This window comes from Amblyraja radiata, chromosome 13 (assembly GCF_010909765.2).
Source record: "Amblyraja radiata isolate CabotCenter1 chromosome 13, sAmbRad1.1.pri, whole genome shotgun sequence".
Lineage (NCBI taxonomy): Eukaryota > Metazoa > Chordata > Chondrichthyes > Rajiformes > Rajidae > Amblyraja > Amblyraja radiata.
In genome coordinates, this window is record NC_045968.1 from 260,493 (window position 1) to 404,671 (window position 144,179).

Here is a 144,179-nt window from a genome sequence, read left to right on the forward strand (position 1 = left end):
TAACTATCTCTTCCATCATTTGTATAGGATACTTCTTGTCTTGAACCCTGTGTGTACAAGTTGGTACTCTGCTTATGTGCCTCCTTCAATAAGACTTTTATTCAAAGCCTTGGGGCTCAGTTTTTTCATGGTGTCCTTTGTCATTTGTTGTCTAGTACATTCCCAAAAGATGCCAACAGATCCAATGTCCATGATGTATCTCCTTTTATAAGAGATGTAAGTTAGCTTCAAACACGAGATAGTTTTAAGTCAGACTAACATTGACAGGTAAGTATTATAGTTCAGTTTAGTTTAGAGATACAGTGGAAACAGGCCCTTCAGCCCACCCTGCCATGCTGTCCAGCAATCAGCCCTACACTTGTTCTATCCTACACACTAGGGACAATTTATAGAAGCCAATTAACCAACAAACCAGCATGTTTTTGGAATAAGGGATGAAACCTCCTGGAGAAAACCCAAGCAGTCACAGGGAAAATGTAAAACTCCTAACAGACAGCACCCGTAGTCAAGATCTAACCTGGGTCTCTGGCGCTGTAAGGCACCAACTCTACCACTGCGCCACTGTGCCGCCCATTTCAGGTCTCCTGTTGATGGTTGTAGTCAATCAACAACGTGACTACTATTGGCTACGAGGAGCAATACTATACATAACCACTGAGATCCCCAACTGTTTACAGGAGTTATCTAACTTGACCCCAGGTATCCGAGCAGACGTAGTGCCTTTTAAACAATGATCAAAGTTAGCTGAGCCATACATTTTAATTAAACTACTTTGTCTCGATTTAGAAACCCGAATTAGATAGGGAAGGAAACGCCATAATTTGATAGGAAAGCGTGCTAATGCAATATAATGAATTCAGAAGGAAAACAACAATAGATAAATACAAAACCAGGATTGAGAATTCCTGTTGAGGTTATACTATAGATCCCGTGTACCCCCAATGGAATAAAGTGGAATTAGCCTCAACAACCAGTTCCTGACATTTTTTCCCAGGACTACAAGTTTATGTTGGAGATGATGCTGTCCTGTGTTGGGTCAAAATTATTTTGCTGCACTATCTCCAGTGTAACACTGGAACAGAAGATTCAGTTGACTTTATTCAATTGTTTTATGAAATATCATTTAATCAACATTAATATTCAGCTATATTATTAGCAGAGATGGGCATCATTAAATGCAAGGAATCAAAGAAGGGTCTCGACCCGAAAAGTCAAGCTGTTCTTTTGAGTTAATGCAAGGCTCAGAAAAAAACATATAGAAACATAGAAATATAGAAAATAGGTGCAGGAGTAGGCCATTTGGCCCTTCGAGCCTGCACCGCCATTCAATATGATCATGGCTGATCACCCAACTCAGTATCCTGTACCTGCCTTCTCTCCATACCCCCTGATCCCTTTAGCCACAAGGGCCACATCTAACTCCCTCTTAAATATAGCCAATGAACTGGCCTCAACTACCTTCTGTGGCAGAGAATTCCACAGATTCACCACTCTCTGTGTGAAAAATGTTTTTGGAATAAGGGATAAAATATATAGGGCTAGTTTTGTCATGGTTTACACAAAATCTAACTGGCAAGGCAAAACTGAACTTGAATGGCAGCACCTCATCGTCCACCAGGACACATTGTAGCTATCAGGTCTCAATATCAAATTCTCGGTCTGGTAAATTGGGCAAATTATTTTCCTTAGTTACGTGTGGAAAATAGGTTGCCGTTAATCTTGGTAGAGAGGATTCAAAAGTTGTTAGATCAAAGGGTGAATTGCCTTCACTTTAGTGTGCAAACATGCATCAAGAAGTTGTAGTACACACTACAATGGATTTTTCAGTCATATTAATCTTCATCTTCAATGGGTCATAGTTTAACGAGATGAGCTGTGTGTGCAAGATATATAGGAAGCCTCAGGCGGTGGGGGAAATGCTAAATAAGCATTATATCTTACTTTCGACTTCCCCCAGATATCTGAAACAAGCAAAATTGATTCAGAATGCAGCTGTTTCTTTCTGACAACCCTTTGGTTTCATTTCATTATTGTACAGGAAGATTATGCAAGATTGTCGAATAAATCTTTTGGGAAACATGTTATGGTCATATAGTTTCAACAAAGATGTCTTCCGTCTCCAAATATGGATTCTTAGTGGTTATAATGTCAAGATGTTTATGAGCTGCATATTTGTATTTCCAAAAATTAGTTCTGATTAATTCAGGCAGGATTGTCACAGTCCATCATATCCTTCAGTATATTCTCTCTTTTATCATTTCCCTCTCACTACTGAGATATGTGAATAAACACATACATGGGAAAGACAAAAACATATTTATTTAGGATGTTACAGAATGCCTTGAATTTGTTATTTAATGTTCCTCCTGTTTCTCAAATCTGTAATGTTTTTGGTGTTGAGGTCAAGATTAACATTACTCAAAGAGGACTCAATACCATAGGAATGTCAATGGAAGAAACTACAGAATGGTGCTTACTGAGGAATCTAGGTGTCCTTGTATTTGAAGCAGGGAAAGTTAGTAAAGCAGATAATGATGAAGGAACAAAACTGTTAAAAGCGGATAATACCTTAGAGATATAGAGCCATCCCCTCTCTCTCCATCCCTGCCACATACTCCACATAAGTCACACCAGCTTTTCATTCTCACCTAGCTACAGCTAACAATGGACTGCTTCCTTTATCATTGTTACTTTTTTGCATATCTTTTATTTATTTGGTCTATATCTCTCTACATCATCATCTATATCTCTTGTTTCTCTTTCCCGTGACTTTCAGTCTGAAGAAACGTCACCCATTCCTTCTCTCCAGAGATACTGCCTGGCCCGCTGAGTTTATCCAGCAATTTGTGTCTATCTAGAGCCATAGGGATATACAAGGAACTAAGAAAACGAATGCCCCTGTCCCACTTAGGAAACCTGAACGGAAACCTCTGGTGACCTTGACCCCACCCAAGGTTTCCGTGAGTCGCCAGAGGTTTTGGTCACTCGCCTGGAAAGCCTCGAGTGACCAAAGTGAGCTGCATCTACTGACTAACAATCCGAAAGGATCTTTGCTACCGACCGCACACACGCACACACGCACACACGCACACACGCGCACACGCACGCGCACACGCACACGCACACGCACACGCACACGCACACGCACACACGCACACGCACGCGCACACGCACACGCACACGCACACGCACACGCACACACACACACACACCAGAGGTTTCCTAACCCTTTGATCCACCGATTCTGTGCTGACCATCGATCATCCCTTTACACTAATCCTACATTAATCCAAGTTTTTTACCCCCCACCCTCCCACAACCCCTGCATTCTATCAAACACCTACACAGTAGGGACCATTTACAGTGGCCAATTAGTCTACCAACTGCAGGTCTATGGGACGTGGGACGAAACGGGAGGACCCAGAACAAATAAGTACGATCACAGGCAGTACATGCAAACTTCACACAGACAGGCAGAAGCTTTATCAGCTGGGCCACTGGGCCACTCTGTTTGGAAAGGGAATTTTTGGAAGGGGAATTCAAAATGAAAATAGGGAAGTGCTACTCAGTGCAAATGTAAAATCAGTGAAAAAATGCAGTTTTTTTAATTCAAGGAGAACTATACTTGCTTCAAATTAGTTTTAGATAATGTTCACTGCTTTGATTTCTGAGTTGAAATGTTTATCTTATGAAAAACAATTGAACTGGGTTTGGAGTTGAAATAAAGAAAAGTGATCATGTTGAAGCACATATGATTGCAAATGGAACTTCAAATGATACATGATGGAACACATTCTCTCTCAGGGAGCAACCCAGAACCAGGTAGGATAATTTCTGAGTAATGATTCACCCAATTAATGTAGCGATGAGCAGGATTTCCTTCTGAGAGCTATGGATCTTTAGAATGCATTTTAACCAGAAACCTGTTGATGCTGTCATAGCCTTGCTGAGCCGAGCCTTGAATGTATTCAGGGTTTAGCATTCAGCATTCAGAACTAAATGGATGTGGAGTGTTTTGGAGGACAGGCAGGAAAATGCTGAGGCCAAGACCAAAACAGCCATTATCATATGAAATACCAGGTAAGATATACTGGTTGTAAGGCCCACTCAAAACCTATTATGTTTTGTACAGTGACATGAGTCATTGAGATTATCGAGTATGGAAAAATATGATTTAGAACTCCAAAATAAATGATCATGACAACTTGCATTTGAGAGAGGGTTTGTTCCTTTGCTACTGAGCTAGAGTCGAAAATAAAATTGTGCATCGCGGAGAGCCAGGATTTTCTCAAAGATTTTCAGCAGTGTACATTGATATAATAGACACAAAATGATGGAGTAACTCAGCGGTCGGGCAGCATCTCTGGAGAAAAGGAATAGGGTCATAACTCTTCTTCAGAGTTTGAAGTCTAAAGAAGGGTCTCAACCTTTCTTCATGGTATGGCACAGTGGGCAGCATGGCAGCGCAGCAGTAGAGTTGCTGCCTTACAACGCTTGCAGTGCCAGAGACCCGGGTTCGATCCTGACTACGGGTGCTGTCTGTACAGAGTTTGTACGTTTTCCCCTTGAACGCGTGGGTTTTCTCTGAGATCTTCGGTTTCTTCCCACACTTCAAAGGCATACAGGATTATAAGTAAATCGGCTTAGTGAATGTGAAAATTGTCCCGTGTGTGTGTGTAGGAAAGTGTTAATTGCTGGTCGACACAGACCCAGTGGGCCGAAGGGCCTGTTTCCGCTCTGTATCATTAAACTAAACTAGACTTATCCAAATTGTTACCTATTCCTTTTCTCCAGAGATGCTGCCTGACCCACTGAGTTACTCCAGCATTTTGTATCTATCTTTGGTGTAAATCAGCATCTGCAGTTTCTTCCAGTACAGTGATATAATATTTACGTTAAATCAAAGTCATTGGTTATTCATTTGATTTATTTTCATGAAGTAAAATGCACAGTTGATGTCAAAGTTCCGGGCTAAACTGAAGGCTCAGATGGATGCTCGTGGCAGGGCCTGCAAACCACTTCCTACAAGATGACATCAAGTGACAACCATGCATTACTCCCAGGAAATTTCAATGCTTCCTATGCTTGCTTCAAAAGTGAGAACAACGATTTATCCCTCCCAGCTCCCGATGCCCCTGTAATCACTGTCCCTGAGGCAGGCATCTGAAGATCCTTCTTGAGGGGGAACCCTCGGAAAGCATCCAGCCCTAATGGTGTACTGGCCACATTCTCAAAACCTGTGTGGACCAAAGGTCCTAACCTGAAATGCCACTTGTCCATTCCCTCCCCAGACGTTGCCTGACCTATTGATTTCCTCCAGAACTTTGTGTTTGGCTCAAGATTCCAGCATATGCGACTTCTTGTGTCTCCTGCGTGAACCAACTGGCTGAAGTTTTCATGGACAACGTCAAACTCCCTCTAATATGATCCGAGGATCTCACCTACTTCAATAAATCATCCATAATACTGGTGCCCATGGAGAGTAGGGAGACACGCCTCAATGACTACCAACTGTGACACTCACATCCATTGTGATGAAGTACTTGGTTGGATTTAATGCAAATCAATTCTTGCCTGAGAAATAATTCCCCTTCAATTTTCCACAATGGATTTGCAGCAGAAGTTGTCTCACTGGCTCTCCACTCTGCTCTGAAGCATCTGGGTAACAGGAGCATTAAACATTTACATTATACGGTGGAGAGCATGGATCGATAACCCAAAAACCCAAGAACAAAGGAGGCTGCAGAAAGTGGTAAACATTGCCTGTGCAGCACTCCCTACCATTGAAGGGATCTACAGGAAGTACCTCCGGAAGAAGGTAACTAATATTATCAAAGACCCACGCAACCCTCTTCTATTGGAACGAAGGATCAGGTGTCTGACAACCATTATCATCAGGTTCTTCTTATCACCCATCAGGCTCATAAACCCTGCATAACTCTAACCACAAACCAAACTCAATACCTGTCTATTCACTTCATCGAACTAAGGTTGCATTTTTAGCTCTGGATTAGCTAGAATAACCGGTAATTTATTTGTCGTGTTGTGTTTAACGACCCTGCAAAACTGCAACAGCTAAGAATTTCACTGGTTCCAATTCATGTCTGATGCACACAATAAATAATCACACTTCAACCACTTCCTTTTACAGGAACAGTTTATAATTTGTACATAGAGTCAGGGCCATGGGTTCAGATGGAAACATGGTCCATCATTATCGCAACATTATTTGTGAAAGTCAGATGCTGATGCAGCTGTCCCACTGTACGAGCTAATTCAAGATTTCTCCCGAGTTTCCTCTGATTTGAACTCAGAGATTTACGGTAATGGCCGCTCGTAGGTATTCGGGGCTCTCGTGGACATTTATCAACATGTTGAAAAATCTTCACGATTCTTCCCGAGCTTACCGCATTTCCCAAGTACCTGCCGTTAGCGGTACGAGCCGCTAAGAGACAAGTTTGATTTTTTTTTAAACTCGGGAGGGCTCTTGAATTAGCTCGTATAGTGGGACAGCCCCTTAAGACTTAGCTTGTCTTTTATCTGCATTGTTCTTGCCACTCTGGTGGCCTCAAAGATTCAGCAAGTACTCTCTGGAGAAAGCAGTATTTGAAAAGCAAGTTGATTACCATTTCCTTCAACAGGAAGTTTTACCAACCAGAGCTTGACGATAAGAAGTGAGAAAAACACCCTCATGTCCTTACAATCAGCAAAACAACTTCATATATTTGAGTTTTGGACTTTGAGAGATACAGCATTGTTAACATACCAGCGATCACCCTGTACACTAGCACTATGCTACACATTAAATGTATGTTTTGACTAGTTTTTATTATTTTTTTAGCTGTGTGTATGTGGGGGGGGGGGGGGACGATAATCTCTTCCCTGTACGGGGACCGGACTTTTTCCCTGTTGGGTCTCCGGTGTCGTTGGACCTAACATCGTGGAGCCGGCGGCAGCCTACAACCGGGACCAACCTGAGGGCTCTAGTCGCGGAGCCTGCGGACCTGACAATGCGGAGCTGGCCGTCTTCGGAACGGGAAGAGCTGTGGTGGCGTCGGCTGCGACCTGACTTCGGAGCTTCGGAGGCTCCGGCCTCAGGCCCGGTGGACAGGAACATCGGGAGCTCCAGGTTCCTGGTGGGAGACCGCTCCTCGTAGCTCCCGCAACGGCAACTTCTCCCGCTGGAATCGCGGGGTTTAAAGGACTCGGAGCGGGGTCTAACATCGCCCCTCATGGCTTAAATGGCCACAGGACTTACCATCGTCCGCCGGGGGCTTTAACATCGGAGCCCCAGTTCGCCTAGACACTGCAGTTGGACTGCTGGACCGCGGGAGAAGAACAAAGGGAAGAGATAAAGACTTTGCCTTCCATCACAGTGAGGGGGTGTTGGAGATTCACTGTGATGGATATTTATGTAAACTGTGTTAAGTGTGGATCTTGGGTTTTTTTGTAATGTTAAGACTGTAGAAAATGCAATTTTGTTCAAACCAAGTTGTTTGAATGACAATAAAAGGCATTCTATTCTATTCTATTCTATTCTATTCTACATTAAGGACAATTTACAATTTACAAGAGCCAATTAACCTGCGGTCGTGTATGTCTTTGGAGTGTGGGAGGAAACCGGAGCAACAGGAGAAAACCCATGCGGTCACAGTGAAAATGTAACAAACTCTGTACAGACGGCACCCGTGGTCAGGATCGAACCCAAATCTCTGGCACTGTAAGGCAGCAGCTCTATCGCTATGCCACTGTGCTGTCCCTTGAGCCTGACCTGCTGAGTTACTCCAGAGCTGTGTGACCTTTTGTCTAAACCAGCATTTGCATTTCCATGTTTCCACATTCTGATGCATGTATGTTACATTGATTCTCCACAAAATGCTGGAGTAACTCAGTGGGAAAGGCAACATCTCTAGAGAGAAGAAATGGGTGACATTTCCGGTCGAGCCCCTTTCTCAGAATGAGAGTCAGGGGAGGGGGATATAAACGGAGATAAGGAAGTGTAAGGTGTGAGGACGAGACATCAAAGGGGGTGAAGATCAAGGAACATGTAGGATAGATCATTGTTAGCTATGAGAAGGTAACAACAAAGCAAACAGAGGATGTAATCAAGGACAGTCATACTGGCCGGAGAACTGGGAAGGGGGAGGGATGGCAAGAGAGGGAAAGCAAGGGTTAGAGAAGTCAATATTCATACTGCTTTTTGTCATTTTGTTCATACCGATTTCTTCCTACACATGTTACATTTTTTAATAGAGTATCAGTGCACAAGTGTCAATAGAAGTTATTCCCGTGAATGTAGCAGCTGTGTTCTTCAGAGACGATGGTATCCGATTACTGCAGGGAGGTTACAAAGAAACAAGTTTTCCCCTCTGCACTGTCTAAATCCAAAAATAACTTTTATGCTTGTCAATTTCCAAAGTAACTTTAAAGTGGTTCACTAGTTCTCAATAAAAATCACATTGTAAACAGTTTGGCCTGCGTAAAGAAAATATTGTTCCGTAATTCATCACTAACTTTATATACAATTTATGTCATAGAAACATGGTTTACAGCAGAATTACCCATACACCGCTTAAGAAAAGTAACAAAAACCTGTAATTCCAAAATGGCTGATCATTTAGGAACAGACCTGCCATGTAAGAGCAGTGAACAATTTATATTAATTAAAAACAATGCATGAAGGCTAAATCCAAACTCTTTCTCCACAGATACTCTCACCTAATGAACATTTTCACAATTTTCTGTTTTTACTTTAAATTTCTAACACCTGCATCTCAAAGGATAATAAAATTTCCCAGACGCACCTCAAGCCACTTCGCCCATGAGAAATGAAACATTTCTAATGAGAAATATGACTTCCAGTTTAAAATGATGTAGTTTCCACAGCGTATCTTATGCTTGCCTTTTATGCGCTCATCCCTATTCACCTTCTCTACTATTCCCTCTCCAATTGCAGCCCTTGCTGTCTGATATCTTCTCCCCTTGGTATTTTCATTCTATCCCTCATTATGTTCTCTCCTTTGCCAATACCAATCAGTTTGAATGGTTAGTACATAGGGCCATGCTTCACTTCACGTTACTGGTCTTCAATATGCTGCTCCCTCTAATCATTATATTTAGTGAGAGCAGAATGTAGCACAAACAGAACTGTCTACTGGGGCTGATAGCACTGAAATGCAAGTGGTTTAGACAAAGGAATGTAAAATGTTGCAAATATTACTTTCTGTTGTCTATGTTTAGTTTAATTTAGTTTTGAGATACAACGTGGAAACGGAGTATCCCTCGGCTCACGGAGTCTGCATCAACCAGCGATCAGCTGTACACTTGTCCTATTGTGCACACGAGGGCCAATTTGCAGAAGCCAATTAACCTACAAACCTGCATGCCGTTGGAATGTCAGTGGAAACCTGAGCGTTTGGAGAAAACCTACTCTGTCAAAGGGAGTATGTACAAACTCCGTACAGACTGCAGCTGGAATCAGGATCGAACCCATGTACAAACTCCGTACAGACTGCAGCCAGAATCAGGATCGAACCCGGATCTCTGGCGCTATAATGCAGCTATACAGGTGTTCCACTGTACCGCTCCTTGCTCCCCAGGTTCTCTCACCCCAAATGCTCCCATTCACCCATTGTCCAGATAACCTTGTATAAAGCACAGGCACCCTGATTTTACCCCATTCCAAGGGGGTAATTCCTATTCCCCTCTCCCTTATCCTCCTCCCTGCAACTTAACCAGGTCCTTCGCTGCTCTAATGAAGTGTCCACAACCTGAAATGTTCATTGTTTCTCTTCCCCTTATGGATTTGTTGTGTTTCTGATTTTCAGCCATTGGGTAATTATAATATGCATTTACTTGAAGAATGAGCTAGAAACATTATTCCTTTTGATTTCTGGCAACATCAGTAGCTACAGTGTATAATTGATGCAGCAAATGACAAATGACTTCTGCTGGCCTGACAAATCCTCCATTGTTTGAACATTGGAAATAATTTGAGTACATTCTTGAATAACCTAACATTGAAAGCTACTTTTTGAAAACCAGAATATAAATAAACCACACCGAACAACTTTACCTGTTCTTCCTTTCAATAGATGAACAATTTTTCTCAGGAAACTGAGCTGAGTGGATGAGGTGAAAAAATACGTCGGGTTTTTGCAGGTATTAGATCCACGAGATTTTCTCATCTTTATTCATTGTAGTCCCATGATTACACTGAACTTTTACAGTGGCCCATTTTCACTCACTTTGTTCGTGCCTCCTTCAATTTCAACCATGGCACTCTAATTGTTTGGATACCATACAGTGAGAGAGCTTTACAAGAATTGAGTTACTGAACTGATGAGAAACTGCAGCACCCGACTGCAGCCCTTCTGCTTTTTATTTGTTAAAATCCCAAGCAGTTTTAACTGTGTGCTTTCATGGAGATAAATCTTTTTCATCTTGGATTATATTGCACATGAATAAATCCTACTTTGGAAGGACATCAAAAATAAACAATTAGCTATTGTTCTTTGACTTTTGCATCGTGCCTTTTAAAAGACATTTGAAATTGTGGACGCAATGTGACAAATTTGGACAAAGTGTCTTTGAAAGACATTTGGACAGATATATACTTTAGAGGGCAATGGGTCAAATTCAGGCAAATGGAGCCAGTCCAATATCCCAACTCAATTAGCATGGACAAGATGGACTGTAGGGCCTGTTTTTCTGCTGTACAGCTCATTAAAACATAGAAACATAGAAAATAGGTGCAGGAGTAGGCCATTCGGCCCTTCGAGCCTGCACCGCCATTCAATATGATCATGGCTGATCATCCAACCCTATCGTTTGACCCTATGGTCACACGTAAGTAAAAAAACATGTCAAATTCTAAGGCGTTTTAAGGGCCTGTCCCACTTGGACGACCTAATCCGCGAGTTCTGGCGAGTTTGCCCTCGACTCATACTCGCAGCATGGTCGACACAAGGTCCTAGGAGGTCTTTGTAACTCTCCTTCATGCTCAAAAGTAGTCCCCGTGTACTCGAGGCCTCAGCTAGGTCGCGGCGTATTTTCCAACATGTTGAAAAATGCCCGCCAGTAAAAAATGGTCGCCATGGAAAAAATAGATACTTTTTTTACTCGTAGGTTTAGTCTAAGTAGGTCGTAGTAGGTCGGCATGTTAGTCGTAGGTAATCAAGGGTAGTCGAAGGTAGTCGTAGATAGTCTTCATCATAGTCGAAGGGAGGTCGAAGGAGATCGAAGGAGGTCGTCTCCACTCTCCACTATTCGGTGTCCAATTTTCCCAAAGTTACTTGTAGCTAGTCATAGCTGGACTAAGCTCGTCTTTAACATAGTCAAAGGAGGTCGAAGGAGGTCTTCAACATGACATTTTTCAGACTCTCCTAAACGCTTCTAAACTCGCCAATTAGGTCGCCCAAGTGGGACAGCCCCTTTATTATGCTGTTTTTGTAGTTTTGATTAGATAATTGGATTACTTTGCTCATTCACAGCCCATATTGGACTTGGTTGCCCATTTGGTATTAGCCACACTGAAAGTTGCCTTGGAAAATATTGAGAATGGAAGTTGGGTTTGATAGTGATAGTGTTATTACCTTGGAGAAAAGAAGACTGAGCATGGGGTGGGGGGGGGGGGGGGGGGATGGGACAGGCTAAATACTAGAGGGCACATGTTTAAGGTGAGAGAGGGGAGACATAAAGGGAACTGGAGAGGCAGGTTTTGCACACAGCGGACAGTGGGTATATGGAACAAACTGGCAGAAGAGTTGGTAGAGGCTGGTACAATTATAAAATTTAAAAGAGTAGAGGGATATGAGCCAAACTATCTCAGGAATACATCTTGTATCATCTGGATGAGTTGGGCTGAATGGCCTTGTTGCTGTGCTGTACAATTCTGTGACTCTTTGAGAGAAATTGAGAAATAGGCGATGAATAGTGAAACAGTGAAAGGCCTGGATAGACTGGATATAGAGAGGATGTTTCCACTAGTGGGAGAGTCTAGGAATAGAGGCCGTAGTTTTAGAATAAAAGGACATATATTTAGGAAGATGAGCAGGAAAGTCAGAGGGTGGTGACTGTGGAAATCATTACCACATAAGGCTATGGAGGCCAAGTCAATCGATATTTTTAAGGCAGAGATTCTTGATTAGTGTCGGTGTCAGGGGTTATGGGGAGAAGGCAGGAGAATGGGGTTGAGAGGGAAAGATAGATCCATGATTGAATGGCAAATGGCCTAACTCTACTCCTATCATTTATGTACGTAGGAAATCTTATTTTAGTAATGGTCCGAAAGCTGGTGAGCATTTAAGTGCCTCAGTACACGTGACAATATTAAGCTAAAATAGACTGTCTCTTTCTCTTCCACCTAAATTCTCAGCATGGTAAGCATCTTCATTAGTTCATTCTCTTAACCTTTTCTTTCACAAGAACAGTCGTAGTGCTCATGTTATGACTCAGCTGCTGATCTTTTTCTGCAGCAAATGCACTCTGTGTACTAACGAGTCTATGTGATCCTTTGTGATTCTGTAACTGAAGCAGTTCCGTCCATTGGTAATGATAAATTGATGCAGGTCCACTGGGTTTCTAGTGGATACAAAAACTCTACAGCATGTGGATATGAAGGAATAATATTCAATGCTGCTCTGCAGAAATTCCTTCAGAGATTTTGGTTCACCAGGGTGTCAGTTACGGTGCTATTATCTTTGATGATTAAAGCTGTAACATTGCTCTAATTCTAATTCCTTCCACATCACCAAAGGGAATTATGGCATTATGCCATTTATAACCAATGGGTTATGCCATAGATGTAACCAATGGGTAAGTAAGGTATTATTCAGCACGACACACACACACACACCTGCACACGCACACGCACACACACACACACGCGCACGCACACGCACACGCACACGCACACGCACACACGCACGCACACGCACACGCACACACACACACACGCACGCGCACACACGCACACACACGCGCACGCGCATCCGCACACGCACACACACGCGCACACGCACACGCACACGCACATGCACACGCACACGCACATGCACACGCACACGCACACGCACACGCACACGCACACGCACACGCACACGCACACACGTATATATATACAGACATATTTTCCCAAATCCATGTCGTTGTGAGTAGATACACTGCAGCCTAGATATTCACCGCAGCAGGTTGAGTTGCTGCCTCACGGCGCCAGAGACCCGGGTTTGATCATGTTCTCGTGTGCTGTTTGAGTGGACTTTGCACATTCTCCCTGTGACCATGTGGGTTTCCTCTGGGGGTTTCGTTTAGAAATACAGCGCGGAAACAAGACTTCGGCCCACTGAGTCAATGCCGACCAGTGATTCCTGCACACTAACACTATCTTACACACATTATGGGGCGCCACACCATGTCATCTTTCTTTTGTTATTTATTGTGTTTAGAAGTTTGTGTTAATGTTTCTCTGGTTTGTTTTATGTGGGGGAGGGGGGAAACTTTTATTCAATCTCCTACCTTGCCGGAGATGCGATTGTTTTCCGGATCGTGGAGCTGGAGGCCTTGCTCGTGACTGACTCTGAGCCCCACCACGGGGACGTGGACTTACCATCGGAGCCGATTCCTTGCCTGGGATCGACACTCCAACCGCGGCCTGTGAACTTTAACATTAAGGAGCTCGCAGTCTCGGGTTGAGTCCGATGTTGGGAAGCTTCAAAAGCCGCTCAACGTTCGACCAGCCCCGACCCGGGGTCGGATCGCCCGGTGCGGGGGAACTGAGATTTCCCCCCTGATGCAGGAGCTTGATCGCCCCGACGCGGAGGCCCCGACTGCCGGCTACGGGAGTAAGATTGTCCCGTTAATGGAAGGTTAGAGGCCCCCGACCGCTGGAGGACAAAGAAGGGAAGATATTGAACTTTTTTTCGAATTCCATCACAGTGAGGAATGTGGAGGAGTCACTGTGGTGGATGTTTAAGTTAAAATGTATTTTATGTGTTCTGTTGCTTTCTATTGGGATGACTGTATGGCAAATCAAATTCCTGATATGTTGCATAAGTGTGATTTTGATTATGATTAGAGATCCTGGAGAAAACCCCACGGTTCACGGGGAGAACGTACAAACTCCGTACAAACAAGCACCTATAGTCCGGATCGAACCCGGGTCTCTGGCGCTGAAAGGCAGCAACTCTACCGCTGCGCCACTGTGCCGCACTGTGCTTTGGTTTCCTCCCACATCCCAAAGACGTACGGGTTTGCAGGTTAATGGCCTCTGTAAAATTGCCCCTAGTGTGTGCGGAGTGGATGAGAATGTGGGATAGCATAGAACTAGTGTGAATGGGTGATCTGTGATCGGCTTGGACCTGGTAGGCCATAGGGGCTGTTCCCATGCTGTACCTCTAAAACTAAACTGTATCTCTAAAGCTAAAACTAAAACTAATTGCTATTTTTAACAGGTTGAGTGACCTGCTTAACCTTGGGAGCAGTTTATGCTTCTGGCGAAAATGCAAAAAAAATAGAACTAAATAAATGTGTCTTTAGAACTAAATCTGCTGGCAATGTAGCAGTTGAAACAATGCAAATTTGTGCTTGAGCATGTGAGACTAAGTAAATCAGTGGGAACGGGTTAATAAAAAGAAACAGTGTACTAACTCTCAACTGGAAGGACGTATTCTGTTTTATTTTGCCAGACTCTGTCTCTGCCCTGCTTTGTGATCATTTAATAGGTAATAGGCATAGAAACAATAGTGTGGAAATTTGACCAGCATGTACATCTTGCTTTTCATTGTTAGCTGCATAGCAACATTGCTTGGACTGATACTTGTATTAATATGAAATTGAAGATATTACAAAATGCTGGAGTAACTCAGCGGGTCAGGCAGCATGTTTCAGGTTGAGACCCTTCTTCAGACTGAGAGTCAGGGGAGAGTGAAAAATAGAGGTATGAAAAGGTACAAAGGCCAAATGAATGAAAGGTACGAAAAGAACAGATCAAAGCCAGCATCAACAAAGAAACATAGAAACAGAGAAAATAGGTGCAGGATTAGGCCATTCGGCCCTTCGAGCCAGCACTACCATTTAATATGATAATAGCTGATCATCCAAAATCAGTACCCCGTTCCTGCTTTCTCCTCATGTCCCTTGATTCCATTAGCCCTAAGCGCTACATCTGACTCTCTCTTGAAAACATCCAGTGAATTGGCCTCCACTGCCTTCTGTGGCAGAGAATTCGACAGATTCACAACTCTCTGGATGAAAAAGTTTTTCCTCATCTCAGTCCTAAATGGCCTACCCCTTATTCTTAAACTGTGACCCCTGGTTCTGGACTCCCCCAACATCGGGAACATTTTTCCTGCGGCTAGCCTGTCCAATCCCTTAAGAATTGTATATGTTTCTATAAGATTCCCTCTCATCCTTCTAAATTCCAGTGAATATAAGCCCACCTTTGGGAATGGTGGAGCCCACAATGATCCATTGTTGTCTGTGGAAAAGGTGATAATGAGGAGATATGAACAGTGTTGATATTAGTCGGTGATTTGTACTTTAATAATATTTTTTACTGGTATATTCCATACAAGGGAAAGAAAACAAAAACCTAATAGTTGGTTTATACTGTGACAAATGGGCTCCAATGAGCCCAATATGAAATGAGGCAGGCAGACAAAAATGCTGGAGAAACTCAGCGGGTGTAGCAACATCTATGGAGCGAAGGAAATAGACAACGTTTCAGGCCGAAACCCTTCTTCAGACATGAAATGAGGCATGTGTACCTTATTGCTTAGGATCACCCAATGAATCAGGCATTGGGTTTATAATAACATAAACAGGAGAATTATTGCTTAGCTCAGGCTCCATTTCCAAATTGTTTTCAACTGGTTGTAACAAGTGCTTTATCAAATGCAAAGTAACCATTAAGGATAAAAATGGGAACTTGCACATGGATGTTATCAAGATTGAAAGCACCCTTGAAGCTAGATACAAAGTAATATAGAAGGAACAGATAGCTGAGAGCCTGGATATGTAACATTGATAGCATGGAGATGCACCCGAGCAATTTGAGGGGAAGTACAGGAGAAAATCATTGACACCATGATCTTCCAAAGCTCTGGAACGGAGTGGTACCAGAGGTTTAGAGAGCAGCAAAGATTACTATGTTGCTCAAAAGGTGACGAAGGAACAAGCCTAATAACTCCAGGCCAGTCAATTTAATTTTGGCATTGATGTGTGACAGGATTAATGGTCATCTGGGGGATTTGATGAAGAAAAAATATGTTTAATCAATTTGATAGTTTTTGGAAGAACAGATGGAGTTGATGTGGGTAATGCAGCCAATGTGGTGTACATGGACTTCCAAAAGCCTTTGATAAAATGCCACCTAACAAGGCTAATCAGCGATGTTGAAACACATGGCATAAAAGGGACATAGATAGCGAGGGCATGAAGTTAGCTTGGTAATAAACGACAAGAGTCTTGGTGAATAGTGGTGTCTCCAACTGGAAGAAGGTGAATAGAGTAGTTGGCCAAGGATGGATGCTGAGTTCACTGTTTCACGTGTGTTGGCAGGCCTGGTTAGACGCTGTGAAGAAGGGTCCGGCAGGCCGCTGCTTGCAGGGGGAAGCTGCGGCCCAAAGACTGGATAGTCGAGGAGGGAGTCACTGGTGACGACGGACGCGAAGAGTGGGCCAGTGGGAGAGGGTATTTCAGGTATTTAGTTTAGAGATACAGCGCGGAAACAGGCCCTCCAGCCCACCGAGTCCGCACCGATCAGCGATCCCTGCACACTTACACTATCCCACACACACTAGGGACAATTTACATTTATACCAAGCCAATTAACCGACAAACCTGTACGTCTTTGGCTCCAGTGCCTTCAAGGTCGGCCATAGGAGGCGCCCCCACTGGACACAGAGGTGGTCGGACGAGGAGAGGGATGTTGGGTCGTGGACCTGCAGCAACCTGGGGCTTACCTGGATCCGGGGCATTCCAGCACTTCCGACATGTGGACCGGACTTTGGACTTTTTCTTTGTAAACAGCACCAAAATATAGCAACTGTGCATTTTGTGAGTGGTGCAAAGGAATTTCACTGCACTGTGCATACGTGACTATAAAGAACCAATTGAACTGTATTAATGACCTGGACTGCAATGTACAAACCACAGCTTCTACATTTGTGGATGAAATAAAACTTGGGAGCATCGTGAAGCGAGAAGAGGATGGTGAGGAGTGGGATATAAACAGGCTGCAGGAAATCTGAAATTAAAAACCAAAATATGCTAGAAACACTCAGGAGGTCAGGCAGATTCTGTGGAAAGAGTAACAGTTAACATTATAGGCATGAGTACTCAGAAAGAATAATTTAAAAAATGGTGAAAATGGTAAGTTGCAAACTACACCAGAGAGAATTTGTAAGATGGGACCAGAGTAAATGGATAATGAGGAAGATAGAGGCTGATAATGCTTCCTTGTCTGTGATATGTGTTGCTTATAGCAGGGTTGTGATGCATTCACAGCTGCTTGTGGGTTCCAGTGGAAAAGAACAAACTTAGCCAAAATCACAAAAGGCAGAAATGGAAAATGTTCGTACAGACAGAAAGAATGGGTTACCTAAAGATGGACGACACACTCCTGACTCTGGAAGGTTGAGATGCCCCCGCCCTGACAGAATATGAGGAGTTGATCCTCTAGCCTGCATTGCAGGACTCCATGGGAAGATAGGCAGAGGGGGAATGGGATGGAAAGTGAATGTGGCCAGCAACTTGAAGTTCAGGATTGCTGTTGTGGACTTAGGATAAGGGCTTTGCAAAGTGATCATCCAATCTGCTTTTTCACTTTATTTGTATAAAGGAAGCCGTATTGCGATTACTGAAAGCAGGACACCAGACTGGAAGTGAATAGCTGCTCCACCTAGAAAGACTGTGCAGGAAGGAACTGCAGATGCTGGTTTACACCAAAGATAAACACAACATTCCGGAGTAGAACAGGCAACACCTCTAGAGAGAAAGAAATGGGTGCTGTTTCAGGTCGACACCCTTCTTCAGACACTCAGAAAGCTCTGGTATTAACTTGGTAATACTGCAGTTGTTATAGAAGGTGACTCATTGTCACTGTCTGCAAAGATAATCAGGGATGGACAATTAAAACAAATCGCATCTGTGATATCCGCATCCTGAAAAATGAAAAATCACAGTTTAAAGATAAGGGGGAAATCTTTTAGGACCGAGATGAAAAAAACATTTTTCACACAGAGAGTGGTGAATCTGTGGAATTCTCTGCCACAGAAGGTAGTTGAGGCCAGTTCATTGGCTATATTTAAGAGGGTGTTAGATGTGGCCCTTGTGGCTAAAGGGATCAGGGGGTATGGAGAGAAGGCAGGTACAGGATACTGAGTTGGATGATCAGCCATGATCATATTGAATGGCGGTGCAGGCTCGAAGGGCCGAATGGCCTACTCCTGCACCTATTTTCTATGATTCTATGTTTCTATGAATGCGAAAATAAAGGATTAGAACCTCTGATATTTCTGTAGTAAAAGTTGTTTGAACTTTTGTGTCTCTCTGCCTTATACGTCCTTGGTGTGTGTGTAACTATTGCCTTTAGTGTTTAGAAAATGAGTTAGTGTTAAAACGTGTTTGTAGATTTTCCCTGTTAAGCTTCCACGCTCGAAGAACATTGTCTTCCTTGTGTTGAGCATGGGTGCGGTAAAGGAAGAGGATATTTATCTGGTTTAAAAGCAGGTGTTACTCATTTCCCAGGCAAATACAAGAATTACAAGATCAGAACCTCGTTGCCACCTTACCTTTAATAATCCAGTATCCATTAATTTCTTTAATGTCCAAGAAAGGATATGGAATCACAGCCATGCCTGCTGCACTGTTTTCATCAACATTTCACATCATACTCTGGTAACAACATTCATTATTGTTCTTAAAATGTCGCCAGAGACTGGCGACTCTGCATGCTCTTCCCAGAGAAGGATCTACTATCATTTGATACAATCACTCAACTCTTTTGAACCTCTTTTGCACTGTAAGTACAGGACCATTTAACTATATTCTGCACTCTGTATTCCCCCCTTTGATCTACAGTATCTACTGTTCTTGAGTCTTACTTGATTGTATTTATGTATGGTATATCTGGATTGAACCAGGGCCTCTGCCACTGTAAAGCAGCAACTCTACCATTGTGTCACCGTTCACAATGGTGTAGGGCTTGAGCCGCTGCCTTACAGTGCCAGAGACCCGAGTTTAATCCTGACTATGGCTGCTGACTGTACGGAGTTTGTATGATCTATCCGTGACCACATGGGTTTTCTCTGGGCGCTCCAGTTTCTTCCCACACTCCAAAGACCTAGAGGCTTATAGGTTAATTGGTTTTAGTAGAAATTGTGAATTGTCCCTAGTGTGTAGGATAGTGCTGGTGTGCGGGGTGATTGCTGGTCGGTGCAGACTCTGTGGGCTGAAGGGGCTGTTTCCTTGCTGTATCACAAAAGTCTAAAGTCCAAATCTGAGCTATCTGGATAGCAAGCAAAACAAAGCTTTTCACTGTACCACAGTAATAATATAACCCAAACCTAGGAGCAACATCTAGAATCTCTGCTGAGTGGATGGAGCTGCTATGAATACATTTGTGGAATGCCAACCAGGTGGATTGTTACAGGTTTCTACACCTTTGTTTTGAAATTGGTAAGAGGCAGCACACGGATGAAACCAGGTAAAGTCAAGGATATGTCTGAGGATTGCAATGCAGGAGTAGGGAGAGGCATCATTGTAGGAAATGAGGATAGGAGCATGTTGCCAGGACTCAAGGGCCTGAGTTATAGGGAGAGGTTGAGCAGGCTAGGACTCTATTCCTTGGATCACAGGAGGATGAGGGGTGTAGAGGTCTTATAGAGATGTACAAAATCATGAGAGGAATAGATTGGGTAAACACACAGAGTTTCTTGTCCAGAGTAGGGGAATCTAGAACCAGAGGACATAAGTTTAAAGTGAGGGGAGAAATATTTAATAGGAACCTGAGGGGTAAAATGTTCACGCAAATGGTGATAGGTGTATGGAATGAGCTGCTGGAGGAGGTAGTTGAGGCAGGTACTATTGCAATGTTTAAGAAACATTTAGACAGGTACATGGATAGGACAGGTATAGAGGGATATGAGCCAAATGCAAACAGGTGAGACATGTTGGCCGGTGTGGGCAAGTTGGGCCGACGAGCTTGTTTCCACACTGCAAGGCTCAATGCTTTTATGACTAAATGATCTGGACATAACTGGACAGAAAAGAATGGAATGGGGTGGAGAAGGCACCATCCAGCTGAAAGCTTTGCAGAAGGTGTGGTTAATGATATCAAAGGCAGGGGACAGGTCAGGCCACAGATAACTGCTTCTGGACATGAAGCAATCAGTACTACTGCTACTAATCCACATTGCAGTAATGTGCAAATAAGTAAAGGTCAGCTTGAATAAACATCCATAAAAGTAAACATCATTGATAAATTAAGCACCATTGAAGCAGAAACAAAAATCATAATGAAGCTGAACCGGTAACAGGTAATTTGGACTTTTGTTTCTTTCAGAATGGCTTTATAAATTATCAAACTGTTATCAGATGTGTTGTCATTTTGGATACTGCAAATGAAATGGATTTAAAGTCTGCCCTGTTCTCCTTTCCCCTAGAGTGGTTAAATATATGTGGGGACAGGACTAGATTGGACAATATGAACCATAGATAACTAAGAGGGAGGGGGGGGGGGGGGGAGGGGGGGGGGGGGGGGAGGGGGAATGGGGGGATAGGGAATAGATCAGATATGATAAAGTGTTCAAAAGGGAACTGCAGATGCTGGAATATCGAAGGTACACAAAATTGCTGGAGGAACTCAGCGGGTGCAGCAGCATATATGGAGCGAAGGAAATAGGCGACGTTTCGGGCCGAAACCCTTCTTCAGACTGATGGGGGGTGGGGAAAGAAAGAAGGAAAAAGGGAGGAGGAGGAGCCCGAGGGCGGGCGGATGGGAGGGTGGGAGGAGACAGCTAGAGGGTGAAGGAAGGGGAGGGGACAGCACAGGCTAGCCAAATTGGGGGAATTCAATGTTGATGCCATAAGGGCGCAAGGACCCCAGACGGAATATGAGGTGCTGTTCCTCCAATTTCCGCTGTTGCTCACTCTGGCAATGGAGGAGACCCAGGACAGAGAGGTCGGACTGGGAATGGGAGGGGGAGTTGAAGTGCTCAGATATGATAGATTGGCGGAGCAGACCTGATGGGTCGAGGGGGAAAGAACTATGTTTCATGAAGATGTCCTGGAATGGAAAACCCCACCTTGCAGCACGTTCAAGTTCACAAGCTATAGGAGTAGAATTAGGCCATTCGGCCCATCGAGTCTACTTCACCATTCAACCATGGCTGATCTCTGCCTCCTAATCCCATTTTCCTGCCTTCTCCCCATAACCCTTGACACCTATTCTAATCAAGAATTTGTCGATCTCTGCCTTGAAAATATTCCCTGACGGCCTCCACAGCCCTCTGTGGCAATAAATTCCACGGATTAACTACCCTCTGACTAAAGAAGTTCCACCTCACCTCCTTATTAAAAGAGCGCCCTTTAATTCTGACGCTGTGACCTCTGGTCCTAGACTCTCCCACTAGTGGAAACATTCTTTCCACATCCACTCTATCTATGCCTTTCATTATTACTTGCTAGAATTTAGAAGATTGAGGGGGGATCTTATAGAAACTTACAAAATTCTTAAGGGGTGTGGACAGGCTAGATGCAGGAAGATTGTTCCCGATGTTGGGGAAGTCCACAACAAGGGGTCACAGTTTAAGGATAAGGGGGAAATCTTTTAGGACCGAGATGAGAAAAACATTTTTCACACAGAGAGTGGTGAATCTGTGAAATTCTCTGCCACAGAAGGTAGTTGAGGCCAGTTCATTGGCTATATTTAAGAGGGAGCTGAGATGTGGCCCTTGTGGCTAAAGGGATCAGGGGGTATGGAGAGAAGGCAGGTACAGGATACTGAGTTGGATGATCAGCCATGATCATATTGAATGGCGGTGCATGCTAGAAGGGCCGAATGGCCTACTCCTGTAGGAGTAGGCCATTCGGATGGTTCATCTCTCTCCACAACCACACCTCTGCTACAGCCGCAGTCACTCAAGGCGTTCCCCAAGGCTCCGTACTCGGCCCCCTCCTCTTCATCATCTACATCCTCCCCCTTGGTCAGATACTCCGCCACTTCAATCTGGAATTCCACTGTTACGCTGATGACACCCAGATTTACCTTGGCACCAAATCCCCCCACAACCCCCCCCTCTCCCATATCAACTCCTGTTTGTCAGCTATAAAAACCTGGATGCAACATAATTTCCTCAAACTCAACAGCGATAAGACAGAATTCCTCCTCATAGGCTCCAAAGCCACACTTAGCAAAATCAATAACCCCACTCTCACCATCGACGGCACCACTGTCTCCCCATCTCCCCAGGCCCGCAACCTTGGCGTGATCTTTGATTCCACCCTCTCCCTTGAGCCTCACATCCGCCATGTCATTAAAACCTCCTTCTTTCATCTCCGCAACATCGCCAAACTCAGACCCTCTCTCACACCGCCTGCTGCTGAAAGACTCATCCATGCCTTCATCTCCTCCCGACTGGACTATTGCAACTCACTTCTCCTTGGCATCAGCTCCACCTACATCAACCGACTCCAACTGGTCCAGAACGCAGCCGCCCGACTCATCACCCACACCAAATCCTGGCATCACATCACTCCAGTCCTCAAAAAACTTCACTGGCTTCCCATCTCCCACCGGATCACCTACAAAATCCTGGTCCTCACCTACAAAGCCCTCCACCATCTGGCCCCCACATATCTCATTGACCTCCTCTCCCCCTACCAACCCTCACGGTCCCTCAGATCCACATCAGCCGGTCTCCTCTCCATCCACAAGTCCAACCTCCGCAGTTTTGGGGACAGAGCCTTCTCCAGGGCAGCTCCCAGGCTCTGGAACTCCCTCCCCCAACTGATCCGCAATTCCGTGTCCCTCCCCATCTTCCAGTCCCGCCTCAAGACCCATCTCTTCACCTCTGCCTATCCTTAGCCCCACGTCCCCGTCCCTTTTCATCTGTGCATTAATTGCCTCATGCTGTGTTTTGTATTGAATTCTGTCTTTACTTTGTGTACTAGTCATGTCTCTACTATTTATTTCATTCCCCTTACATGTTTTTCCTATACATGCTCAATTTTTGTAAGGTGTCCTTGAGACTCTTGAAAGGCGCCCATAAATAAAATGTATTATTATTATTATTACTCCTGCACCTATTTTCTATGTTTCTATGTTTCTATTCTGCAAGATTCTGCGCTTGCGGCAAAGATTGAGAAACTGCAAGAAAGGGATGGTTCCTTGCAAGAAGCTGGGTTGGAAAAGCTGTAATGCAAGGTAGTGGACATGGAGACAAATAAATCAAGAAAGGTCAGAGATGTGTAAGAGATGGTCCAAGTGAATTTGAGGGCAGGGTGGAAGTTAGTGAAGTTGATGAAATTGACTATTTCCATACAGGTCCAGGAAGCAACGCCAAAGCAATTGTTAATGTTGCAGGCAAAGTATTGGGGACTGGGGTCAAGGTTTGAATGGAGCAGCCAGAGTATAGCTGGGGTCTATGTGAGTGCCCATGGCTGTATCTTAGATTTGAAGCTGGGGTCTATGTGAGTGCCCATGGCTGTATCTTAGATTTGAAGCTGGGGTCTATGTGAGTGCCCATGGCTGTATCTTAGATTTGAAGAAAGTGAGAGGTATCAAAACAAAAGTTGTAGAGGTTGAGGACAAGATGTCCTTGTCACACACTGATAATCTCCCTATGGTCTCCGTAGACAAAGGAGAGTGTTTGTAGTGTCCATCTGACTCGAAATGGCACCTATTCATTTTCTCCAGACATGTTGCCTGACTTGCTGAGTTACTCCAGCTTTTTGTGTTCATCTTTGGTATACACCAACATCTGCAGATCCTCCCTATACGTGTTAGTAGAGGAAAATGCTTTGGTCTCTGTTCTAGGTAAAAACCAAGGGCTTTGATGTCTGAAGGGGAGTGGAAGTGTGAAGGGACTGGACATCCATGGCATAGATGAGACAGCGGAGGACAAGGTATTGGAAGTGATTTAAGTGCAGAAGAGTGTGTTACGTCCCAGATGTAGATGGGAAGGGGGGACAAGACAGATCAAGAATAAGTTAGGTCTTTATTCTCTGGAGCGCAGAAGGTTAAGGAGGGACTTGATAGAGGTCTTTAAAATGATGAGAGGGATAGACAGAGTTGATGTGATCAAGCTTTTCCCTTTGAGAATAGGGAAGATTCAAACAAGAGGACATGACTTCAGAATTAAGGGACAGAAGTTTAGGGGTAACATGAGGGGGAACTTCTTTACTCAGAGAGTGGTAGCGGTGTGGAATGAGCTTCCAGTGGAAGTGGTGGCGGCAGGTTCGTTGGTATAATTTAAGAATAAATTGGATAGGCATATGGATGAGAAGGGAATGGAGGGTTATGGTATGAGTGCAGGCAGGTGGGACTAAGGGAAAAAAATTGTTCGGCGCGGACTTGTAGGGCCGAGATGGCCTGTTTCCGTGCTGTAATTGTTATATGGTTATATGGTTATATGGTATGAGGGAGATATATTAGGTGGGGCAGGAGCAGGCAGAGCCAGGCAGTCCTGTTTGGGTAGGATGTAGTAAAGGGCAGTGTGGGGTTGGAGAACTAACGGTTTTGAGACTGTGGATGGGAGGTTGCCAAAAGTATAAGATCTATGATGGTTTAGGAGTCAGTGTCCTGGTGTTCATCGGTCAGATCGTAGGCAAGAGGTGGGTGTGAGCAGGTGTCCGAGAGCTGGCGCCTGGCCTCAGAAAGGTAGTGGTCAGTTTGCTGGACCCAATGCACCACCTTTGACTGCAGGCAGGTTTGATGCAAGGTTGAGATTGGTGGAGAGTGAGTGGGAGGGCTGTGCGTTCAGAGGGAGCGAGGGAGTGGAGAAGTCAAAAATGCCAAATGTTGCAATGTCGGTCAGAAATGAAAGAGACGAGAGAAGGTAGAAGGCCAGAAAGTGAGAGGAATGTAGGAGGTCGTAGAGAGATCATCAGTGTGTGACAAGGGCAAATAAGCTGGGGGGGGGGGGAAGAAGAAGTGTGTATTTAAATCCTGACACTTTTTAATCATAAGCCATCACAACTTTAAAAGCTTGTGACTTTCATCTTTGACAACAACAATCTATCAAGGGGAACTTTCTGATTGAAGGCAAAGTGAACTATAGTTGTAGTGACTTTTTATTTTGCCACCCAACCGCCTCAGTTTTTGTAAGGAATGGTGATACGAGAAACAGATAATTTACCATTGAGCCCCCCAGCTCCCCTCCCGTCCCTTTGTTGCTGTATTCTGATGTCAAACACGAGACAAGGTGTGACCTGATTGCAGTGTGTGTGAAGTTCAGTGGTTTTGAGTTGAATACAGTAATTCTGCATTTGTTTTATCGCTTGCAGAATGATAGTGAGTAGACAGTACTTTACTAACAACCTTCAGAAATACATGGGGAAACAGTTTCTCAAGTAAGTACTCCAAATTTTCGACCATTTTCTTTTATTGTTCAATTGCCAAGATGTTCTTACTCAGACTGTGAAAAGTTCCCGTACAAACTTGCCAATTCCAAGGGTTTGGGCACGAACTATTCTTTTAAAATAACTGAGCAGAGTTGACGGTCTAAAATATTATTTGATTCAAATTTCACAGCCTATTGCAATGTGGTATCTAATCAGTTGTTATCTCTGATACTATTTACATTTTTGTTTTAAAAACCTTGGCCTTATTGTAACTCTTAGTCCAGTTCCTGCATTCATTGGAACTCTTTTTTTGGTATCTGTAGACGGCGTTGTCTTGCATATGCATTTCCTACCGTTTAGTTGCTGCTCGTGAAAATAGCTGAGAAATGCATCATTTGAGCGGATGGCTTTGTTCGTGTCTTCCTTTATGCGGGGAATTAAACGTTTCTACGCTACAGAAATCGAATATGTTGCAAATGTTTTCCGTTGTTTTGTTTTTCAAAATGAAATATGAAAGTATGCAGTTTACCAGAACTGGTGTATAAAGAACTAAAGCTGGGGGTTTTTCCATGTTGAACTTGATGTTTGTCTCCAGGCTGTGCAAGTTTGCAATCCATTATAGTTCCACAAACGATATGAATGCACCATCAACGGTGGGAACTCAGAACTGTGAATATTAGCTGCAAAACCTAGCGAGATGAAGGCTGGAATATTTTTGCAAGAGGACTTCTGGATATGTCTGAGTGAAATTGAAGGTTTCATCAGTGGTTTATTTCTGTGCTCGTCTTTTTAATCAATGCTGTGTTATTTAAAAACTTCAGAGCTAAATTTGGTGGCCTTAAAATCAAGATTGGGAGGTATGTTAATTTAATCTAGCATTGATTACACTCCAGCCGTCCACTAATGTTGCACTGCCTTTACAATGGTTAGCGTCTTGCTGAAAGTCAGTGATTGTCCTTTAGCTGGCACAGCAGCAGGAGATGGCATTCGTGAATAACACCATTTAAAGCTAGTCTGCATTGCTTTAAACTTCATTTGCTGTCTTTAAAGGAGAAATACAATGTTACTGGAGCAGGAGTTCACAATCACACTGGGTTAACCTGATTAGGGAAACATTTCCATGATGAGGAAAAGGCTTCAAGATTTTTGAATGTTAGGATATCAGGTGGACATTGACCATTGACATGCAAAGACTGTACAGAATTAGTGGACCGGCAGCACCAAAGATCTTATAGCGGAGCTCCGCTATAAGATCTTTGGGCAGCACTGTCATTAATTTAAATAATGTAATTAATGCCTTCCCAACATGCTTTGGAGCAGGAAGAATTCAAAGTACATAAGATATCCTTTAACTCCAAGTGCCAGAAGTCATCTGGGCATATACTTGAATGGCAGCTGTCGCAGAGAGTTGTTGAGAACATTGACAAGATCTGGAGCTTGTGGATATCGATGCGGCGTTGCAAGAACTTCACTGATCTGCATTGAGTGGTCAAGGTTTGCAAATACCTTTATGGGCAGATTTATGGAGGGTGGGAAAGCCAACAGTTATTTCCTATCCCCTTGTCGTCCAGTTCTATTGCATAGCACAGAGTGAATGTGCTCCAACAATATTACTAGGTAGGGAGCTCCAGCATTTTAACTCCATGTCAGAATAGTTCACAATTTGTCGGGGTTTTGGTGGATGGTGGTGTCACCAAATTCCTGTTGCACCTTACTTTACCATAATGATGTAGAAGCCTTGGCAAGTTGCTGGAGGGCATCTTGTAGATGTGATATACCACACACTGGCTTTGTTCTTGTTGACTGTCTCCGTTCTTGTCGAGTTGGCTTATTTTTAGAGTTGCACTCAACCTTGTAAATGGAGAGTATTTAATAACTTCTCTGACATGTCGGCTTACATGATAAAAAATTATTCAGTGAGTCATAAGTTGAATCCTTTACTGCAGAATACCCTATAATGGATCTGATTCTCACAATGTAGGATTCATATGGCTGTTTCAGTTAAGGTTCTGGTCAGCACTAACTACTCAATGCAGATGGTGATGTCTGCACGTCTTTGGAGTGTGCATGGAAACTGGAGAACGTCACCGGGAGAATGTACAAACATTGTACAGAAATGATCCTGTAGTCGGGATCGAACCCAGGTCTCTATCACTGTGCAACCTAGTGATATGACATCAGGCACGAATAGAGAGAGCATGTATGGTCCAGCTAAATCCAAAATGATACCATGCGATAAAAGCTCCAAATAAAATCATTATTGGGCAGGTGACAGGAGGAGATCCACGGCTGTTGTATAAGGAGCCAGGCTGTAAAGCCTACATTCTGCATCATGGAGCATGGGCACTGGTAACAAAGTGCTCCAGGATTTTTTTAAGATTTTCCAGAATGGAAACGGTCACAGAGCCCATTTGCACTGTTTGGTATCCAACCTTGAAGCAGTCTTCAAATATCGACTTTGTTCATGACCAACATTCACAATATCTAAGTTTTCTCTTTGATTTTACAGCTTTTCCTATCTTGACCTCTATATGGTCAGTTCTGCAGGTGAATCACAATAAATGGATGTATTTTATTTAATACCCTTCAGCAATTACTTAGGAAGTTTGTCATTTATAACTATTAAGTTCAGTTCTCATTGTACAAATGTTATCTGGCTTAAGAAGGGTTTTGGCCCAAAACGTTGCCTATTTCCTACGCTCCATAGATGCTGCTGCACCCGCTGAGTTTCTCCAGCACTTTTGTCTACATTCTCTGGCTTAATTTATGTAAGGTTCTTTGATTGTAATTTCCTTTTAATTTATGAAAAAATCTTTCTCATAAACAACCAAAATCTACATGTTGGAGATTAAACATGTTGGAGATCGCCTTTAGATCTCCTGAAAATTTGTTGCTAAATTATTTAATATCCATGCAAGTTTCTACATTGCCAAAGTTCACGAGTTGCTACCTTGTAAATCTGTGAAATGTGGTAAAGGAAGTAAAATGACCAGGTTTGTAATTGGGTTGTGTAGACAGTGTTCATGCTTCTACTGTTTTCCCGCCAACTTACTTTCATTGTTACATCTTCCTGTGGGGATGTAGCAAGCTTCCTCAGAGTAAACGTGGGCTTCTACATTGCAATGCAACAGAGAGGCAGGATGACTAGAGTGCTTTGTCTGCATTGCAGATTTAGGCTCTACTGACGATGGCTTTCACTAGTCTGATTAAGATTCCATCATTTGCTGCAATTAACTCGAGTCCTTCAGTGCTGTGTTTGGTGATGAAAGGGCTATTTCCTTTTGCCAATTTATGTTTAGTCAAACTGCAATTTTCTTATCTATTTTCCCTCTACCTCCGCAATACACAGCCCATAGAGCTGATGAAACATGAGAATCTCTTGTACAGGGGGGCTTTCATGCAATTCATTTCCTCTGCATTTTGTTTCATTACTCATGTTGTGGATGTAATTAAAAGAATTACAATGATTTAGCCTCTAACGTTCAAAGAATGCAATCCTGGATGAAGCCACACACACTTTTGAAATACAAAAAGTATGGAGCAGTCTGTAAGATTCAAGGTCATTATTTGTGAAACATTTTATCCAGCTACTTTCAACACGGAATGCTAAAATATAGCATTAGACATGAAGCAGATTAAATCTGAAGATAATGACTAGGGTGAGCTGACACAAGGAACTGTAGATGCTGATTAATACACAAACGTCCTCCTCTGTGGGACGTTTCATGTCGGGACTCTTCAGACTGATTGTAGTTGGGGGACAAAAGCTGGAAGAGAGGTAGGAGCAGGACCAAGCCAGAAAATAGGTAGATTCAGGTCAGGTGGGTTGTGGCAGATGGGTGGACAAAGGCCAGAGATAAAAAGGAGACAAAAGGCTGTGAGGTCAGGAGAAAAGAGGCATCAAATGTGAGGCCAGAGGAAGGTGTGCAGGGGAAAGGGGTGCACATGCAGGTGGGGTACAGGGAAGAGAAGGGGGAGAAGATAGAGGGGGGGGGACACAAGCGGGTATGTAGGCTTGTTGGTTTGTTACGTAAAATTGTAGAGTTCAGTGTTCATATTGTTGGGTTGTAAACTACCCTGGCAGAATACAATGTACTGTTCCTCCACTTTGCGTGTGGCCTCTGTACCTATTGATTTCAATGCAGGCAGCTCACTGATAATTGAGCATTTTTAATGTCAATAAGTCCAGCTGCCAGGCAGTGAGAATAGTGCTGCTTATTGGCCACCGCTAGTTAAAGCATGACTGCACTGGTTAAAGTCAGCTATTGCCTCCCTAAACATGGGATGGGAGGGAGTGAGTACACTATGGTGAGAGCTAGGATTGTTAATGTAGTGGGGGGGGGGCATGGCTTGATTTGCCAAGATTGCATACGCCCCATTGTATTAAAATCACAAAATATTTCAAAGTACTCAGGTTAGGCAGCATTTCTAGAAGGGCAAACACAGTTAATCTTTCATGCCATTCTGAAACGTTAACTCTTTTTCTCTCCGTATAGATGTTGCCAGACCTGTTGGCTGTTAGTCATAGTCCTACACCATGGAAACAGACCCTTTGGCCCAACTTGCCCACACCGGCCAGGTGTCCCATCTACATTTGTCCAACTTGCCTGCCTTTGGCCCATATCCCTCTATACCTGTCCTATCTATGTACCAGCCAAAATGTATAGGAAAGAACTGTGGATGCTGGTTTAAATCGAAGATAGACACAAAATGCTGGAGTAACTCAGCGGGATAGGCAGCAACTCTGGAGAGAAGGAGTAGATGATGTTTCAGGTCGAGTCTGAAGTAGGGTCTCAACTACCTCAACTACCTCCTCTGGCAGCAAGTTCCATACATCCACCACCCTTTGTGTGAAAAAGTTACCCCTCAGATTCCTATCAAATATTTCCCCCTTCACCATTATTGTTGTATTCGATAGATAGATCGAGTTAGATAGAGTTAGAGTTAGATAGATAGAGTTAGATAGATTAGCAACGTCTTGTCTTCATTTCAGACTTGGAACCTCTCCAAATAAAACAGAAGGTATACGCCAATGAAAAAGTTACTTTTATAACTACTAAACCAGGTTCGCTTCTTAACAAACAGACACCACACAACTGTTTGGTAGACCAGTTCAAAACTTTACTTAACATCGGCCGATGGAAGGGAGCGAGAATTCCAGCTAAGTGACCAATATAGACACTCGACTGTCCTCGGTCCCCTTCTCTGAACAACAGAATTACATCGCATTATATAGTGTTTCTTTGTCACATTAGCACATTCCACAGACATTAGTCATGGTCAGAGGTACAGGAAAAGGCATCACATCAAAGGCCTTTTGTTTACAGGGTACAAGATATACTAAAAACATTGGCCATTTGTTTTAGGTCATTTTATCTTCAAAGAGATCACCCTAGCTCTTTCGCTGCTTCCTCTCTGTCACTTGGTCCCTCCTAAACATTGGTCATTTGGTTTATGGCATCTTATCTTTCCACTTCCCTGGAACCTCTCTCGTCACCTCGCCCCTCATAAACATAGGCCATTTGGTTTATGGCATCTTATCTTTCCACTTCCCTGGAACCTCTCTCGTCACCTCGCCCCTCATAAACATAGGCCATTTGGTTTATGGCATCTTATCTTTCCACTTCCCTGGAACCTCTCTCGTCACCTCGCCCCTCATAAACATAGGCCATTTGGTTTATGGCATCTTACTTCAAAGATGTGACTAGCTGTTTCTCTCTTCCTTTATTGCCTCCTCCCTCATAAACATTGGTCATTTGGTTTATGGCATCTTACTTCAAAGGTGTGACTAGCTGTTTCTTTCTCTGTCACTTCCTCACTTGGGAGACCATGTTATGGTATTTATTATCCCACACACTGCAACCTGAGGCAAGCCTAATTTGACACTAAATATAAGCTGTAAGCTAGCCCAGAAACCTATTTTAATTTCTTCTTATTTTTGTAACTTTATTCGGCTTCATCATTATGGAAAGCCAAGCCACTGTATCCCAACTCCACCGCTCTCCTGCCCACCTGGCCCCATCTTTCTCTGTGCCCAGTTCTACCTATCACATGCTGGTCCCACCTTGCTCCTCCCTCTCACCTTTTTCTACTGTCCTTCTCCCCTCTGCACTCTCAGTCCTGATCCATCTCTCGACCTGAAACACCGACTCTCACTTTGCCTCCACAGATGCTGCTTGAGTTCCTCCAGCAGTTTGCTTTCTTTGGTTGACTCAGTGGCCTAGCTGTCTGTTGAAACTATGAATGTTGGACTCAGTGATATTTGAGGCACCTTTCTGGGTTTTCTCTGCACATTTGTTCCTATGCTAATGAGACAAATAAAACACACACAAAATATTTTTTCACCCAGAGGGTTGTGAATTTGTGGAATTCACTGCCACAGAGGGCAGTGAAGGCCAAATCACTGGATGGATTTAAGAGAGAGTTAGATAGAGCTCTGGGGGCTAGTGGAGTCAAGGGATATGGGGAGAAGGCAGGCACTGGTTGTTGATTGGGGACGATCAGCCATGATCACAATGAATGGCGGTGCTGGCTCGAAGGGCCGAATGGCCTCCTGCACATATTTTCTTTGTTTCTATGACAGTCGACTTGAACTCTCAATATTTATACATCTTCTAGCTATGGAGTTAACACACACATCCATCGCAGTGGATTCCACATTCCTCACTGTGATGGAAGGCAATAAAGTTCAGTCTTCTTGCTCTTTGTTCTCCAGCAGTCGGAGCAGTCAAAGCCCCCACAGCCGACGATCGAAGCCCCCGTTGGGGTGATCTAGATTCCAGCGTCGGGGGCGGTTGAAACTCTCTCCGCGGCATGGAACCTCGAGTCGACCCAGAGACCACGGGCTTCACGATGTTAAAGTCCACAGGCCCCGCAGTTTGAGGTTCGATCCCCGGCAAAGGGAGCGCAAACTCCGCGATGTTAAGTCTCAGTGGGAACGGAGATACGATATGGAACAAAATCATATCTCCGTTGAGATTAGAGATTGAAAAAAAGTTTCCCCCGACTCCCACATAAAACAAAGCAAAGAACAGTATAACATACTTTTTAACACATATAAAAATAACAAAAAGAAGAAAGGACAGGCAGACTGTTGGCGAGGCAGCCACTGCCACTGCAGGTGGCGCCACCTGGTGTTCCCCACCACCTGCAGAACTATTCTACACTATCTGTGTGTACATGTATCATCTACAACTCTGGGAGGGTATCAGCTCTTATGGCACATCAGCCATTGCAGTAATGTTGCAGTATGGCACATTCTAACAGTAGTGGAGGAAGGACAGGCAATGGTGGGTGCGAGGGAGTGTGGAACAATCTTTACCCAGGGTAATAATGAGATAGTGGCAGAGATAATGACCAAGGGACAGGTTATGTGCTCTATGGCGAATGGAAGACCCCTTTCATCACACTGAGGCCGTCATTAGAAGGAAATTGTGTGGCGCAGTGGCATAGTAGTAGAGTTGCTGCCTTACAACACCGGAGACCTGGGTTCAATCCTGACTACAGGTGCTGTCTGTATGGAGTTTGTAGGTTCTCACCGTGACGGCGTGGGTTTTCTCCGGGTGCTCCAGTTTCTTCCCACATTCCAAAGACGTACAGGTTTGTAGGATAATTGGCTTCTGAAAATTGTTCCTAGTATGTAGGATAGTTCTAATGTGCGAGGTAATCGCTGATTGGCACTGACTCGGTGTATCTCTAAAATCTAAAGAATGCAAAGTTCCAGAACAATGGAGTAACACAACAATAAATGTCATAATCTGGCAAGATGTCAATTTCTACAACCATTTAAATATATGATTCTTCGGGCAAAAATAGCACGGATTAGGAATGGGATGCCTGTGTGTGTGTGTAGTGAGCTCCTTGTCTCAATGTTTGACTAAGCTTGGACAGATAGGCAGAGTGGCCAAGATCCAAAACCAAATCCAATCCATATTCTCTAGAGATGCTGCCTGACCTACTGAGATACTCCGCAGTAATTCAGCGGGACAGGCAGCATCTTTGGAGAGAAGGAATGGGTGACATTTTGGGTCACTCATTCCTTCTCTCCAGAGATGCTGCCTGTCCCGCTGAGTTACTCCAGTATTTACTGTCTATCTTCACTGTTAACCAGCATCTACAGTTCCTTCTTACACGCTGAGTTACTCCAACATTTTGTGGCCTTTGTGTATTAACCAGCATCTACAGTTCCTTGTTTCTACAATAATACCTCCACTGCTATTTGAAATCAGACAGGCGTGCTCTCCACCAAAACTTCCCACTAATCATGGTAGGACCATCACAGTGAATGGTAGGGCGACAGATGGCACAATGGGCTAAGTGTTCGGCTGGCAACCGGAAGGTAGCTGGTTCGAATCCCGCTTGGAGTGCATACTGTCGTTGTGTCCTTGGGCAAGACACTTCACCCACATTTGCCTGTGTGTGTGGATGTAATTATGTGAAGCACTTTGGGGTCAATGCAAGTTGACTAAAAATGTGCTATATAAATAAAGAAATTTAATTTTAATTTAAATTAAAAAATTTAATTTAGGGCCCAGGGGTGTATTGTAGAGCAGGGGGAGATGTACCAGTACAGGTATGTAGTTCCCTGAAATTGGCATCACAGGTATGGAGTGCCAACAAAGGCTTTTGGTACATTAACCTTCATCAGTCAGGGTACTAAATGTTGACAAAGTGCATCAGTCTGAAGAAGGTTTTCGGCCCGAAACGTTGCCTATTTCCTTCGCTCCATAGATGCTGCTGCACCCGCTGAGTCTCTCCAGCATTTTTGTGTACCTACTAAATGTTGACGTTATGTTTTATTTGTAAAATGCATTGGTGAGGCAGCATTTGGAGTAGTGTTCAGTTATGGTTACCCTGCTATAGGAACAATGTAATTGAGCTGGAAAGAGTGCAGGGAAGATTTACGAGAATGTTGCCAGGACTTGAGGGCCTGAGGTTTTGGTAAAGGTTGGGCAGACAACAACTTTATTCGTTATGGAGTGCAGAATGCCGAGAGGGTGATGATATAGAGATGTATAAGATCATGAGGTGGAATAGATAGGGTGAATGCACAGAGTTTTTACGTAGGATGGGGGAATCAAGAACCGGAGGACAAAGGTGTAAGGTGAGAGGGGCAAGATTTAATGGGACCCTGAAAGGCAACTTTCAGTTATGGTTGTGGTTACCATGGTGACAGTACAAGGCAACGACCAACTTTCCTATTGGGGGGTTTTCTGTCAACTTATTTCAGTCTCTACACAGATCAGAACTAACAAAATTGCTTTGGTTTGCAGTGGTTTATAATATTACATGCAGGTAAACCCTTCAGGCTGCGTCAATAGTCAATAGTCAGATTTATTCGTCACATACACAATAAAGAGCAATGAAATGAATTTGCCAGCCCTGGCGAGGGATCCCAGGCTCTGGACGCTGTGCCAGCTGGAAGCTCCGCAGACCGGCTTCAGGCTGCCGTGGGCCAGCGATCGGAGCACTCCCTTCTGGCGACCCTCAGCGAAGGCTCGCCCGTTCCGTGATGAAAATGTCCACACTGCGCCCGCTGCTGAAGCTCCGGGACCGTCTCCGGGAAAGGCCACTCCAATCCTTAGTGTTGGGCCGCAAGGGAGGCGACATGGAAAAAGTCATCTCTCCGTGGAGGAGGCGACCGAAAGCGGTTTCCCCCCTTACCTCCCCACACCACCCCCCACACAAGGCACATGGAAAGACATTAAAAACACACATTTGGACATACTAAAAAAACAAAACAAGTAGAAAATGATTAACACGCTGCAGGCAGGGGAGCCGTCTTGCAGCGCCCCCATAGATCAGTATCTCCAATCATTTCCTGCATCTCAGCCACACTGCTGATCGTAATCAATAACGTTTTAACACTCGACGGTCAAGCACAGCTGTGTTCGCTTAAACTCGGCTGAGGTTATCGCCAGATCAGCTTGGTGGATTTTGCCCTTTGGTGGGTAGGGGAAATTTGTTTGAATAAAGATTGTCTCTATGGTCAGAGCACGAGGATGCAAGAAATCCAGAATGCGGAGCAAGTTCATAAAGTTCAAATGAGTTCATCATTGTCAGAATGCATCGCGTGTTTATCATTATGTAAAGCTAAATTGAATTGGATTAAGTAAATTTCATCATTAGTAGATTTGGTGTCTATTTTATAAAGTTTAGGTTAGCGTTAGAGGATAGAAAAATTATAGGCTTTTCATTATCGTGACTTTCAGATAGATATCTAATTCTGTATAAATGAATGATGCAGACACAGAAATACCATGTGATACAGCAAATTAGCCAAGAGAACATAAGAAAATTGAGCCGCTGGAGTTAATGGGTCCTTTGATTCTGCTTCACTATTCATTACTATTTTCTGAATCATGATCTCTATTGGGTTCTTGTAAATTTAAATTAACCAGTCATCATGATTTTTATTAAATTATCCTACAAAACTGTTAATTTCTTTAATCATAAGATCAAAAGAGATAGGAGCAGAAAGGCCATTCGGCCCATCACATCTATTCCGGCATTCAATCATGGCTGATCTATCTCGTCCTCCTAACCCCCAATGCCTTCTCCCCATAACCTCTGACATCCCTACTATTCAAGAATCTATCTATCTCTGCCTTAAATACATCCACTGACTTTGCCTCCGCAAAGAATTCCACAGATTCACCATCCTCTGACTAAAGAAATTCCTCATCATCTCCTTCTTAAAAAAACATCTTTTAATTCTGAGGCTATGACATCTAGTCCTAGACTCCCCCATTAGTGGAAGCATCCTCTCCACATCCACTCTATCCAAGCCTTTCATTTTTCTATACGTTTCAGTGAGGTCCCCCCTCATTCTTCTATACTCCAGAAACTATAGGCCAGCACTGTCAAATGCTCATCATATGTTAACCTACTTATTCCTGGGATCATTCTTGTAAAAATGCAGACTAATGCATACGTATTAGTTTTATTGTCTGTTCTAACTAAAGTAAATACTCAAGTGCATATTGAGATTGCTAACTGAATATACATTTCTCAGGTCTGATCAGCATTGTTAAAAAAGGTTACGTTTATTTGTTCTTTCAGGTTTTGGCTTTGGAGTCCCTAAAGTTCGTTTGATGCTGAAGCTGAATTCTGATCTCGCCTCAATTCAGCGATCCCAGGCATGTTTCGGGAATGCGATGTGATCTCAGTTCACACGTAAGTCGTCTTCCACAGTCATATGCGCCCCTGATCTGTCATGGTGCGATAATTCAGAAAGCAAACCTGGCCATCCAGCCACAAGTTTAGCCAATATATTGTAAATCCATGGGGTAATATGAGAACAGGGATTTGATCCTCAATATATTGGTGAGTGAGTGAACTGTACTTAAGTTTTGTGGCAGAGTTTTAATGAAACAGAGGGTGGCCACGGTGGCGTAGGTGTAGAGTTGCTGCCTTACAGCGATTGCAGCGCCGGAGACCCGGGTTCGATCCCGACTACGGGTGCTGTCTGTACGGAGTTTGTACGTTCTCCCCGTGACAGTGTGGGTTTTCTCCGGGATCTTCGGTTTCCTCCCACACTCCAAAGACGTACAGGTATGTAGGTTAATTGGCTTGGTTTATGTGTAAATTGTCCCTAGTGTGTGTAGGATAGTGTTAATGTGCAGGGATCGCTGGTCGGTGCGAACTTGGTGGGCCGAAGGGCCTGTTTCCACACTATGCCTCTAAACTAAACTAAACTAAATTAATTCCACAGGTCAGGTCAGTTTTGATTCTGTAATGAGTGAGAAATAAATACTGACCAAGGCACGAGGGGAAACTATTGTATGAATAGTGCCGCTAGATTTTGTACAAATGTTGAAATAAGCATTTGGAGCTTATGTTTCAAGCCTTATCCAACAGACTTCTTTATATAACAGTGCCAATTATGTCAGTTGTGCCATTTTGGAGTTTAATGTTTCAATTCTTTCATACTCTTCATCGTTATTACTGAGTATTAGTTAATTAGAAATTTCTATGTAAACACCAATTAGTATCATACGTAGAGTCCATCAATTACAGAGTGGTTCATCGAGTGCGGGAGCAATTCAGCGAGTTAAACAGCATCTTCTTTAGAAGGAGATATCCAACCATGCCTGACCCACTGAGTTACTCCAGCACTTTGTGTCTATCAGCAGATACAGTTCCTTCCTGCACATACAGAGAGATTTGTTTCTGGGTGATTTCATGTGGCTATTGATATGTTTATACAGGTGTCTTAGTAAAACACAGTGTTGGAGTATCTCAGTGGGTCAGGCATGTATGAATATGGATATGGAGACAATGGATAGGTGAAGTTTCACCTCAAGATCTTTCATCATAGTAACATCATATCCAAAACATTATCCATTCCCTTCAGAGATGCCGCCTGACCCGCTGAGTTATTCAAACGCTTTGTGTTTTATTCCATGTTCCTCTATAATCATTTGAACGGCCAGATGAAATCAACCAGAAATGAATCTCTATGTAGTTGGTGAACTCTTTGCAAGATGCTAATAGGATCCAATTAACTGGCATTCAGTAATACACAGTGAAGCGATTGAAATAATTGGGACTTTAAACTCCAAAATGGATTTCTCCAGCAAAATTGGCACTATATTCTGAAAACTGTTGCAGACAGTTTAGTTTTGTTTATTATTGTCACGTGATCCGAGGTACAGGGCAAAGCTTTTGGTTGTGTGCTATCCGGTCAGCGAAAAGACTATACATGATAACAATCATGCTGTCCACAGTGCACAGATACAGGATAACGGTTACAATGTTTAGTGCAGGATAAAGTCTGATTAAAGGTCTCCAATGAGGTAGATGGGAGGTCAGGACCGCTCTCTAGCTGGTGAGAGGAATGTTGCCTAAAGGACGGTTCAGTTGCATTTTAGCAGCTGGGAAGAATTGTTCATTGTACGCAAAGAAATGTTCTTTGTGTGCACTCTATAGCTGTCACGAGGACTGCATCTCCCATGATTCTCCCAAGGTAACCATGTTCTGTTAAAACTTGTTAGCTGAGCAGCTTCTCAGAGGTTTTGGTGAGCAATTTTGTTTCATATAATGCAGTCATCATTTGTTGGAGCAAGGGATGCACTATATCTAGTTAAGGGAATGAAGACTTTTGTTGTGTGCTTTATTGAGTTGTTTTTTTCACCATTATTTACATGTATGAACATGTTGATCACTTTCTTAAAATGTTGGAAGTACACAAATAGTTTAAAGTCCGTTTTTTATATTTACGATACTTATTTTCCGATACACACTCCTATAGCATAAGTGTGTATAGGTAGTTTAGATACTATTTTGGCAATGGTCTTATTTTTCTTGGTTGAGCTCGTGCCCTGGTGTTATTTGTGTACTTTGTGTTTTAATAGTAATCCATATAATTTGTTTTTAAGACTAAAGTCTGCTCTTCTTCTTCGTCTTGCGTATGGCGTGCACAGCCTAAAGTTGTAGGACAACTTGTTCTATTTGATCTTCTTAGATTGTGCACACCGGGTTGATTGCATTCGTCGAAACAGGGCAGACCACGTGAAGGTTGCAATCTCCCACTCCAAGTCTGCTCTAAAATGACATTATTCTCTATGAAACACCAATAAAATATAACAGTTTAGGTTCTCAACTCTTAGTATATATGGTTGGGCTGGAAGGTAAATGATTGAGGTGCATAAGGACACAAAGTGCCGGAGTAACTCAACAGGTCAGGCTGTAGCTCTGGAGAAGATGAATAGCAGATATTTTGGGACGAGACCTATCTTCAGATTGTGATTGAGGTGGATGTTCGTACAGAGAAATTATATATTGGAGAGCTGAGAGCTGAAACCGATTTCTTTTGACCAATAAATTAGTTGTGGGACATTCACTGTAGACTCGTAGAGCATTGAGTTAGAAGGGAAATCAATATGAATATTTAAGAGATCTATAACAATAATTGATATAATAGGTAACTTCCATTATCTAAGTGGGAAAATTAAGTTAAGGTCAACAGGGATGAACATTTTAGTTCAATTCATTCAGTTTATCCTCATTGAGGATGGAATTGGATCTGATTCTGGTGGATGAAATGAGACCGAAGGGGAATTTTTAAATCGGCATCTGAATAATAATGAAAATGAGAAATAAACCATCAAACATGAGAACATCCAACTGGAAGTGAGCCAATTCCAGTTAAGGAAGGAAGGATTGGGTACAGATTGACTGGACCAAAGATGATATCCGTGAGGATAATAGCAAATTAGTAGTTACACGACGTAAAGTGATATTTTGGGTACAAATTAAGCATGTATTTGTAAAGACCAAAGATAGACACAATGAAGCTGGAGCCCCATGGATGAAATTCAAATTAAACCCTAAAAATAATTATGACAAAAGTCCTGTCAGAATATTGCCCAAGAGGTCAGAATGGTGTTTTGCCTGTCCACTGTCTGAAAGCTTAATCCAAAATGATATTTGAAAGTTACATAAAGAAAAAACGCAATTAAAATGTTGTAACTGAAATGATGATAGGAATAAGCAGTCCCAGTTTCACTGGTGGATGAAGGGTCTTGACCTAAAACATTGTCTGTCCATTCTCTCCACAGATGCTGGCTGACCCACTGAGTTCCTCCAGGACTTAGTGTTTTGCTCATTATTCCAGCATTTGCACTTCCTTGACTTTCCAATCCTGGCACCAATTGGGCAATTTATATGTTTTTCCAGAAAGTTCATGCATAGTTTATTCTGCTGCTGTTTTAGCAACAATCCACTAAAGTAAAAAATGTTTTAAAATAGGATGGAGATTAATTTTGTGTAGGAAAGAACCGCAGATGCTGGTTTAAATCAAAGGTAGATACAAAATGCTGGAGTAACTCAGCGGGACAGGCAGCATCTCTGGAGAGAAGGAATGGGTGACGTTTCGGGTCGAGACCCTTCTTCAGACCTGGAGATTAATTTTATTTAGCTGTGCTAGAGGGACGTCCTGTCCAATTTGGATGGTCGTTCTCCTGGCAGTGAACCTGCATCTCTGCTAATAATCAACTCACCAGAATTTCTTCACCATTTTAGCTCTAGGATATACTCAGGATGCATTTTCTACAGTTTTTCTCTCTGGTACATATTGACTCCCACTCCTCACCGTATTTTGAAAGCAAAGAGGGCTTTTGAAGTAGTTAATTAGAAATTAGATTGCACCCCAATTATTTTTTATGTCAGTATTGAACAATCTAAAATGAATGTGACCTGGGACTAAATCATTTTCATGATCATTTCAGCCAGAATTGGGCCTGTTGGGATCCATACAGCCTCGTCTCATATTTTCCAAGATATATACCTCATAAATTTATTCATGATTTATGCCTTCCCAAAATAAATTGGAGCTGCCTGGTTGATGTGATGACTGTTGTTTCGCTGTCACAAAAGAAAGCTGGCAACACAAGCTGGCGGGCTCGGCAGTATCTCTGAAGACAAAGGATGGGTGGCGTTTCTGGTCGGAAACCTTCTTCCAACTGTTAGTCTCTCAGTCAGAAGAAGGGTCCCGAACCTAAACGTAATTCATCTCTTTTCTCCAGAGAAGCTGCCTGACCTGCTGAGTTACTCCAGCATTATGTGTCTATCTTCACCTTAAACCAGCACCTGCAGTTCTGTCCAAAGCAACACTGCCTGTTGTATTGCACACCCAAACAACAGTTACTGAGAACAAGGCAACTCCAATACTTATTGTAGACTGACCCAACTAACCCCTACTGCCAGAACTGCCCAACTCCGGAGTGCAGTTTAGAGATACAAAGTGGAAACAGGCTCTTTGGCCCACCGAATCCACGCCGACCATCAATCACCCATTCACACTCGTTTTTTTGTCATCCTACTTTTTCATCGATTCCCTATACATTAGGGGACATTTTATAGAGGTTGATTAACCTTCAAACCCGTGCGTCTGTGGGATGGAAATTGGAGCACCTGGAAGTAACCCAGGTGGTCACAGGGAGAATGTGCAAACTCCACACAGACAGCACCTGAGGTCAGAGTCATGGGTCTGTGACTATAGATACCTGGAAGATAGAGAAGGGAGGGTTTCTGTGGTAACAAGCAGTGTTTATAATGCCATTTAATTACACATAGTGTCATGCAGCTTGAAAACATGCCCTTTGGTCATCTTGCCCATGCTGACCTAGCCTTCTTGACCACTCTTATCTATCTGTGAGGCCATTTTCAGGATCCTAGATCCCTCTGCTCTGTAACACTCTCCAGGCCCCAGCCATTCACTGTGAAGATCGTGCCCCAGTTTAACTTCCTACACCTTGCACTTATCTGCATGCAACTCCCATCGACCCTTTGCCCAACTGATCAAGATCTTGCCGTACTTTTTGATAGCCATCCTCTCCAGTAACTTACCTACCACAGACATTAGGCTCATTTGTCTATAGCTCCCAGGCTTTTCCTTGCTGCTCTGAGGTACAACATTAGCCACCATCCAATCTTCCAGCACCTCAGCCATGTCTAACGCTGATTCATGTAATCAATAATATCATGACATTTGTAGACAATAGGAAAGAGAAGTGAGAGTGGGCTATTCAATCCCTTGTGCCTGTTCCACAATTCTGTATGATCATGACTTTTACCTCATTCCTGCACTCTCCCCGATACCCTCAGTTAATGCTTTGTTCTATTGTATATGGGTTCTCCCATATGTATCTATCACCAGTGCCTCTGTAGCCAGTGTTCCTATATAGGTTGTTGTTTGTCTCTACTGGATCTCCCGGTTGCTAACCATTTTAACTCTGCTTCCCATTCCCACACTGACCTTTCTGTCCTGTCTTGAGGCCACACACAAATTGGAGAAACAGCACTTCATATTTTGCCTGGGTAGCTTGCAGCCCAGCAGTATGATTGTTGAATTCTCAAATTTTACTTTGGAGTCACGTGAGTGACTTCGTGAAGAACCCCGCCAGGACGCATGCATGTCATATCGCTACACGCATTGCAACGAGTCACAGCAGGGGGAACGACGTTCCCTTAGCGGCAGAATTTGAAAGCCGGGAACAGCAGGTAAGGAGACTCTGCGTTCCTTCCACTTACCTTACAGGTGGAGACATGGACCAGATCCACGAAGGCTGCGAGAAAGCTGGCGGAGGAGAACCGCGGAGTTGCGGGCAACCGGCAGCAGCAGCCAACGGCACGCCAATCTCCCGTAATGGGAACAGCAGTGCCCGACTTCGCTCCCGCACCGGCCACGGCCGGACGGTAGAGCGAAGCAAAAAACTAACAGAGTCGTTGACTCCGATGAGTCCGACTCTGAATAGCCGCGAGCGGCCAGTGCCCGTGAGCATTGGGGCCGGTTGGAGCGGCTGGGAGCGGGGAACAAAAGCAGATGCGAGCGGCCAGTGCCCGTGAGCATTGGAGCCGGTTGGAGCGTCTGCTGGAGGAAATACTCCAAGTGGCAGGCTCCGGGAGATGGAGCTTAGCCACAGTGGGCAGTTAGTAAGCCCCATAGCAATACCTCTTGTGGGGCTGCACAGTGTTTCTCCCTCATCAGAGGGGAGCACGGAGGGTCAATTCTGGGCTGACCCTGAAGAGGCGAGTGATCAACATACCCCTAGTATGCCTGAGGTGAAAGAAAACATGTTGGATATGGTGTCCCAGTTGATCCAATCCGACCAAACTGGCCTAAACCTGGAGCTGAAAATAGCGGTAACCATTGACTACATGTCTTTTAACCAACTACAGGGACAGGCATTATCGGACACCACAGCACGACACTTACCACCAGGGAACTGCAAGTCGCTAAATGTTCCCAGTGTCAACCAGTGCATCTGGAAACATGTCGGGGCATCAATTAGAACCAGGGACTTAAAAATACAGAAAGTCTTAAAAGTCCTAACAGCAGGAATTTCGGCTTTTGCCCGCACATTGAATAAGCAAAACATGACCATAGACCACCAAGATGCACTGGCTTTACTCTGCAACTCACAATACGAGTTAAACAATATTAGGAAAAGTGCTATCCAACCGGCTTTAGACCCCAAATTTGCCGGCCTCTGCAAACCTGGAACCTCCAAACCATCAATACTACTATTTGGAGGGGATTTATCAAAACAAGTCAAAGAACTTGAAGAAGAGGCGAAAACCCTGGGGCTCATAAAAGCAGCATCCAAAAGCTACTATGGCCATAAACATCACCCCTACGCACCCACTAGTCGGCCAAGACCAACTGGAGAAAGCGCAAAACCAGGAACACCCAACATCGGTCTTTTTTAGGCCATGGCCCAGACCGACCTTCCTGGAAAATGCGCAAGCCCTCAACACCAACCCAACTACAGACCCAGGCAACGGCGCCTCAACGTCCACGGAGGATGCCGAAGAAGTCACATACCTACCACTGGTAACCATGGAGGTAGGTGGGTCTGGTTCCTTAAGAATTAAAGGGAGCATGGAAGTTGGTGGGAGATTACGATATTATTTGGATGCATGGAATAAGTTAACTACCGACACTTATATTCTAAGCAGTATCCAGGGTTATACCATAGAATTTATACAAAAACATAACCCTCCAGTTCAGCATGTACCGAACCGAATGTTCGTGCTCACAGGCATGGAAAAATCTAAAGCACATGCTGAATTACAGCGGCTATATAAAAAAGGAGTAATTGAGAAAACCCAACACGAATCACAGGAATTCGTGTCCAACATCTTTATAAAAAACAAGAAAGATGGTGGTTGCCGCATCATCATCGATTTAACTACTTTAAATACCTTTGTACAATATATTCATTTCAAGATGGAAACCTTTGTTACTGCTAAGCAATTGATTTCCGAAGGCTACTACATGGCAAGCATTGATTTAAAAGATGCTTACTATACAGTACCCACAAGAGGTGACCACAGATGTTATTTAAAATTCAACTGGATGGGTCAGCTCTGGCATGTGCTAATGGGCTAACATCAGCCCCAGGCTGTTCATAAAAATTTGAAACCAGCCCTAGCGTTACTGCGGAAACAAAAACACATGGTAATGGCATATCTAGACGACATACTTATTGTTGGCAAAACTTTGGAATTGGCTAAACAAGCGGTAACAGCCACAAAACAATTGTTTGGAAAACTGGGGTTTATCATCCATCCAGTTCAGTCTAAATTAACGCCTTCAACAAAAATGGATTATGAGGGGTTCACCATTAACTCAGTTCTCATGTCAGTGACTTTGCCGAAAGAAAAGGTTTCAGCCTTAATAGAGGCTTGTAGCAAAATCATTGACATCACCAAACCATCCATTAGACTGGTAGCTAGAATAATTGGGACGATAGTGGCTGCATTTCCAGCCACACAATTCGGACCTTTACACTATATAATTTACAGAGAGCAAAAATAAGAACACTCAAACTTAATGATGGCCATTTTGACAGACCAATGAAGCTACCAACAGAGGCCATAATGGAACTAAAATGGTGGGAACATAACGTCAGGTATTGTTCCAATCCAATAATTATCAGCAACCCGTCTATGGTACTACAAACTGATGCCAGTGCACTTGGTTGGGGTGCTACCAATTCCATCTTCAGCTGTGGAGGGAGATGGAATGCACAGGAGGCATCATTATTACAAACACTGGGCATAAACTACCTGGAAATGTTAAGTGCATTCCATTGCCTTAAGTCATATTGTTCTGGGTTAAATCACCAGCATGTTAGACTACAAATTGACAACACCACCGTGGTAGCATATATCAACCATATGGGTGGAAATAAATCGACATCATGTGACAATCTGGCCAACACAATTTGGCAATGGTGTATCCAGAGAGATATTTGGATATCAGCTACCTACTTACCAGGTAAACTAAATTTAGTGGCAGACACCAGGTCACGCAAATTCAATGAAAACACTGAATGGATGTTGGATAAAAATGTAGTTGCTGAAATTACAGCACGGTATGGAACACCAGATATCGATCTTTTCGCATCCAGGCTCAATCACCAGTTATCAAATTATGTTTCATGGGAACCAGACCTGGAGCAGCGGCAACAGATGCATTTTCGCTGCATTTGGGGGAAATTGTTTATTTATGCATTCCCTCCTTTCTGCCTCATCAGTCTGGTATTAAGGAAAATACAGCAAGACTCTGCGTCTGGTATTTTGATAGTACCCGATTGGCCTACTCAACCATGATTCCCGGTGATACTAGACATGGTATGGAACCATGCATCACCATCCATCATAGACCTAATTTACTGGTCCATCCGGTAACAAAGGAAAGATCACCCACAGATCTATGAACATCCCGTCTGTTCTGGAATTCCTGGCAAGCCTCCATTACGATGAGAGGCTCAGTCATAGTGCCATCAACTGCGCCAGAAGTGCTCTGTCAACAAACCTGTGGCAAGGAACAGAGCGGCATTCTGTTGGGACACACCCTGGTAACCGAACTCATGAGGGGCATTTTAATGTTAATCCCCCAAGAACCAGGTACTCCCAAATATGGGATGTGAGCATTGTACTGACCATGTTAAGAAACTGGTCTCCAGCTACAGCTCTGTCCCTACAGAAACTGACTATGAAAACAGTCATGCTGATGGCCTTGGTCACGGCACAAAGGGTCCAGTCACTACAGAATCTAAGGCTGGACAACATGACTATTTCATCTGGAAATTTAACTTTTCACATCAATGAATTAGTCAAACAGAACTGACAGGGGTCAGCAGGCCTAAAAACAGAATTCAGGGCATACCCGACAGATGATCGTCTCTGTATTGTAACACACTTACTATTATATATGGAGTATACCAAGATCATCAGAGGGAAAGAAATGTCACTTTTAATCAGCTACAAACAGCCACTCAATACAGTGACAGTCCAGACCATCTCTAGATGGCTAAAACAGGTCCTAATAAGGCTGGAGTAGACACTACCATTTTAAATCTCACTCCACCAGGACTGCCGCTACATCGGCAGCTATGAAGTTGGATGTTCCTATGGACCAAATCCTCAAGACAGCAGGATGGTCAACGGAGAAAACTTTCCAATGATTTATAACAAACCAGTCATTAAACCTGGAACATTTGCAGAAACAATTTTAAGTTCTGTAATATAATTTACCCCATAAATAGGGGCTATAATTTGGTGTTAATATATTTATCGTTGGGTTTTCAATATCGTATTGATGTCTAATAATGTTAACACTATTCTCCCCATAATCAAGGCAGATGTGATGCATGGACTCGTTTCCACGGCATGAAATCACAGAGCTTTAAAATCTTCACATAGTCACTCACGTGACTCCGAAGTAAAATAGTAAGATTAAATGAGAACTTACCAGTTTGAAGTTTGATCGTTATTTTATGAGGAGTAACGTTGAGGGATTACGTGCCCTCTGCTCCCACCCTTGATCATATACTCAACTGGTATCTCTTCTCTAATCTTACTATGTTTAGTCATTACAGTTATCTGTGATTTCACACCGCTGCTTTGAAGAATGACACGCATGCGTCCTGGTGGGGTTCTTCACGTAATCCCTCAACGTAACTCCTCATAAAATAACGATCAAACTTCAAACTGGTAAATTCTCGTTTAATCTTACTATTTTAGGTAACTTCTGCAAACACTCCACCACCCCCATTGCTCTTCGCCATCTTGCCCCCCCCTTCCTCCACTAAGAGCCGCTTAACCAGTTCCACAGGTTGCAACGATGTATCCCTGTTGGGATAACGCTGACCCTTGCCAATAATCTGACCCTTGCCAAAAGTCCCCCACCCCACCCACCCATAATCAGTCTGAAGAAGGGTCCAGACCCAATACGTCACCTATCCATGTTCTCCAGGGGTGCTGCCTGACCCGCTGAGTTACTCCAGCACTCTGTGAAACGTCACCTATCCATGTTCCCCACAGATGCTGCCTGACCCGCTGAGGTACTCCAGCACTCTGTGAAACGTCACCTATCCATGTTCTCCAGGGGTGCTGCCTGACCCGCTGAGTTACTCCAGCAATTTGTGCCTATCTTTGTTCTTCGTATTGTGTTCAGTAAAGTGATGGCAGCTAAAATAGTAGGGGGTTGGTTCACTTGTCAGCACCTCTGTGCAGCGCAGTTTAATTCCCTTGTGATGGCAAGCATGCTACAGTTGATGCTAAATATATTGAACCAGTTTTAAAATCATTTGAGGACCCAGATTTAGTTCCTGTGCTTCATAAGATGGTGAAATCCAATTTCAGGTACAAGAAATAAAGAAATTGTGTTGTGCAAAATCAAATGGACTCATTGTCAAGTGGCACATCAACAATTTATCTCTCCCCTGCTTGAAAACTAATAAGCCATTGTCGTTCTTTTTAGAAAAACAGAGATGTTATTTAAGGGTGTCACATTGCACAAAGGTAGCACAGTGCTGTAGCGGGTAGAGCTGCTGCCTCAGTGCCAGAGACCCAGGTTCGATCCTGACCTCGGGTGCTGTTTGTATGGATTTTGAACGTTTTCCCTGAGACTGCGTAGGTTTCTTCCGGGTGCTCTGATTTCCTCCCACATTCCAAAGACATGCGGGTTTGTAGGTTAATTGGCCCCTGTAGATTGTAGGGAATGTAGGGAGTGGATGAGAAAGTGGGACAACGTGGAACTAATGTGAACGGGTGATCGGTGGACAGGATGGAGTCTTTGGGCCAAAGGGCCTGTTTCCATGTTAAATTATAAACTAAACCAAAAAACGCTGTTTCTTTTTGTTCAAAACCGTCAGTTTTGTTTTTAAATATTTATGTCGCCTAAATGGCCAAGTACCTTCATGGCTTAGGGGGATGCTAAAAATGATCAAAGATCTATTTAAATTCAGGCACCATTTTGTCTCAAAGTTGACTTATTTTGGTGTCCGCATAGTGTTTGTAGCACACATTGCAGAATATGAGTTTCATGCAGCTGCAAGCTTCAAAATGACAAAGTGCAGCTGCAAGTTTCAAAATGTCAAAGTGGGTTAAATTTGCCAACAATTAACCATGTACAATTGTGCTTCTATTTACAGGTTTCCTGCACTATCCAGCACTTAATAGTTTGAACCTAACTGGAATAGAAATGGTTTTACCTAGATTTGGGGTAATGAAGAAGTTTTGTGTCTTCATGTGTGTCATTACACCCTGCCTCTACACTGTCATCTATATAATATGTTTTCAGAAGGCAAATGTATTGCTCAAAAATGGATTTAACTATGATGAAACCAAGGAACTCCAATATAATCTGATTCAACGTGAAGCACAGGAGGTATTACGTGGGAGGGAGGATGCAAAAGAATTGAGTAATGAAGATGCCAAACAAGGTTCTTTTTGGAAACATTTTGAGATAGTACAGTCAAATTCGAGTGTTATTTTAAAGACAATTGCCACCAGACCCAGTAAGGTAGAAATTCCTATTAAAGGACCTACTGTTTCAAAAGATATTTTGCCTGCATCTGCAATTACCAAGGATTTAATCAGGGGCCGACCAGTAAAGCAACAATTAATCGCTTCCATCACAGCTGCACAAGCCACCAAGATCAAACTCGCACTTAGAAATCAGTGGATGATTTGGAATGAAGATAGCTCTTCAAGTAACCTTAATCGGCGCCTACAGAATGTCAAAAACAATTATGTTGCCATGAATAAATATGCTGTGAACTTTACTGGAAAGAGGAGACTGAGGAAATTGAGCAGCAAAGAATTGTTGTGCGAACTGAAGCAGAGAGTGGAGGTGGCTTCCATTCAATTTGGAGACGAGCCTTTCACAACATCCAGGTGGAAGCAATTCTTACCGACCAGAAATCTTTCCCAAGCACTAGGACCTTTTCAGACATGTGCCGTCGTAGCGTCAGCTGGATCAATCCTGAAGTCAAAGCTTGGAAGAGAAATAGGTGAGTTTTACACAAAATCATGTTGATGTGGGGATTCAAGGGTAATGCTTGCCAAGCTTCCTATTTCAATAGAAAAGCAAAATAGAGAACAAGATGGACCTCATCCAGGATAACAAGATAGATTCTCAATCCTATTCAACTGAGTTATTGGTAAGTCTGAATTTCGCCTTGCTTTAGGGTTACCAAAATGGTCATTTTATCTTGTCTATTCACTGGATAGGGGAACCATTAGAGAGTGGTCTTCAAAATTTTCTTGTCAGTAATAGTTTTTATTCCAAACCTAAACCTTATTCTGATTTTTTTTTAAACCTCCAGATCAAAAACTGCAAAATCTCTTCATACATTCTCAGTGTCTATGCACTCAATAGTACCATAATCAGTAGTGCTTGCACTTATCTTTAAACACAAACATCCTTGCCACTCATGTGGCCCCCTGGGGTGATAATCTTCCCCTTGTTCGACAGGTGTTCCCACCAAACTCTGCCCCTCAATGTCCAGCAGTGGAGGGACCCGAGACTGTGGTCCTCCCCCACTGAGCCTTGGCGTTGGCTGCATCAAGCAAGGTTCAGTGAGTCTCTTATTATGCACCCCTGCTGTCTGGAATGGGCCAGTCGGCACCATTCCCTGACTGACATCTCGCTGTGCTGAGACCCCAACAAGTTTCGGGCAGACCATAGAACATCTTTCACCGAATTGATGATCTTCCAGTAGCATTTAATATCTATCTCTGAATGTATCGCTGGGAACAGCCCATATATTAGAGAGTCATGGAGCTGTTCAGGATGAGCCGTGACAGGATTCTTGCATCATTCTCCAGACCCTCTTTGTGAATCCACGTCACGAGGTGGCAACCATCTCAAGGTCAGTAACAATTTGGAACAATTGAGGCCGAACTTAACAGGACAAACTAGTCTCACCAAACTTGCTGTCTCACCCACTGTTTGTTCCATAGGTGTGTATAAATTATAATCATTGTATCAAACTGTCAATGTTTTCCAACAGTCTCTCGGATACTCAGGTTCCACCCTGGGAGGAAATAAATGATTGTTGAATTATGATTCTAACGCAAATTGTATTTTGTTTAATTCAGTCCAAGTGGGAAAGTGTCAGGATTTATAACTCCTCCATTAAAATGAACCAGGTTCCAAGTGCTGTCTGTATGGAGTTTGCACATTCACCCCATGACCACATGGCTTTCCTCTGATGCTCCCATTTCCCTCTCCTACTCCAATGATGTGCTGGTTGGTTGGCTATTCGGCTAAATAACGTCTAGGGCAGTTCTGACAGGAATCATGGTGGAGCACTGTGCACATTTGCGGGAATAGATTATGGGGAAATAAGCGGAGGAGTGGGATTGCTGACAGAGCTCTGAGGACCAGCATACTCTAAATGGGCTGAATGGCCTCCTATGTTTCAAAGACCGTGTGAAAATGTGAAGAATATCAAATTTAATATCCAGCATTTGGGCGCGTGGCTTGTGCTGATTGTTGATTTATGTTGGCACAACCCTGATTGTGAATGCTTTGATTTATATCTCCTCCATACATCTGATATGCTTCTTGTCTGGTCCTGCGGGGACACAATACACAATTCTCCTCATACTCATCTCTGGTAAAGGTTGACTTCTGGAAAAGAGAGACAAATGCCCAACCCATCAAAATCACACACCAGCAAAGGAACAGACTGCACCTTTAATTGCCTGCATAATTTACAAAAATAGCATGTGAGATTCTAAATGGTCACTTTTTATTCCTGCCTGCACTTCCCTATTTTTTAAGTCCACAGAATTAAACAGTCACATTAACGCAGAAGATAGATGGTGTCAGATAATTTGAAAAATAGCAAACGAGTTCGGTCTCATGTTGCTTTAACTTCAGAATTGTGTCCACTGTTCTCATCAAAAATTCTGCTCACATTAATACATGCTTTAGATTCCCTAGTCTTACATAGAGTTGTCCCTTTGGCCAGGTTATTGTACTTTTGTACAAGGGAGTTTTGCATTGTACCAAGATGTGCATGTCTAATTTTGTTGAGCTGACTGTAATTATATGGAATTTAAATTATTAATATAGTCACAACATTAGAAATAATTGTTCTTTATAATTAGGAAAATAGAGTAGGTCTTGCACATATCCTGAAATTCCTTGCGGTGTGGGTAGAAGTCTAGGCAGTGATGTTAGTCATTATTTTTGAATGCTTGTAATAATAAGAAATAGTGAAATAGTTAGGTCTCCAAATTCACACATCATAGATTAACAAATCATATCTGTTTCCAGTTTTCCTGGAGTTTAAGGAATGCACGGTGAAGCCATCCCAATAGATTGCAAAAAGTGTCTCTATTGGTTCTAAAGCTTGCAAAAAATGTATCTATTGGTTCTAAAGCTTGCAAAAAAATGTATCTATTGGTTCTAAGCTTGCAAAAATATGTCTATTGGTTCTAAAGCTTGCAAAAATATGTCTATTGGTTCTAAGGCTTGCAAAAATATGTCTATTGATTCTAAAGCTTGCAAAAATATGTCTATTGGTTCTAAAGCTTGCAAAAAGTGTCTATTGGTTCTAAAGCTTGCAAAAAATGTCTATTGGTTCTAAAGCTTGCAAAAATATGTCTATTGGTTCTAAAGCGTGCAAAAACATGTCTATTGGTTCTAAAGCTGGCAAATATATGTCTATTGGTTCTAAAGCTGGCAAAAATATGTCTATTGGTTCTAAAGCTTGCAAAAATATGTCTATTGGTTCTAAAGCTTGCAAAAATATGTCTATTGGTTCTAAAGCTAGCAAAAATATGTCTATTGGTTCTAAAGCTTGCAAAAATATGTCTATTGGTTCTAAAGCTTGCAAAAATATGTCTATTGGTTCTAAAGCTTGCAAAAAAATGTCTATTGGTTCTAAAGCTTGCAAAAAAATGTCTATAGGTTCTAAAGCTTCCAAAAAAATGTCTTGGTTCTAAAGCTTGCAAAAAAAGTCTATTGGTTCTAAAGCTTGCAAAAAAAAGTCTATTGGTTCTAAAGCTTGCAATAAAAAGTCTATTGGTTCTAAAGCTTGTAAAAAAAAGTCTATTGGTTCTAAAGCTTGCAAAAAAAAGTCTATTGGTTCTAAAGCTTGATGTGGATAGAGAACTGGCTGGCAAACAGGAAGCAAAGAGTAGGAGTAAACGGGTCCTTTTCACAATGGCAGGCAGTGACTAGTGGGGTACCGCAAGGCTCAGTGCTGGGACCCCAGCTATTTACAATATATATTAATGATCTGGATGAGGGAATTGAAGGCAATATCTCCAAGGTTGCGGATGACACTAAGCTGGGGGGCAGTGTTAGCTGTGAGGAGGATGCTAGGAGACTGCAAGGTGACTTGGATAGGCTGGGTGAGTGGGCAAATGTTTGGCAGATGCAGTATAATGTGGATAAATGTGAGGTTGTCCATTTTGGTGGCAAAAACAGGAAAGCAGACTATTATCTAAATGGTGGCCGACTAGGAAAAGGGGAGATGCAGCGAGACCTGGGTGTCATGGTACACCAGTCATTGAAAGTGGGCATGCAGGTGCAGCAGGCAGTGAAAAAAGCGAATGGTATGTTAGCTTTCATAGCAAAAGGATTTGAGTATAGGAGCAGGGAGGTTCTACTGCAGTTGTACAGGGTCTTGGTGAGACCACACCTGGAGTATTGCGTACAGTTTTGGTCTCCAAATCTGAGGAAGGACATTATTGCCATAGAGGGAGTGCAGAGAAGGTTCACCAGGCTGATTCCTGGGATGTCCGGACTGTCTTATGAAGAAAGACTGGATAGACTTGGTTTATACTCTCTAGAATTTAGGAGATTGAGAGGGGATCTTATAGAAACTTACAAAATTCTTAAGGGGTTGGACAGGCAAGATGCAGGAAGATTGCTCCCAATGTTGGGGAAGTCCAGGACAAGGGGTCACAGCTTAAGGATAAGGGGGAAATCCTTTAAAACCGAGATGAGAAGAACTTTTTTCACACAGAGAGTGGTGAATCTCTGGAACTCTCTGCCACAGAGGGTAGTCGAGGCCAGTTCATTGGCTATATTTAAGAGGGAGTTAGATGTGGCCCTTGTGGCTAAGGGGATCAAAGGGTTTGGAGAGAAGACAGGTACGGGATACTGAGTTGGATGATCAGCCATGATCATATTGAATGGCGGTGCAGGCTCGAAGGGCCGAATGGCCTACTCCTGCACCTAATTTCTATGTTTCTATGTTTCTAAAGCTTGCAAAAAAATGTCTATTGGTTCTAAAGCTTGCAAAAAGTGTCTCTATTGGTTCTAAAGCTTGCAAAAAAAAGACAATTGGTTCTAAAGCTTGCAAAAAATGTCTATTGGTTCTAAAGCTTGCAAAAAAAATGTCTGTTGGTTCTAAAATGGTTCATACTAGCGCTCCAGAAAGCCCCTCTCCCCCCCCCCCCCCCCCCCCCGGGTTGGCTTGGCTTGGCTTGGGTGCGTCTTGAAATTGAAAGGCATTACTTACTGCAAATGGTGGTATGAAGTTGAAAGGCATTACTTACTGCAAATGGAGGCTTGGGAGCTTTGGCTTGAAGTTGAAAGGCACTACTTACTGCAAATGGTAGCTTGGGTGTGGCTTGAAGTTGAAAGACACCACTTACTGCAAATGGTGGCATGAAGTTGAAAGGCACTACTTACTGCAAATGGTGGCTTGGTTGCTTTGGCTTGAAGTTGAAAGGCACTACTTACTGCAAATGGTGGCTTGGGAGCTTTGGCTTGAAGTTGAAAGACACCACTTACTGCAAATGGTGGCTTGGGTGCATTGGCTTGAAGTTGAAATGCACCACTTACTGCAAATGGCGGTGGCGCGGGCACACCGCGACGCCCTGTGTCTCCCTAGAATGGGAAAAATAGCGACGATCCCCTTACCTGTTTCAAGGCTGCTCACTCGGAGCAGTCTTGTATCCATCTCGTACAGCCGACAGGAACTTCTGGACTTCGGTTCCTGCGGCTGCAACAACTTTCTGGGCGATCTCCGTCTTCCGTCTGAGCTCATCAGAGCAACAGAGCACCCGACTGGAGACCGCCAGGTGAGTCGCGGGGTTGGAGACCGCCATCCGACCCGCGGAGCCCAACCGACCCTCGGCCCTCACCCGACCCGCGGAGCCCAACCGACCCTCGGTCCTCACCTGACCCTCGGTCCTCACCCGACCCGCGGCCCTCACCCGACCCGCGGAGCTGGAGAACGCCAGGTGAGTCCCGGAGCTGGAGAACGCCACCCGACCCGTGGAGCTGGAGAACACCACCCGACCCGTGGAGCTGGAGAACTCTACCCGACCCGTGGAGCTCACCTGACCCTCGCAGCTGGAGAACACCACCCGACCCGTGGAGCTGGAGAACACCGCGGAGCTGGAGACCACCACCCGACCCGCTGGGCTGGAGAACGCCAGGTAAGCCCCGGGGCTGGAGACCATCAGCAGAGCCGCGGGGCTGAAGAACGCCTGCGGAGCCACGGAGACGCAGATACAGAGCAACGGAGCGGCAGAACACCAGCGCGCACCAAGCCAGTTCGGCCGACCAGAAGCACCAACAGACGGCGACGCGTACGAAAACACCGCCGGGGACGCAGAGGTGGGTTAAAGGCCAGGTTAGAGCTAGCCCCACACAGGCCAGGTTAGAGCTAGCCCCACACAGGCCAGGTTAGAGCTAGCCCCACACAGGCCAGGTTAGAGCTAGCCCCACACAGGGTAGGTTAGAGCTAGCCCCACACAGGCTAGGTTAGAGCTAGCCCCACACAGGCCAGGCTAGAGCTAGCCCCACACAGGCCAGGTTAGAGCTAGCCCCACACAGGCTAGGTTAGAGCTAGCCCCACACAGGCCAGGTTAGAGCTAGCCCCACACAGGGTAGGTTAGAGCTAGCCCCACACAGGCCAGGTTAGAGCTAGCCCCACACAGGCCAGGTTAGAGCTAGCCCCACACAGGCCAGGTTAGAGCTAGCCCCACACAGGCCAGGTTAGAGCTAGCCCCACACAGGCTAGGTTAGAGCTAGCCCCACAGGCCAGGTTAGAGCTAGCCCCACACAGGCTAGGTTAGAGCTAGCCCCACACAGGCTAGGTTAGAGCTAGCCCCACACAGGCTAGGTTAGAGCTAGCCCCACACAGGGTAGCGATTCCTAGCCTTTTCCTCGCCAACGTGCGCTCACTGGCAAACAAAATGGACGAACTCCGGCTAAGGATCACCTCCCACAACTGGGTCAAGGACTGCAACATCCTGATCTTCACGGAAACTTGGCTCAACACCGACGTTCCTGACAGCGCCATCCAGCTATCGGGGCGTCATTTACTCCGAGCGGACAGGACAACAGACTCCGGTAAGACCAGAGGTGGGGGTCTGTGCATTTATGTAAATAAAGCATGGTGCACGGACTCCACCATCATCAAGAGTCACTGCTCAGCTAACCTTGAGTTCCTCTTGGTTAGATGCAGACCGTTCTATCTGCCCAGAGAGTTCACCTCCACTGTTGTGACTGCAGCCTATATCCCTCCTGATGCTAATGCCAAGCTTGCAATGAAAGAGCTGCATACTGCCATTAGCAATCAACAGACGCACAACCCCGAGGCAGCCTTCATTGTTGCGGGTGACTTCAATCACTCTAACCTGAAGACTGTACTCCCCAAATTCCACCAACATGTCTCCTTCCCCACTAGAGTAGACAAGACACTGGACAAAGTCTACACCAACATGGCTGAAGCTTACAAAGCCATTCCCCTCCCCCACCTTGGTCAGTCTGATCACGTCTCATTGTTCCTGCTCCCTAAGTACTCCCCACTCATCAGACGGGTTAAACCAACTGTGAGGACAGTTAAAGTCTGGTCAGAGGAAGCGGACTTCACACTTCAGCAGTGTTTTGGAAACACTGACTGGAAGGCGTTTGCAGCCCAGGCCACCCTTGACTCCCACACGGACATTGATTCCTACACATCCTCTGTTCTGGACTTTATAAACTCCACCATCAATAGTGTCACCTCCCTCAAACAGGTGACCATATTCCCGAATCAGAAGCCATGGATGAACAGCGAGGTCAGGCTACTGCTGAAAGCACGGGACACCGCTTTCAGGTCAGGCGATGCTCGAGCCTACAGTTCAGCCAGGGCTAACCTGAAGAGGGGCATCAAGAAGGCCAAGCACTGGCATAAGCTCAGGATTGAGGAGCACTTCAACAACAACTCCGACCCCCGACGCATGTTGCAAGGCATCCAGGCCATCACGGACTACAGACCCTCCAACACCACCCCCACATCCAGCGACGCCTCCTTCCTTGAGGAGCAACTAGCTGTAACTTGGGATGTTGGTGGTTGAAACAAGGAACTGCAGGTGCTGGTTTACAAACAAAAAGGCACAAAGTGCTGGAGTCACTGTGTCCTTTTTTAAAATAATTTTGATAATTCACATGATTTTATTCTTTGATGCAGACTTAAGTGATAGGGACAGAGCATGTATCCCCTGTGGTGGGTGATGTTACTCCCACTTGGAACACCAGAGGGCGACGCTATGCTGATATCAGATTGCAGACCCTGGTTGGAAACCAGTATCCTGCCTCAAAAATAAATCATGTGTTGGAAGGAACTGCAGATGCTGGGTTGAACCGAAGATAGACACAAAAAGCTGGAGTAATTCAGCAGGACCAGGCAGTATCTCTGGAGAAAAGGAATAGGTGTTGTTTCAGGTTGAGATCCTACTTCGGGCAAGACAAATTTCACTACACCATTTGGTGTATGTGACAATAAATGTCCTTTGTCCTTTGGGTCTGAGAATCAGGGGAAAGAATGGTCTCGACCCAAAACATCACCTATTCATTTTCTCCAGAGATGCTGTCTGACCCATTGAGTTACTCCAGCTTTTTGTGTCAAAAAGAATTTAGATTTATAAACGGAATCGTCATGGTGATTTTTGTGGGTGAACTTGAAAACAAATGAGTGTGTTCTCTAAAATAATACAGAGGCAAAGTCATAATCTATGAAACTTTCTTGAATCAGTTCACTGTTGGTGGGCTCAGTCATCCAAGCAAGACGGTATTTTTGTAGTTCCTTAATTTAACAAAACTGGCCATCGGGTGATGGGAACTGCTTGGATGCCAGGGAAATGTTATTTCACCAGTGAATGAAGAAGTGAGTGTCCCTTTTTGGCAAATATTTGCAAAGTAAAGATGTAGGAAAGAACTGCAGATGCTGGTTTACACTGTAGATAGACACAAAATGCTGGAGTAACTCAGCCGGTCAGGCAACATCTCTGCAAAAAAAGGAATAGGTGATGTTTTGGGTGGAGATCTTTCTTCAGACTTCAGTCTTCAGTCTGAAGAAGGGTCTCGACCCAAAACATCACCTACCTGTGTTCCTTTTCCGCCGAGGTGCTGCCTGATCTGCTAAAAAAACATTATAGATCTACACAGAGTGAATACACAGGGTGAATAAAACCATGAGGTTTAATTATGCTAACCTATATTTTGATGAAAGAAAGCTTAACACCTTTTTTCCCCTGTAATTGCTTCCTTTTTTTAGGTAGTACAATGTAAATTGTATTGGCTTTGTCTTAATGGCCATACAATATGATCTATACAAATTATCCTAAAATAATAAATTATTATCCAATTAAAGAAGTAAAACTACTGAAGTAGCTGACTTCTTTGTCAGACAGTAGTGTAGGCAGCGAGTTGCTCATTTTTTTGACTGTGTACAGTTTGTGCATCGTTAAGATTTCCCCGCTGATCATACTCAGTAAAATTATATCCAATTTTGCTTCAATTTTAGCTTTTCTGATCTCAGCAGAGCAAATTATTTTAAGATTCTCAGCAAAAGCTGTCCTATCTTAACCATAGTTTATCTGGAACATTTAGAATATTGTTTTTAATATTTTCATAGCTACCATGTAATCCATTTACTATTTCTCGTTCTTGTTGGAAAGTCTGAAATCTTTGTTCTTAGGCTTTTTAACCTTTGTCTGATCTGCAGTGTCTGTTTTAGTGTCGTGATCAGCATCTTAGACAGAAGTCTGTCGGAAGACTGTCGGGGCCGGCAGCATCTAAGACAGTAGACCCCGGTGTTTAGCAGGGTCAGAGGACCTATTTGTCATTTGTCCCATTAAATTAGCAAGGACTTCAATTTTGCTCATTTGGATAAACATGGTTATTTAATAAATGGAAATTGCTGAAAGCACTCAGCATATCAGGCAGCATATCTGTGCAGAGAGAAACAGAGATAACATTTCAAATTTTAGTCAGCAGCTGCACAACCTGAAACGCACCTTTAAAACTGTTAAAACTCTTTGAAACAAACTCTGTCTCACAGATGGAGATAAAACCCATTGAAATTTAAAAAAACAGCTAGATTTGAGAAACATACTGTTTAATTTTATCTCATGTTTTATTCACTGTACATACATTTATAATGTCTCCATTGCCTGCATTACTTTGCCAATATGGAACATTAACTTAATTTATGCCTATTTGGACGTAATAATAAAGAAAATGATAACTTGTGCCATAGCAACTGTCCATTACTGTCTGATGCAGATTTTACAGGACATATTAGCACAAGTGGCCTGATTTTAGCACAACTGAACTTCATACTTATGACATGCTAAATATCCCTGGACGTTTCCTGATTTTATTCAAATTAGAAATTCTGAAAGATATGCAAAGGATCTCTATTAACATATAGAATCGTTAATCCAATTCTTCTACGTCATCCTGTGCCAGCTGTTGCTGAGATCTCTGATTCTTTTGAGGCCTGAACCAATGACTGTTTATGAACCAAACTGGAATTCAATTGCAGCGGTTCAGAATTGGAGGTTGTGCAAATGTTTTGGGGGTTTCATAAAAACAATGATTCAAAAACAAGCTTCCATGGAAGAGTATTTCGCCGGCTTGCCAACATTCCTCCTTTTTTCGGTCCTAAATGTCTTAAACTGTATCCTGACGCAGTTATCCCTCCTTTCTGGATCCCATCAGGGGAAACATTCCCCCTCATCCTCCCTGTTGGATTTTTATTTCACTTTAGTTTAATTTAGAGATACAGCGCGGAAACGGGTTATTCGGCCAACTGAGTCCGCGCCGACAAGCGATCCCCACACACTAACGCTATCCTACACACAATAGACAATAGGTGCAGGAGTAGGCCATTTGGCCCTTTGAGCCAGCACCACCATTCAATGTGATCATGGCTGATCATCCCCAATCAGTACCCCGTTCCTGCCTTTTCCCCATATCCCCTGACTCCGCTATCTTTAAGAGCCCTATCTAGCTCTCTCTTGAAAGTATCCAGAGAACCTGCCTGCACCGTCCTCTTGAGGCAGAGAATTCCACAGACTCACAACTCTCTGTGAGAAAAGGTTTTTCCTCGTCTCCGTTCTAAATGGCTTACTCCTTATTCTTAAACTGTGGCCCCCGGTTCTGGACTCCCCCAACATCGGGAACATGTTTCCTGCCTCTAGTGTGTCCAAGCCCTTAACAATCTTATATGTTTAAATGAGATTGCCTCTCATCCTTCTAAACTCTAGAGTGTACAAGCCCAGCTGCTCCATTCTCTCAGCATATGACAGTCCTGCCATCCTGGGAATTAACCTTGTGAACCTACGCTGCACTCCCTCAATAGCAAGAATGTCATTCCTCAAATTAGGGGAACAAAATTGCACACAATACCCCAGGTCAGTAACTGCCTTATTCGATGATGTCAACGAGGATATGAACCACAACTGTTGCCACTCTCTGTAGTGTTGAAGCGATTAGGCTGGTGCATAGAAATGTCTATAAGTCACAAAGGGGAACTACTGTTATCAAATATACAAAGCTCTCTCTCTCTATATCTGATATAAGCACAAACATAGACACAAAGTGCTGGAGTAACTCAACGGTTCAGGCAGCATCGCTGAAGAAAAAGGATGAGTGACCTTTTGGGTCGGGACCCTTCTTCAGAGGCTGGAGGTTCCCGACCCGAAATGTCACTCATCCTTTTTCTTCAGCGATACTGCCTGACCCACTGAATTCCTCTGGCACTTTGTGTCTATCTTTGGTATAAACTAGCATCTGCTGTTCTTTATTTCTACATATGGGCAAACAAACTATTTAGTAGCACTCAAAAACAAGTAGAAATCTATCTCAAAAACTCTGTGTACATTTCTTCTGGAAGCTCTATCGGTATAACTTTGTTATAAACTCTGATACTGTGATGGCTCTGGGGTTGTCATTGACCTTATGCTGAAGTGATCCCAAGTGGAAGAACCAGAGGAAATACCCAACATATATTTCACTGACATTCGAACGGCCATCCATGTGAAAGGAGATTTTAAGCCGCAGCGAAGGGAGGGAGAGCCGCATGAGGAGAGAGTCTCTGTTTCCTCTCTGCCATCCAGAAACAACAGAGAGGGCAGCTGCTCTCCATCTGACTTGCACGAAGGGGAAACAACGGCCAAAATCTTGTGACAGGACAGGCACCACGGAACAAATCCTGAAGCATGGTGACAAAACCGAGCATGTGAAACCGCAGCAGTCCTTGATGGTGAAATGACGATTTCACGTCTAGACTTTTGTAAATGGGTCCTCCTTTTTAGCAAAACATTCGCAAAGCTGCTGTAAAGCTCTACAGAAACGGCTTCAGTTCCTGTAGCCTGGGGCAACTCCTTGGAACCGCTCCCTAACTGTCAGCTTTAATTTGTCACAAGTACAGTGGAGAAACTGCACGTCTACTGTGAAAGAAACTCAAGTCAAAAACACTCCATGAAAGGCAACCGATCAACTCCAGATTATTGTCTGTGTGAAAACGAACACGTCCCTCCTTGGTTGTTACAGCTACTTCCACTGAAACCTCAAGCATCATCACTATTAAAAATATAGCCATCTCAGGTGGTAATGTCATGAATGTGGTGCCGGTGAATGCCCAGAGCAACATTGATATGGGCCAAGGATAAAGCAAAGAATGATTGGTGGAAATGAAATCACTGACCCTGGTTATTAATCCCTGGGAACAAGTTCATTATGTCTCCTTCTTTACGCCATTCACCTAACGATCTTTCCCCTCTCCGAGCCAATCAGTAAGTGAAACTGCTTTTAATTAAAGCAATCCAAGATTAATATAAAGAGGATATTTATTACTGTTGATGTAGGAGATCATTACGTTCAAAGGGTAGAAGAATTCAGCTACAATAAATTTCATTTAAAACAGAATATCCCACCCAAACGGTTTAGAGTACAGCCCCCTGCACCTAAAATCAATGTCAATAAGAAGGGAAGATATTGAACTTTTGTTTTGCCTTCCATCACAGTGAGGAATGTGGAGGAGTCACTGTGCTGGATGTTCATGTTAAATGTATTTTGTATGTTCTGTTGCTTTTTATTAGTATGATGACTGTATGGCAAATCAAATTCCTCGTATGTTGCAAATTGTTGCTAATAAAGTATGATTATATGCATAAGTTCCCTTGTGATATTGTGAATGATTGGGCTGAGGTCTTTACCTAAACAGTGAAATATGGCGGAATGGTGGCACAGCAGTAGAATTGCTGCCTAACAGTAACAGAGACCCAGGTTCGATTCTGACTATGGGTCCTGTCTGTATGGAGTTTGTATGTTTTCACCGTGACCTGTGTAGGTTTTCTCCGGGTGCTCCGGTTTCTTCCCACACTCCAAAAACATACAAGTTTGTAGGTTAATTGGCTTTGGTAAAATTATAAATTGTCCCTCATTAAAACATATAAGATTGTTAAGGGCTTGGACACGCTAGAGGCAGGAAACATGTTCTCTGGATACTTTCAAGAGAGAGCTAGATAGGGCTCTTAAAGATAGCGGGGTCAGGGGATATGGGGAGAAGGCAGGAACGGGGTACTGATTGGGGATGATCAGCCATGATCACATTGAATGGCGGTGCTGGCTCGAAGGGCCGAATGGCCTGCCCCTGCACCTATTGTCTATTGACTAGAAAAAACTGGCTGCTCAAAGCAATGAAATATGATGGAACTGCAGTTGCTGGTTTATACCAAAGATAGACGCAAAATGCTGGAGTAACTGAGTGGGTCAGGCAGCATCTCTGGAGAAAATGGATAAGTGACATTTTGGGTCAGGACCCTTCTTGGAACCCATGTTCTCCAGAGATGGTGTCTGACCCGCTGAGTTACTCCAGCATTTCGTGTCTATCCTGCTCAAACCAAAGATTTGGTTTGAAACTTTAGAATTCAGTGGGGCAAAGGACTCCTTTTGATCCTTCTTTGCCTTTAACGTATTTGGGATCAAGAAATCAAATGTTTTGTGAACATTAGAGTATAATTTTAGTAATACCATAGAGAGTTAAGATGAAGTTAAAACAGGATATAGTTTTGTGGGAGCAAGTTAAAAATCTGCCCCAGCTGTTTGGTAAAGAGGAGCTGAAGTCTCTCTGACTGTAAAAAAATTGCTCAATTTATTTTGCCAAGTTGTTCCATGAAAATATAGGAACTGTAAAATTCTGCTTTATACCGAAGGTAGACACAAAATACTGGAATAACTCAGCAGGTCAGGCAACATCTCTGGAGAAAAAGAATACGTGATGTTTCTGGTCGGAACCCTTCCTCAGACTGAAATTAGACATAGGGAGATGGAAATAAACTGGAGGCGAGAAAATGGCAGAACAAATCACGGCTGGCAATAGGTGACCGCAGGAAGGGTGGAGTCCATATGGCCCTATTGTTATCCCACATTCTCCAGTCACCAGTGGGCCATTATGTGCTCCACCCTTCCTGAAGTAATCTGTTGCCGGCCCTGATTTGTTCTGGCCTTTTGTCGACTCCACTTTATTTCCCTCCACCCCCCACCCCACCTCTACATTCAGATTGAAGAAGTTTTCCGACCCAAAACGTTACCTATTCCTTTTCTCTAGAGATTCTGCCTGTAAAAGCCATGGAGGATTTCGACCCGAAAGGTCACATTCCTTTCCCTTCACAAATGCTTCTCAACCCACTGAAGTTCCTCGTCCTCCAGCAAATTGTTTGTTACTCCAAACTAGAGGGAGACTTCTTGTTTAAAAAAAATAGAGACTGTTGCCTCTCGGTGGATACGTGTTTGACAAAATGAGTGAACGTTTTTGGACCATTTTGGTCTTGGGTTAATTCCAGTTTCCCATTTGTGCCTTTTGAAGGTGTTGTTATGGTGAAACAATCTGGGAGTTTTAGATCATTGGCCAATGGGCAGTAAAGGCCATGGGCACTTTCCCAGCATTTGAGAACTCCAGTTATTGGCTTGAAGTGGTTAGAACTGTGCAGATTCTAATAATTTCCAATATAAACCAGCTCACTAAGAAATCAATATTAAAATTGAATTAGTTCATATTTAGTTAGTCAAGTTATTTAGTTAGTCAAGAATGAGTAATGCAAGCCAGTGGGCTGATGATTAGGTATTAACACCAATACTCCCTTGAGTTACAGTTTAAGGATAAGGGGGAAATCTTTTAGGACCGAGATGAGGAAACCGTTTTTCACACAGAGAGTGGTGAATCTCTGGAATTCTCTCCCGCAGAAGGTAGTTGAGGCCAGTTCATTGGCTATATTTAAGAGGGAGTTAGATGTGGCCCTTGTGGCTAAAGGGATCAGGGGGTATGGAGAGAAGGCAGGGACAGGATACTGAGTTGGATGATCAGCCATGATCATATTGAATGGCGGTGCAGGCTCGAAGGGCCAAATGGCCTACTCCTGCACCTATTTTCTATGTTTCTATGAGTTAGCTATTGAATGAAATTGAACATTGGGCTGTACTGCTTAGACTGGGCCAAGTATTTGAAAGAAGATTAAAACCAAATGAAATGTGGTTTGTTTCTGGGCATCAACTGAAACTGAGTTAATGAGTCCATGGAGTCGAATGGCGATATGCAACAGACCATCCACGGAGTCAGTGGATTGATTGAAGAGTATGAACTGGACAGATATTTGATGCAGTTTTCTGAAAGGGCCCAATGCTTTACATTTTTATTTCAACTCATTTTTTGATGCCATACATGATTTTTCCAGATTTGTTTACCAAATTTATTTTTCATCACTTTTGTTTCCTTTATTTTGACATCACTACCTTTTCCTCGTGTCTACCTGTCTTTCAGTCATTGCCTATTCCATGTGCAAATGCAGTTTTCCCATCTCTTTTTTTGGTTTTCTTTTCTTCATTTCATTCATATCTAACAATATTCTTGTTCTCTGTCCCATAGCCACAATTTCTTTCTCATTGTATTTTTGTGACTTCCCACCGCTAATAATCTCCAACTCTAATTTCATCCTTCTCTTTCTTAGAATCATCTATCTATCTATCTATCTATCTATCTATCTATCTATCTATCTATCTATCTATCTATCTAAAAGTCTGTTCTTGACCGGTTTTGGCCATCTATGCTGCGATTTCCGAGAGAACACCGCCACCTACGGCCGTCATTTTTGGCCACCTTGCTCAGAGCCCCCCTCCGCCACATGTGTGCCGAGGATTTTTTCCGTCGATTAAAAATGACAGAGATATTAATGTTTTTACAAAATTCCCCATTCTCTCTGCTGCCCCCGCTGGCGGCAGGGGGGAGGGACTATAAAACCAGGAAGTGGTGTGCCATGCAGTCTCTTCAAGATGGAGGAAGGCAGAGGGTCACGTTTCTCTGAGCTGTGAATAACTGAACACATGTCTACTCAAATGTAAGTGCCCTTAGTGGTTCTAAAATGCTTGCAGAATGTGTCTATTGGTTCTAAAGCATGCAAAATGTGCCTCTATTGGTTCTAAAGCTTGCAAAAAGTGTCTCTATTGGTTCTAAAGCTTGCAAAATGTCTCTATTGGTTCTAAAGCTTGCAAAAAGTGTCTATTGGTTCTAAAGCTTGCAAAAAAATGTATCTATTGGTTCTAAAGCTTGCAAAAAAATGTATCTATTGGTTCTAAGCTTGCAAAAATATGTCTTGGTTCTAAAGCTTGCAAAAATATGTCTATTGGTTCTAAAGCTTGCAAAAATATGTCTATTGGTTCTAAAGCTTGCAAAAATATGTCTATTGTTTCTAAAGCTTGCAAAAAGTGTCTATTGGTTCTAAAGCTTGCAAAAAATGTCTATTGGTTCTAATGCTTGCAGAAATATGTCTATTGGTTCTAAAGCGTGCAAAAACATGTCTATTGGTTCTAAAGCTGGCAAATATATGTCTCTATTGGTTCTAAAGCTGGCAAAAATATGTCTATTGGTTCTAAAGCTTGCAAAAATATGTCTATTGGTTCTAAAGCTTGCAAAAATATGTCTATTGGTTCTAAAGCTAGCAAAAATATGTCTATTGGTTCTAAAGCTTGCAAAAATATGTCTATTGGTTCTAAAGCTTGCAAAAATATGTCTATTGGTTCTAAAGCTTGCAAAAAAATGTCTATTGGTTCTAAAGCTTGCAAAAAAAATGTCTATAGGTTCTAAAGCTTGCAAAAAAATGTCTATTGGTTCTAAAGCTTGCAAAAAAAAGTCTATTGGTTCTAAAGCTTGCAAAAAAACGTCTATTGGTTCCAAAGCTTGTAAAAAAAAGTCTATTGGTTCTAAAGCTTGCAAAAAAAAGTCTATTGGTTCTAAAGCTTGCAAAAATTTTTTTATTGGTTCTAAAGCTTGCAAAAAAAAGTCTATTGGTTCTAAAGTTTGATGTGGATAGAGAACTGGCTGGCAAACAGGAAGCAAGGAGTAGGAGTAAACGGGTCCTTTTCACAATGGCAGGCAGTGACTAGTGGGGTACCGCAAGGCTCAGTGCTGGGACCCCAGCTATTTACAATATATATTAATGATCTGGATGAGGGAATTGAAGGCAATATCTCCAAGTTTGCGGATGACACTAAGCTGGGGGGCAGTGTTAGCTGTGAGGAGGATGCTAGGAGACTGCAAGGTGACTTGGATAGGCTGGGTGAGTGGGCAAATGTTTGGCAGATGCAGTATAATGTGGATAAATGTGAGCTTGTCCATTTTGGTGGCAAAAACAGGAAAGCAGACTATTATCTAAATGGTGGCCGACTAGGAAAAGGGGAGATGCAGCGAGACCTGGGTGTCATGGTACACCAGTCATTGAAAGTGGGCATGCAGGTGCAGCAGGCAGTGAAGAAAGCGAATGGTATGTTAGCTTTCATAGCAAAAGGATTTGAGTATAGGAGCAGGGAGGTTCTACTGCAGTTGTACAGGGTCTTGGTGAGACCACACCTGGAGTATTGCGTACAGTTTTGGTCTCCAAATCTGAGGAAGGACATTATTGCCATAGAGGGAGTGCAGAGAAGGTTCACCAGACTGATTCCTGGGATGTCAGGACTGTCCTATGAAGAAAGACTGGATAGACTTGGTTTATACTCTCTAGAATTTAGGAGATTGAGAGGGGATCTTATAGAAACTTACAAAATTCTTAAGGGGTTGGACAGGCTAGATGCAGGAAGATTGCTCCCAATGTTGGGGAAGTCCAGGACAAGGGGTCACAGCTTAAGGATAAGGGGGAAATCCTTTAAAACCGAGATGAGAAGAACTTTTTTCACACAGAGAGTGGTGAATCTCTGGAACTCTCTGCCACAGAGGGTAGTCGAGGCCAGTTCATTGGCTATATTTAAGAGGGAGTTAGATGTGGCCCTTGTGGCTAAGGGGATCAGAGGGTATGGAGAGAAGGCAGGTACGGGATACTGAGTTGGATGATCAGCCATGATCATATTGAATGGCGGTGCAGGCTCGAAGGGCCGAATGGCCTACTCCTGCACCTAATTTCTATGTTTCTATGTTTCTAAAGCTTGCAAAAAAATGTCTATTGGTTCTAAAGCTTGCAAAAAGTGTCTCTATTGGTTCTAAAGCTTGCAAAAAAAAGACTATTGGTTCTAAAGCTTGCAAAAAAAATGTCTGTTGGTTCTAAAATGGTTCATACTAGCGCTCCAGAAAGCCCCTCTCCCCCCCCCCCCCCCCCCCCCCCCCCCCCCCCCCCCCCCCCCGGGTTGGCTTGGCTTGGCTTGGGTGTGTCTTGAAATTGAAAGGCATTACTTACTGCAAATGGTGGTATGAAGTTGAAAGGCATTACTTACTGCAAATGGTGGCTTGAGAGCTTTGGCTTGAAGTTGAAAGGCATTACTTACTGCAAATGGTGGATTGGTTGCTTTGGCTTGAAGCTGAAAGGCACTACTTACTGCAAATTATGGCTTGGGTGTGGCTTGAAGTTGAAAGACACTACTTACTGCAGATGGTGGCTTGGGTGCAATGGCTTGAAGTGAAAATGCATTACTTACTGCAAATGGGGGCGTGGGTGCATTGGCTTGAAGTTGAAAGGCACTACTTACTGCAAATTGTGGCTTGAGGTTGAAAGGCACTACTTACTGCAAATGGTTGCTTGGGTGCTTTGGCTTTAAGTTGAAAGGCGCTATTACTGCAAATGGTGGCTTGGGAGCTTTGACTTGAAGTTGAAAGGCACTACTTACTGCAAATGGAGGCTTGGGAGCTTTGGCTTGAAGTTGAAAGGCACTATTACGGCGAATGGTGGCTTGGTTGCTTTGGCTTGAAGTTGAAAAGCACTACTTACTGCAAATGGTAGCTTGGGTGTGGCTTGAAGTTGAAAGACACCACTTACTGCAAATGGTGGCATGAAGTTGAAAGGCACTACTTACTGCAAATGGTGGCTTGGGAGCTTTGGCTTGAAGTTGAAAGACACCACTTACTGCAAATGGTGGCTTGGGTGCATTGGCTTGAAGTTGAAATGCACCACTTACTGCAAATGGCGGCGGCGCGGGCACACCGCGACGCCCTGTGTCTCCCTAGAATGGGAAAAATAGCGACGATCCCCTTACCTGTTTCAAGGCTGCTCACTCGGAGCAGTCTTGTATCCATCTTGTACAGCCGACAGGAACTTCTGGACTTCGGTTCCTGCGGCTGCAACAACTTTCTGGGCGATCTCCGTCTTCCGTCTGAGCTCATCAGAGCAACAGAGCACCCGACTGGAGACCGCCAGGTGAGTCGCGGGGTTGGAGACCGCCATCCGACCCGCGGAGCCCAACCGACCCTCGGCCCTCACCCGACCCGCGGAGCTCACCCGACCCTCGGCCCTCACCCGACCCGCGGAGCTCACCCGACCCTCGGTCCTCACCCGACCCTCGGTCCTCACCCGACCCGCGGAGCTGAAGAACGCCAGGTGAGTCCCGGAGCTGGAGAACGCCACCCGACCTGTGGAGCTGGAGAACTCTACCCGACCCGTGGAGCTCACCTGACCCTCGCAGCTGGAGAACACCACCCGACCCGTGGAGCTGGAGAACACCGCGGAGCTGGAGACCACCACCCGACCCGCTGGGCTGGAGAACGCCAGGTAAGCCCCGGGGCTGGAGACCATCAGCAGAGCCGCGGGGCTGAAGAACGCCTGCGGAGCCACGGAGACGCAGATACGGAGCAACGGAGCGGCAGAACACCAGCGCGCACCAAGCCAGCTCGGCCGACCAGAAGCACCAACAGACGGCGACGCGTACGAAAATACCGCCGGGGACGCAGAGGTGGGTTAAAGGCCAGGTTAGAGCTAGCCCCACACAGGCCAGGTTAGAGCTAGCCCCACACAGGGTAGCGATTCCTAGCCTTTTCCTCGCCAACGTGCGCTCACTGGCAAACAAAATGGACGAACTCCGGCTAAGGATCGCCTCCCACAACTGGATCAAGGACTGCAACATCCTGATCTTCACGGAAACTTGGCTCAACACTGACGTTCCTGACAGCGCCATCCAGCTATCGGGGCGTCATTTACTCCGAGCGGACAGGACATCAGACTCCGGTAAGACCAGAGGTGGGGGTCTGTGCATTTATGTAAATAAAGCATGGTGCACGGACTCCACCATCATCGAGAGCCACTGCTCAGCTAACCTTGAGTTCCTCTTGGTTAGATGCAGACCGTTCTATCTGCCCAGAGAGTTCACCTCCACTGTTGTGACTGCAGCCTATATCCCTCCTGATGCTAATGCCAAGCTTGCAATGAAAGAGCTGCATACTGACATTAGCAATCAACAGACGCACAACCCCGAGGCAGCCTTCATTGTTGCGGGTGACTTCAATCACTCTAACCTGAAGACTGTACTCCCCAAATTCCACCAACATGTCTCCTTCCCCACTAGAGTAGACAAGACACTGGACAAAGTCTACACCAACATGGCTGAAGCTTACAAAGCCATTCCCCTCCCCCACCTTGGTCAGTCTGATCACGTCTCATTGTTCCTGCTCCCTAAGTACTCCCCACTCATCAGACGGGTTAAACCAACTGTGAGGACAGTTAAAGTCTGGTCAGAGGAAGCGGACTTCACACTTCAGCAGTGTTTTCGAAACACTGACTGGAAGGCGTTTGCAGCCCAGGCCACCCTTGACTCCCACACGGACATTGATTCCTACACATCCTCTGTTCTGGACTTTATAAACTCCACCATCAATAGTGTCACCTCCCTCAAACAGGTGACCATATTCCCGAATCAGAAGCCATGGATGAACAGCGAGGTCAGGCTACTGCTGAAAGCACGGGACACCGCTTTCAGGTCAGGCGATGCTCGAGCCTACAGCTCATCCAGGGCTAACCTGAAGAGGGGCATCAAGAAGGCCAAGCACTGCCATAAACTCAGGATTGAGGAGCACTTCAACAACAACTCCGACCCCCGACGCATGTGGCAAGGCATCCAGGCCATCACGGACTACAGACCCTCCAACACCACCCCCACATCCAGCGACGTCTCCTTCCTTGAGGAGCTTAATCACTTCTATGGCCGCTTCGACAGGGATAATCTAGAGACAGCCATCAAGGCTGTGCTACCTGCCGATCACCAACCCCTCACACTCACCCCCTACGATGTATACGTGGCACTGAGTAGGACTAATGAACGTAAAGCTGCTGGCCCTGACGGCATCCCCGGGTGCGTGCTCAGGGCCTGTGCTGCGCAGCTGACAGACGTCTGGACTGACATCTTCAACCTGTCACTTGCCCAAGCAGTTGGCCCCACGTGCCTTAAAACCACCTCCATCGTGCCAGTGCCAAAACACTCCACTGTGGCAAGCCTCAATGACTTCCGCCCAGTTGCACTTATTCCCATCATCACCAAGTGCTTCGAGAGGCTGGTCCTGGCACACCTCAAAAGCTGCCTACCCCCCACACTGGATCCCTATCAGTTTGCCTACCGCAAGAACAGGAGTACGGAGGATGCCATCTCAACGGCACTTCACTCCGCCCTCTCCCACCTCGACAGCAGAGACATTTACGTAAGAATGCTGTTCATCGATTACAGCTCAGCATTCAACACCATTATACCATCAAAACTGATCACCAAACTCGGTAACCTGGGCATCGACCCCTCCCTCTGCAACTGGATACTGGATTTTCTAACCAACAGACCCCAGTCTGTTAGGTTAGACAAGCACACCTCTTCAACCCTCACCCTGAACACCGGCGTTCCACAGGGCTGTGTGCTGAGCCCCCTCCTCTACTCCCTCTTCACCTATGACTGCACACCTGTACATGGTACTAACACCATCATCAAGTATGCAGATGATACAACGGTGATTGGCCTCATCAGCAACAACGATGAGTCGGCCTACAGGGAGGAGGTCCAGCACTTAGCAGCATGGTGCGCTGACAACAACCTGGCCCTTAACTCCAAGAAGACCAAGGAGCTCATTGTAGACTTCAGGAAGTCCAGGGGCGGCACGCACACCCCCATCCACATTAACGCGACGGAGGTGGAACGTGTTTCTAGCTTCAGGTTCCTGGGAGTCAACATCTCTGATGACCTCTCTTGGACCCACAATACCTCAACTCTGGTCAAGAAGGCTCACCAGCGTCTCTTCTTCCAGAGGAGACTGAAGAAGGTCCATCTGTCTCCTCAGATCCTGGTGAACTTCTACCGCTGCACCATCGAGAGCATCCTTACCAACTGCATCACAGTATGGTATGGCAACTGCTCTGTCTCCGACCGGAAGGCATTGCAGAGGGTGGTGAAAATTGCCCAACGCATCACCGGTTCCTCGCTCCCCTCCATTCAGTCTGTCCAAAGCAAGCGTAGTCTGCGGAGGGCGCTCAGCATCGCCAAGGACTGCTCTCACCCCAACCATGGACTGTTTACCCTCCTACCAACCGGGAGGCGCTACAGGTCTCTCCGTTGCTGAACCAGCAGGTCCAGGAACAGCTTCTTCCCGGCGGCTGTCACTCTAATCAACAACATACCTCGGTGACTGCCAATCACCCCCCCCCCCCCCTCCCCGGACACTTATTATTATTTATTCAAATCATTTGCTATGTCGCTCTTCCAGGGAGATGCTAAATGCATTTCGTTGTCTCTGTACTGTACACTGACAATGACAATTAAAATTGAATCTGAATCTGAATCTGAATCTGAAATGGTGGCATGAAGTTGAAATGCACTACTTACTGCAAATGGTGGCTTGGGTGCTTTGGCTTGGTTAAAAGGCACTACTGTAAATGCACTTACTTCCTGTTTGCACTGTATATTGATTTTAGATAAAACGCTACCACTTACGGCTGTGATTTTTGGCAATCTTACTCAGTCCCCCTCCGCTGAGCAGGTGCAGAGAATTCTTCCCATCAATGAAAAATAAAAGTGTTATTAGTTTTAAAAAAAACTGTTGAGTATCTCTCTCCTGTCAATCACTCCATGAAAGCCACACCTTTTCCGGGGGGGGGGGAAGGGGTTATAAAACCAGGAAATGTGGGTGTGGCTCAGTCTCTGCAAGATGGAGGAGGGAGAGGTCACGACTCGTTGTCTTTAGTAGCTTTGCACCCTACTTCAAATGGTATGAAACTGCACTTGAATTTGGTGGCCTTGCACCCTGCTAGAAGTGGTAAGAAACTGCACTTGAATTATTGGCCTTATACCCTGCTTGAAATAGAATTTCAAGGATTAGCCGTGAGTCAACTACCAGCCCACCAGCCGTGAGTGAGTGAGTTGCCAGCACAACAGGCTTGATTGACTGAGACGCCAGCCCAAGAATCCATTTGGCGCACAATTTGCATACTAGCCCTCTGGAAACCAGTCCCTTCAGCCCACAACACCCATACTAGCGCTCCAGAAAGCCCCCCCCAACTGGCCACCAATATTAGAATTGGTGGAGAGGTGGAATATTGCGTTGGATGACCAGCCCTCCTGTGTGATGCTGGGACCCAACGGGTCCCACTTAGTCTAGTATAATATTAAAACTCTGTGGCTGGCTGGCTGTGTGTGTGTGTGTTTCTGCCTGACTTGTGGGTGCCAGCCTTTGATTCGTTGCTACGCCAACACCAGACCCAGAAACGCTGAGATTTTTTCCATTTTGGTAGAGATTTCACTTTTCATTCCAAGTATCCACTCCTGATTAAATTTCGTTTTGTCGCCTCCTGCTGGCCAGCGACCATAACGGCTGCTGGCGCCCGCCTCTCGCCTCAAAGACGCCATTTAAAAACAGCCGCACTGCTGAGTGCTGGAATCTTATGTTCGGGAACGCCTTGAGTTGGGGGACCATGTCTCCCGTGGCTGCTACGGGTAGGGAACGGCTGCGTTGGGGGAGCAGACCCAACGGGTCTGCACTTGGTCTAGTATAACTATAAAAGTCTCATCTTGTGTGCTGTATGTATGTATGTTTGTATGTTTCGTATCTTCCCCAAAACGCAACGTGCTTAAATGTTACATACGTTGACTCACATTTTTGTCCTCCACACTGTAATCAGGTTCACGTAACATTTGATGCTATATTTCACATTATTGATGATTAAAGCTAAAAGAAAATGCCAAATTTAACATGTTATTTACTGTTGAAATCTTTCCTGCCAGCTTCCAACACACTTTAATACAAAGTTGCAAGACAGGAACACTCTGAACATTTCACTTCAATGGGATATCACAGCAAGTGCTTCAACAGGAGGGGGAGGGCGAATTGGTATTGCAATTGAAACTGCTGTGGCAGGCAGAGGAAGTGCAATTGGATTTTGTTTTTAAAGTCCACTGCTGAGGGAGGCAGGGGAGTGCCGGAATCTTACCTTCGGGAATGGGTTGAGTTGGGGGACCACGCCTCCCGTGGGGGCTGCGGGTTAGTGGTGCAATATTGCGTTGGGAAACGGGTTGCATTAGGGGACCAGGCCTCCCATGTAACAGGGATCCAATGGGTCCCACTTGGTCTAGTATACCTGTAAAAATGTCATCTTGTATGTGTGTGTGTTGTATGTATGTTTTGTATCTTCCTCAAAACGCTATGCATTAGCGCTGAAATTTTTACATATCCTTACTCACTTTTTTCCCATCCATGCCGTAATCAGGTTCACTTAAGATTTCATGCTATATTTCATGTTATTGATAAAGTTTAAAAAAGCTAATTTAACAAGGTTTAACTGTTAAAATCCTTCCTGCCATCTTCCAACAAACCTTCGATACAAAGTTGCAATACATGAACACTCTGTGCTTCCACCAACTTTTCACCTGAATGGGATATCATAGCCATCCACCCGACATTTGCAACAATGTTGCCATCATAGCTCCTGGTAGGACAGGAGGGGAGGGTCAATTGGTGTTGCAATTGGGGAAGTGCAATTGGAATTATTTATTTTAAGTCTGATGCTAGCAGAAGCAGGGGAGTGCTCGAATCTTACGTTCGGCAACGGTTTGAGTTGGGGGACCACGCCTCCCATGGGGGCTACGGGTTAGTGGTGCAATATTGCGTTGGGGAACAGGTCCCAGTTGGTCTCGTAACTATTAAAAGTTCTTTCATTGTGACATACCAAAATATAAAACAATTTGAATCCTTAGCATCTTTGGCCCCCTGTGTTTTGGGGTGACCTCCAACTCTGGTTCATTTGTTAAATTGCACACAGCTTCACTCGTTTGTAAACTCCATGAATATTCTCTGTCCTGTAGATTTATCGATGCAAAATTCACTGACCAAAATCTCAACCAAAAATAAACATTTGGAATCTACTTGTCCCTTTCTCTTATTATCAGATGCCCATGACGCCGTTCTGAGGTTCAATCGGGCACCTACCATTGGATTTGAGTCTGATGTGGGGAACCGTACAACAATTCGGATAGTTAATTCACAGGTAACGTCAAACAAGACTGGCATTTGTACTTACGGCATTGAGGGAAGAAACCTTCACCCCCACAGGTCAAAAGCCTTCAAATCTCTCATTTACTTTCTCCAGATGATCCCAACTAAGGATCAATTTGGATACTTATTCACAGAATGTGTGATTCAGAGGCTGCAACTTAATACTCTTGCATCTTATAACATGTATTGACCCAGTAAGGGTTGATAATATACCACAATGACCATTATTGGATATTTGTATCAGGGTGCTGGATAGCAGGTATGGGATGCACCTAAAACAAATTAATCACTGCCTATAGAGTGGCATGCTGGCGCAGCGATAGAGTTGCTGCCTTACAGCACCAGAGACTCAGGTTCGATCCTGACTATGGGTGCTGTCTGTACAGAGTGTGTACGTTCTCCCTATGGCCTGTATGAGTTTTCTCTGAGAGCTCCGGTTTCCACCCACTCTCCAAAGACATGCAGGTTTGTAGGTTAATTGGCTTGGTAGAATTGTAAATTGTCCCTAGTGTGTGTAGGATAGTGTTAGTGTGTGGGGTTTGTTGGTCGGCGTGGACTCAGTGGGCCGAAGGGCCTGTTTCCGTGCTGTCTCTCAAACTAAACTAAACTATTGTGCAACCTGAGCTCATTCACAGTTTGATGGGGCTCATAGTAAATAGTGTATGTTGCGGCAGGAAGAGCACATAAATATTAACTTACACAATGGGCAGTGACAAAATCAAATACGAGAGGTAAGAGGGACAAAGATTAAAGGTGATGTGTGGGGCGAGATATTTTTCCACAGAGGGTGGTGAGTGCCTGGAATGCGCTGCGGAGGTTGGGGTGGGGGGGGGGGGGGGGGGGGGGGGAGGGGGAGATAGCCATGTGGATCTGGAGGGATTTGGATTATGTGCAGATAGAGAAAGGTTGGTCTTGGCATTATTTTCGGGATTGGTATTGTGGGTCGGAGGGCACGTTGTTGTGCTGCACTGTTCTATGTTCTATTTGGATTTGCAGGGAATGAAGAGATACGGATTATGTGCAGGCGGCTAAGATTTGGTATTGGCATCAGCATCATGTTCGGCACAGACACTGTGGGCCAAAGAGCCAGTTCTCGTGCTGTATTGTTCCATGTTCCATTTTATTTTACATGGGATAGAGCTCTTAAAGATAGCGGAGTCAAAGGATAAGGGGAGAAGGGGAGAAGGGAGGAACAAGGTACTGATTGTGAATAATCAGCCATGATCGCAGTAAATGGCGGTGTTGGCTCAAAGGGCCAAATAGCCTACTCCTGCACCTATTGTTTATTGAAATGGTGCCATTTTTGTCCATAATGATTCCATTCGGCCATTGACTGCTGTGGGAGTGATAGGGTGGAGAAAGGACTACCTCTCAGAACTAATCAAGAACTAATCTGAGGGGCGGCAGAGTGGCATAGCAATAGATTTGCTATCTTACAGTTCCATAGGCTCTGATTCGATCCTAACCACAGGTGCTGCCTGTACTGACTGTGGGTTTTCTCTGGGTGCTCCTGTTTCCTCCCACACTCCAAAAACGTCCACATATGTAGGTTAATTGGCTCCCATAAAATTGTAAATTTTCTGTTTTTTTCCTCATATCCCTTGATTCCCTTAGCTCGACGAGCTAAATCTAACTCTCTCTTGAAAACGTACGGGGATCGCTGGTCAGCGTGGACCCAGTGGACCGAAAGGCCTGTTTCCATGCTGTATCTCTAAAGTCTAAAGCCAACAGAAGTCGTCCAGTCACGTTATTGCAAATGTTCTTTTCAACCCATAGCTTTGGATGATGCTGTTAGTTAGTTTATTGTCATTTGTACCGAGGTACAGTGAAAAGCTTTTGTTGCGTGCTAACCAGTCAGTAGAAAGACAATACATGATTACAATCGATCCATTTACAGTGTATAGGTATCTGATAAGGGAATAACATTTAGTACTGCTGCACCCGCTGAGTTTCTCCAGCATTTTTGTGTACCTTCGATCTTCCAGCATCTGCAGTTCCTTCTTGAACATTTAGTGCCAGGTAGCCTGATGGGATGAGAGAAAGTCCAATAAGCAAAAGAGCAGTGGGGTGCCAGACACATTGTGAGGTGCAGGCATGAGTTCATCAACAAAACAGTTACCACATACAATTGAGCACTGGAGACTTCTGTAATATAAATTGACTTTACTCCAAGAACTGTTTGTACATAACAAAAGGAATTCATCAGCAGTTCCTCAAAAAAAATCCCTCAAAACTATTCCTCTACTTGAACGACTTTAAACATTAATTTCACAAAACACTTGCCCCTCGGTTTGAATTGTAAGGTACAAGGTTGATTTTTTAATATTAAATGTATAATGTATATTAGGTGACAAGATTAATATTCATGACTTTTTCAGAATAACACGCTCCATTCACTAGTTAACTAAGATATTTAATGGTGATCTTACATGACATCATAAGTTAGTGGAATTATGCCATGCAGCCCATCATGATAATCCCGTCATTTAATAGAGAGTGGATAGAGAACTGGCTGGCAAACAGGAAGCAAAGAGTAGGAGTAAACGGGTCCTTCTCACAATGGCAGGCAGTGACTAGTGGGGTACCGCAAGGCTCAGTGCTGGGACCCCAGCTATTTACAATATATATTAATGATCTGGATGAGGGAATTGAAGGCAATATCTCCAAGTTTGCGGATGACACTAAGCTGGGGGGCAGTGTTAGCTGTGAGGAGGATGCTAGGAGACTGCAAGGTGACTTGGATAGGCTGGGTGAGTGGGCAAATGTTTGGCAGATGCAGTATAATGTGGATAAATGTGAGGTTATCCATTTTGGTGGCAAAAACAGGAAAGCAGACTATTATCTAAATGGTGGCCGACTAGGAAAAGGGGAGATGCAGCGAGACCTGGGTGTCATGGTACACCAGTCATTGAAAGTGGGCATGCAGGTGCAGCAGGCAGTGAAGAAAGCGAATGGTATGTTAGCTTTCATAGCAAAAGGATTTGAGTATAGGAGCAGGGAGGTTCTACTGCAGTTGTACAGGGTCTTGGTGAGACCACACCTGGAGTATTGCGTACAGTTTTGGTCTCCAAATCTGAGGAAGGACATTGTTGCCATAGAGGGAGTGCAGAGAAGGTTCACCAGACTGATTCCTGGGATGTCAGGACTGTCTTATGAAGAAAGACTGGATAGACTTGGTTTATACTCTCTAGAATTTAGGAGATTGAGAGGGGATCTTATAGAAACTTACAAAATTCTTAAGGGGTTGGACAGGCTAGATGCAGGAAGATTGCTCCCGATGTTGGGGAAGTCCAGGACAAGGGATCACAGCTTAAGGATAAGGGGGAAATCCTTTAAAACCGAGATGAGAATAACTTTTTTCACACAGAGAGTGGTGAATCTCTGGAACTCCCTGCCACAGAGGGTAGTCGAGGCCAGTTCATTGACTATATTTAAGAGGGAGTTAGATGTGGCCCTTGTGGCTAAGGGGATCAGAGGGTATGGAGAGAAGGCAGGTACGGGATACTGAGTTGGATGATCAGCCATGATCATATTGAATGGCGGTGCAGGCTCGAAGGGCCGAATGGCCTACTCCTGCACCTAATTTCTATGTTTCTATGTTAATTATTGCAGTTCTCTCAATCAGCGGTGACATTTTTATAAGGTTTGGAATGATATGCTTCACCAATTAGTCTGTACATTCGTCAGATGATTCGGCCATTTGTCCACACAACTGAGTAGACGTCTGTCTCCATTCACAATGCAGTTCGGTTTCCTGGGCATATGGCAGTCAAACAAACAGTTCCTTAAAGATAGTTACAAACATAGCAAAATAGGTGCAGGAGTAGGCCATTCGGCACTTTGAGCCAGCACCACCATTCAATATGATCATGGCTGATCATCTAAAATCAGAACCCATTCCTGCTTTTTCCCAATATTCCTTGATTCCTTTAGCCCTAAATCTCTCTTGAAAACATCCAGCGAAATGGCCTCCATTGTCTTCTGTGGCAGAGAATTCCACAGATTCACAACTCTCTGGGTGAAATAACTTTTCATCATCTCAGTCCTAAATGGCCTAGCCCTTAATCTTAAACTGTGACCCCTGGTTCTGGACTCCCCCAACATCGGGAACAATTTTCCCGCATCTAGCCTGTCCAATCTCTTAAGAATTGTATATGTTTCTATAAGGTCTGCTCTCATCCTTCGAAATTCCAGTGAATACAAGCTCAGTCGACCCATTCTTTCATCATCCGCCAGTCCCACCATCCCGGGAATTAACCTGCTGAACCTACGCTGCACTCCCTCAATAGCAATATTGTCCTTCCTCAAATTAGGAGACCAAAATTGCAAACAATACCTGTTTTGCACACAATACCTGTTTTGCACACAGGTGTGGTCTCACCAGAGCCCTGTACAACTGCAGTAGGACCTCCTTGCTCCTAAACTCAAATTCTCTTGCAATGAAGGCCAACATGCCATTAGCTTGCTTCACTGCCTGCTGTACATGCATATTTACTTTCAGTGACCGATGTAAATGGACACCCAGGTCTTTTGCATCTCCACTTTTCCCAATCTGACACCATTCAGATAATATTCTGCCTTCCTGTTCTTGCCACCAAAGTGGATAACCTCACATTTATCCACATTATACTGCATCTGCCATGCATCTGCCCACTCACCCAACCTATCCAAATCACCCTGCAGCCTCATAGCATCCTCATCGCAGCCCACACTGCCACCCAGCTTTGTGTCATCCGCAAACTTGGAGATGTCACATTTAATTTCCTCGTCAAAATCGTTAATATATATTGTAAATAACTGTGGTCCCAGCATCGAGCCTTGCGGCACCCCACTAGTCACTGCCTGCCATTTTGAAAAGGACCTGTAAATTCCTAATCTTTGCTTCCTGTCTGCCAACCAGTTCTCTATCCATGTCAATACTCTACCCCCAATACCGTGTGCTCTAATTTTGCCCACTATTCTCTTGTGTGGAACCTTGCCAAAGGCTTTTAGAAAGTCCAGATAAACCACATCCACCGGCTCTCCCTTAACCATTCTACTTGTAACATTCTCAAAAAATTCCAGAAGATTAGTCAAGCATGATTTCCCCTTCATAAATCCATACTGACTTTGACCGATCCTGTCACTACTTTCCAACAATGGAAAATGATCACCAATGCATCCACGATTTCTAGGCCACCTCCTTGAGTACTCTGGGATGTAGACCATCAGGCCCTGGGGATTTATCTGCCTTCAGTCCCAAAGGTTTACCTAACACCATTTCCTGACTAATGTGGATTCCCTTCAGTTCCTCCCACGAGATCCTTGGTCCCCTAGTATTTCTGGGAGATTGTGTCTTCCTTAGTGAAGACAGAACCAAAATACTGATCTGCCATTTCCTTGTTTCCCATTATAAATCCACCTGTCTGTGATTGTAAGGGACCTACATTTGTCTTCACTAATCTTTTCTTTTTTACATATCCAAAGAAGCTTTTACAGTCAGTTTTTATATTCCTTGCAAGTTTTCTTTCATGCTCTTCCCCAACCCACTCCCTCCCCCCCCCCCCCCCCCCCTCTTAATTAACCCCTTTGTCTTCCTCTGTTGAGTTCTAAATTTCTCCCAGTCCTCTGGCTAATTTATATGCCTTTTCCTTGGATTTAGCACTTGGTTTCCCTCGTTCACCACCTTCCCCATTTTATTTTTTCGCCAGACAGGGATGAACAATTTTTGGAGTTCATTCATGCAGTCTTTAAATCTTTGCCATTGCATCTCCACTGTCAACTGGCACACGTGACAATAAAAGACCTTTGAAACCTTTGATACCTTTAATTCCCAGCTCATACCTTCAAAGTCTCCTTTCTTTAAGTTCAGGAGTTAGAAGCTACTGCTCAGAATTCACTTACAGTGTGTCTGTAGAATGGTCTTGACCCGAGACGTCACCCATTCCTTCTCTCCAGAGATGCTGCCTGTACTGCTGAGTTACTCCAGCTTTTTGTGTCTATCTACAATGCGTTTATACTTGCTTGAGCATGAAGCCAAGAGAAAAATGAGTATCTATTTGGCAATCTCATTTCTTATTTTTTTTTAAATTTTATTTATATACCACATTTTTAGTCAACTTGCATTGACCCCAAAGTGCTTCACATAATTACATCCACACACACAGGCAAAGGTGGGTGAAGTGTCTTGCCCAAGGACACACACAGGCAAAGGTGGGTGAAGTGTCTTGCCCAAGGACACAACGACAGTATGCACTCCAAGCGGGATTCGAACCAGCTACCTTCCGGTTGCCAGCCGAACACTTACCCCATTGTGCCATCTGTCGTCCCATCTGTCTGCCCAATGGAAGACTAGGTGTCTGAAGTTATGAAGCCAATGGTTTCCAAGTAGCCGAGCTGGCCACAAAACATGTGTCTGACCTAATATTCAGTATGTTGCCAGCAGCTAGAAGGTTTACGCAGAGAATTCCAAAACCTTGTTTCGATAATGACAAGAACATTTGAAAATCTGTAAATTTGGAAGTCTCTTTGAAAGCTGCAGTGTCCCATCGGTGTTATGTAATGGTGTCATATAGGGATTGGTAGCTCCATCCATTAAACATTGTGAAACAATGAATATCTGGCTTTGATCCAGTGGCTTGTTTCCCCCTGGGTATTGCATAACTCGGCAGATTATGGATTTGAATTTGCCCAGCAGTAAAATGTTATATTCGGTGGTTGCCAATTAATTTTTTTAATTTACATTGTGGGTTTGTTTTTCCATTTGAAAAGTTGAAAATCACAATCACACCTTCAGCAGGACTGCATAACTCAAGATGAATCAAAACTGACCATAAAGAATGACTGAAATTTGTATCCCAAGTGATGATGGTAGGGTCGACAAGAAAATCTTGAAGCTATTTGTTCAAGGGATATGGGGAAAAAGCAGGAACGGGGTACTGATTTTGGATGATCAGCCATGAGTATATTGAATGGCGGTGCTGGCTCGAATGGCCGAATGGCCTACTGCTGCACCTATTTTCTATATTTCTATGTTTCTATCCAAACAAAGGCCCTTTTTTTCTGGACCCTTGCCAATGTAACGATGTCTCCAAAAGTTGAACATCTTGCACAAATATCAGGGTGATTCTGGTCTGGCAGGATCTGGCATCAACTGACATTTGAAAGTGTGAAGATTGGGAGTAAAACTCATTCACCATTTTTTAGATTGCTTGTAAACTTAAACATTTTCAACATCTAAGCATCAATGTTGTGCTGATACAGAAATACAAAGTGCCGGAGGAACTCGGCGGGTCAGGCAGCATGGACAGAGGATGTTTTGGGTTAGGACCCTTCTGCAGATTGATGAGGGGGGGAGGTTAGGGTTGAAGCAAAACCTGGAAAGTGATGGGTGGATGGAGGTGAGGGGGATTGTTTTGGATTTGAATTTGTACTTTGGAAATGGTGCCAAAATATGGTGGTGCCCGCTTGTGTAAATATACAACAACAAAAATTGACAGTGCAGTTACACGTGTGTGAAATAAAGCAGCATTGATTAGCAGATGGGTGGAGCCAATGGCAAAGGCTGGAGATGAAAAGTGGCAAAATGGTGTCAGATAAGGATAGAAGAGGAGGAGTGAAATGTAAAGCCCAAGGGAGATGCAAGGGGGTGGGGGGTGGGAGGAATGGAAAGGACAAAGGGGAGTACAACATTGGGCAATGAGCATATGGAGGGGGAGGGGGGTGGAGGAGGAGCAGAGTGACTGGGATGGTGGGAGGAATGTGTGCACACTGCCGTGGGGGCAGGGGCCAGGGGCAGGGGCAAGAGAGGGAGCTGTTACTTGAAAATGGAGAACTCAATGGTTTACACAAACCTTTGGTCGTTTCATGTACTATCTTAACTGTTTGTTTTCACATTACCTTATTTGTGATGTGGGATTGCTTTAAAGATTTTTTTCAAAGAGCAATTGGTTGTATTTCTGTGTGAGCTTGCAAATTATTTCCTAAGGGTTAGGTTCAGTCTCAACTCAAAGATTACATTGAACTGCAGAAGTCTAGGATATGGAAGTGTGTGGACCAATAAATGTGGCATGGAATATAAAGAGCTAGAGTACCATCTGCAGTATATTCACAGATGGCTTGAGGATTGTCAGTGTATCCTTCTGATGTGCGTGGCTTTGGGGAAAGTAAAATTCTGATTGTGTCAGTTAGAGTAACGCAGAAATTTTTTAATAAATGGTTTGGGATATTTAGAACTTGGAATGAATTCCATTTTATAAAAGGGAGCTAAATAATAATCCTTATTTATATTTTGTAATCCCATTGCTTTAATGAGGTAGACACCATAATCTCTCAGACAGCTCTCAAATACAATTACAGGACTATTCTTTAAGTATTTTTATTCAAACAGTGTAGATTTTACGAGATGTTATGAAAGTGAGAAATTCAATTCATTTAACTGATCAACTCGCCCATTCTGCTCTTCCTTCACTGATATAAATGGATGCTGACCATACATTTTGCATGTGCTAAACCAGAACTTTTCTCCACAGATCCTTTCAAGGCGAGAGCACAACTTTCATGGTGACAGTTTGTACAAAACAGGTGTCTTATTAGTCTGGGACCCAGCACCATATTCAACTAACCTTACCAAGGTACGGTCTAATTTACCTGCTAGAGGACGCTCTTACCTTTGAGGAATTTCAAAAAGCCCTTAATTTTTAGCTTACCACAAACATTAGTAGTCCCACACTCACATGGAGCAGGCAAGTGTATACACCAAGAATGTTGTTGAATGCACGTGGAAGGAGTGTGGCATTGCTTACATTTGTTAGAAAATGATTTAAGGTGCCCAGAGATATATCTCTCTTTCCCTCTCTCTCTTTCTCCCCCCCCCCTCTCCTTTCCCCCCCCCCTCTCTCTCTCTCTCCCTCTCTCCCTCTCTCCCTCTCTCTCTCCCTCTCTCTCTCTCTCTCCCTCTCTCTCCCTCTCTATCCCTCTCTCTCCCTCTCTCTCCCTCTCTCCCCCTCTCCCCTTCTCCCCCTCTCCCCTTCTCCCCCTCTCCCCCTCTCCTTCCCTCTCTCTCCCTCCCTCTCTCCCTTTCTCTCTCCTTCTCTACGCCTCTCCATCTCTCTCCCCCTCTTTCCCCCTCTCTCATCCATCTCTCTCTCCCTCCCTCTCTCTCTCCTTCTTCTATTTGGAGAAGGCACCTTTCCCACAACCAACTTTGTGACTGCTACATTTGCAATGGTCTCATGACATCCAAGAGTTCCAAGATGACCAAGGTTTAAAGACCTATTTCTTCTTCACCCCAAGCATGACCTTCATGTCTTGATCCTTCTGGCTGCTATTATTTCGTGAGAGCCTGATACCCAATGTCAGGAAGTATGGTATGTGAGGGAATGGCACAGTGCTCACTACATACCTTAAAGATTTGTGTTTCACTCAAATACTCCTTGGCAGGACCTGAAGACGAAAGTTAGCTCCAGAGATCATTTACATTCGATTTTCTGTACATCCAAATCAAAGACTGCCAGATACTTTGCAGTCAGTATTTGAATCAAGGAGTTTTATTTCTTCAAGGGTCTTTGAATTATGGAAAGTTCTGTGGTGCTGAACTTGTTCAAATTGTTGCTTTTTATTTGAGCGTGACTGCTTCGTTCTTCTCAATTTGCAAAATAATAAAGTTGAGTTTTGCTTCATGAATTTCTACCCTCTGAGAAATGGTATATAATATCGGTTAACTATCATCTCTTTAAGGGGCAAGATCAGATCTGGGTGTTGGTAGTAACTGACTTTAGACATGGATGTAACTACCAGATTTTTCCACCTGAAGGAAGAATCTTTGGAGACATAATTGTACATAACATGTATAATGTCCACATTTGCCAGGCAGAATCATAAAAGAGTCTAGTTCAATTTTGGAGGTGAACTAGGCTTTGAATAAAAGGAAATTCAAGCATCATATATACACTCTCAAAACATTGGTCCAAATTTTGTAAGAAAATATTGGCATTTTATATGTTCTTACTTAGTCTCAAAGCTGTGAATCACTCTTTAGCCTTTTCCACAACACTGGCCTCCATGTGAAGTCTCAAACAGTGCAGCAGAAGGCTGTGGAGGCCAGGTCAATGGATATTTCTAAGGCAGAGATTGATAGATTCTTGATTAGTTAAAGTGTCACTGGTTCTGGGGAGAAGGCAGGAGAATGAGATTGATAGGGAAAGGTAAATCAGCCATGATTGAATGGTGGAGTAGACTTGATGGACCGAATGGCCTAATTCTGCTGCATTCACTTATGAACACTTATTTGCCTCGAGATGTTCATGCAGAATCCTCACCTGGCACAGGGACATCTCTCACATACATTTATCAACCACCCCGGGCTGCGGGACTGACTTACCATCACCCGGTGGGGTCACAACATCGGAGGCCTGGATCGCCTCAGCGCAGAGGGAGAATAAGGAGGGAAGAGACAGAGACTTTAAGATTTTTGCCTTCCATCACAGTGAGGAGGTGCCTGGTGAACTCACTGTGGTGGATGTTAAATTTGTGTTTATTGTGTGTTTTGTTATTTTATTATATGTATGACTGCAAGGGGAAGAAATTTCGTTCCGAAAGGTCTGAATGACAATAAAGGATAATTCATTCATTAAATGGAGAGGGAACCTTTTACTTTCAAAATTTTGATTCAATTAAGTGAGATTACTTTTTATTCAGTATTTTTATTGGTTTTGTTTTAAAGTTTTAAGTTCTTTTAATGCCAGAAAATTATCAGAAACATTTCCAGGACTTGTCCTTGATAGAAATTGGCTGCTGAGGGAAACTTCACAGAAACACAGACACTTTCAGTAGACGATAAAGAGCCTTTTGTGGTGCAGCAGAATTTATAATCCAGCTAGATCTCCTTTAATGCGCAGATCAATGAACATTGGAAAGTGGGCAAATTGTTTTGGACATTCAAATCTGCAGATCAGCAAAGGCCACACACACACACCCACACCCACACACACACACACACACACACACAAAGCAAACAATTATTCCGAAGATCATTTTAAAATGTCCCAGTCTTATCTGGGTTATATATGACACACGCGATTACAAAAAGGATTTGGATTCATCAACAATTCTTAATCGGAATCACTGAATTTGTAAACCAGCATCTGCAGTTCTTGCGTCTACATTTTTTCAAACTGAATTAATGAGTGCTTCTGGTTATGCACTGGCTTGTAACTATACTGGTTCTTAACAATTGACAAACATATTTTATGAAGCTGCTGGATTTAATTAACATTGTTTCTAACTTTCCAGTCATGCCTTTTATTGTTGGCATTGGGAATGTGATCTTTTGCACATGACAGGTCATGCATGCACCAGTTATTGTGCAAGAGAAGTTAACGCTGAGAACAAACAAAGCATTGCATCTGTGAAGGGCTTTGCTTAAATGTGTGTTCACACAGTCTGGAGGTTAGATTTTGTCCTTGAAACTCATGAAAATACCTAGTGCAGGAAAGGCTTTACGCAGATGCCAAAGGAACTCCCAAACTCTTGTTCGAAGTCCTCATTACCAAGAATGACTGTCTTGGATTATGTATTCCACTTGTAAAAATTAAAAACGATAATGGAGAGATCTGGTATATTTCAGCAGGACAGTCAGTTATGATGGGACGTCATTGGTTGATTCTTCAAATAGCACAAATCTTCCTTATAATTCAATGTAGGAGTTGAAAACTAGTGGCAGGGTACACCACAGTATTCATTCCTGTATTTTCTTTCCTCCCTACCCCTCCAGTGGTTCAAGCAGCCAGACTACGATTTCTTTGAGAATTACATCAAGTACCGTGAAAATAATCCAGATCAGCCCTTGTACATTATAAATCCCAAAATGCAGTGGCAGCTTTGGAACATCTTGCAGGAGAATGCGGCAGAAGATATCCAGCGCAATCCCCCTTCCTCTGGACTAATGGGTGAGTGAACATCTTTGTGCGCATCAGTCATGCAAGTGCTCACCTCACGTCCCTCGACAACAGCACATTGAACTGGCTACAGCGCCCGGAGGGCGTTACATAACCTCTGCTGCCTCAAACGCAAGAAGCATAACGAGATAACTTTATTGTGTAAGAAGGAACTGCAGTTGCTGGTTTATACAGAAAACCTGCATCATTTCAAGGGGTCAGGCAGCATCTCTGCAGAAAAGGAATAGGTGACGTTTCGGGTCGGGACCTTTCTTCAGAATAAGAGGGAAACTAGAGGTGTGAAAAAGTACAGAACAAATTGGAGCCGGCACCAAGGGCCAAGCAGCCCACAATGGTCCATTGTTGACTGTGGAGGAGGTGATAATGAAGGGTTGGGAACAGTGAAACAGTGAAACGATGACTAGGATGGGGAGGGATGGAGAGAGAGGGAGTGCATGGCTTACTTGAAATTAGAGAAATCAATACTTCTACCGCTGGGTTGCAAGCTTCCCAAGCAAAATATGAGGTGCTTTCTCCAATTTGCGTGTGGCCTCACTCTGACAGTGGAGGAGGCCCAAGACAGAAAAGTCAGTATGGGAATGGGAAGGGAAAATGTTTGGCAACTGGGGCATTCCGTCGGCCAAGGCTTTATTGTTGCATATTAGATTTACAAACATGTACGTTTGGCCTCTTGAGTGCTCCACTATTCAATACACCAAGGCTGATCAGACGATAACAGGGCTCTGAGTGCCTGTGTGCCCCTGGCAGTGATGGAAATGGGGGGGGGGTACGCAGGGGGACGGCGTTCCCCTACTTTTCAGTTTCCAGTTTATGTACAATTTCTGTACAAGAAGGGAGTCAATTGTTAAATACGTATTTTTTTTAAATGATCATGGAAAACATAGAAAATAGGTGCAGGAGTAGGCCATTCGGCACTTCGAGCCTGCACCGCCATTCAATATGATCATGGCTGTACAAGGATGATCATGGATAATTGTTACAACGAGTCACTCTGCACCGGCCATGAGATGAAAACGATTTGTTAACTACCACTGTTAGCACTTGTTAACAGCCAGTAGTTAACACGTAGTCATACAATGTGTTATACATCTATCCACATTCCTCAGTAAATGTAATTGTGTTTTGACCGTGTATTAATGACACTGCGTTCCTTTGAATAAAATTCATGGGAGAATTTAATAAACTCACTGTCATTGCTCCGGACCACGAGCTTCTTCTGGTGTGCAGGTAGTCACGTTATTTTATTATTCTCTCGCTCTCTCTCCCTCTCGCCCTCGCTCCCTCTCGTCCTCGCTCCATCTATCGCTGTGTCTCTCTGTCTTTCACACTCTCCTTCCCTCCCTCTCTCGCTGTGTCTCTCTGTCTTTCGCTCTCTCCTTTCCTCCCTCTCTCCCTCTCGCTGTGTCTCTCTGTCTTTCACTGGAGTAACTCAGCGGGTCAGGCAGCATCTCTGGAGAGAAGGAATAGGTGAAGTTTTGGGTCGAGACCCTTCTTCGGACCCTCCGTAGATCCAGCCTGACCTGCTGAGTTCTCCAACACTTTATGTTTTGCTCTTAAAATAAATCCGTGGTCAGCTGAAGAAACAACACGATAGACCACACTGGAAGTGCCTGTTTTGCTGTACACTTCATACTGCAGAACATATCATACTACACCCTGAGTGATTTAATGGGGTAAGGTTTTTATTTTAATCTGTTGTCTAGAATTAATCGATACCCACCCTATGGACCTTATATCAGATTTAAATCGGAATTACGATTTTTTTTGTTTTCCTATTTGTCAATAGCCTCACGGACCTTAGAGTACCCCTAGTTCCTAAAACCCATTTCCATCACTGGTCCCTGGTAAACTTTCAATCCTACCTGCCTTGCTTGTCAACAACCTAACTACATTTACCTTAATATTCAAAGCTCCTGCTACATTCCCTGTTGATGAAGGGGTGAAAACTTCCAAGGGAAAAAACAACTATTTTGTTTGTCTGTCATTAATGGTGTACCTCTTATTTTTATACGTGACCTCTGGTTTCTAAATTCCAACATCCTCACCACATTCATCTTATCAAGACCGGTCAGAATCATTTAGATTCCAATCAATACCCCTATGATTCTTCTGATTGTGGTGAAAGCACCATTCTTGAGGTTACAGGACCAATCCCTGTGTATCTATTCTGCATATGTTTTTAAATATACCGTTAAATTTCCACCACTGCATGTTGATTATTAACTGTCCCTCAAAATGGACAATGAGAATACAAGGTAGAGCTAGCAATTCAAAGTTGAGAATATTTTTTTACTATTCGGGTAAGAACGGGAAAATGTGTTGGAAAAAAGAGTTCAGAGAATAATATGCATCAGATCAGCTCACAGGAATGTCCCACATTCCAAATTCAAAGGCAAGCATAGGTGCAAACTATACGGTTTTATCTAAGAATATTAAAACATTTATGAAGTGACTATGGTCAAAGTTGAAACCAAATTCATCTTAGTTTAGTGTAGAGATACAGCGTGGAAACAGGCCCTTCGGCCCACCGATCCATGCTGACCAACGATTATCCGTACACTAGTTACTCCTTCAGGTATAAATGAGTGAAAAATTATAGCACGAGATGAAAAATGATTTTGATTTATTAATCATTGTGTACCGGAATACTGTGAAAAGCATTGTGTGCATGCTAGTATTGTGTTCAGTTCTCAGCACCATGTTATAGGAAAGATGTTGTCAAGCTGGAAAGGGTACAGAGAAGATTTATGTGGATGTGACCAGGACTCGAGGGTGTGAGCAATAGGGACAGGTTGAGCAAGCTAGAACTCTATTCCTTGGAGCACAGGAGGATGAGGGGTGATCTTATAGAGGTGTCAAAATCATGAGAGGAATAGATCAGGTGGACACATAGTCTCTTGCCCAGAATAAGGGAATAGATGACCAGAGGATATAGATTTAAGGTGAAGGGGGAAAAGATTTACTAGGAATCTGAAGCATAATCTTTTCACACAAAGGGGGGTGGATGTATGGAACAAGCTGCCAGAGGAGGTAGTTGAGACAGGGACTATCCCAACGTTTTAGATACAGCTAGACAGGTACATGGATAGGACAGGTTTGTAGGGATATGGGCCAAACGTGGGCAGGCGGAACTAGTGTAGCTGGGACATGTTGGCCGGTGTGGGCAAGTTGGGTTGAAGGGCCTGTTTCCACACTGCATTACTCTATGACTCTATATATTACACACTAGGGGCAATTTACAGAAGCCAATTAACCTACAAACCTGCACTTCTTTGGAATGTGGGAGGAAACTGGAGAAAATCCACATGGTCACAGGGAGAACGTACAAACTCCGTACAGACAGCACCTGTAGTCAGGATCAAACTTGCATCTCTGGTGTTCTAAGGCAGCAACTCTACCCTGTGTCACTATCTCTGTCTGTTCGAATGCTTTTATTAGAGAGTTGTGAGTGTGTGGAATTCTCTGCCGCAGAGGGTGGTGGAGGCTGGTTATCTGGATGCTTTCAAGAGAGTTAGATAGAGCTCTTAGGGATAGTGGAGTTAAGGGATATTGAGAAAAGGCAGGAATGGGGTACTGATTGTGGATGATCAGCCATGATCACATTGAATGGCGGTGCTGGCTCGAAGGGCCGAATGGCCTCTACTCCTGCACCTATTGTCTATTGTCTATTACCTGAATGAAATAAATGTAGAAAATCCTTCAATTAGGTACAAGCAAAAGCAACTGATCCTCTGCATGAAACTGCACAATTGAATAGGATTCAGCAGCTGTGATATTTTTAACACTGCCAGCTATCTGCATTGAATTTAAATGAAAGAAGCTCTAATGCTTTTTCACAACCATTTTCTTTGAGAACTTCATCCATTGTAGTTTCTCCACCTTTGTTACGCAGCTCTTTACAAAGTAGTAAACACTGCCCAGTCCATCATCTGCTCTGACCTTCCTTCCATCGAGGGGATTTATCGCAGTCGCTGCCTCAAAAAGGCTGGCAGTATCATCAAAGACCCACACCATCCTGGCCACACACTCATCTCCCTGCTACCTTCAGGCAGAAGGTACAGGAGCCTGAAGACTGCAACAACCAGGTTCAGGAATAGCTACTTCCCCACAGCCATCAGGCTATTAAACCTGGCTCGGACAAAACTCTGATTATTAATAACCCTTTTTCTGTTATTTGCACTTTATCAGTTTATTTATTCATGTGTGTATATATTTATATTATGGTAGATGGACACACTTATCTGTTTTGTAGTAAATGCCTATTATGTTCTGTGAGCTGAAGCAAAGCAAGAATTTCATTGTCCTATACAGGGACACATGACAATAAACTCACTTGAACTTGAACTTGAGTTACTGGCTGAGATGCCTTCCCTTACTGTGGGTGGTATTTGTTTTATTTTGTGTATTTGTCCTCTCACTTATACCACTACCTGCCTATTCTGTGATAGCATACTGGCCCTCTGCTTGCCATCGTCCACCTTTGGCTGATCACCATCTGCCATTTTCACCAATTCCAACTCGATCTCACCATCACCTTCATCTTTCCTTTGTTTTCCCACTTGCTGAAGAGGTGGTTCCCTTCTCAATATTCTGTTCCACAATGAGATTCGAACCCTTTGCATGTCACCTTCGCTTGGAAATATGTTCAATGCGATAACTGCTCTTCCCCTCCTCTCTTCCGAATGTCTAGTGACCAGAGATTCTTTCCAGAGGAACAGCAATTTACTTAGTTTTAGGGGTACGGCATGGAAACAAGCTCTTCGCCCCGCTAAGTCCACGCCGACCATTGATCACCCGTACACTAGTTCTATGCTATCCCACCCGAAATACCATGTGCAATTTACAGAAGCCATTTAACCTACAACCCTGCATGTCATTTGATGTTCATTGTTGGGAGACCACATCTAAATTCAGTAATCATTGTGCTGAACACCACTTTTAATCCACAAACTGTCCTTGGACTCATTTGCCTGGTATTTGCCAAGCACTGTCTCATTCCCACTGACCTCTCTGTCCGTACTCTTCTCATGAAGCATCCATTTGAGGAACAGCGCTTCTTTCTTGAGATATACACAGACTTCCAAACTCACGACTGAGATTATAACTGCAATCATTATTTTTTATTGTACCAATGATTCTGTTATTTCCATTTATAGCTCCACTAAATCACTTATCACCTCATATATACATTCTATTACAATCCACTTCCACCCTCAGCAATCATCCTTGCCATTTTGTCATCTTTCTCTCCAATGCATCACCAACTTTCCCCGTGACTGAGTGCAATGGGGGGATCTTGCGTGGGGGGAGAACAGAGGGGAGCCCAGGGGTGGCGGGCTGCTTCCACATGCGGCGGCAGGCAGTAGATAAGACAGTTTGGTACTTTTGTAACTTTGTCGGCACCAACACGTAGCTACACTTGTGTACTGTCTAGGTTGTATGCAAAACAAAGCATTTCATTGTACGTAAATTTCATTCATTCATTCATTCACTCACTCAATCAATTTTCTTTCTTCCTTCCCTTCCTTTGAACTCATAATTACTTTTTTTTTTTAAAGACATATCTTCACCCATTCAATTTTGATGAAAGATCATCAACCTGAAATGTTAACTTGGTTTCTCTCTGCACAGATGCTATCAGTATGTTGTCAGATGGTTAAGGGAAGTAGGCAGGAGAATGGAGTTAGGAGGGAGATATAGATTGGCCATGATTGAATGGTGGAGTATACTTAATGGGCCAAATGGCCTAATTCTGCTCCTATCACATGACCTTATGACAGACCTGCCGTGTATCTCCAAGAACTATTTCAGACTTGCAAAGTATGCCATCTCTTTCTTTGCTCGGTTTATAAGGTCAATGAATATGCAATGTGGAGGAAGTCAACACAGCTGCCACGATATGAGGCATGATGCCCATGTAATCATCTGATTTAAAAACAATCTCTATTAAACATGCAAGATTGGTTTATGTTGAGTTTATATCTGCATGTTCACTTGTGTCTACACTTTTAGTTGAATTTGCAATTTATAGCTAATATGTATTTGTTTTTCTCTTTCACTGGCCCATTTGCCATAATTTAAAGTATTTCTTTCATTCTCAGGTATCCTGTTAATGATGACCGTTTGCAATGAAATAGACGTCTATGAATTCCTTCCTTCGCAAAGACAGACTGATCTCTGCCATTATTATGAAAAGTTCCAAGACCAAGCCTGCACCTTGGGAGCTTACCACCCTCTGATGTTTGAGAAAAATATGGTGAAACGTATAAACCGTGGTTCAGATAAGAATATCTACGTTCAAGGCAAAGTCACCCTTCCAGGGTTTCGAACATTCCAATGTCCTAATTCAGATTAAATACATTAAACCCTCATTATTACAGACCATAGGCTAAGGGGGGGACCGGTGTCTGTTATTGCCATTTGTCCTCTATAACCGAGTAGTGTATTATCATTGTATGAGGTTAACATAGAAAATAGGTGCAGGAGGAGGACGTTCGGCCCTTCGAGCCAGCACCGCCATTCATTGTGATCATGGCTGATCATCCACAATCAGTAACCCGTGCCTGCCTTCTCCCAATACCCCTTGATTCCGCTAGCCCCAAGAGCTCTATCTAACTCTTTTAAATGCATCCATTGAATTGGCAAACACTGTCTTCTGTGGCAGAATGACACAAATTCACAACTCACTGGATGAAAACGTTTTTTTTCATCTAAGTTTTAAATGGCCCCTTTATTCTTAGACTGTGGCCCCTGGTTCTGGACGCCCCCATTTTTCCTGCACCTAACTTGTCCAGTCGTTTTATAATTTTATATGAAACCAAAACTGCAGTTGACGTTGAATACACAAAAAAAAAATACAAAGTGCTGGAGTAACTCTGCAGGTTGGCAGCACCTTTGGAGAACATGGATAGGTAACATCGGGACCCTTCTTCAGACTGATTCAATCTGCTATGTTACACCAGCACTTTGTTGTTTCACCTAAAAACTAGGGATCGATGCCTTTGGTGTGCACCAGCGAGCCTTCCTTCACCAGCTGTTGTTGTAACTCAAGACGTAGTCCCTGGGGACAGCACTTTCTTCAGGCCGCAGCCAATCACAAGAAGCACCCGGTCATCGTGGGGCTCCCTCTGCTCTCACCAGCTTTCCCTTCTTCCTGTCGCTCAACAGTTTGTTCCCCCCTTTCCTATATGGAGTATGTTGGCAACTCCGTGGGAGAATGAGGAGAAGAAGGAGGTGGAGGGGAGGAAGAAGGCGAGTGGACAGAGTTACGGGAAAAGGAGGAGGAGGCGTGAGCAGCGGGGAGTAGACAGCAGAGAAGCGAGAACTGGTTAGAGGGGAGGGAGGCCCATGGTGACTGGGCTCATCCCATCGGTGCAGTGACTACGGTGGCACAGCGGTAGAGTTGCTGCCTTACAGTACTTGCAACGCCAGAGACCCGGGTTCGGTCCCAATTGTGGGTGCTGTCTGTACGTACGTTCTTCTCGTGACCGCCTGGGTTTTCTCTGAGGTCTTTGGTTTCCTCCCACACTCCAAAGACGTATAGGTTAATTGGTTTGGTATGTGTAAATATTGTCCATAATGTGTGTATAGGATAGAGTTAATGTGCGGGGATCGCTAGCCGGTACGGAATCGGTGGGCTGAAGGGCTTGTTTCCCCGCTGTATTTCGAAACGAAACTAAACAAAAAAGAAAGCACTGTCCCCAGGGGCTACAACGTGAGCCGCAACAACAGCCACTTCAAACGAACCGTGCTGTGTGAAGAAGGGGTTATGGGTTGTTTTTGTATGTACAATACTAAATTATTCAAAACAAGCCCTCCACCACAATACAAGCAAAACAAATATACTAAACTGGACTAAGTGGGACCCGTTGAGTCCCATGTTCACACGGGAGGGCTGGTCCCCCAACGCAATATTCCACCTCTCCACCAATTCCAATATTGGTGGCCAGTGGGGGGGGGGGGGGGGCTTTCTGGAGCGCTGATATGGGTGTTGTGGGCTGAAGGGACTAGTTTCCAGAGGGCTAGTATGGACATTGTGGGCCAAATTGATTCTTGGGGTGGCATCTCAATCACTCAAGCCTGATCTGCTGGCAGCTCACTCACGGCTGGTGGACTGGCAGTTGACACATGACAATTCCTTGAAATTCCATTTCAAGCAGGGTGCAAGGCCACCAAATTCAAATGCAGTTTCCTACCATTTCAAGCAGGGTGCACGGCCACCAAATTCAAGTTCCATTTCATACCACTTCAAGCAGGGTGCACGGCCACCAAATTCAATTGTAGTTTCATACCACTACAAGCAGGGTGCAAGGCCACCAAATTCAAGTGCAGTTTCATACCACTTCAAGCAGGGTGCAAGGCCACCAAATTCAAGTTCCATTTCATACCACTTCAAGCAGGGTGCACGGCCACCAAATTCAATTGCAGTTTCATACCACTTCAAGCAGGGTACAAGTCCACCAAACTTAAGTGCAGTTTCATAACACTTCAAGCAGTGTCCAAGTCCATGAAACTCAAGTGCAGTTCCATACCACTTCAAGCAGGGTGCAAGGCCACCTAATTCAAGTGCAGCTTCATGCCACTTTAAGCAGGGTGCTTCACTTCAAACCAGCCACCACCAACAGCCATTTGCTGTGCTTTACTACAAACCAACCACATTTTCATTTTCAAACCACATTAAGGGCACTCAAGGTCAGTAAAACCACACTCACAGTTTAGTAGACTTGTGTTCAGTGTTATTCACAGCTCAGACTGAGAGATGTGCCCCTCTCGCACCCCCATCTTGCAGAGACTGACTGAGGCACTCAACACTTCCGGGTTTTATAGTCCTTCCGGAAGGGGCCTGGCCTTCAGGAGAGAGAATCTCAACATTTTTTTAACATAATAACTCTTTTATTTTTAATTGATGGGAAAAATCCTCTTGTCCTGCACAGTGGAGGGGGACTCTGAGTAAAATGGCTAAAAATCACAGCCATAAGTGGCAGTGTTTTTGCTAAAATCAATATACAGAACAACAGGAAGTGGTCAAGATCAGACATTAAATAATATAGATAAACTATTATACAACTATATTACCATCCTTATTTAGGTTGCATTCCAACCCCTGCGGTGCCCAGCGGTCCCTGAAATCCCACAGGGTGCGCATGGACAGCACGTAGTCCCTTTCTAGTACCACCCGGGCGCGGACGTAACCCCCTGGAAAAGTGGCAGGCAGCCGGCTCGGGCAGAGCCTTCTTCCGCCTGGCGCCGTGACTTGCGGATGGCCAGCTTGGCCAGGCCCAGGAGCAAGCCCCAATCAGGACATCTTCAGCCCTACCCTCTCCCATACGCACAGTGTCCAAAGATGTGAGTGGTGGGTGTGAAGTGCAGCCAGAAGGCTGAAGAAGGGATAGTGTTGGAAGCCGGGGCCGGGAAGTCTTGGGCAGGTCCATCTGCTGTAACTGAAATCCATTATAAAGGGTCTGTTAAAATGAGGGTTTATTATCACATAGTAAACTGTGAATGCTTGTTTTATTGTTCTCGTCTGTACATAATAGTAAAATCTGTTTTACTTTTAATCTTATTCAGATAAATAAGTTTTGATTCGGAAGATATTATAGTATTTCTACCTGGCAGTATGGTCGATTGGTCCATTGTAAAATATTTTGCATATTAATAGTTTATATATAGTATTTTAAATTAATTATTTTTATCAATGAAGGCTCATTTTCTGTGCATCCGTGTCATATATGTTAACACTGTTTTGATTTAATGCAGTTGTTGACATGTACAAATTGTGGTTGTTGTTTGAACATTGGGGAAATGGTGAGGCCCAGCATTGAGGAGGTTCCTGGCACATCTTTAGCCTGGGAGAAATATATATGCCCAACTAACAGGTATTGGTGAATAAAATATATTTTTTAAAGTCAGTAGTTATCATTGAAATCGAGCTGGGGCACATTTGCTGATGGTTTACACTTGCACCTCTTTGCTAATACCCTCACTGCAGCATATTTAATTTAATTGTTAAATTTCTCACTCATACAAAATTGTGGCAGTGTTATTTTCCTGAACAGCTTTAAGTATTCCAACAACTGCATCAAAGATTTGGAATCTTGTCAAGAGCCACTTGTTGAACTTACGATTCGCACATAAGGAAAGTAAATTTGCCTGATGACTTTGAATTCTTGGGCATAATATGCTGTGTATGAAGTCTTTTGCTGCTGACCTTGAACTTGATTGTAATGTAGAGAAAAAAATAATTTATCAATAAATTTCAAATAAATGATCAAGATCAAAACTGGCCTGGTCAATGACCACTCAAGATCTGAAAGACCTTTGCAGTTTCATTGACGTTAAGTTGAAGTATAATTCCAATGTAACTTTTTATCATACTTGCATCAATGGACAGAGCAGAAAGGAAAACGGGGACAGACCCAGTCACATTTTAACATAACAAAATCAAGAGATTAGATGGTTATTATGAAGCTGCAGCAATTTTTCATGATCTCTTGCAAGGAGTTTGACATAGTCAGAAGTACAGGTGCACAACCTTTTATCCGAAAGCCTTGGGACCAGACACTTTTCGTAATTCAGAATTTGTCGGTCTTCGGAATGGAAATTTTTTTGCGTAGATTTTAATGGCTGGCTCAGTGGTAGAGTGCTCGGCTCATATCCGCAAGGTCGCGAGTTTGCGCCTTGATCCTGGCAGTTACTCGATCGCGAGTTTGAGTCTTCAATGTCGTTTTTTCTTGCAGAATAAATGTTTATATGAAATGCAGTGTAGCAGAGGTGTACTGACTGTGTGGGCAGAACTTTGGAAGTGATTGCCCACCAGTCTAAAAAGCCGCTGTGTCTCCCTGTCCCTGGGATAGCAGGGGGCGATCAAACAGCACAATACCCACCTCCCCCTCCAACTCCAGAGGAATCCGCTCCCCGATGGGCCGCTACGGCGACAAGTGGCAGTTTGCCCACAGCCCGAGCTGCGCCCCCTCATCCGCCACCCCAAGAACAAGACGTACCTTGCACACCATCAGCTTCTGCGCATACGTGTTCCTCTGGAGTTGGAGCGGGGCTGGGCTGGAGTTGCTGCTGGCTGTGGGTCTCTGGGATCTCCGTGCTTGCAGTGGGCCCGGGGGTCGGTGGGCGACGATGGGAGCTGTGGACCTACGGACCTACCTCCGTGGAGCTAGCCAGCTTCGGAGCGTGGAGAGCTGCGGGGGCGAGCTGCTGCGACCCGACTCCGGTGGATGGTGACACCGGGAGCCCGCGGGTCCCCGGTGGGAGACCGTTTTGCGGGGCACCGGCAGCGGCGACTTCTCCCGCCCGAATTACGGGGTTGAGAATGACCTGGAGGGGGGCCTTACAACGCCCGGCGTGGCTGAGTGGCCGCGGACTTGCTAGCGCCCGCCGGGGGCTTTGACCTCGACTTCGGGAGAGGAATGGAGAGCAGGGGAGAGACAAGTCTTTGCCTTCCATCACAGTGAGGAGGAGACTCACTGTGATGGATGTTTATGTGAATTGCCCTCTCCCTCTGCAACTGCAAACAACCCCACTCTCCTGCAAGGGCGGTACAGTTCCCGGAGGATGGCAGGTGGCCGGAGACGTCAGGACCAACAGGAACCCGCTCCCCGATGGGCCCCTACGACGCCCCGAGCTGCGCCCCGTCATCCACAACCCAGGTTCCTCTGTAGTTGGAGTGGGGCTGGGCTGGAGTTGCTGTTGGCTGTGGGTCTCTGGGTTCTCCGTGCTTGCGGTGGGCCTGGTGGTCGGTGTCCAATTGGTCCTGACGTCTCCGGTGACTGGTACGGCCGACGTGAAGACAGTGCAAAGCCCCCGCGCCGGTGCAATGGGCGGGGAGCTGGAGAGGGGAGGGAAGGGGTCACACACATGGCCGGGAAGCAGAGGGGTGTAGGTGGGGTGAAACTGAAGGGAGCGACAATCTGCACTGTGTATCGTGAGTCTACCGTGGGAACTTTTTAACTCAGCGGGCAGGCAGCAGCATATTGTCAATTATTAACCCTCCCGTGCAATATACCCTCACCTTCTCTTTTATGAATGGGGATTTAGTTCCCCTTTCTTCGAGGACCGACCGGAGGTTCCGCTGTCACCTCTGCGGGCCGCCTTCGGTGAACGTTTTCAAGGACCTTTCTTCAAGGACCGAAAAAATGGCCGCTATTCGGAGGTTTTCGTTATTTGGATCTTCGGATAAAAGGTTGTGCACCTGTACATCAATCAAGAGATTAAAGGATAACCTGCTGCAATGGTATGTTTCTTCAGTGAAATAACCGAGTGTTCATATTTGCAAGAACATTCACATAGGTGGTCAACATCACTGGAAGATTTAAAATGTCAGAAAGATTTAATTTAAAGGTGATTACCAAAAAGGCTCCACATGAGTTCTTTAATTCAGGTCAGTAGAAGTATATGGAAAGCTGTATCAGTAGACAAAACGGGTTTTAGTAGACACTTTTCTCTAAGGGTTACATTTTCTTATATTCTATGGACATTTAATTCAGAAATGGAGCAAATATTGGCGTTATCGTCCTTTGAGCCTGCTGTGCCATTCAAGGAAGGCAGATTATTATCTAAATGGTGTCAAATTGGGAAAAGGGGAAATACAACTGGATCTGGGGGGTCCTTGTTCATCAGTCACTTAAAGTAAGCATGCAGGTACAGCAGGCAGTGAAGAAAGCGAATGGCATGTTGGCCTTCATAACAAGAGGAGTTGAGTATAGGAGCAAAGGGGTCCTTCTGCAGTTGTACTGGGCCCTAATGAGACCACAGCTGGAGTATTGTGTGCAGTTTTGGTCTCCAAATTTGAGGAAGGACATTTTTGCTATTGAGGGAGTGCAGCGTAGGTTCATGAGGCTAATTCCCGGGGTGGCGGGACTGTTGTATGTGGATAGAATGGAGGGCTGGGCTTGTATACTCTGGAATTTAGAAGGATGAGAGGGCATCTTGTTGAAACATAAGATTATTAAGGATTTGGACATGCTAGAGACAGGAAATGTTCCTGATGTTGGGGGAGTCCAGAACCAGGGGCTACAGTTTACCTACTGGCCTACTCCTGCACCTATTGTCTATTGTCAATGTTAGATAATAGACAATAGGTACAGGAGTAGGCCATTCGGCCCTTCGAGCCAGCATTGCCATTCATTGTGATCATGGCTGATCATCCCCAATCAGTACCCCGTTCCTGCCTTCTCCCCATATCCCCTGACTCCGCTATCTTTAAGAGCCCTATCTAGCTCTCTCTTGAAAGTATCCAGAGAACCGGCCTCCACCATCCTCTGAGGCAGAGAATTCCACAGACTCACAACTCTGTAAGAAAAAGTGTTTCCTCGTCTCAGTTCTAAATGGCTTACTCCTTATTCTTAAACTGTGGCCGCTGGTTCTGAACTCCCCCAACATCGGGAACATGTTTCTTGCCTCTAGCATGTCCAAACCCTTAATAGAGTAATTGGTTATCTTGACACCATTCTCCTGCCTACTCAACCTTTAATCGATTCCTCAACTAACCAGAAATACATCAACCTCTCCCCAATGCAGTCAGACTTTGAAGTTCCCCATCGTTTGGAGCGAAAATTTCAAATATTCATCACCCCTCTTCTTAAAATAATTTCTCCTAATGTCAGTCTATGGTACTGATGCGCTACAATGCTGAGAACAATATGGGCCTAATTCTGCTCCTATAACTTATGAACATCGGAGATTGACAGATTCTCGATTAGTTCAGGTGTCAGGGGTTTTCGGGAGATGGCAGGAGAATGGGGTCGAGAGCCATGATTGACTTGATGGGCTGAATGGCCTAATTCTGCTACTATAACTCATGAACTTATATTCTGCACTCTATATCTTACACTTTGCTCTATCGATTGTACTTGAGTTTGACTTGATTGTATTTATGTATGGCATTTCTGATCTGACTGGATAGCATACAAAACAAAACGTTTCACTACCTCAGTACATGTGACAATACTAATAAACATACCAAACCTAAAACATAAAACCTAAATGGCATCCCCCTTTAGTTAGCGTTAGTGATCCTTAGCCTAATCTCCTTAGCCAAGATAACATCCTCCACACATTAACCCCTCATGAGATAATGAAAAATGTTACATGACTCATTCTTCTTTTTCTCAACCCTAGAATCAGAGGCCAAGCCCACTCAATCTCTCCATCTCTGACAGACCAGCCATTCAGGCCCTCAATATGGTGAATCTTCACTTACACTATAGCAAATATATCCTTTTTAGGGCAAGGAAATCAACATTATGCCCTGTACTGCTGATGTGGTTACACTCTGCTTATTTCTATCATCAAGGATTGCCACCATCCCTCCGCTCGTTCCGTCAGGTAGGAGATACAGAAGCCTGAAGTTCCACACCACCAGGTTCCAATGATCCATCGTGTTCTTGAACTGCTCTGCACAACCCTAATCCTAGCTCTGTAATGGTGACCTCTAGCATGACCACATTTAAATGAAAGCTTAAAATTGGGAGGAGGAGGAGGAGAAGAAAAAGCAATTGGTGGAGAGAAGCGAGAGGGTTGCCTCGAGGTGAGGAGTATGGACTCAATACTCAATGAGTGTGATTGCATAGACAAAGATTTCCTGTCAAAGATAGACACAAAATGCTGGAGTAACTTAGCGGAACACGAAATGTCCCCCTTTCCCTCCCTCCAGAGATGCTACCTGTCCCACTGAGTCACTCCAGCATTTTGTGTCGATCATCGGTGTAAACTGCAGCTACAACAAGGATCTATGTGAGCAGCTTTGTGATTAAGATGTAAACTGCATTATCATAGTGTTTGAGGCAAATTTCACAATATTATTTCCTGCTATTAATACAAGAATCAAGTCAGATCAGCCAAGGTGAATTGAAGATGGGGATACAAGGATCTGCAGATGCTGGTTTACAAACCAAGATGCAAAGTGCTGGGGTAACTAAGCAGGTCAGGCAGCATCTCTGGAGAACATAGATAGTTGACATCTTGGGTCAGGACCTTTCTCTGCCTGACCCGCTGAGTTACTCCAGCAATTGGTGTCTATATTTGGTGCCCTTCTTCAGGCTGTGCAGAAGTGTCCCTACCCAAAGTGTCACCTATCCATATTCTCCAGAGATGCTGCCTGACCCGCTGATAGGCTGTGGGCCGAGGTGCTTTTTCGTTTAAGTTCATGACCCAAATCACGTAACTACCTGAATTTTTAACATATTGTGTAAAAATATTATATAAATCACACCTGAAACTCGTCAAGACCAAAACATGCAGATATATGAGAACAAACTCCAATATTCCGAGTAGTTTTTGTCCAATCAAAGCACGTTTGACATTGTCAGATGCCAATTGACCAATCACGCGCTTTGTTTCATGGTAGCTAGGCAGCGAGCACTCTAGGATCGTGGCTGCCTCCGAATTACTTCAAAACAACAGCAAGGAATAAAGGGAATGCTCACCTTGCTGATCATTTTGTTTTACAATTTATCTATCTTTGTAAAGTTATGATGTGAACTGTTAAATAAAAATTATAAATAAAAATGTAGAGTTAGGGTTAGGATTAGGGTCAGTCGGTCGATCAGTCGATCAGTCGGGCTGTCGGGCCCCGGTGGATGTTGTGAAGGGTCGGTCGGGCTGTCGGGCCCCGGTGGATGTTGTGAAGGATCGGTCGGGCTGTCTGTAGGCCGGTGGATGCTGTGAAGGATCGGTCGGGCTGTCTGTAGGCCGGTGGATGCTGTGAAGGATCGGTCGGGCTGTCTGTAGGCTGGTGGATGCTGTGAAGGGTCGGTTGGGCTGTCTGTAGGCCGGTGGATGCTGTGAAGGATCGGTCGGGCTGTCGGGCCCCGGTGGATGCTGTGAAGGGTCGGTCGGGCTGTCTAGGCCGGTGGATGCTGTGAAGGGTCGGTTGGGCTGTCTGTAGGCCGGTGGAGGCTGTGAAGGGTCGGTTGGGCTGTCGGGCCCCGGTGGGTGCTGCGAGTGGTCGGAAGGCCGGTGTTGCCGCAAGCGAGTGGACTGACAGAGCCGGCACTATGTGGGTGCTGGGCAGTGCTGCTCCCCACCATCATCACCACGATGATCCAGAAGGGCATGCTGGCCGAGGTGGACGCGCTGAGCGGCCACACTTACAGAGCCCGCTGCCGGTCCCAAAGCGGCTCCAGTTGTGGGCAGTTCTGGAAGGGGGGCAAGTTAGGGATAGGGTTAGGCATTTTCATCTCAGTGGAAGATGCCTTAGCCTTCCCCCAGTTTGGCACTGCCCCAGTCCCACTATGGCCATGACCCCCACTCTGCACACTGGCAGTCAGTGGGGTTCAGTAAATGGGGGAGACCATAGGATCTGCCCTCACCCATTAATTAGGCTGGTTCAGGAGCCGGACCTCTGCGGCAGTCTCATGCAAAATACACACTCACAATTATATTCATATTATCTAGAAAATATAATTATATATAACTCCAGTCATATTCAAGTCATGTATATATATATATGTATATATGTGTATATATATTATTCGAGATATATATGTATATATTTCAATATAGTATAACAATATATGGTTTAAATAGACAGCAGCAAGAAATTAGGCTCCCCATGGAGTAATATGAGCATTGAACACTAGGTGGCGGTTACTTTTTCTATCTCAGTTTCTAATGAGCCGATATCTCTGCTATGGGATAATTGCACTTTCCGCTTGATGCTAAATAACTATTTGAAAGAGAGCACAAGCGCTTTACCAGTCTTCAGCTCACACCCAATCTCACTAAAACAGATAACTGTTGCAAACTCAAGGCTCAGTATGAGTTTGTTTTGCTCAAACTGACTGCAATTCTCCCTTCACCAGAGAGAAGAGTTGGAGACATTCTTAATCTTAATAACCAATAACCGATTATCAAATATTTATCACAAACTGAAAGCAAACTGTTACAATCATGACGTTGTATTATGTTTTATATATCACAGTTGGATTCACGAAAGCAGGGGCCTCTAAACATTTCAGTATGAGGGCCACATTATATATTTGGCACATTTTTGCACGCCGTAGGAAAAAATAAAGAAATGTCAGTTTTATAAATTTAATGTCTCTATCTCTCTGTCTCTCTCCCTCTCTCTCTCTCTCTCTCTCTCTCTCTCTCTCTCTCTCTCTCTCTCTCTCTCTCTCTCTCTCTCTATATATATATATATATATATATATATATATATATATATATATATATATATATATATATATATATATATATATATATATATATATATATATATATATATATATATATATATATATATATGTATATATATGTCTCTGTCTCTCTCTGTCTGTCCTCTGTCTCTCTGTGTCTCTGTCTGTCTGTCTGTCTGTCTGTCTGTCTGTCTGTCTGTCTGTCTGTCTGTCTGTCTCTCTGTCTCTCTCTCTCACTCTGTCTCTCAATTAAATTTCAATTTTCAATTAAAAAAACTATTGGCATGATAAAATACATCGTTATATTGCCAAAGTATAAAACATAACATACATATTTAAAATGCATAAATATAAATACGAGTATACAGTGCATGGATAGATATGTTCCTGTACATATACTCGCAATAGACCTATAGCCCTTTATTGATGCTACACGTTCTTGCAGCTGTAAGCAGTACAACAGAATAGCAAGTTTAGCAATTCAATATTAATTTCTTAGTGTCAGTTAATGTCAATTCGCGTGTGCGTACATATGTGCATGTTGGTCATTCACCGTCTCTCAGGTTATGGCATGCTGTTACGTTTTGTGCACCAAGATGTGCCGTATTTCCTTCACCAAGGATTATTCTTAGTTTTGATATATCATCTAGTTCTTTAAAATCAGGGGTTGCCAGACTGAGTTTGTCAAAGTATGGTTTCCTTGTTTTGTCAATTTCTTTGCATTTTAGGAGGAAGTGCACCTCTTTTTCAACCTCATCTGTCAAACAGTGGCTGCATATTCTGTTTCCTCTTGGTTGCCAGAATCTCTTCTGTCTTCCTTTTTCAACTGCCAAATAGTGGTCACTTAACCTGTATTTGGTGAGGGTCTGTCTCTGCTTTATGTCTCTAACAGTTGAGAGATAGTCTGCCAATTTATAATCTCTTTTTAGGGCACGGTAACATTCTAATCTGCTTTGGCTTTTGGTTTCCTTATCCCAATGTTCCAAATAGGTTTCTTTACATTGTTTGACAATTTGGTTCACTCTAACTGGTGATTGGGGATCAGTATTGATCTGAGGCTGGTCAGGGTTTAACTGGATGGGGTTTAACTGAATAGAGGTAGTTAGTCTCAGTACCAACTGACACAGGGAACTCTTTTCTGGGCTCCCCTCTTGTGTTTGAAGGGCTTTAAACTGGAGGGTATCTGGGGGGCTAGATTTGTGATTCCAAAAATGTTCATTTCTGGATATTTATTATCAGTGGGTATCTGCCTAATTCCGCCATACATGCGTTTGTTGGTGTTTTTCTTTGGATACGGTGAATGTTCTGACAAAATCAGGCAGTTAAGGAGCCTTATGCCCCTGTCCCACTTAGGAAACCTGAACGGAAACCTCTGGAGACTTTGCGCCCCACCCAAGGTTTCCGTACGGTTCCCGGAGGTTTTTGTCAGTCTCCCTACCTGTTTCCACTACCTGCAACCTCCGGCAATCACCTGCAACCTCCGGGAACCGCACAGAAACCTTGGGTAGGGCACAAAGTCTCCAGAGGTTTCCGTTCAGGTTTCCTAAGTGGGACAGGGGCATAACGAAGAACAGCAAAGAATAAACAGACTCTTGAATTTTGACATTCTTTTTATTGAAGAACTTCCCAGCCTGATAAGGAAAAAAGATGTGTATCGTTTACCCATTCCTCGAACGAGTGACAACTTGAATAGTTCAAAGTTGTGAAATTCATGGGCTGGCGTAAGAACAAAGAAAGCCTATAGACTAGAGACAAATCACATAATAGAAAGGCTGCCTGAGACATTGGTAGCGATAATCTGCAATCCCCCATTTCAAGAAGAAACTCGGTTTTGAACTTAAAGAAGACTCTCGTCCATGTCAGAGTGAGCCCGGCCAGTTCATCTCACATAGATACTATTTGAGTCCACAGTGTCTGAAGAAGGGTCTCGACCCGAAACGTCACCCATTCCTTCTCTCCAGAGATATTGCCTGTCCCGCTGAGTTACTCCAGGATTTTGTGTCTGTCTTCCACATCATGAATCTTATGAACAGTAAATCCAATGCAAGGTTATTAGACTTGCATGCTTAAGTAACTGAAGTGCAACCCAGTCGCAGGTTGGAACGTTGGTCTCCAAACCAGGTCGCTTCCCTTAGTAGGGCATCTGGAAATTAACTGTACAGTACTGGATGAGTGCTCAGCGTGAGAATAGATACTCCATGGGTATGTTAATTGGATTAGGCTTTCTTTATTAGCTTGCAACAAAGAAGCTGCTCATTGTACCTTGGTAGTTGGTACACACGGCAATAATAAACTAAACTAAGCATTAGTTGATGCCCTATAGCGGTTAAGGTGTCAACAAAATAATATCCATCATCATGAGGAATGTTGGAGACCTACACGGAAACAGGCCCTTCAGCCTAACATGCCCAGGCCAACCATAGTCCCCCATTTACACTAGTCCTACCTGGCCATATTTGCCCCATGTCCCTCTAAACCTTTCCTATCAATGTATCTGTCCAAATATCTTTAAATATTGTCATAGTACCTGCTTCTACTGCCTTCTCTGGCAGCTCATTCCATCTACTCAACACCTGCCGTGTGAAAAAGCTGCCCCTCAGGTTCCTATTAAATCTTTTCCCTCTCACCCATGTCCCCTGGTTCTTGAGTCCCCTACTCTGAGTAAAAGCATTCACCCCATCTATTCCCCTCATGGTCTTATACACCTCTGCATGATCACCCTTCAGCCTCCTACTATCTAAGTACTAGTCTGTCCAACATCTCCCTATAGCTCAGACCCTCAAGCCCTGGCAACATCCTTGTAAACCTTCTCTGCACCGTTTCCAGCTCAATGACATCCTTCTTATAGCAGGGTGACCAAAACTGATCACAATACCAACATCTTGTTCAACTGACATAATATTCTAATGCCCCTGTCCCACTTAGGAAACCTGAACGGAAACCTCTGGAGACTTTGCGCCCCACCCAAGGTTTCCGTGCGGTTCCCGGAGGTTGCAGGTGGTTGCCGGAGGTTGCAGGTAGTGGAAGTAGGTAAGGAGACTGACAAAAACCTCCGGGAACCGCACGGAAACCTTGGGTGGGGCGCAAAGTCTCCAGAGGTTTCCGTTCAGGTTTCCTAAGTGGGACAGGGGCATTACTTTTGCACTCAATACCCTGCCTGATGAAGGAGAAATGTACCAAAATCCTTCTTAGCTGGCTCGAAGGGCCAAATGGCCTCCTCCTACACCTATTTTTTATATTTCTACCTGTTTCTTGCACTTATGCGTGTTAAACGCTCATTAATCTTACAGCAGCCAGATACCCAAAGATGTAGAAGAGAAATGGTAGACATTTAAAGGGGAAATTTTAAGAGTACAGAATCTTTATGTTCCTGTTCGGTTGAAAGGAAACAGTAAAAATTGGAAAGAGCCCTGGTTTTCAAGGGAAATTGGACATCTTGTTCGGAAAAAGAGGGAGATCTACAATAATTATAGGCAGCATGAAGTAAATGAGGTGCTTGTGGAGTATAAGGAATGTAAAAAGAATCTTAAGAAAGAAATTAGAAAAGCTAAAAGAAGATATGAGGTTGCTTTGGCAAGTAAGGTGAAAGTAAATCCAAAGGGTTTCTACAGCTATATTAATAGCAAAAGGATAACGAGGGATAAAATTGGTCCATTGGAGAAACAGAGTGGGCAGCTATCTGCAGAGCCAAAAGAGATGGGGGAGATATTGAACAATTTCTTTTCTTCGGTATTCACCAAGGAGAAGGATATTGAATTATGTGAGGTAAGTGAAACGAGTAGAGTAGTTATGGATACTATGAGTTTCAAAGTAAAAGAAGTACTGACACTTTTGAAAAATATAAAAGTGGATAAGTCTCCAGGTCCTGACAGGATATTCCCTAGGACATTGAGGGAAGTTAGTGTAGAAATAGCCGGGGCTATGACAGAAATATTTCAAATGTCATTAGAAACGGGAATAGTCCCCGAGGATTGGCGTACTGCGCATGTTGTTCCATTGTTTAAAAAGGGTTCTAAGAGTAAACCTAGCAATTATAGACCTGTTAGTTTGACTTCAGTGGTGGGCAAATTAAAGGAAAAGATACTTAGAGATAATATATATAAGCATCTGGATAAACAGGGTCTGATTAGGAACAGTCAACATGGATTTGTGCCTGGAAGGTCATGTTTGACTAAACTTCTTGAATTTTTTGAAGAGGTTACTAGGGAAATTGACGAGGGTAAAGCAGTGGATGTTGTCTATATGGACTTTAGTAAGGCCTTTGACAAGGTTCCTCATGGAAGGTTGGTTAAGAAGGTTAAACTGTTGGGTATAAATGCAGGAATAGCAAGATGGATTCAGCAGTGGCTGAATGGGAGAAGCCAGAGGGTAATGGTGGATGGCTGTTTGTCGGGTTGGAGGCAGGTGACTAGTGGGGTGCCTCAGGGATCTGTGTTGGGTCCTTTGTTGTTTGTCATGTACATCAATGATCTGGATGAAGGGGTGGTAAATCGGATTAGTAAGTATGCAGATGATACCAAGATAGGGGGTGTTGTGGATAATGAAGAGGATTTCCAAAGTCTACAGAGTGATTTAGGCCATTTGGAAAAATGGGCTGAAAGATGGCAGATGGAGTTTAATGCTGATAAATGTGAGGTGTTACACCTTGGCAGGACAAATCAAAATAGGACGTACATGATAAATGGTAAGGAATTGAAGAATACAGTTGAACAGAGGGATCTGGGAATAACCGTGCATAGTTCCTTGAAGGTGGAATCTCATATAGATAGGGTGGTAAAGAAAGCTTTTGGTATGCTAGCCTTTATAAATCAGAGCATTGAGTATAGAAGCTGGGATGTAATGTTAAAATTGTACAAGGCATTGGTGAGACCAAATCTGGAGTATGGTGTACAATTTTGGTCGCCCAATTATAGGAAGGATGCCAACAAAATAGAGAGAGTACAGAGGAGATTTACTAGAATGTTGCCTGGGTTTCAACAACTAAGTTACAGAGATAGGTTGAATAAGTTAGGTCTTTATTCTCTGGAGCGCAGAAGGTTAAGGGGGGACTTGATAGAGGTCTTTAAAATGATGAGAGGGATAGACAGAGTTGACGTGATCAAGCTTTTCCCTTTGAGAATAGGGAAGATTCAAACAAGAGGACATGCCGATGTCAGGAAATCCTTCAGAGGGGTGAACCCCCGAAAAGCATCTGGACCTGATGGTATACCCGGCCGTGTTCTAAAAACCTGTGCGGACCAACTGGCGGGAGTTTTTACGGACATTTTCAACCTCTCACTTCTGAGGTCTGAGGTCCCCACCTGCTTTAAAAGGGCATCAATTATACCGGTGCCCAAGAAGAGTAAGGTGACGTGCCTCAATGACTATCGACCAGTGGCACTAACGCCGGTGGTGATGAAGTGCTTTGAGAGGTTGATCATGGAGCAAATCAACTCCTACATCGACAAAAACCTGGACCCACTGCAGTTCGCATACCGCCACAACAGATCAACGGTGGATGCGATCTCGCTGGCCCTCCACTCCGCACTGGACCACTTGGACAACAAAAACTCATATGTCAGGCTGTTATTCATTGATTACAGCTCGGCATTTAACACAATCATCCCCTCCAAACTGGTTACCAAACTCGCAGAACTGGGTCTCTGCGCATCCCTCTGCAACTGGATCCTCGACTTCCTCGTCCACAGACCACAGTCTGTTCGTATTGGTGGAAATGTGTCAGCCTCAATAACAATCAGCACGGGAGCACCTCAAGGCTGCGTGCTCAGCCCCCTGCTGTACTCACTCTATACCCATGACTGCGTAGCGAACCACAGTGCGAACTCCATCATCAAGTTCGCTGACGACACCACTATTGTGGGGCGTATCACTGATGGGGATGAGTCAGAGTACAGAAGAGAGATCGAGCAACTGTCCATATGGTGCCAGCGCAATAACCTGGCCCTGAACACCAGCAAAACCAAGGAACTGATTGTGGACTTTGGAAGGAGTAGGAGGGGGACCCACAGCCCCATTTATATCAATGGGTCGATGGTTGAAAGGGTCAAGAACTTCAAATTCCTGGGGGTGCACATCTCTGAAGATCTTTCCTGGTCCGAGAACACTAACGCAATTATCAAAAAAGCTCATCAGCGCCTCTACTTCCTGAGAAGATTACGGAGAGTCGGATTGTCAAGGAAGACTCTCTCTAACTTCTACAGGTGCACAGTCGAGAGCATGCTGACCGGTTGCATCGTGGCTTGGTTTGGAAATTTGAGCGCCCTGGAGAGGAAAAGACTACAAAAAGTAGTAAACACTGCCCAGTCCATCATCGGCTCTGACCTTCCTTCCATCGAGGGGATTTATCGCAGTCGCTGCCTCAAAAAGGCTGGCCGTATCATCAAAGACCCACACCATCCTGGCCACACACTCATCTCCCTGCTACCTTCAGGTAGAAGGTACAGGAGCCTGAAGACTGCAACAACCAGGTTCAGGAATAGCTACTTCCCCTCAGCCATCAGGCTATTAAACCTGGCTCGGACAAAACTCTGATTATTAGCAACCACTTTCTGTTATTTGCACTACCAGTTTATTTATTCATGTGTGTATATATTTATATCATGGTATATGGACACATTTATCTGTTTTGTAGTAAATGCCTACTATTTTCTGTGTGCTTAAGCAAAGCAAGAATTTCATTGTCCTATACAGGGACACATGACAATAAACTCACTTGAACTTGAACTTGGACTTCAGAATTCAGAATTCAGGGACAGAAGTTTAGGGGTAACATGAGGGGGAACTTCTTTACTCAGAGTGTGGTAGCGGTGTGGAATGAGCTTCCAGTGGAAGTGGTGGCGGCAGGTTCGTTGGTATCATTTAAAAATAAATTGGATAGGCATATGGATGAGAAGGGAATGGAGGGTTATGGTATGAGTGCAGGCAGGTGGGACTAAGGGAAAAAAGTTGTTCGGCACGGACTTGTAGGGCCGAGATGGCCTGTTTCCGTGCTGTAATTGTTATATGGTTATATGGTTATTAAAATCCTGCTGTAATTTTTGATAACCATCTTCGCTATCTGCAATATCATCTGTTGTAGATATTGGTGTGGCTGTTTTGAGAGATTTGGGCCAAATGGAATTAACTTAGATAGCTAACTTGGTTGATATGTAACATTATAATTCCATGAATCTATAAATAGGATCAAAACTAACCCAAATTCCATGTTTTCCTTCTTGAATTTCATAATGTCAACCCTGAAAAAACCCCACACAATTATATTTTTCATTTTCACAGCCTTGATTATTTTTTCATACATTTTATTAACATCAAGGAACATGAATGGATTAATAAGGCAGCACAGTGGCGCAGCAGTAGAGTTGCTGCCTTACAGCGCCAGAGACCCAGGTTCTATCCTGACTACGGGTACTTGTCCGTACGGAGCTTGTACATTCTCCCCGTGACCGGCATGGGTTTTCTCCGAGATCTTTGATTTCCTCTCACACTTCAAAGACGTATGGGTTTGTAGGTTAATTGGCTTGGTATGAATGTAAAATGTTCCCTAGTGTGTGTAGGAGAGTGCAAGTGTGCAGGGATCATGGTCAGTGTGGACTCTGCGGACTGAAAGGTCTGTTTCCACGCTGTATCTCTGAACTAAACTAAAAATATATATTCTGTCACAATTCATTCTTTATCACAAAGCACAAAAAGTGACTACTGTTGGAGAAGTATCTCCACTAAGTCGACCAATGTTTACAAGGGGTAAGCGTTGAACAATGGTCGGCTGTATTTTAATAAATTACTACACAACAGAATTTATTATTGTCTAACAATCTCCATTTATTTTAGTTTTGAGATGTCAATGGCAAAATGCCTCATGTTACTAACTCCAATGTTTGCTCTCTCATGAAATGTATCTATAATTTTAATGATGATGGACAAGTAGGCCAGATTAATGAACTACCATTCTGTTGGATATTTAACCATTATAGCACAAGAAAGTTTTGATGGAAAATGTTCCAGATTTAACAACCTTTTTGTGGGCATATAAAAGGGTTTCACTTCAGTAATGACCCAAACATTCATAGTTCCATAGGCTTTTGGGGTTGAATCCAGACTTTGTGGAGCCAAGGTTGGTACTTCCCTGTCTAATTCTTGTGGAAAGCCACAGCACAGGGTTTCGTGAACGGAAACAGTTCATTTCCTTCAGCTTACAGACGGTTTTAACAGTTTGTTTAACATTTATTCAAAAGTCCCTTATTTTCTCATTGCATGCCAGGATATGAAGTTGGCCAATTTTTGTGGGTTTGTAGGTGTTAGCTGCCTGTACTGTATAACTGCCTGTTTTTCTTATTACTGATTTACATTGAATTAATTGCATATTTTCTCCAGTTTTGACTCACTACTTAAAAGAATACACTGATGATACCCAGCTTAGAACATCACACAAATCAGTTTCCCCGTACCAACTCTCCCCATCAACTCCATCTACAACTCCCACTGTGTGGGAAGCAACTAACCTAATCAAGGACCACTCACACCCCGCTCATTCTCTCTTCTCCTCTCTCCCGTCAGACAGAAGATGCCAACAGATTCAAGAACAACTTCTTCCCCACTGAACGGACCTTCCATATGCTAAGGATGTATTCCTGATCTTCCAATGTGCCTCATTGTAGCATTTGCACTTTTTTGCACTTTATCTATGGAGTGATTGACTGGAGATCATCATCAGTATATCAATGGAGCCTTGCTGAGGTCCATTCTGTACCCCACCAGCTATTAAAGGGCACATCACACCTGTCTGAAAGGTCAAGACAGTGAAGGAAACCCTCCATCTCCCAAGTGAGACAACAAAAATATTGTTACACACTAGAAATTGAGCTGGAGGGCTGGGTCTGCTCAAACACAAGATCCAGATACCTTCAACTGTTGTGAGGAAAATACTGTCATTGGAACGGTCGAATTATGTGGTAATAAGAGCTTCATTCCTGTTGGTCGGGACAAATAAGAAGGTCCAGGTGGAAAAATTGAAGGGGGTGGGAATCCCGAAGGAAGTAGAGGGAGTGGCATGGTGGTGCAGTGGTAAAGTTGCTGCCTGTAATGTATATAATGTAATTAGCATATGTTATGTCTGGTGCGAGGGGACGCATGCGCTGGAGGAGATTCATGTTGGCGTCCTGCAATAAAGAAGCTTGCTAGTTTACTCCTGTATCTGAGAGTTCTTTTGAGTCAGTTCCAAGTACCCAAAATACACTACAATTGGCGACGAGGATGGGATAGAGTTTGTGAACTCACCCACAGGACTGTTTTGCAACACGCAGGATTGTTTAGCAGTTTAAACTGTAGATACGGAGTTGTGTCGCAGTTGTTTGCGAGCTGGACGGGAGAGGCCTGCAGATCCCTCTATGCCGGGGACTGCATTTAAAACATCAGCTGTACAAGTCGGCGAGTTTTGTCAGGCTATCTCTATGTTGTGTCTACGTGGCAAGATGTCGTCCTTTGGATTGTTACTCATTTTAGACTGAGTTTTCCTTTTGTCAAATTCCTCAAGCTGAATAGTCTTTGTGTAAGTTTTAGGTGAATTGTTACACCAAAACACACAACAACAGCACGAAGAGGATAAAAGAACAGAAAAGGAAATAAGAAGGACTGTCAGAAAAAAAAAAGAGGTTGTGTTTGGAAACAAAGTGGAACGGCACCAAGCCAAAAAATTTGCCGCCAAACGGTTTTGAATTGGCGCCAAAGAAAAGAAAGGTCGGAACAGGAAGCAAGGAAAACAAGTGGGGCAGTAAGTAAGTGTCACCGAAGAAAGCAGCCGAAAGCTGGAAGCCTAACCAGCATGACAGCGACGGTGTCAACTTACCTGGAACATTTTCCAGGGCTGTGCAGCCAAGGCAAAGGGGCAGAAGAGGCCCAGCAGCTGCCACCGACTTTGGACGTTTTCCAGGGCTGTGTAGCCCACAGCCAGGCCCAGGAGCCGCCAACGACGTCGAGTGAGGGCCTAGTACCGGGTAGGTCACGGACAGGTCCGGTGAAGCCACCGACGAAACGGAGTCAGCCCGGCTGGGAGAAGAGTCAACCCGGTCGAGGGAGAAAGCCGGCCGCGTGAGAAGCGGTCCAGCAGCGAGAAAAAAAAGCCCGGCCATGCGTGAGAAGCGGACCGGCAGAGTAAAAGAAAACTGGCCGCGAGAGAAGCGGTCCGGTCGTGAAAGAAAGCCCGGTCGGGAGTAGAGTCAGCCCAACCGTGAGCAGAAAAGAGGGTCCGGCCGCGCAAGAGAAGCGGACTGGCCGAGGGGGAAAGCCCGGACGTGAGAGGAAGTCCAGCCCCGAGCAAAGAGTGGGTCCGCACGAGAGAAGCAGGACAGCACTCAAGCACTTCAGCCCGGTCGGGAGTAGAGTCAGCCCAGTCGTGAGGGCTGTGGAGACAGCGGGCAGGCAAGTCAGCAGAGCAGCGGTAGTCGACTTGGCAGCGAGCCAGCGGCAGCAAAAGTAACGGTGAAGCCCGGAGGAGCCAGCAAAAGCAGCAAAAGTGGAGGTCTGGTGAGGCCAGCAGCAAAAGTACCGGTGGGGACAGCTCGAGAGGTCGAGAAGGCACTGGTGTCCATCGGCCGACAAGCTGGACCAGTAAAATCCATCAAAGTAAAAGCAGGACTGTAGAATGTAATGCGTTATTCACTATTCCTTCACAGTAAAAGCGGGACTGTTTGGATGTAATGCATTGGTCACTGTTATTAATAGTAAATCTGTGTGCATAGCAGGAATATGGTTAAAATGTTCTAAATGTCTATTAACATGAAGTGTTGGTTAATAGTATAAATCTATTATTATAAGAATTAGTAATAGTCAGTGGGCTGGATCACTTCTTAGTGTGTAGAAGGATTAAGTCTAGTGCAGAATACACAGTGAGAGAAAAGAAGATAGTGCACCTGAATAGCAACAGGTAGCATGGCTTTTCAAATTGTAGGAAACGTGCCCCAGTTAGATTATGGGTGTAATTTTGAGAAATGGACCAAAGTCTTGGAGGCTTGTTTCATTTCCAATGATATCGCTGCAGAGGAGAATAAGAGAGCATGGTTCATATTAGGCTTAGAAAGAGAGGGTTATCAAACCTTACGTATGTTACTGCTGCCAGCTAAGCCCACAGATAAAATGTATGAGGAGTGTAAGGCATTAATGGCTCATTTCTCGCCAAAACCTCCAAGGGCATCCAGAGGCAAGGAGCCTCAACTAAAGAGGGCAGAGAGTCCCTCAAAGGACCAAGGTCAAGTGCAAAAGGACAAAGATCAAGTGCAAAAGGACAAAGGTCAAGTGCAAAAAGACAAAGGTCAAGTGCAAAGGGACACAAGTCAAGTGCAAAGGGACACAGGTCAAGTGCTAAGGGACAAAGGGCAAATGCAAAGGGACACAGGTCAAGTGCTAAGGGACAAAGGGCAAATGCAAGTGGCAGAAGTCAAAGGCAAAGAGAAATTGCCATCCAAAGGGCAACGCTAGCTATTCAAGCTGCATTCAGGGGTATGAAGGTACGGAGAGAGATCCGGAACAAACAGAAGGCAGCAACGGTAATACAAGCAGCATTTAGAATGCAGAGAGTACACCATCAATACAAGGCAATGCGATTGGCAGCTATAATAGTACAAACCCATTATAGGGCACACCTTCAAATGGAAAGTGATCGCAAAACTTACATGAAGGTACACAGAAGCGTTGTACTGCTTCAAGCAGCCTACCGTGGAATGCTTGTTCGAAGGCAACTGAGGTGCATGCACAAATCTGTCAAGGTCATACAGACTTATTATCAGATGCATAAACGGCGTCAGTATTTTAAGAAACTACGCTGGTCTGCCATTGCTGTACAGCAATGATACAGAGCATGCCAGATAAGAGATGTCCAAGTGAGACAGTATGAGAGTTTGAGAGAAGCAGTGGTTTGTATTCAGGCCTTATACCGCGGGATCAAAGCCAGAGTATTGGTAGAGAAAACCAAGGCAGCACGCTGTATTGAGTCATTCATAAGAATGTGCATTACAAGAAAGCATTTCATGATACAAAAGGCGGCTGTAGTCACTCTGCAAGCTGCATACCGTGGTTACCGATTAAGGGTACGGTACGGCTATGCGACAAGCAGTCATTTCGATCCAGAGATGGTACAAAGTAGCAATGTTACAAAATTTTGAGATTTTAAAAATCAAGTCTGTAATTTATCCCATCAGATAAAGCATAAAAATAAGTTTAATTTGACATCTAATTCACTTTCATATCTCAAGTATTTAAAAAGTTATGGCCATTTTCATACTCGGAAATGAGCATCTTGTTCCCTATTGATTTTCTATGGACATAACAAAAAAGCTGTGATCGTGAACAGTCAAAAGCCCATAACTTTCTTAAAAATTAAGAGAACTGAATGAAATTTTCAGTTATCATAGATTGAAGCATTCTGAAACAAATATAAAATAATCTTACTTGGATGACCTGAAATTAAAGCATATAATTAGTTAGTTACCTAATTGTAGCTAATTTCAGACTTCAATTACTAGATCTCAACATCTATCCATTTCTTAATAAATGATTAACATTTTTAAATAGCCTAAATGTCCAAATAATATTCACAAATAATTCACAATAAAACATGATTTTAAAATCTCATTTACATTAATTTATAGGCCAAATGGAAGGAATTCAGTGTTCAATTGCTGTAAATAAATGCCCATTTAAATCAGCTTTCTAGCGGGATCCTGTGAAACGCGCTGGTTTAGAACGTTCACATTGCGGTAGATTTGTGCCTCAAATGCCGAGAAAAATACTGCGCGATATAATGGGCCCAAATTGAGCTACTCGCAATATTAAATTTTGTATAAAAGGATCTTTAGAAGCCCTTTTGAATGTAAAAATATACAACCTACCTTCTGCTATTTTCTTTATGAGACTCTGCGGTTGCTGACGGTCGCGGGTTTAAAGATTGATTTTTAAACTACTATAACTATTATTCAAGGCCTTTAAACCTAATAATAGCTTTTGCGACGGGGTCTATCAGCGATTTTTCGTTAATAATTAACTAGGCTGAACATTTTCGATTGGAACAGCTTAGAGAAAATCGCGTTTTAAACCCGCCCCCTCTAAACGGCGCCAAAATCGCGCACAACCTCAGCGGCAGATCTTCAACGACGCTTCAGGTAGGCTTTGCAACATACCTATACAAAGCATGCAAAATAGGGCATTCCCAGTTTGTGCAATATCAGTCAATGAGGGATGCAACTAATACCATTCAAACTGCCTACAAGAGTATGGTGGTTAAGCAAAAGAGAGCTACTGTAAAAGTGCAGTCAGTACTTCGTATGAGTTGGTATAGGAAAGACCTAAGGAAACAAATAGATGCACAACAGAAAAGGCTGAAACGATACAAAAGGCTTAAACGATATAGGAAAGACTTCCTCAAACCGATTTATACAGCAGTTGTAGTGCAGTATCACTACCGTGCTTATGTAGTAAGAGAAATATACAGAGCGCAAATCAAAGCCACTGTTGTATTGCAAGGGCAGTATAGATCCTACTTCTTGATGAATAACCAGAAAGGTGATTTAAGAAGACAAATAGACGAACAGCAGAAAAGGCTTAAACGTTGCAAAGAACGGTTAAATAAATGTGTGACGATGAGCAAAAAACTGTTAACAGAAAAGTCTAAAGAAGGGAGGCTTGTCGGTCGAGACAAAAGTATGCAGGACCGATTGTGATTAGGACACTTCAGTATAGTCCAGCATGGAGCTTCCTTCACTGAGCAATGGACAAATGTTTATGCATTGCAGAATGTCATTATACAACAAGAGCAGATAAATACGTAGTGCCAGGAAATTGAGCGACAGAGAGCGACTGAAAAACGGAAACATGCAGTCATGTGTCAGATCCCACCTACAAATAAGGAACAGAAACAGAGGAAATGTTAACTTTAGCAGAATTTCAAGAACAGGAAGAAATCTGCAAATTAGATTAGGATATTTAAAAAGGGAAGAGGCAGAGATACAGGTAGAGCTAGAGTGATTAGAAAGATGAGTGGAATGAACCATTATAAGTGCTAAGTTTTAGTACGATTATTACAGTTATGAGGATGTAATGTAAGATGACTGCAATAATATAATTTTGCAACTGTGTGTTAATCAATTATATTTAACGTACTAGAAATTGTGTTATTCGCCTCCAAGTTAAAGGGGGAGCAGTGTAATGTATATAATGTAATTAGCATATGTTATGTCTGGTGCGAGGGGACGCATGCGCTGGAGGAGATTCATGTTGGCGTCCTGCAATAAAGAAGCTGGTTAGTTTACTCCTGTATCTGAGAGTTCTTTTGAGTCAGTTCCAAGTACCCAAAATACACTACACTGCCATTCAGTTCCAGGGACCCGGCTTTGATCCTTACTGCAAGTGCAGTCTGCCCGTGACTGGTGGGTTTTCTACGGGTGGTCCAGTTTCCTCCCACACTCTAAAGATGTACATGTTTGTAGGTTAATCGGCTTTTGTAAATTGTTGCCAGTGTGTAGGATAGAACGAGTTTATGGGTAATCGATGATCAGCATTGATTCGATGGGCCAGAGGGCCTTTTCCACGCTGTATCTCTAAATTAAACAAAACTAAACTAGATGTAGACACTGGAGTAACTCAGTGGGATAGGCAGCATCTCCGGAGAGAAGGAATGAGTGATGTTTCGGATCGAGACTGGACCGGAAACATCATCCATTCCTTCATTGTTATTCTCCCACTTTAGTCTGTCCCTCTCCACAACGCCACCTGCTCTCCATCCCCACCTCTCCCCCCTCCCTACCCTACTCTTTCCTGGTGGCTAGGAAACTTTGGGTGGCACAGTGGCTCAGCCAGTAGAGCGGTTGTCTCACAGCGCCAGAGCCCTGGGTTCGATCCTGACCTTGGGTGCTGTCTGTCGGGACTTTACGCATTCTCCCTGTGACAGCGTGGGTTTCCTCCGGGTGCTCCAGTTTCCGCTCACATCCTAAAGACGCGCGGGTTTTTGTAGGAAAAAAGTGCCTCTCGTGTGTAAGGTGTGGAGCAGAAAGTGGGATAACATAAGATGTAGTATTAGTGAGTGCCCGATGCTCAGTGTGGACTCAAGTCTGACGAAGGGTTCCAACCCGTAATATCACCATCCTTTTTCTCCAGAGATGCTGCCTGACCCGCTGAGTTACTCCAACTTCCATCTTCAATATAAACCAGCATCTATAGTTCCTTTCTACACATGGTAGGGAGAAGGGCCTGTTTCCATACTGTATCTTGAAACTAAAACTAAACATGCTCTGATGAGGAACTGAAAGAGTTTTAGCTCACTCAAAATCCCACCAACTATAAATTATGATTTCCCTTTCAATCATTACACTTGCGATTCTTTGTTTTATCGTGGCAGCATGATATTGTCTGACTTGGTTATCACTGATTCCACAGTTATTAAAGCAGCATAAAACAGGCACAAAACTAGGGGAAAAATATCCAATGAATCTTTTATAATGAATTGTCAACAATGCAGATTATCCGATCCATAGGGAATACCAGTGAAGGGAAAGGCACAGGGGATGCAGCACAATTGTTATTTTACATTACACTTTAGATTTGCAAACAAATAAAAAAGCAAAATAAAACTGTTGGGAAGTTGAAACAAAATCAGAAAATGCTGGAAATGTTTATCTCTCACTTTGTGACAGTAAAACCTCCTCTATAAAGAAGGAGCAAAGTTATAACCTTCTTAAGATAGACAGAAAAAACTTGAGTAACTCAACGGGCCAGGCAGCATCTCTGGAGAAAAGGACAATATATGGTCTGAAGAAGGGTCTCGACCCGAAACGTTACCTATTCAAACTCGCAGAATGTTCGTAACGAGTCCGTAGGCGGCTGTAGGAGTCCGTGGATATATCGTAGCGGCTCGTTATGCCAGCCATAGGTACTCCGGGCATCAGGTAAGTCGGGACGTTTTTTCAGCATGATGAAAAATGTCCACGAGTAAAAAAATAGCCCCGAGTACCTACGGTTGGCATAACTAGCCGCTACGATATATCCACGGACTCCTATACGTTGATAACTTTGATTACTAAAAAAAATGAAAATACCCACTTTCAGTCTTAAATCTCCAAGTGACGCTATGTCCCCCTTTGCAGCTACAGTATGTTTTAATTCAGTTCAAGACTATGGGGCAGTACATTGGCCATAAAGTTGCTGCCTAAATGTGCCAGAGACCCGGAATTGATCCTGAATATGGGTGCCATCTGTATGGAGTTTGCTCTGATCCCTTTGATCGCATGGGTTTTCTCCGGGTGCTCTTGTGTCCTTCCACATTCCAAAGGTGTGCAGGAACCTATTTCAGACCCAACCCAAAACGTAATATTTTCCTTTTGTCCAGAGATACTATCTGACCTGTTGAGTTACTCCAGCTTTTTGTGTCTATCTTCAGTTTAAACCAGCATCTGCAATTCCTTCCTACACACACGATACTATAGAATAGAACTTTATTAATCCCAGGAGGGAAATTGTGTGTGTGTGTGTATATATATATTATATATATACACACACACACATATATATATATATTTATATAGTTATATATTCATATATAAATATACACCGTTTTGTTTCCTCGTTTATAACATTGTTTACAGAGTACTATGTTTACATATTCTGTTGTGCTGCTGCAAGTAAGGATTTCATTGTTCTAACTGGGACGTGAGAATAAAACACTCTTGACTCTTGATTTACTCCGCTAATGTGTGGGGTAGAACTAGTGTATGGGTGATCAGTGGTCGGCGTGGACTCGGTGGGCCGAAGGGTCAGTTTCCACGCTGTATCTTTAAATTAAACTAAAGACACTCAAACCAGAGGGAGTCTAAAGAAGGGTCTCTACCTGAAACGTCACCCAATTTCTTCTATCCAGAGTTGCTGACTGCTCCATGGAGTTCCCCCGCACAATTAAAGCATGGAATAGTCTTCACCCTGCCATAATTACCCAACCAGACGCAACTAAATTTAAGGTACCTCTTTTTTCCCCAAGAACCCTTTTTTGCTTAAGTCCAAGTCAAGAGTCAAGAGAGTTTTATTGTCATGTGTCCCAGATAGGACAATGAAATTCTTGCTTGCTGTAGCACAGTAGAATATGTAAACATAATACAGAACAGGAGATAAAAGTTCACTGTGTCTATATACCATAGACCATATGTATAACCCAATAAATAAACAGATAAAATGCAATAGGCTGTTATTGTTCAGCCCTCCACCACTCCAGTTTAAATTCCATTTAGAATATTTTTGGAGGACCAAAAAAATCAAAAGCAAGAGTTACTCAGGGAGTTACTCCATCTCCAGGGAGAGATTCTGCGTTGGTTTTCAGCGGTCGCGGCGAAGCAACAATGGCGGCCAGATTTCCCACAATTCAAAGTGAGGGAGAAAGTGCCCAGCGCCGACCAGTTGCCGTGGTTGTGCGCATGTGCAGGGCGGTCGATGATGCGCTGGCCATGGCTGTGAGCATGTGCAGGGCGGTCGATGATGCGCTGGCCGTGGTTGTGCGCATGTGCAGGGCGGTCGATGATGCGCTGGCCGTGGTTGTGCACATGTGCTGGGCGGTCGATGATGCGCTGGCCGTGGTTGTGCGCATGTGCAGGGCGGTCGATGATGCGCTGGCCGTGGTTGTGCACATGTGCAGGGCGGTCGATGATGCGCTGGCCGTGGTTGTGAGCATGTGCAGGGCGGTCGATGATGCGCTGGCCATGGTTGTGCGTATGTGCAGGGCGGTCGATGATGCGCTGGCCGTGGTTGTGCACATGTGCAGGGCGGTCGATGATGCGCTGGCCGTGGTTGTGAGCATGTGCAAGACGACCAGCCATGCCGGCGGATGAGGAGCGAGCGGAGAGCGAAGCCCAGTGGCCCGGACACAGATATGGATGGGGGGGCGGAGACAGAGAGTGACAGAGAGAGATAGAGAGGGGGGGCCGCTCACAGTTGAATGGCAGTTGTCCTGCCTTGGCCAGAGACCCCCTAGATTTTGAGGCCCTAGGCTTCAGCCTATGAAGCCTAGTGGTAAAACCGGCTCTGGTGGGACTAGTGTAGATGGGACATGTTGGTCGGTGTGGGCAAGATGGGTCGAAGGGCCTGTTTCCACGCAGTATGACTCTCTGACTATTATGGAGCACTATGTTGGTATTTGTTGGTATTGCTGTTGGTTTATTATTGTCACATGTACAGAGATACAGTGAAAAACCTTGTTCCGTGTGCTATCTGGTCTGGGCAGATCATACTACACATGGGTGCAATCACACCATATTTGAGCACATCAGTTAGTGAAAAAGAGAAAGGAAACAGTGCAGGGTATAGTGTTACAACTATGGGAAATGTTTCTATGTTGCTATCCAAGTGTCCCTTATATGCTGTTATCATACCTGCCTCAAATGAATTTATTGGCAGCTCGTTCCATTTACCCACGACCAATTTTTGTTAGAAAAAATAGAAAGTTTGTTTAAATTGTGAAAGTCTGATAGGTGCTAGTTTTCGAAAGGATTTAGATCTCCATAGATACTATTCACTGAAAGCACACATACATGCACACCACGGAAGGCTGCAGGCGGACACACATCAATGGAACAAAAACTAAGTTAGCCTTTATTATAGCAATGTCACAAAATTTTGAGATTTTAAAAATCGTCTGCAATTTATCCCATCAGATAAAGCATAAAAAGAAGTTTAATTTGACACCTAATTTTCTCTCTGGAGACCGCACCTGGAATATTATGAGTAGGTCTAATATCAGCACCTGTGACATTGGAGTGCATTGATTCTAGGCTTGTGTCCCGTTTATGAGTAAAGAGTCAAGTCAAGTCAAGTTATAGGTCCCAGAGAACATAAAAATACTGGGCCTATGTGCTCTACACTTCAGGAGAATGAGGGGTGAACATTTTGGAACATTAAAAATTCTTAAGGCTCTTTACAAGGTGGATACAGGTGTGGCGGCTCCCAAGGGTCGGGCCATCCTAACTGTCGAACCCCTCGGCACGGGAGTGGTTCAGTCCGGAGGCGGCCCTTAACCAGAGGGTTTAAAGGCAGGGGTTTGGGTGCCATCTTTCTCTCGTGTGGACTTCCCTACAATCGTGAGGAACACAAATAAAGGTGCCTCTCAAAATACCTGACTCCTCTCTTTCGTTTCGAGCCCTACGCACCACACAGGGATGATATTTTTCTTGATGAGATATCTAGATCCAAATTAAGGAGTCGGTCACTTAGGACAGAACAGAAGAAGGACCTCCACCCATTGGTGGCAACTCTTTGTAATTCTCTATCTAGACTCCTGCTTCTACTCTTGTTCTTGGACAGTAATCAATCTATGCAAAGCAAACTCTCACAAGCAGTAACATGCCCATAACATGGTAAGATATTTCATTAATCTCAGCACATGGTTGGCCAAGGCACTGGTGAAATCTTACTTGGTCTACTTTGAAATAGTGCCATGGGATTTCTGTATCTACATGCAATGGATACCAGGTTAATAAATCATCCAAAATAGCAAGATCTCTGAGGGCGGATTTGTACTCCCACTCTAGAGTGGGTATCAAACCCACAAACCTGCAATGTACAAAGAAGAGTTTGTATATAAATCAACAACCAACTGAGCCACAAAGGTACCTGACTTTTATGACTGGGATCTACATGTTTGCACTGAAGGTCAGACCTCAAATCATCAAATATCACAAATGGTAATCACATTTCATCTAAATTGGCTCTGTCAGAGCAGACACTGCCAACTTTTACAGAGATCATTAAATAAAAACACAAGGTGATTAATGCACAACATAATCATTTCCCACATATCTATCTGGTGAAGTATTTTATTGTCCACAATATGCACTGTTATTATGCAAAAAGACATATGTAACACCTTCCCAGGGAAAAAGATTTGCATCTTCAAAGAAAACAATTATGAGAATTATTATTTTAATTATGTAATTCTGCAAGTACATTACTTGACAAAATGTACTAGAAAATCAGATGATCAGAAATCTACACGTATCAAAATACCACACGACCAGCTCTCATATCTGTGTAGCATAAACAAATAGTGCAATGTTATAAATGTATGGGCTTATATAAATGCTTTTCTGATAAGTCTTAGTACTTAAATATTGTTGCTATTATGCAAGAGTGTTGAACCTATGATATTACCGCAGGAGATTGCTATATGGCCCCTCATGCATGCTCTTTGATACAAAATGTTCCTGGCTGATTTCTAACCTCGGTGCATTTCTGCATTAGCCGCATATCTCTTGATTCCTTTCATATTCCAAAATCTATTGACCACTGACACTGCCTGACCCACTGAGTTACTTCAGCACTTTATGTTTTACTCAAGATTCCAGCATCTGCAGTTCTTGGTGTCTCCAGTCCCACATTAATGTTGGAGCAATAAATTAGGTTTCAAGGAACAGAATGTAATAATTATCTTTATGGAGTTGACCTATTTGTGCTATTGAATTACTGTGTTTGTTTGAGATTAATGTGCCTTCAACTAATAGGAACTGTGGAATACCTTCCTTAAATTCTGTCTTATTCTTGCCCTACTATGACATGCTGGCTGTGATATTAAATCAACAGCTTTATACTGGAATAATTCTTAGTGAAGCCTGGTGTTACCCCAACAAATTTCTCAATCCTCCTTGCCACAATATTGCATCTCAACTTCAACAAATTTTCCACAGGCATGTAAGTAATCATCAGAAGTAATGGGAGGCTGATCAACTGACGACAACCATACACCAGAACCAAGCATACACAAACCTCAATCAGGTTGCAGCAAGCAGAAAACAGTTGCGCTTTGCACAGTTTGAGGGAACTCAATGTCATTGTCATCATTTTTAGTGAACCATAAGAGAGGACAGGCCTTTACACTCAATATCTACAGGAGAGAGAGGTCCTCTGCCAACCTGCTGCCCACTGCAATATACCATACTCCAACAAAGAGTGAGATCCTGTAACTCTATATAGAAGAGCTGTGGAAGCAAGATATCCTAAAATAAATGAAAAAGGATGTGGGCTAGTGCAGGAAAATAGTGCCGAGGTAGAATATCAGCCATAATCTTATCAAATTGCAGAGTTCAAAAGGCCTCTTTGTGCTTCTACTTCTTGTGGTATTTTGTTCTTATAGAGCAAAGGGCGGTCGATGATGCGCAAACCCTCACAAGCAGTAGCGTGCTCATAACATGAAATGATATCTCACTGATATTAACTGGTGGCGTACGTTGACCATAGCACTGGAGAAAACCTACGTGGTCTACTTGGAAATACTGCCATGGCATTTGTGTTTCTATATGTACATTAATAAATCATCCAAAATAGCAAAACCTCTGTGGGAATGTTTGTCCACCCACTCTAGAGTGAGTCAAACACACAAACCTGCAATGTACAAAATAACTTTGTATGAAATGAGTCAAAGGACACTATAACATTTGTGACCAGGACTTATATATCTCCATCAGTCCCCAAATCAACAAATATCAGAAAATGTCAGAAAATGTCAGCTCCAAGTAAGAGCAGCCACCGCCAACCTTTACTGAGAGCAAGAGCTAAAACCACAGGATGATTAATGCACAACATCATGTTCCACATATCTAACTGATAAGGTATCTTATGAAGTCCCAAATGTGTACCTTTATTATAAAAGATTTGTTTTCACAGAAATTATTTGCATCTTTAAGGAAGAAAACTATCAACAATTGTTATTTCGACTTATGTACTTATGCAAATTGTCCGAAAAAGGAACAGAAGTAAAGCAAGATATTGAGCAAAACGTACCTCACCCATGTATTGAGAATATCAGAAAACCATGGGATCAGTACCCATAACTGTGCCATATAAATAAATAGTGTCATGTATCATTGAATTGAATAATGTTGCAAAGGTATAGACTTATGGAAAGGTATTTCTGATATATCTTGACATTAAATATTGTTGCTGTTACAGAATAGTGTTTTAACAAGATACAGGAGATTGCTACTTGGCTTCTTGTGCATGCTATTTGATTCAACAAGTTCATGGCTGATGTGCCATGTTGCTGCATCAACTTCATATCTTTTGAATCCTTTAATATTCAAAAATCTATTTACCCCTTCTGGACTATGCTCAGTGACTGAGCATCCACAATATTTTTGAGTAGAAAATTCCAAAGATTCATATTGTCCTAGTGATAAATAAATTATTTATATGTCTGACTTGGCAAAATTGTCTTTTCAGACTATTAGAATTCCTGACCAGGGAAGACTTGCATTCCATCTCTCCCCCATTCCTTCCACACTCTAATGGTCCTGCTAGTTTCATTGTTCATATTCCTCCGGTTTCACCTCTTCCACACCAACAGTGGACCACTGTGGACTCCACCTTTCCTTGGTTATCGGTACTAGCTCTGTACCTTTTCATAACTCTAGTTTCCCTCTCCCCTGTCTCTCAGTCTGAGAAAGGGTCTTGACCCAAAACATCACCTATTCCTTTTCTTCAGAGATGCTGCCTGACCCGTTGAGTTACTCAAGCATTTTGTGTCTATCTTTGGTGTAAACCAGCATCTGCAGTTCCTTCCCGCACTGAAACCATCTCTCCTTCTCTAATGCAAAGGAGTACAGAGGAGTACAGACTCAATCTGCTTAATCTGTATTTGCACTGAAAGCCCACTCTCCCAACAATCAATAAAGAGTCAAGAGTGTTTAATTGTCATGTGCCAGGCCAAATAAATAACATTTTTACTTGCTGCACCTTTTCAAGCTCATTAAATGCAACAATACAACAAATGGATACACAATAAGTGATTAGTTATTCCAGTTAAAACAGACCATGATAATGCAAGCCAAAGTACGTAGATCAATAAAACAATTACCCATGTATTAACTCAATATTTATGTAGTGTAAAATCAAGAAATAAAGTGTGATGATCAATTGACAACACTGATAATTGAAAGAAAAGAGCCAAGCTGGATAGCAAGAAATTAAATATTAATTAACCAGAGGGAATAGATTGTATAGAGAACGGTATGCAAAAACAAGATGGGGAATAACAGGGATAACAGGAATCATCCAACCACAACCAGCGATTAGTGCTGAACTACCATCTACCTCTTTGGAGACCCTTGGACTATCCTTGATCGGACTTTGCTGGCTTTACCTTGCACTAAACGTTATTCCCTTATCATTGCAAATGGCTGGATTGTAATCATGTATTGTCTTTCTGCTGACTGGATAGCATGCAACAAAAGCTGTCCACTGTACCTCTGTACACGTGACAATAAACTAAACTGAACTCTTGGAAGTTAAAGATTTTATTACTGGACTAAGATATTTGTAACAGAGTTCAAGATTATTTATGTGAAAGCCACAGATAAAGGGTAACTCAGTTAAAAAAGGAGTAGGAGCTAATTATGAATAAAACATAAGATGCACTGATGAGTGAAGGGGTAAGTTACCATGTGGGTTCAAAGAATAAAAGTGTGTAAATGTATGGGGGGTGAGAGAAGAAATGAAGGAAGAAAACCAGCTGTCACTGAAACATAGCAAAGGGAAGAGAAAATGCATGGTGTAACAGATGGGGTATCGAGTAACAGTATGTTCAGGTAATGACAGCATATAATAGGTATGTTACAAAACTTACCTTCAGCGGCGCTGCAATTCTGCCACTGGCCGTGTGCGCGATTTTGGCGCATTTGAGGGGGGGGGGGGGCGGAGTTAAAACGGGGCTTTTTCCCACCTGGTCCTGAATTATATTTGTTGGAGTGCAAGATGTTGCTAAAGAATCGTTTAGCAATAATTTTTAAATCAGCTTCTGAAGCCGTCAATGCCGACAACTGGGACGGATTTTATGGAGGACCAGTAAAAGTAGTTTATTTTTATGTATAAAAGTGTTTCTTAAGATGTATTTAATTCACATTTTAAGTTGCGAAACGGTGATTTTTCCCCCCGAAGAACCGGCAGTGTATTTGCTGCCGATATGGGGGACTAAATTCACTGCATCCTGAACGTTCCAAATGGTCCCGTTCCAGAAAATCCCACTCGCAAGCTGATTTAAATGGCCATTAATTTACAGGTATTAAACATTAATTTCCTTCCATTTGGCCTATAAACCCATGACAATGAGATTTAAAAATTATGTTATATTCTGAATTCTTGTGTGAATGTTATTTGGACACTTAGGCTATTTACAAATGTTAATCTATTCTTAAGAAATGGATAGATGTTTAGATCTAGTAATTGAATTTTGTAATTAGCTACAATTAGGTAACTAACTAATTATATGCTTTAATTTCAAGTCATCTAAGTAAGATTGTTTCATATTTGTTTCAGAATGCTTCAATCTATAATAACTGATAATTTCTTTCAGTTCTCTTAAATTGTAAGAAAGTTATCGGCTTTTAAATGTTCTCGATCACAGCTTGTGTGTTAAGTCAATGAAAAAGCAATAGGGAACAAGATGCCAATTTCCGAGTATGCAAATGGCCATAACTTTTTTAATACTGAAGATATGAAAGTGAATTAGGTGTCAAATTAAACTTCTTTTTATGCTTTATCTGATGGGATAAATTAAAGACTTGATTTTTAAAATCTCAAAATTTTGTAACATTGCTACATATAATCCTTCAACATTTTCGCCACTTCTAACGTGATCCCACTACTGGCCGCATCTTCCCATCTCCACCACTTTCTGCTTTCTCCAAAACTCCCTGGTCAATTTGTCCCTTCCCAGATACCAGATACTTTCCCCTGCAACCGCAGGAGATGCAACACCTGTCCCCTTACCTACCCCATCAACTCCATCCAAGGACCCCGACAGTCTTTTCAGGTGATGCAGAGTTTACGCACCTCCTCCAATCTCATCTACTGTATCTGCTGTTCCAGGTGTCAAATTCCGTACATCGGCGAGACCAAGCGCAGGCTCAGCAATCCTTTTGATGAACACCTCCGCTCAGTCCACCTTAACCTACCTGATCTTCCGCTTACTCAGGACTTTAACTCCCCCTCCCATTCCCAATCTGACCTTCCTGTCCTGGGCCTCCCCCATTGTCAGAGTGAGACCCAGTGCAAATTGGAGGAACAGCACTTCATATTTCGCTTGGGTAGCTTACACCCATACTGAACATTGACTTCTCCAACTTCAAATAGCCCTCCCTTTCTTCTCTCTCCATCCCCTCTCCCTTCCCAGTTCTCCCACTCCGACTACTGTCTTTAACTACATTTTATCTCTGTCCCACCCACTCCCCTGACATCCGACTGAAGAAGGGTCTCGACCCAAAACTTCTCTCCAGAGATGCTGCCTGTCCCGCTGAGTCACTCCAGCATTTTGTGTCTACCTTCATAAATGTTAAGATTGTTTTGAATAGGGGCAGGTCTGGATGTTGGGAGAAGGTACTTAATTTGGACAAAGGAAATTACAATGTCATTAAGAGCTAGGGAGGGGTAGACTGGGAGCAGTTGTTATTGGGCAAGTCCACAACGGACATGTGGGAGTTGTTTAAAGGCCAGCTGATCAAAATGCAGGATCGGCATGTTAGAGGAAGGATAAAGACGTCAAGGGACAGGGAGTGCAGAGACCAAGAAGACTGTAAACTTGGTCAGGATGAAAAGGGAAGCATATATTAGGTCCATGAAGGTGGCGACAGATGCGGCTTATGAGGAATGTAAAGTGAATTGGAAAGAAGGCAATAATGAAGGCAATGTCATTGATGAAGGTGACATGAAGCAGTTGAAACTGAAAATTCAGGCCGTCCAGCTAATTAACAGCACTGTAGCCAATGTGTTAGTTTGCTATGGATGAAACTGTGATAGTTCAAAGGAGTTGAATCAATTGAAACCTGAGAGAGTAGAGATATTTTAGAAAGTAATGCAAGACTTCAGCCTTTGCTTGATATCTGTGTTGAAGAATGGACAGAAGAAAAATAAAGTTTTGTTTAGTTTCATTCAGAGATACAGTATGGAAACAGGCCCTTCCGCCCACCTAGCCCGTACTGACCAGTGATCCCCGCACATTAACACTATTCTACACACTGCAGACATTTTACAATTTTACCAAGCCAATTAACCCAAAAACCTATGCGTCTTCAGAGTGAGGGAGGAAACCAGAGACCCCGGGGAAACTCATGCAAGTCACGGGGAGAATGTGCAACTCGGTACCGACGGCACCCGTGGTCAGGATTGAACCCGGGTCTCTGGTGCTGTAAGGCAGCAGCTCTACCTGCTGCATCACTGTGTGGCCCAAATCTAATTAAATATTCACTTTATCCAATGTCTAATTCTGAATTAGAGAGCCCAGTGGACCGATACATCTGGGGCAAAGCTATATTGGTAACAAGAAAGATATGAAAAAGGACTCTAAGTGCAGAAGATGCTAGCTTCCAAGATTGCTGTTAGAATGTAGGTCGAGATACTATCAGTGGTCGAGATACTATCAGTATTAAAAGTTTTGCTATTTATATAATCAGCGAACGATGATCTTTATTTCATCTCGATAGCAATAGCTCACGAACTTAAGTGTTACTTTCCCTTATTATTTAAACATTAAAATAAATAACTCCACTTATTTTACCGTGTCCACTGCGTTTCTGTGTCAAGTAACTTGCAACTCTTCAGTCTGGTTTGCCAGTATAATTCAAATGCAGGAATGTGGGGCTAAAAAAATAATGTATATGTCATGCAATGATCTAGTCTTAAGCCAGTGCTTAGTATATACTTTGTTGATCCACTGATCATGATAAAATAGGTCAGAAGTGCCTTTTCCGATAAATATTTTGTCCATCTTATTGTCACGTGATAACAAATTAGTGCAAAGCATTAAAATTGTGTGCAGCAATGAACTTATTGCATGACAAAACAGGGAAGGAAGAAATCAATATTTCCGGTGAAGGTACTTGTATTAATTTTACATTGTAAATTCTATAGACAATAGGTGCAGGAGGAGGCCAATTGGCCCTTCGAGCCAGCACCACCATTCAATGTGATCATGGCTGATCATCCCCAATCAGTACCCCGTTCCTGCCTTCTCCCCATATCCCCTGATATCCCCTATCTTTAAGAGCCCTATCTAGCTCTCTCTTGAAAGCATCCAGAGAACCGCCTCCACCGCCCTCTGAGGCAGAGAATTCCACAGACTCACAACTCTCTGTGAGAAAAAGTGTTTCCTCGTCTCCGTTCTAAATGGCTTACCCCTTATTCTTAAACTGTGGCCCCTGGTTCTGGACTCCCCCAACATTGGGAACATGTTTCCTGCCTCTAGTATGTCCAAGCCTTAACATTCTTATATGTTTCAATGAGATCCCCTCTCATCATTCTAAACTCCAGAGTGTACAAGCCCAGCTGTTCCATTCTCTCAGCATATGACTGTCCTGCCGTCCCAGGAATTAACCTGGTGAACCTACGCTGCACTCCCTCAATAGCAAGAATGTCCTTCCTCAAATTAGGGAACCAAAACTGCACACAATACTCCAGGTGTGGTCTCACTGGGGCTTTGTACAACTGCAGAAGGACCTCTTTGCTCCTATATTCGATTCCTCTTGTTATAAAGGCCAACATGCCATTCGCTTTCTTCACTGCCTGCTGTACCTGCATGCTTACTTTCATAGACTTATGTACACGGACTCCCAGATCCCGTTGTACTTCTCCTTTTCCCAACTTGACGCCATTTAGAGAGTAATCTGCCTTCCTGCCATATCTAACGAAGCTTTTACTATCCTGCTTTATATTCTTGGCTAGCTTACCTCATCTTTTCTCCCCGTATTGTCTTTTTGGTTATCTTCTGTTGTTCTTTAAACATTACCCAATCCTCTTGCTTCCCGCTCATCTTTGCTACGTTGTACTTCTTCGCTTTAATTTTTATACTGTCCCTGACGTCCCTTGTCAGCCATGGTCGTCCCTTTCTCCCCTTGGAATCTTTCTTCCTCCTAGGAATGAACTGATCCTACACCTTCTGTATTATTCCTAGAAATACCTGCCAGTGTTGTTCCACGGTCATCCCTGCTAGTGTATCTTTCCAGTCAACTTTGGCCAGCTCCTCCCTCATAGTCCCCTTTATTCAACTGCAACACTGACACCTCCGATCTACTCTTCTCCCTCTCCAATTGTAGATTAAACTTGACCATGTTATGGTCACTGCCTCCTAATGGCTCATTAACCTCGAGGTCCTTTATCAAATCCGGTTCATTACATAACACTAAATCCAGAATTGCCTTCTCCCTGGTAGGCTCCAATACAAAATGCAGCTTCTATAAGAATCCATCACAAAGGCACTCTACAAAGTCCCTTTCTTGGGGTCCAGTACCAACCTGATTTTCCCAGTCTACCTGCATGTTGAAATCTCCCATAACAACCACAGCATTACTTTTGCTACATGCCAATTTTAACTCCTGATTCAACTTGTGCCCCATGTCCAGGCTATTGTTCGGGGGCCTGTAGATTAGTCCCATTAGGGTCTTTTTACCATTACAATTCCTTACTTCCATCCATACTGACTCCACATCTCCTGTTTCAATGTCACCCCTTGCAAGGGACTGAATTTCATTCCCCACCAACAGGGCAACCCCACCCCCTCTGCCCACCTGTCTGCCTTTTCGATAGGAGGTATACCCTTGAATATTCAGTTCCCAGCCCTGGCCCTCTTGCAGCCATGTCTCAGTAATTCCCACAACATCATACTTGCCAGTTTCTAACTGAGCTTCAAGCTCGTCCACTTTATTCCTTATACTTCGCGCATTTATATACAGTACTTTGACCTCCGTATTCACTTCCCCTCTCGCAATTGGCCCAGACCATACTCTGTTGTCCATTCTCAAGCTTTTCTTCCCATTAATTCGAGAATCTTTTGTAATTTTTCCTGTAGCCACTTCCCCTTCAACTCCATCTTTATACTCCTAATTTGTCAATCCCTCCCCCCCACTATTTAGTTTAAACCCACACGTGTAGCCCTAACAAACCTGCCTACCAGAATGTCGGTCCCCCTCCAGTTAAGGTGTAACCTGTGCCTTTTGTACAGGTCACCCCTACCCCAGAAGAGATCCCAGTGGTCTATAAATCTAAATCCATGCTCCCTGCACCAGTCCCTCAGCCACCCATTCAGATCCCATATCTCCCTGTTCCTGTCCTCACTAGCACGTGGTACTGGAAGCAATCCAGAGATAACCACCCTAGAAGTCCGGCATTTCAGTCTTCTTCCCAACTCTCTGAACTCATGTTGCAGAACCTCCTTCCTCTTCTTCCCAATGTCGTTTGTGCCTACATGCACAACTACTGCCGGCTGTTCACCTTCTGTCTCACTCGAGGATGTTCAGAATTCGGCTCGTGACATCCTGAACCCTTGCACCAGGGAGGCAACAGACAATCCTCGCATCTCGTCTGCCGCCACAGAATCTCCTGTCCGCTCCTTGGACAATGGAGTCACCCACCACTAGGGCTCTGACCGATGTCGGTCTCACTGGTCGAGTCCCATCTCTAGGATTGGAGCCACCGACGTGTCCGCCGCTCGGACTGGAAACATCGTCTCCCCGGACAGTTCCCAAGAGGTTGTACCTGGTTTCATTAGGCGCAGCTACATGAGTCTCCTGCACTCCACGATTTCCACCCTTTCTCTCCGTCACACACCTTGGTTCTTCCCGTAACCTCGGCGGGACTACCTCACTGTAGGTTCTGTCCAGGAAACTCTCATTTTTCCGGATGGCCCTGAGGTCATCCAGCTGCTTCTCCAGTGCCCCAACACGGTCCTTCAGGAGCTGAAGCTGGACGCACTTGCCACAGTTGTAGCAGCCAGAGGCTCCATCCATGTCCCTGGGCTCCCACATTCTGCAAGCTTCACACTGTCTCATCTGCCCCGACATGTGTTCACCATGTTCCCTTCTCTCAAGCTTTATGCGTAGCCTCCTCTCCAAAGACTCTCGAGCCAAACACTGACACTTTACTCACAAGGCCACTGCCGTCTTGCTTATATTGACTGATAAATTGCCTAATTTACCAATTTACAAACCAAATTCCTCAGTTTTAAACTGTTTTCCCCATCTGACTCACTTCTAACTCTCCTCCCACTCGGGCTAGAGCCAATGTTTTGCTCTCTACTTCTTTGCCGGTAGTAATCATGGAATACATGCAACTCTGGTGGAAAGGACATTTATTTATTTTCTCAACTGTGCAATTTTTTATGTTTTGCTTATTTCGCTCTCACCATTTATAAACAGCACCTCTGTTGGATTTCCTGATTCACCAACTTAATCCTTTAAACACCATGCCATTCCTTTGAATATGGTATTAAAATGTCACTACTATTGCCTTAACTAAAGCACTAAAATGTTTAGTGAGCAGCAGTGGCACAGCGGTAGAGTTGCTGACTTACAGCGCCAGAGACCCAGGTTTGATCTTAACTACGGGTACTATCTGTATGGAGTTTGTACCTTCTCCCTGTGCCCACATGGGCTTTCTCCGGGTGCTCCAGTTTCCTCCCACACTAAAGACATGCAGGCTTGTAATTTGGATACAAAATGCTAGAATAACTCAGCAGGACAGGCAGCATCTCTGGAGAGAAGCAATGGGTGACGTTCCGGGTCGGGACCCTTCTTCAGACTGAGAGTCAGGGGACGGGGAGAACAGAGATAAGGAAGTGTAAGGTGTGAGAACAAGTCATCAGTGGAGATGAAGGAAAATGTAGAAAAGGTTTAGGCAGACTGAGCGGAGGTGTTTAGTGAAACGATTGCCGAGCCTACACTTGGTCTCACCAATATCTGACTCACACAGTCATCTGATTACATTTTATCTCTGTTTGTTTTGTTGTTACCTTCCCCAGCTAACAATGATTTATTCTAGATTTTCCTTCATCTCCACCCCCTTTGATGTCTTGTTCTCACACCTTACACTTCCTTATCTCTGTATCTCTGCCTCCCCTGACTCAGTCTGAAGAAGGGTTTCGACCCGGAACGTCACCCATTACTTCTCTCCAGAGATGCTGCCTGTCCCACTGAGCTCCTCCAGCATTTTGAGCCTATCTTCAGTTTAAACCAGCATCTGCAGTTCCTTCCTTCACAGGTTTTAGTTTAATTGGCTTTGGTAAAATTGTAAATTGTCCCAAATGTGTAGGGATTGGCGGACTCGGTGGGCCGAAGGGCCTATTTCCGTGCTCAAATGTTTCAAAGCTTTCAAAGGTCTTCTATCGTCACGCGTACCAATTAAGGTACAGCGAACATTGTTGAACCCTTGGTTAAATTTGATAAGCCTTGGGCAAAACTTATTGAACATTTCACACAACATAAATTGCTCCCTCTTTAACCGTTATAAAAATTATTTTACCTCTATAGGGTGGAATGGACTTAACGACAAACAGACTTAAATTGTTGAAATTCTCAGTTCAGATTCAGTTTTGCTTTGCTTTGTTTATTTATTTATTTTATTTTTATTCTTATTTTATTATTATTAATTTTTCTTTTTTTTCTTTAGTTTAGGGGGGTTTTGTTTTTTTTCCTTTTTTTTTTTTCTTTTTGTCTTTTTATCTTTGTGATTTTTTTACATTTATAAGTTTCCTTTTAAAGATTTAACTATATTTACATAGAGACCGGGAGGTCTATATTCATTGTGTATTTTGACACTGGACTCATATTAGGTTTCGGCCCGAAACGTTGCCTATTTCCTTCGCTCCATAGATGCTGCTGCACCCGCTGAGTTTCTCCAGCTTTTTTGTGTACCATTAATGTAATCCTGATCCCTATGTATCAATACCATTGTTATGTTTATCATTATTCTTTTTGCTCTGTTTTTTATGTTTTATTTTTGTTTTTTTGGGGGGGAAAAAACAATTATAAAGATTTTAAAAGAAAGAAAAAAATGTACAATGATATTCAAATGACCATACAGTCATACTAAACGATGCACAACTACATAAAAGTTAACATACTGCAATCTGCATACTGTCATACTGTATAGACCCACTGCAATCAGTCTGAAGAGGGGTCCTGATCTGTGCCACCCAGAGGTCCTGTCAGACCCGCTGAGTTATGCCAGTGCTTTGTGTGGGGATTTTTTCGTAAACCGACATCTGCAGTTCCTTGCATTTACAAATGTCCATGCTTAGAGCATGCTGCCATCTGCCTAGATGGATTTTGGTTCAGCTAATGTATAAAATACCTAGGTGTGCAAGTTCTAGATATGGCTACTTTCAATAGAACCATGAAATCTGTGACATGTACTGAGGTATAGTGAAAAGTTTTTATAGTATGCTAAGCAGTCTATGAGAAAGACTGTACATGATACAATCAAGCCATCCACGGTGTACAGATATGTGATAGAGGGAATAACGTTTAGTGCAGTAAAATGTTCAGTAAAGTCCGATGTCCCATTCCTTCTATCCAGAGGTGCTGCCTGTTCCACTGAGTTACTCCAGCATTTTGTGTCTATCTCCGGTTAAAGATAGTCCAAAGGTCTTCAGTGAGTTAAAGACCACGCTCTAGTTGTTGATAGGATGATTCATTTATCGGATAACAACTGGGAGGAAACTGTCCCTAAATCCGGAGGTGTGCATTTTCACACTTACTGCACTAACAAAGTAATTTTAAAAATACGCATCAGTGACGGTGGAATCAGAAGGGCCTGAGCTGCTTGCAACAGCTAGTCATTTCATTTCCGCCTGCCCCTGACCCTTCCTCATTCCACATCCTCCTTCTTACTTTAAACACCCTTTCAACATCAAACCCAACTGGACTTGTTGCCTTCCCTGCTATGTTGGTACATTTCCTCCTCCTCAACAATGCAACAATCCCAGTGGCACACTGGGTCGTTTAATGTCCCGCCACACCCAGAGTCTCAACATCTAACAACTTGTATGTTGCTTTGTGGGGAACTCTCTGCCTCTACTGGGATACATATTTTCTGTGTCTCACTACATTCTGAGAACATTATAAAGAGACTTGCCACAACTATCATATTTACTTCAACGGTCAGGTGGGTCCAAGGACCAATTTTCTTTGGCTCTACTCCCAAACTCCTCCAAGTTCCCCCCAAGTTCCTCATCACAGATAACAATCTCATGAAGTTTTTCACACCAGTTTGCATGCTACCATGACAACATATTTCAAGATATGGGCAAACGGATGTGGTTATTATATTATTTATAAAACCTGAACCGTTTTATGACACATGTCACTAGATCTATAGTCTTTACTTCTAAAGCACAACTCTGAAATATATGGAAATTGAGTGTGCATTAAAGAGGTTTTCTTCTGATAACTATTCGGTAAGCATCTAAAACATTGTTCATCATTCTTGTTTCTGTGGTTTATTCTGTTAGAGATTTTTGTCTGAATCCCAAACTATTATGTATCAGCAATGTAACTAATAGTGGCTGAAGATTATAATTGGCAAGTTAAAAGATAACAAAATCTTAGCTGATATGGATCTTAAATTATATTGTCAGAATTTAGACAAATGGTAATGACTAAAGCATTTCAACTGAATGTCATAATGTGTTTTGTCAGTCCGAAGCAATATATAAAACAAAATAAATTATACTTTAAACAGGCTAAAATATTCACCTTTATATTATGTATTAATTATATAGAAACAGGTGACTTACAGTCTGAAGAAGGGTCTTGACCCGAAATGTCACCTATCTATGTCCTCCAGAGATGCTGCCTGACCTGCTGAGTTACGGGGCTCTCCCACTTGGCGACCTAATCTGTGAGTTTGCCCTCGACTCAAACTCGCAGCATGGTCAACACATGGTCCTAGGAGATCTTAACTCCCGTATTAGGTCTCCCAAGTGGGACAGCCCCTATACTCGAACACTTTGTGCCCTTTTTTGCATTAAGTATGTAGAGTGAATCTTCATTGTTAAAAGTTCAGCAACATTTTCATTCTTTTCAAATCAAAATTTGATTCCTTTCATATCTGTGAAAGAGAGGATATGGTTAATTGATGGCCTTTCACTGCCAATAATTGTCTTTGAAATGGTGCGTACAAATCATAGAATAATACAGTTACATAGAATGTAAACAGTATCTGTCAATCTCCACCTTAAAAATAACCAAAGATGTGCCAATGAATTCCACAGATTCACAGAAATCCGGCTAAAGAAATTTTTCCTCATCTCCTTTCTAAAGGTACGTCCTTTAATTCTGCATTCATTCCATCTTGCCAAGGAGAAAAATTATTAATTGATGTCTTTGCTTCCAGTTAGCCAGTCAATTTTCTTTTCATTTCAGTATCTTAAATGTCCTCAATAGATGTGCATCGTAACCAAATGCCTTCTTGAAATTTACAGTATCTCTGCCAATTCCTTTTTATCCTTTTTTATCCTAGCACATGTTACTCGTTTAAGGAACTTCAATAAACTGGTCGTTGTATTTTTTCTTTCTCGCATCCATGTTGGCTTTGCCTGACTACATTAATTTTCTCTACATGCCTTGTTACAACATCTATATTACTAAAACTCTGTTCTTGACCGGTTTTGGCGATCTGTGCTGCGGTTTCCGAGAGTACGCCGCCACCTACGGCCGTCATTTTTGGCCACCTCGCTCAGAGCCCCCCTCCGCCGCATGTGTGCCGAGGATTTTTCCCGTCGATGAAAATTGACAGAGATATTAATGTTTTTACAACATTCCCCATACTCTCTGCTGCCCCCGCTGGAGGGAGGGGGAAGGACTATAAAACCAGGAAGTGGTGTGCCTCAATCAATCTCTGCAAGTGGTGTGCCTCAATCAAGGCTTGGAATGACACTGACAAATGTCTACAGCACTGTGAGTACCCATAATTTGGTTTGAAAATGAAAATATGGTTAGAGGTAAAAAAAAGCACTGCCTGCAAATGGTTGTTTGGGTTTGGGTTGAAGTAAAAAGGCACTCTCTCTCCCCCCCCTCCCTCTCCTCTTCCCCCCCCCTCCCTCTCCTCTCCCCCCCCTCCCTCTCCTCTCCCCGCTCCCTCTCCTCTCCTCCCTCTCCCCCTCCCTCTCCTCTCCCCCCTCCCTCTCCTCTCCCCCCTCCCTCTCCTCTGCCCCCTCTGCTCTTCCCCCCTCTCTGGGGGGGGGGGGGGGGGGGCTGCTGTTGCGCTAGTATGGGTGTTGCGGGCTGAAGGTACTGGTTTCCAGAGGGCTAGTATAGACATTGTGGGCCGTATATGGATGCTTGGGCAGGCATCCAACTGTTGCAACGATTTTAAAAGCCAAGGCAAACAATTGGGCTGCAGCCACCCGCAACCAAAATTCATTTTGTGAACACAAACTTTTTTAAAAGGGCTGCTGCCACTTTACAGCCGCATCGAGTGGACTCACCGTGGAGTAGACGTGCGTTCAGTGTTATTTGCAGCTCAGAGAGACGTGACCCTCTCGCTTCCTGGGTCTGGCAGAGACTGTGTGAGGCACGACACTTTTTGGTTTTATAGTCCCTCCCCCTGCCGCCAGCGGGGGCAGCAGAGAGAATGGGGAATTTTGTAAAAACATTAATATCTCTCTCATTTTACATTGACGGAAAAAATCCTCCGCACTCATACGGTGGAGGGGGGAGGGAGCGAGGTGGCCAAAAATGACGGCCGTAGGTGGCGGCGTTCTCTCGGAAATCGCAGCACAATCGGCCAAAAGCGGTCAAGATCAGAGATTTAGTAATATAGATGATCGATGCTTATTTACTAACTCATTAACACTTTTCATTTTTAAATATCTGTAGAATATTATATATTTGTTTTATTTTTCTGACTGGATTTATCCCATTTTTTCCTTCATTGTTAATCTTTTAGACAGGCTTTGCTGCCTTTTGTAATCTGAGCTGCTCCTCAACTTTGAGCAATTGTGTGCTTTTTCTTCAAATTTGATACTACCCTTCATTTTGTTTTTAATAAAGATAGACTAGACCAAGCGGGGCCCATTGGGTCCCATTCTCACATGGGAGGGCTGGTCCCCCAACGCAATATTCCACCACTCACGCATAGCCCAAACTGTGCAGGCGCGGCTGACGGGTTCCCGTTGTGACACCCCTGATCCCTCCTCCTCCCCTCACTCCCCCCACTGTTCCCCCTCCCCCCCCCCCCCCCCCCCCACACATACTCATTCCATCCCCCCCTCAAACCCCCACCCACTCTCCGGCAGCGCAGCCATTCCCTCCCAGTGTGTTCCCATTGTGACATAGAACACGCAGGTATTACTGCACAGGTGCAGCTGACGGGCACGGCAAGTGGAAAAGGGATTTATTAAAGCTTAAATTGTGAATAATTCTTAAAATATAACAACAATTTAAATGTTAAAGAGGAGATTTATTCAGTCCATTCTTTCTTGTTGCGCCTCGTGTTGCGTTCTGCAGCCGAGGGGGTCGGCTTCAGGTGGGGGCTGTCGGGGGGTGGGGGGGGCTTTCCGGAGGGCTAGTATGGGTGTTGAGGGCCGAAAGGACTGGTTTCCATAGGGTTAGTATCAACATTGTGGGCCGAATGTCTGTGGTCGACCGCCCAGCCCCTACTCTGGGCCCACACCTGTGCGTCCCTGGAGAGCGAGCACGTGATGTCTACGTGGACCCTGCTCTGCGAATGGTGGTCGCTACAGGAGGTCGAGCGCTCAGTCGATAAAGTTGGCGAGACATCAACTCGATGATCGCCTACCTGCAAACTGTCAACATAGGCAGTCCCTGACTGTGTCAATACTCGAACTAGGCCGGCCGTCCGCAGCACCCCCCCTCCACCTCTCCCCCCTCCAGCCCCACTCCCCACTCCCCCACTCCCCTCCCTCCCTTTTCCCCCCTCTCCCCCCATGCCCCCTCTCCCTCCACTGCTCTCCCCTCCCCTCCACTTCCCTCCACCTCCCTTCCCCCCTCTCTCCCCACTCCTCCTCTCCCCCCTCTCTCCCTCCTCTCGCTCCCCCCTTCCCCCTCTCCCCTTCCTCTCTTCCCCTCCCCCCTTCTGTGCCCTCCCTCCACCCTACTCCTCTTCCCACACTCTCTTCCCCCTCTCTCCCCTCCACCTCCCTCCCCCTCCCTCCACTCTCCCCCACTACCCCCTCTCCCCCCTTCCCCCATCTCTCTCCCCCTCCTCACTCTCCCCCTCCTCACTCTCCCCCTCAAAGCAAATATCCCCAATCAAATTGTGATATGAAAATATTCATTATTATTAGAAATGCCAATTATGCTGTCTTGTGGATTGGTCTTGTGGATTGGTCTTGTGGATTGGTCTTGTGGATTGGTCTTGTGGATTTGCTTGAGTGTCTATCTTCTTATATTATAGTTCAATAATGTGTGAGGTTTAGGTAAAGACACATAGTTACATTTTCCACAAATGATAAAGAACAGATCTAGATGCTGTTAGTGTAAGGATTTAACATATAGAAGAATGGATCCCATGTACATGGTGATATCTGATATATCCTGAGTAATTCAATGCAATTCTCGTAATATAGCATCTGTTGTATCTTTTTCCTCTTTGCATGAAACCATTCATTGGCTTGAGAGCAGATTCAATGTTTTTCATGAGATATATTTATTTGTCTTATTTTTAACAGGCCTGAATGATTCATGCTATCAGCATAATAATCTGCCCTTTGAATGCAATTGAATATAAATAGATGAGGTGTTTGTTGCACAAACAGTTTCCTTCAACACAAGGGAGCTAAAGCTTTGCTGAAATATTCTACATTTGTAAATTGCCACAATTGTCTTACAAGGTCTAATGCAAAATCTTTACTCTCCAGCTACATTTAAGGAATATCAAAGCTTTGGTCTTCAATCCTCACAAGAAACTATTCTTGATGTATTCATTCTATCCATCTATTGGAAAACTATTGACACTGAATGAGACTAGTGTTGAATTGGACCCTGAGATGAGCTATGAAGTACACACTTATGCCATGTCTGGGATGTTTTAATATTGTGTTTCCTTACTGTAAACTGCTCCATTACAGCTTCACAACTAATTAATAAAGGCTTTACACTCGAGCCTTGGGTTCATCCATGTTTATTCAGGATCCATCTTGGCTGCAGCATCGTGGCTATTGCATCATGGGTACGGCACCACAGATGGCGCTATTCCCATAACATCCCCCTTTGTTTACAAAACACATGTGTACAGGCACTTTACATGTATAACAATAAATTACATTCTTCCATGGCATCGTATTTCATAGAGTCCAACATGTGGACAGTCCATTTCCCAACATGCATTTGACAGTCCATTTCCGTGGTAGCTTCCCAATTCTTATTCCTTGGATCTGCGACTGTTCAGTGCTGGAAATTATCTAAACTTTGAACAATACATGTCTGGTTTCTCATTTCCTTTCCCGTTTTTATTTATCAATTAATTGATTTATTTATTTAGTTTTAAAATGGCCATTACCACTACTTCTACATAAACTATGCATATCAAACTATAAGAGAACAATACAACAGTAACTTTTTAAACATAACCTAATCTATGTTACTAAAAGTCTGTTCTTGACCGGTTTTGGCCATCTGTGCTGCGATTTCCGAGAGAACGCCGCCACCTACGGCCGTCATTTTTGGCCAACTTGCTCAGAGCCCCCCTCCGCCGCATGTATGCCGAGGATTTTTCCCGTCGATTAAAAATGACAGAGATATTAATGTTTTTACAAAATTCCCCATTCTCTCTGCTGCCCCCGCTGGCGGCAGGGGGGAGGGACTATAAAACCAGGAAGTGGTGTGCCTCACTCACTCTTCAAGATGGAGGAAGGCAGAGGGTCACGTTTCTCTGAGCTGTGAATAACACTGAACACATGTCTACTCAAATGTAAGTGCCCTTAGTGGTTCTAAAATGCTTGCAGAATGTGTCTATTGGTTCTAAAGCTTGCAAAAAAATGTCTATTGGTTCTAAAGCTTGCAAAAAGTGTCTCTATTGGTTCTAAAGCTTGCAAAAATATGTCTATTGGTTCTAAAGCTGGCAAAAAAATGGCTATTGGTTCTAAAGCTGGCAAAAAAATGGCTATTGGTTCTAAAGCTGGCAAAAAAATGGCTATTGGTTCTAAAGCTGGCAAAAAAATGGCTATTGGTTCTAAAGCTGGCAAAAAAATGGCTATTGGTTCTAAAGCTGGCAAAAAAATGGCTATTGGTTCTAAAGCTGGCAAAAAAATGGCTATTGGTTCTAAAGCTGGCAAAAAAATGGCTATTGGTTCTAAAGCTGGCAAAAAAATGGCTATTGGTTCTAAAGCTGGCAAAAAAATGGCTATTGGTTCTAAAGCTGGCAAAAAAATGTCTATTGGCTCTAAAGCTGGCAAAAAAATGTCTATTGGTTCTAAAACTTGCAAAGAAAATGTCTATTGGTTCTAAAGCTAGCAAAAAAGATGTCTATTGGTTCTAAAGCATGCAAAAAAATGACTATTGGTTCTAAAGCTTGCAAAAAGTGTCTCTATTGGTTCTAAAGCTTGCAAAAAATGTCTATTGGTTCTAAAAGGCTTGCAGAAAAATGTCTATTGGTTCTAAAAGGCTTGCAGAAAAATGTCTATTGGTTCTAAAATGCTGGCAAAAAAATGTCTATTGGTTCTAAAATGCTTGCAAAAAATGTCTATTGGTTCTAAAATGCTTGCAAAAAAATGTCTATTGGTTCTAAAGCTTGCAAAAAATGTCTATTGGTTCTAAAGCTTGCAAAAAAATGTCTATTGGTTCTAAAATGGTTCATACTAGCGCTCCAGAAAGCCCCCCCCCCCCTCACCTGGTTGGCTTGGCTTGGGTGTGTCTTGAAATTGAAAGGCACTACTTACTGCAAATGGTGGCATGAAGTTGAAAGGCACTATTACTGCAAATGGTGGCTTGGTTGCTTTGGCTTGAAGTTGAAAGGCACTACTTACTGCAAATGGTGGCTTGGGTGCTTTGGCTTGAAGTTGAAAGGCACTATTACTGCAAATGGTGGCTTGGGTGTGGCTTGAAGTTGAAAGACACCACTTACTGCAAATGGTGGCATGAAGTTGAAAGGCACTACTTACTGCAAATGGTGGATTGGTTGCTTTGGCTTGAAGTTGAAAGGCACTATTACTGCAAATGGTGGCTTGGGTGTGGCTTGAAGTTGAAAGGCACTACTTACTGCAAATGGGGGGCTTGGGTGCATTGGCTTGAAGTTGAAAGGCACTACTTACTGCAAATTGTGGCTTGAAGTTGAAAGGCACTACTTACTGCAAATTGTGGCTTGAAGTTGAAAGGCACTACTTACTGCAAATGGTGGCATGAGTTGAAAGGCACTACTTACTGCAAATGGTGGCCTGGGTGCTTTGGCTTGCAGTTGAAAGGCACTACTTACTGCAAATGGTGGCTTGTTTGCTTTGGCTTGAAGTTGAAAGGCACTACTTACTGTAAATGGTAGCTTGGGTGTGGCTTGGGTGTGGCTTGAAGTTGAAAGACACCACTTACTGCAAATGGTGGCATGAAGTTGAAAGGCACTACTTACTGCAAATGGTGGCTTGGGTGTGGCTTGGATCCTCTGTCGTAGTAGTTTGCTTGTCTGGCTCTAGCTGCTCTCAACTCAGCTCCTACCTTTTACTGAATTTCAGGTTTGAGCAGCCTCTGAGTAGTTGGTAGTATGGTCCTGGTATGTCTGTTCATCAGTCTTTGTACTGGACTGCTACATGCCAGGTGTTGGTGTGTTGCAAAAAGCTAGTAGGCTCAGGTAAGGGTCAACTCCTGCAGCCTTAGCCTTCCTCAGCAATGACTTCGCAACTTTCACACTGTTCTCCGCCTTTCCATTACCCTGTGGATAATGGGGTGATGCGGTCATATGTTCAAACTGCCATTTCTTAGCAAATCTCTTGAATT

The 144,179-nt window shown here is 43.7% G+C and overlaps 1 protein-coding gene and 2 long non-coding RNA genes across 9 annotated transcripts in view; 1 reads left to right on the top strand and 2 right to left on the bottom strand.

The window, feature by feature from the left end:
- The window catches only part of LOC116980154, an 8,980-nt gene extending 5,556 nt beyond the window's left edge, over positions 1-3,424 (bottom strand). Inside the window, exon 1 of the long non-coding RNA XR_004413863.1 lies at positions 3,381-3,424. This is a non-coding gene — a long non-coding RNA (uncharacterized LOC116980154). The remainder of the gene's footprint in view (positions 1-3,380) is intronic.
- Positions 3,425-20,516: 17,092 nt separating this feature from the next.
- Positions 20,517-92,893, top strand: st6gal1 (ST6 beta-galactoside alpha-2,6-sialyltransferase 1). 7 transcript variants are annotated; one of them, XM_033031038.1, is made up of 7 exons: positions 20,517-20,537; positions 36,625-36,888; positions 48,513-49,373; positions 74,273-74,370; positions 82,889-82,990; positions 86,131-86,305; positions 92,416-92,893. In XM_033031038.1, exons 3-7 carry the CDS (start codon positions 48,563-48,565, stop codon positions 92,667-92,669), a joined length of 1,440 nt encoding a protein of 479 aa, XP_032886929.1. In that variant the 5' UTR covers positions 20,517-20,537; positions 36,625-36,888; positions 48,513-48,562; the 3' UTR covers positions 92,670-92,893. The 7 variants fall into 7 exon arrangements, with proteins under 7 accessions (XP_032886929.1, XP_032886925.1, XP_032886927.1 ...); XM_033031034.1 differs by having other exon boundaries at positions 36,625-36,781; XM_033031036.1 differs by lacking the exon at positions 20,517-20,537 and adding an exon at positions 25,400-25,572.
- On the bottom strand, positions 73,276-74,005 carry LOC116979518. Its single transcript, XR_004413738.1, has 2 exons — positions 73,924-74,005; positions 73,276-73,317 (listed from the first exon to the last, which is right to left on the bottom strand). It is a non-coding gene; the product is annotated as an uncharacterized LOC116979518 (long non-coding RNA).
- Positions 92,894-144,179: the final 51,286 nt, after the last annotated feature.

Bases quoted from the DNA above. Each gene is read 5' to 3' on its own strand.
- st6gal1 (XM_033031034.1), top strand. From the start codon at position 36,715: ATGCGATGTGATCTCAGTTCACACGTAAGTCGTCTTCCACAGTCATAT. The intron at 36,782-48,512 runs GTGCGATAATTC...TTCTATTTACAG, and splicing joins TGCGCCCCTGATCTGTCATG to GTTTCCTGCACTATCCAGCA. The intron at 49,374-74,272 runs GTGAGTTTTACA...TCTTATTATCAG, and splicing joins AAAGCTTGGAAGAGAAATAG to ATGCCCATGACGCCGTTCTG.